Below are 144,179 nucleotides of genomic sequence, written 5' to 3'. Positions count from 1 at the left end.
ACACGCAGACAAGCTTGGTATCAGAAAAGTTTGCCAAAAACATCAGGGAGTGAGAAAAGGAAACTCTGTTTTTGCCTGAAAACCACTGCAAGTGAGCGAGGAAATCCTTGCCTCAAATTCCTAGCTAGAAAACCACCGACAGCAGAATTTTCGCTCCGGAGAGAGAGGCAAGACTGCTTCCAGTCTTGAGTTGAAACAGATTCTAACTAACCAGCAACCAAAACCGAAAGGACAAAACTCTTGGGAGAGGGAAAAAAAAAAATCCTACTTGACCTTTCAATCATTCTGCCCACGACAATCCAAAAGGTCAGAAACTCCCTCAAAGGGCATTAGGTCAAGATTAAAAAAAACATTTCAACCATTTAGCAGAAATAAAAGGATCTCTAATCAGACAGCCGATGCCACAATCAAAAAACAAAGCTGCTTATAACTGCAGTGAACATATTAAAAACTACATTTCTTAAAGTCACAGTAGCATCACACCTTCCACTGAGATCCAGCTCACAAATACAAGGGAAGTCTCAGTGTGGACAGATAACGACGTCACAACAGTGATTACATTTCAAAGGTCTTTTTATGGCATGAAAAGAGCTTCAGATCAACTAAAGTTGTGAAAGACATTCGATAAATGCACTTGTAGCTGTTTTCTTGAAGTTGATTGTGAGGGTGTGTTCTGTGGTGAACAAAATGTAAATTATTTACCGTGCCATTTTCCATCTTCCTGGAAGGCTCTGAAAGAATTGACAAATAATCAGTTGTGACCCCATTATTGGATTCATGAGTTATCCACGTGCTCACTATTAGAGCTCAAATTCAGAGCTCCTGTCCATTATTCAACTGATTCAACAGTGAATCAGATCCAATCTCCAACCCAAGGAGCTGAAACTAAATACACAAACTCCGCCTGTCTCACCAGTGAGTCTGTTTTGATTAATTTAACCGAATCGCAGTTACTATATTTCTGCAATAATGATATTCTCCTTGTTCATTGAGAAGCTTATTTGCTGACACATTGGATAACAGGCTCCACCCTGTTTCTTTAATGTGAGTTGTAAAACTGTAATTTTTAACATTTTCTCTCCTTGCTCTTCATATCTTTTCTTCCACTCACTGGACAACTTTGTTTTACGATCTGTTTTAAATTTACAGCTAACTTAGTCGCGATTGTGACTCTATCTCGAGGGAGGTGCGGTCTTTCCAAAGGTGTCACTCGGTACCTGGTGGCGATGGCTGCAGCCGATCTGCTGGTTGTCATTATTCGGGTCATACTGGAGAAAATTAATCCCTTCAAACTGAGCGTTGTATTATATTACAGTCGTCATGCCTGTGGCATCAGAGAAGTTATTGCCACCGCAGTTGTTAGCAGCTCTGTCTGGCTCACAGTCGCCTTCACCTTTGACCGAATGGTGACCATTTGCTTCCAGAAACTGAAGATGAAATACTGCACTGAGAAAACAGCAGCCGTCGCTATCACAACGGTGAGTTTACTATGTTTACTAACCAAAATCCCGGTGTTTTTTACGTATGACACCTATTACTGCTCAATATCGCGCGAATTCTACTACTTCATTTCATGGCAAATCTTTGACTGGATAGACCGCATTTTAACTCCAGTGCTCCCCTTCGTGCTGATACTGCTGCTCAATACTCTCACCGTCAGGCACATCCTGTTGGCCAGTGCAGTCCGCAGGAAACTGAGGGGACAGCGAAACGGGGGGGAGCAGAATGATCCAGAAATGAAGAATCGAAGAAGATCCATCATTTTACTCTTCACCATATCGGGCAGCTTTATCGTGTTATGGGTGACACGTGTTGTATTTCTATCGATTCAACGAATCACTGGAATGTTTGGTTTATGGTCAACTGATGGATTTGTAACAGATATAATGGGATCAATGCTCCAGTTATCCAGTTCCTGCACCAACACATTTATTTACGCAGTCACACAGAGGAAGTTCAGAGAGGAGGTGATGAATGCTCTGAAATATCCCGTTACTGTCATCCGGAATTTCATTAAATGATGGGATGAAATCTGGAAAATTTAAACACGGAGAGGGTAGCAAAGTTACGGTTCCTGTCCAGCTCAACTCCTGTTGAATAAACATGTCCAAAGGGCTTTGAAAATGAGAATCAAAATCTTCCTCAAATCTACAAGTTCTGGTCAGGTGGAAGTTTGAAAGTGAATTCTTCATGTTCTGAGAAATAATTGATTTGTGGATATTGCGATGTATTTTATTTTGTCTCAAATACAAAGTTTAAATGAGATCTGGTTATAATATACACATTCTTACTAGTCAAAGGCAAGATTCAAATGACACAGATTTCACTTCTCACTAACTCCACAGAATAAACACTGTGACTTTGAAAGGATTGGAAGCAACTGATTCCGAGAGAAGCAGAAACATTGAAGCAGCTGTATAGAGATGATGATTGCAGTTGTTGGGAACTGACAATGAAAATAGTTTGAAAACTGCCTTACCAGGGTAAGTGAAGTCTTTGTGAGGAATTTAGAATGGCAACAAACTGAGAGATCCTGGAAAGGAGCAACATGGAGACAATTGCTGAATCATCAACCTGGGGAGAACAAACAGAATTGGGAAAGGGCACTTTGAGCCATCGCACTTGTGCTAAGTTTAGAAAATGGAATGTGAGCAAACATTCTGAAACAGGTTGTACAGCCCATCCAATTCATTCAATGATCAATAGTCATCATCCCATGTGTTTCTGCTGTTCCCATATCTCTTTATCTACATTCCCACAGTCACCAATCAAACATATTGCTCAATGTTCTACACTGTATATTCCTCTGGCAATGTGGAATGGTCAGAGAGCTGACTGCAAGACATTGCTGTAAGCCAGGCTCCAGATGCTGCCGCTCTGTTACTCCTTTGGGAGAGATTCTCACTGCTCAGCCAGGAAGAAACCTCAGGAACTGGCCTGGAAATGTTGACAAATATAGATTTAAAATGCGGAATGTTCTCTGCCCGTGTCCCCATCTGTGGGATTCTTAGTCTCTGGTATTGATGTCCCCCTGGACTTTCACATGGTGGTCACCACCAATTAACTGATGGCTCCTCACAAGATGCAGAGCTGCCCCACCATTGAAAAAATGCCAAGAGCCCAATGAATTGACACCTATTTGGGACAGCGTCTCGATAGAAACATATAATTCCAAATATGCACATCCTTGATGTATAAATGTACCACCTGCTCCTGTCCAAGTCTCTTCCATTTAATCTTACATCCATGTGCCATCAGCCTCTACTGCCTTTTTCCATCAGTCCTGTCCCATCACTTCATAATTTAAAATTGTATCCAATCACCTTGGGAAAAAGGTTGTCTTTCTATCTGTCTTTCTTCACACTGTTAATATTCAGATTACTGTTGTACATTTTGCTGTAATTCGACCAAACCTAAGAATTAACCACATTTTATCTAAATCGCAGCAAAGTAGAATATAATTGTTGAATGTTGCAAGCTGTTTTTCACAGACAAGGAAAGCCCTGGACAGGAAGGAACTGTTGGAAAGGATGAAAAACATGAGCACCTCCAGATCACAGCGTGTCCAGATTTAATCCCAAGGGAATGAGTGATTGATGAGGTACAAGAGGAAAAATAACTTTCCGATACTGGAGTGTGGAAGTTATTGATTCCGTGTGAGGGTTGGAGCAGATAGTCATTACGAGAAGCACTAAACAGGCAAAGACGCACAGGGACTCTCCTGAAATTGAGTTTGAGGGTTGGAGATAGGATGTTGGGCAGGAGATTTAGGGGGTATATGAGGAAAAACCTTTTCATCCAGTGGGTGGTAATGGTCTGGAATGCGCTGCCTGGGAGGCTGGTACAGGCAAGCTACCTCACATCCTTTAAAACATCTCTGCATGAGCACTTGGCACATCATAACATTCAGGGCTATGGGCCAAATGCTGGCTGATGTGATTAGGTGGAAGTTCAGGTGCTTGTGATGTGTTGGTGCAGCGTCGATGGGTCAAAGGGCCCCTTCTCTGCTGTCTGATTCTATGACTCTACGTTTTAAAGCATTTGTGGAACTGGTCATGGGGAATATCACAGGATGGGATAAGGGAAGAGGAGATAAAGGCCTGGTTAATCAAAGACAGAAGGAATGAGCAAAGGCACTAAAATCTCCTGAAGGGTGGGTAACATTAGGGCTCACTTTGAATATCTTTGAAAGGTATTTGGAGCTGCAGCCAAGGCCAAAATGGTCAGTCACAAATTAAACATCGATGTTGAGTAACTGCCGAACTGACCGCTTGCTCTTGTTCATTAATATCTGGCTTTTGATCACAGTCACTAGAACTTAAAATCAATGGAAACTCTTTGGGCCACAACCACCTGGCTACCCGATGTGGGATTTTGGGGGGTTTCCATTTCCAGCATGTGAGTCGTTACGGAATGTCACTCCACCACTGATTGCCACGCTGAAGACGGGTCTTTGTTTCCAATTCTTTCTTCCAGATCTCTGAACTCAGTAAACTGTTTAGACAAGACAACACCTTACAATGGCAGAAAATATCTTGGGGAATCTGTGTTGTATCTTCTCGATTGCAGCAACATCTCCCTAAAATCCACACATATTTCTCCAACTGTGGGTTTACGGAGGTTTTATTTAGATTCACCATTATATCTTGACTTTAATGTTCTATACCGACTGGGCAGCATGGACGAGTTGGGCCGAATAGCCATTTCCATGCTGTAAACCTCTACGACTCTATGACTGCCATCAAAGTCAGGATCTTATTGGTTCTTTATCTTTATCCACTTGAGGAGCTGTTTTTAATGTTGGGAGCCGGAATCCCCAAACCCTTCAGCTTCTTGGTATCATCCAAATTTTCCTCATTCAAAATATTTTTTCAGTGAAATGTAAAACCTCACACTTACTGACATTAAATTCCATTGTTATTCATTGGTCCATTTATCTCAGCCACGTTGCTTTGATCCTCAGAATTCATTTCTGTGCTTCCTATTTTAATATTGTCTGCAAATTTCTACATCACTCCCTCTCGCCTTGTATCCTGTTCGTTGTTTTACGCAGTTAACAGGAGTGAGTCCAGAGCAAAACCCTTCTGGGTCTCCACTGCCTCATTCCAAACATGCAGAGGAACTGCTCTCAACTCCCTTTGTTTCTTCCCATCTCAGCAGTTTGCATCCCTCCCCCTGATTTAATTCTGCTTCATTTTCTCCAATCAGATTCTAATTGGTTAAATCAAAATACTGCGGATGCTGGAATCAGAAACAAAAATGAAAAATGCTGGAAAATCTCAGCAGGTCTGACAGCATCTGTGAGGAGAGAATAGAGCCAACGTTTTGAATCTAGATGACTCTTCATTCAGCTATGACGAAGGGTCATCTCGACTTCAAACATTGTCTCTATTCTCTCACCATAGATGCTGTCAGACCTGCTGAGATTTTCCAGCATTTTCGGATCCTGTGAGGTATTGTACTGAAGCTTTCTGAAGATCCAGGTACACAACATGCACTGCATTTCTCCACACGCCACATGTGTCACGGATTCCAGTAAGTGTCAGGTGTAGAGTTCACATTTTGGGCCATGGAAAATCTAAATGTGTGTATCATTAATATTCATCTGCCGTGCTTACTTCATAACCATGAAGGTTTCTTTACACTGGTGTTACATCCACTTCACACAAACTGATGGTCACAAATACCTCACAACATAACTTGTTACATCATGCATGTAGACTTCTCTCATTTCACAATTACATGTTGTATCGCATCATTTCAAGGATTTAACCAAAACCAAAGCACCCAATGTAAAAACATTGGGCCTGATTTTACCATTTTGAGTCTAAGTGCCGAATCTGGGCGTCAAATAGATCCGAGTCTGGAATCCTCTTTCCAGCGCACCCATACCCGTTTTGCCGGCTCCGGTCCGATTCGCGCTGTGGGCTGGGCTTAGCGCTGGCGGACCGATCGGAGCTCTGAACTGCGCATGCGCAGTTCGAAAAAAATCTGACAGCGCGTCCGGGCGCAAAAGAAAAAAAAGCAGAAAGTGGAGAGAGCGGCTCTCTGACGATCATCCTCGGGGTGGGGGGGGGGGGGAGGGTGGGCGGGACCGGGACCCAGATCATCCTCTGGGTGGGGGGGGTGTGGGATCCAGATCATCCTCTGATCGGGGGGAGGGTTCCGCTGCCAGTCTGCGGCCAATTGGTGGGGAGGGAGGGGGCAGGGGACAGATTATCTTCCCTGCAGGGGCAAGAGAGCGGGAGAGATGGCTGTGGCTGGTAGTGTACCAGTGATGGTGTATCCCTTTACAGGCCCAGCTTGGTCCTTCTCCAGTGTCTCCTCTTGGACTTGTACTGATCTTGTAGCCGGTTTTCACACGGATCCACTGTGGAATCGGCCGGCTCTGCTTCAGCTTCTTAGCGAGGAATCGCTTCATCCTGAAGGTTTTGTGGGATGGCATGGCCGCACGTCCACTCCGGCAGGAGGGATTCGTTCCTCCAGTGGGGAGGAGGGATCGCCCGCAGAGTGGCGGCGGACACCCCTGCCCCTCCCTCCCCACCGATCGGCCGCAGACTGGCAGCAGCACCACCCCCCCCGACCAGAAGATGATCTGGGTCCCACACCCCCCCCCTTCATGCTAATGCATTTAAATCATCGGGCCGCCCGATTTGGGCATGGGCTGGACCCGCACCAGGATTGGGTGTTGGTAAAGCCGCGATCTGCTTGGAATCGGGTGCAGATCGTGGTATAGGCCCGACGCCCAACTTCACCGCGATTTCGCGCATAAGGTTTGGTAAAATCAGGCCCATTATCAGAATCTGCACATGATAGCATCCTCATAACTCAAGTATTGTATTGCATTTCCTTCTGGTTTTCAGTTTTGTTTTTTTTTTACACAGAAAAGAATGTTTTATTTAAACCAACAGTCTTATTGACCTTTTTGCTCTTTGCAGGCAGAGTTCCACTCATGAACCCAATTTCCAAATTTACATGCGGTAAATTCTCCATTCAAGTTAACAATGGCCCATAACTTCCGATTAACGGCGGAAAGCCAGAGGTGACCAAATACAAAAGTTTTTTTGCCCTCTTACCTGTGTTCAAAAATTGCCATCCAACTCCCAATGGGAGCAGCAGCCTTCAGCCTTCAGCGATACAATCACCACAGGCCCCAGTGCGACACAGGAGGACTCTCTCCACCCTCTCTTATGATGGACAAGCTTGGGAACTCCCTTTGAGGTCTTGCTTGGAAATAGGAGTTTTCCACTGAAAACAGAGCAGAAGGATTCCCTGCTCTTGGAAAAGGAACGTTGAAGATTGTTGATTTTTTTTTGCTATTTCTTTTAAGTAGTTAATCCTATTGTTATTGGCTTATTTATAGAGTAATTTTTTAATTTTATTTTTCTGATTGAAGATGAGTATTATTTAATATATATATAAATGGACATAAGTTTTGTTGTTTGTTTTAAATCTGTGGAACTTCAATTTAAATCTGCATTAAATTATTATATAACTTTACGTGTGGCATGCTTATCAGTGTTCGGATGTTTTAATTTCGAATATGGAAACTGAAAATTTAATTGGGAAGATGAGTGGTCAGAACTTCGTGGACAATGATTTGGAAACCTGCATGAGGTTGAGCAAAGGAGAGTTCACATTTTGGGCTGTGGAAAATTTCAATGTGTTTATTATTAGTATGCTTCTGTCTTGCTTCCTTCATTTATATTTACCTCATATTTCACTCTTCTGCTTTGATGTTTCAAAAGGTATTTGTATTATTCCATATTTAAATGTTTTGTTTTAATGTTTTAATGAAACATTAGTAGAATTCTGTGACGTTTTATGGAATACTTTTATGAACAAAAATAATGTTATAAATACAAAACTTTGATACGATGTAAACATTTGACTCAACATTTTACTCAGCAGCCGCCCCATGACATTCTGTTTAATTGCCTCATCTTTTCAAATTTCTCACAAAATATATTTTCCTCTTTAAGACAACAATCAATGAAATATTTTTATACATTAGCGCAACAGTTCTGTTGTCTCTAAACAAGGAGGTCAGGGAGGGAGGTATATGAGAACAAACAAAGAACAATACAGCACAGGAACAGGCCCTTCGGCCCTCCAAGCCCATGCCGCTCTCTGGTCCAAACTAGACCATTCTTTTGTATCCCTCCATTCCCACTCCGTTCATATGGCTATCTAGATAAGTCTTAAACGTTCCCAGTGTGTCTGCCTTCACCACCTTGCCTGGCAGCGCATTCCAGGCCCCCACCACCCTCTGTGTAAAATATGTCCTTCTGATATCTGTGTTAAACCTCCCCCCCTTCACCTTGAACCTATAACCCCTCGTGAACGTCACCACCAACCTGGGGAAAAGCTTCCCACCGTTCACCCTATCTATGCCTTTCATAATTTTATACACCTCTATTAAGTCTCCCCTCATCCTCCGTCTTTCCAGGGAGAACAACCCCAGTTTACCCAATCTCTCCTCATAACTAACCCCCTCCATGCCAGGCAACATCCTGGTAAACCTCCTCTGCACTGTCTCCAAAGCCTCCACGTCCTTCTGGTAGTGTGGCGACCAGAACTGGACGTAGTATTCCAAATGCAGCCGGACCAACGTTCTATACATCTGCAACATCACACCCCAACTTTTATACTCTATGCCCCGTCCTACAAAGGCAAGCATGCCATATGCCTTCTTCACCACCTTCTCCACCTGTGACTTCACCTTCAAGGATCTGTGGACTTGCACACCCAGGTCCCTCTGCGTATCTACACCCTTTATGGTTCTGCCATTTATCGTATAGCTCCTCCCTACATTATTTCTACCAAAATGCATCACTTTGCATTTATCAGGATTGAACTCCATCTGCCATTTCTTTGCCCAAATTTCCAGCCTATCGATATCCTTCTGTAGCTTCTGACAATGCTCCTCACTATCTGCAAGTCCTGCCAATTTTGTGTCGTCCGCAAACTTACTGATCACCCCAGTTACACCTTCTTCCAGATCGTTTATATAAATCACAAACAGCAGAGGTCCCAATACAGAGCCCTGCGGAACACCACTAGTCACAGGCCTCCAGCCGGAAAAAGACCCTTCCACTACCACCCTCTGTCTCCTGTGACCAAACCAGTTCTCCACCCATCTAGCCACCTCCCCCTTTATCCCATGAGATCCAACCTTTTTCACCAGCCTACCATGAGGGACTTTGTCAAACGCTTTATTAAAGTCCATATAGACGACATCCACGGCCCTTCCCTCGTCAACCATTCTGGTCACTTCTTCAAAAAACTCCACCAGGTTAGTGAGGCATGACCTCCCTCTCATAAAACCATGCTGACTATCGTTAATGAGTTTATTCCTTGCTAAATGCGCATACATCCTATCTCTAAGAATCTTCTCCAACAACTTCCCCACCAGGGATGTCAAGCTCACCGGCCTATAATTACCCGGGTTATCCTTCCTACCCTTCTTAAATAACGGGACCACATTAGCTATCTTCCAATCCTCTGGGACCTCACCTGCGTCCAGTGACGAGACAAAGATTTGCGTCAGAGGCCCAACGATTTCATCTCTCGTCTCCCTGAGCAGCCTTGGATAGATTCCATCAGGCCCTGGGGATTTGTCAGTCTTTATATTCTCTAACAAACCTAACACTTCCTCCCTTGTAATGGAGATTTTCTCCAACGGTTCAACACTCCCCTCCGAGACACTCCCAGTCAACACATCCCTCTCCTTTGTGAATACCGACGCAAAGTATTCATTTAGGATCTCCCCTACTTCTTTGGGCTCCAAGCATAATTCCCCACTTTTGTCCCTGAGAGGTCCGATTTTTTCCCTGACAACCCTTTTGTTCCTAACGTATGAATAAAATGCCTTGGGATTCTCCTTAATCCTGTCTGCCAAGGACATTTCGTGACCCCTTTTTGCCCTTCTAGTTCCCCGTTTGAGTTCTTTCCTACTTTCTTTGTACTCCTCCAGAGCTCCCTCCGTTTTTAGCTGTCTGGACCTCTCTTTTCTTTTTGACCAGTCCCTCAATTTCCCTGGTTATCCATGGTTCTCAAATCCTACCCTTCCTATCCTTTTTTACAGGCACATGCCTGTCCTGTAGCCCTAACAACTGTTCCTTAAAAGACTCCCACATGCCAGATGTGGATTTACCCTCAAACAGCCTCTCCCAATCAAGAGCTGCCAATTTCTGCCTAATCCCACTAAAGTTAGCCTTCCCCCAATCCAACACCTTACCCTTGGGACACCACTCATCCTTTTCCATCACTATCCTAAAGCTAACAGAATTGTGGTCACTATTTGCCACATGTTCCCCTACCGAAACTTTGAAGACCTGACCGGGCTCATTCCCCAGTACTAGGTCCAGTATACCCCCCTCTCTAGTCGGGCTATCTACATATTGTTCCAAAAAACCCTCCTGTACGCATTTTACAAATTCCTCCCCATTCAGAGTCCCAGCTCCCAGCGATGTCCAGTCTATACCAGGGAAATTGAAGTCTCCCACTACAACAACCCTATTTTTCCTGCACCTATCCAGTATCTCCTGACATATCCGTTCTTCCACTTCCCTTGGGCTGTTGGGGGGCCTGTAGTATACCCCTAACATAGTGACTGCGCCCTTCCTGTTTCTAAGCTCCACCCACAATGACTCGTTACACGACCCCTCTGAATTGTCCTCCCTCTGCACCGCTGTAATATGCTCTCCAACTAATACTGCTACTCCCCCACCTCTTTTGGCCCCTCCTCTGTCTCGCCTAAAACACTTGTACCCCGGAATATTCAGCTGCCAGTCCTGTCCCTCTTTCAACCAAGTCTCTGTCACCGCAACCACATCCAAATTCCTCGTGAGCATTAAGGCCCTAAGTTCGTCTGTCTTACCTGCCACGCTCCTTGCATTGAAGTATAAGCACTCCAGATCTCCAGACCCAGTGGGGTCATCCTCCCCCAGAGTGCTCTTCTTCTTTGCCAGCCTTGTCCCAGCCCCAAGCTCGTCCCCAGCCTCTACACTTGTAGACCTAACATTTTGATCCCCACCCCCCTGCCATACGAGTTTAAACCCCCCCGAACTGCACTGGCAAAACTCCCAGCCAGGATATTCGTGCCCGTCCAACTTAGTTGTGACCCGTCCTTCTTGTCCTCTCCTGAAAACTTCCCATTGATCTCGGAAAATGAAGCCCTCCTGTAAGGGAAATTGTATTAGATATTGTATGAGCTAGGTATGAAATTCAGATTCACAGGTTTTAGTAAAATGATATAGCAGATTTAGGTGAGTAGTGAGATGGGTATATAACCTAAAATAACTTCGTGTGACCTAATATAATCAAGTGTAGTCGATATGATCAAAGTGGAGAAACTAGAGAAGTAATATAGCAATCACTAATTAAGGAAAGCAGACAATAGTCGCTTAAGAAAACAAGGAAGACTGCTCGGTGGTTCAACTTAATAGTGGACCATAAATCAGCAGAGAGAATGTCTTTTTCTTCTAAACACATTCGGCCTTAGTCTACAAAACCACGATTATTGTACAAACAGAAAAATTCAGATAAGAGCAAGAGTTATAACCACCATGGTTTAAGAGACAAAGAGATATAACAGGGAGCGACCAATTGCAAAGAAAACAGATAAAGGGTCAACTAAAACTAATGGTGGCCAAAGAAAGGTCGGGCTGTAGGGTAAGATAACAACCAAGGACAGGCTGTAAAAGGGAGAGGAGGATCTTGAGATATGAGGCTGAAATGTACATAAAAGAGTGTAAGCCCAAGGGCTCTTTGGAGTGTTCCGGACGTTCCCGACTTTATCTCTTGTGCTGAGAAATAAAGTCTATTGCTTGGAAGATCGCTGCTCAGACTCTCTGTTTTAATTGATGTGAATAAATTGTCGTCCTGGGGAACCACGACAAAATTGGCGCTGCGAGCAGGGTTGGTGAGAGATCGCCCAGAAAAGCATCTGGAAGGAGTAGCGGAGACGGTGGTCCGACCGGAACCGAGAAGTCCCCAGCCGGCCTTCTGTCAACAAGGTAAGCAGACTTGCATGCATGTAAATCCTTGTTGTCAGAAAGGGGTTTTCTCGAGGCCCGGTGCGCCCGGCTCTCTGCTGGTCCTGGATCTCCCCAACCCAAAAAGATATCCTGCACAGGTAAAACCAAATTGTGTAAAAATTTTTGAGAGACTGAGTCTGATCTGAAGAGCAGAATTTTTGCATGCAAAAGCGCGCTGCGAATACTGTATTGTCTGTGAATGGGTAAAAAGTGAGACGGGAAAAAGGCCGAAAGCTAAAGTAATGCAATTAGGTTAAGTCAAGCGGTTTGGAGCGGGTTTTTCAGGTCACGACTTGCCCAGAAGAGAGTAAGTGTGGGAAAACCTGCCAGTCCAAACCTACCCAGGACCTCGGGTAAGGGACGTCAACCGAGAGGGAGAGAGATCAGTGAGAGATCGCTCTCTGACCTAGTACAGTAGTCAAAAGCACAGGAGTGGATTTTAACCACAGGAAAGGGGAGTAGCAGCTAGAATAGAGGAAGTAAAAGACCAATTTGAACAAACTGGTCTGAGAAAACAGCGTGAAGGACAGAAATAAGAGAGAGAGTCGGAATATAGGTAGGGTAATAACTAACAACTTGAAAAATTACCCTGACAAAACTGCCTGGTGACAAGATTGAAAATAACTAATCTTTGAATAATAACAAAAACGGAAGCAACACTGGATTGGAAAAAGATTACACACATAATTAACTTAGAGGAGATAAAGAATGAGTGGCCGTATGTAAAATGGGAAAGAGTAGTCGATAGGAATTGGATAGACGAAATAAAATTGGAAACCCTAGAGAAATTAATAAAGGGATCTGACCGATACAGGATTCTTATACACATAGACGAGCAAGTGAAAACCTACTACCCTCTGGCCCGGGAGAGGAAGATAGTGCCGGGACAGGGGACTACGGGGAAGTGGATATCAGGACCCCGGTTAGAATTACAGATAGTGGCAAAAGAAATCCAAAGGAAAGGTAAACAGGGGACTGAGCACGGAAAAACAATACAGCAAGTAATAATCACTGTGATACCTAACTCTGACAGATTAAGTGACAAAAATTGCGACAGTGATCCAAAAAGACGAGTAATGGCGCACCAAGTTAAGACACCAGTGGAGATATTAGGGGATAAGTTCCCAGCCCTCAGGGGAGATATAGAACACGTCTCTAAAAAATGGGCCAAAAGAACAAATAAGACCAATACACAGTGGCCGGAGGAAGGCACATGGTCCATAGAGAGGTGTGAAGACCAGAAGGGAATGATAAAGAACTATAAAATTAAGGATAAATCGAGCAAAAGAAGGGAGAAGCGAGAAAAGGAGTTAGAGATATTAGCCCTATTCCAACAAGAAGGGAAAGAGAGAAGAGGGGTATGGAGGGGAGGTAGAATGCAGATGCCAGTACAACTTGAGGAAAAAGCAAAATTGGAAGATCCAAACGTAGCCCCACCCCCATACTTAGAGAAACAGAGCTCCACGGGACTGTACCCAGTCATATCAGGCACAATGAATTTTGAGGGAGAATATGACATAGAACAGATGACGAAGGAGGAATGGGCACGAAAGGAGGGAGAAAAGAAACAAGGTATAGAGGAAGCAGCTAGGAAAACAGAAGAGGTTTTGGAGGAGCTGAATCTCAGGAGGAAGGAGTTAGAGGATGAAGTAAAGGTGGTAGAACTTTTGGAATGGGCAAAGAAGGTAATGGAAAAGGAAAAAGAACGAGAAGAGGGAGGAGAAAATGTTAGAAATAAATATGAGGGGAAAACAGGAAAAGATTTTTGCGAGTATGCAAGTGAGACATCACAAGGATGGAGGTGGAAGCACCCAGAGGAAGGTAGAATGGCGAGAGAGACGGAAGGAGAAACAGAAGAGAGTAGTGAAGACGAAGGGAGGCAATCAATGTTAGGGGTGCAAAGAAAATCAAGGCGGGAAAGGCACCCACCTGTAAAGTTTCCAGATGTGGATAGGAGAGGGAAAAGGGTATTCCCGGTGATTCTGAAGGGTGGCAGACCGCAGTATATCCCTTGGTCAGGTCAGGATTTGCCTAATTTAATTAATGAATTACCCAATATTTTGGATGGGGCTGGAAGGTGGATTGGACAGTTGGAGGCAGGGATGGTGGGAAAAAGGATGGCACTGGGCGACATCAAAGCTCTCCTGACAAAGGTGCTAGGAATGGACCAAATGGCAGAAGTAATGAGACGTGCTGGCATCCCGACCGCAGCTTATGACCCAGCGGTGGATGGGACACTAATGGACCAGTACCGCCAAGTCATCTGGCAGGCACTGCGGGATATGTACCCCAATCGAATGGATGTAAAAACCCTAAAGGGAGAGCCACTGGGTGAGGAGGAGAATGCAGCGGTGTATGTGGAGAATCAATTAAAAAGGTGGAGAAGGGACACGGAGAGGGACATTCTAATAGACCCACTGACCAACTCCATGTTCCGGGCTGCAATCCTAGAGGGCTTGCCAGCCCCAGCTAAGACAAGGCTGGAGGAAGTGGTGGGCTTGGACTCAAAAAATTACCGAGAGTTTGTGGATTATGTTGCCCATGCAGTAGAGAGACATCGCAAAGATGAAAAGAATGCAGACAAACAGCTGAAGGAGGTACAACGTAAACTCCTTCAGGCACAGTTGGAGGAGATCAAAAGCAAGGATAAACTGAAGGCAAAAGAGGATCTCGCACCCAGAAAAATAGCACCAATGATGGTGGAGCAAAAGCCAGAGAAAATACCTGAACTAATCAAAGGGGGGAGCGGAGATGGAGGCCAGCCCGTCATAACCTATAACATTTCTGCCTTCCCACTGTCCATGAACCCAGGAGCCTATGGCCTAAATTATCAAAACCCATACGCCCTGCAAAGTCAGACTGACTGGAATAGAAATGGGAAAGGACAGGGAGGTGGTAGGCCACCCTATCAGAATCAGAGAGGACAGGGACAGGTTAATCATCAGACTCCAAGACAGGGACCACTGCCTGGCCCTTCAGGTGTGTGTTGGGGGTGCGGGGAGGCAGGGCACATAAAAAGGAATTGCCCGCGGAATTTCCCCAGACAGGGAGAAAACCAGCAGCAGACAGGCCAACAACTGATCCAAGGATCGCCAAACAGCATCCCGATGTTTCAAGGGCCGGTAAACCATCAGAATTCCCCATAGGGAGGCCCAGAGAACCCCGAAATGGTAGGACAGTACGTACAGATAACAGAAACTGCAGAGCAGGAACCTATAGTTAACGTTAGAGTAGGAGGGATCGAGGTCCCCATGATGATAGACACCGGCGCCACATGTACGTGCATGCAAACGAAATATGCGGATCACTTACCATTGTCAAACCAGTTTGTAAAAACTGTGGGGTTCTCGGGGAAAGTAACATTAGCTCGAATGACGACGCCGGTGCCTGTTACCATTGGAAATAAGACAACCCATGTACCTATTTTAGTATGTGATAAAACTCCTTTAAATCTATTGGGAAGGGATGCAATCCTAGGTTTAGGACTGAAATTAGAATGCACTGAACAAGGAATTGATTTGATGGGAATGTACCCACTTGAAATACCAGGAAAGGAAGGGGTTAATGTATATTGGTTGGGAGATATAGAGGAACAAGTTAAAAAACAGATATGGGAAGTTTGGGGAAAGCTTATAAACACTTGGGTTCCACAAGCCAAATGGCCAAGAACAGAATTACACAGTACAATGATATTTGATGAAGGACAGGAACCTGAGATACAGGAGAAATGGGAAAGGGAGGCAGGACGAGAACAGGAAATAAAGTCAGGAAGTATTTTAATCGGACTAGAGGGAGTAGCCCTCACCATTGTTAGGAATGAATGGGTTAACAAATGGTTCTCTGTATCTGGGGCGGAGCCACATGTCACATTGAAAGTGAATCCGGGATACAGATCAAAAGACCTAGGACCAATGGTGTTGAGAGCACAAGATTTAGAATTTGTCCAGACAGACAATGTAGATATTTGGACGTCCAGCAATGGACAAATGACGAAAATAATTTTGGATGTTAAAATGCTTGGGAAACCGAAGCAGATAACAATAGGAGTGCAAATTGAGAAACAGGAACTGGAGTGGAGAGAGAGGTTAGAGCAGGATTTGAACTCCCTCCCGCAGGAGTTGTGGTCCAGACAGGACACGGATGTAGGGAGGGTCAAAAACGCTAATCCAGTTGAAGTCAGATTAAAGATAGGACGTCAGGGGCCGTATAGGCCGCAATACCCAATCAAGACAGAAGCAATTGAAGGAATTAGAGGGACAATTAAGGGATTGATAGAAGCAGGGGTATTAAAAGAAACCCGGAGCAGGTGTAATACACCGCTACTACCAGTGAAAAAGGCGGACGGAGAAAAATGGAGATTGGTGCATGATCTAAGGGCAATTAATGAGGTAGTGGAAGATATGCCAGCAGAGGTTCCAAACCCTTATACCTTGATGACAAATATACCACCTGAATGTAGATGGTTTACTGTAATAGACCTATGTTCGGCATTTTTTAGTGTGCCACTAGCTCAAGAAAGTCAGTATCTCTTTGCATTTACGTACGAGGGGAAACAATACACATACAATAGGATGCCCCAAGGATTTAAACATTCCCCACATGTATTCAATCAGGTGTTGAGAGCAGATTTAGAAGGAATACAGTTGGAAGGAACACTGATACAATATGTGGATGATTTATTATTATGCACAGGAACACAAGAACAGTGCAGGAAGGATAGTTTAAAACTATTGAAAAGGTTAGCAGAAGGGGGTCATAAAGTTTCCAGGAAAAAGCTGCAGCTGTGCCAGAAAAAGGTAGAATACTTGGGAAGAGAAATATCAGCAGGACAGAAGGAGATAGCTTCACAGCAAATAGAAGCAGTACTAAAAGTTCCGAAACCACAGACGGAGGGACAAATGATGACATTTTTGGGAATGACAGGATTCAGTTCAGAATGGGTGGAAAGCTATGCCGAAAAAACGCAGGCACTACGAAAGATAATGAAGGAGGCAGGGTGTGACGAATTAAAAGCCAAACTAAAATGGGATAAAGATGCTTCAGGCGCATTTGAAAATGTGAAAAGAGAAATGGCACAGGCACCAGCATTGGCCTTACCGACCTATGACAAGCCCTTTGACTTATTTGTGAGTAACAGAGAAGCCGGATTTGCTACAGCAATGTTAATGCAGGAAAATTGCAAGGGTAGACGAAGGCAGGCTGTAGCATATTACAGTACCAAGCTAGATGACGTAGCAATGGGATACCCTCCGTGCTACCAAGGCCTGGCAGCAGCTTGGTGGGCGTACGAAAAGGCAGCCACGGTCACAATGGGATATCCGATAAACATACATGTATACCATAAGGTAGCTGAATTGATTGAGCAAGGAAAATTTGTGCTGACACCTGCTAGGATCCATCATTATCGAATGCTAACTACATTTCCAGATATCACGATAATAAAGTGCAACAGAGTAAATCCAGCTGATTACATGCCATTACCTCATGAAGGAGAAGAACATGAATGCTTAAGAGAAGCAAAAACATTTATGAAACTGAGGAGAGATTTAAGAGCAGAGGGACTAGTGACAGAAGGGAAAAGGATACTGTATGTAGATGGCTCATGTTACAGGGATCACTTAGGAAACCACGCAGGCTATGCCATAGTCGAACAAAGACCAGGAGGACTTGAAGTTATAGAAGCAGAGAAATGTGAACAGCCCTGTTCGGCCCAATTAGCAGAGCTTAAAGCATTGACCAGAGCATGTGAGCTAGCAAACGGGGAAGCAGTGGAAATTTATACTGATTCGGCCTATGCCCACGGGGTCTGCCATCTGTTCGGGGCAATATGGAAGCAAAGGGGATTTATGAAAAGCGGAGGAGGACCAATACAACACGAAGGTCAAATCAGGGCTTTAATAAGGGCCATGATGGGTCCAAGGGAATTAGCCATAATTAAGTGTCAGGCGCATAAAAAGGGAGCAGACAGCATCACACAGGGAAACACCAAAGCCGACAAGGCAGCTAAAGAAGCGTCAGGATGCATTGAGGCTACGATAGCCCCAGTAGAAATAGCAAGGCCACACCCAGGGCCAGGTACGGGGGATATCGAACCTCAGATCACATTAGAGGATGTAGCACAGTTACAGGAGGAAACCTCTGTAGCTGAAAAGGCAATGTGGAAAGATAGAGGAGCACTACAGGGACAACAGGACAGGATATGGAGAAATGGGGAGGGATTAGTCATAGCACCCACATCATTACTAACCGTACTAATTAGCGAAGCGCATGGAGTGGACCACTGTGCAAGAGGAGAAGTGGCTAGAAAGATCAAGAAGGAAGGATTCTGGTCACCATACCTGCAAAACTCGATTGACTACATACTAAGTCAGTGTGAGGTGTGTGCTCAGAATAACATCAGGAAGGGCATTACTGCCCCAATAGGGCATATACCCATTCCTGAAGGACCATTTAAACATCTATGCATGGACTATGTGGATATGGGAAAGGTGGTGAGGGGGAAAAGATACATGTTAGTGATTATTGATAGATTCAGCAGATGGATAGAAGCAACGCCATCCAAAGATCAAGGATCTGGAACGGTGATTAACTTCCTGTCAAAAGAAATTATCCCAAGATTTGGCATACCCACGCAATTAAGTTCAGACAATGGATCTGCTTTTATAGGAAGGGCACTGAGAGAGACACTCTCGGCACTCCGAATAAAGCAGAAGTTTGGATGCGTATATCACCCTCAATCCCAAGGAATGGTGGAGAGAGCAAACGGGACCCTTAAGGCTAAAATAAGCAAAATTTGCAATGAAACAGGGAAAAACTGGATAGATGCTCTGCCATTGGCTCTAATGCAGTACAGGAGTCAGGAAAACAGAATCACACATTTGAGCCCACATGAAATGATGACAGGAAGAGTAATGCCGGTACCTAAGATCAGGGGATCAGGAGGTCCTACGCTAGAATGTTTAGATCAAAGCACAAAAGAGTATATACAACAATTAACTGTTATACATAGAACTATATTTGAACAGGAAAAAGCCAAGGAGGAGGAGAATCCGGTAACAGAACATCAGATCAAGCCTGGAGATCGAGTATACATCAGGAAGTTCCGCAGACGTTGGAATGAACCGAGACGAGAAGGACCGTTTGAAGTCACCAAAGTGTCTCCCACGGCGTTGCAAGTAGAAGGCAGTACACTGTGGTATCACTTGAACCATTGTACCAGAACGGTACCAGGGGTGGGGGAGAGAAGGGAAATTGAAGAAGTACACAGAGTGGACAGAAGTGATAGCGAGGAAGAAATAGAAATACACGGGGAGAATCGTGGGGAGGAGGAACAGAGCCAAGGAAGAACAAAAAGAATAGAGGATGATGAAAGTAGTTCTGTACATGAGCTGGCTGATGATACAAATGCCCAGCCTGAGCCTATTAGTCAAGGTGCCGAGGGAGGTGAGGACAGGGAAGGGGCCCCATTCCCCACCTGGGACTTGGAAACTATTTCCCTTAGGACTTCCGTGACCCATAGAAAAGGAGAATGGGATACAGAAGACATAAGGGTGCAGAATCAGGAAGATAGAGTATTAAGACGAACAAAACGTGAACGATTAGTGAGCACAAATACTATTTGGGAAAAAGCGCAGAAAAACAAATGGTGGAAATGGGCTGAGTATACAGGTCAGAAAAACAGTGATGGGAAAGAGTGTGTAGTATGTGCATCAGAGAAACCTAACACCCAAGTAACTGATATACCATGGGGATCAGGAGACTGTAGAACCAGGAAACAAAGCTGGAGAAAGGAAAATTGCCGTCCATATACCACACATATACGGTATCATATGATAGGGAATCGGAACTACTCGTATGAGAAGATAAACTGTTCCGGATCCGCATGTGATAACCTTTGTAAAGGTGAGCCGCCGTTGTGTCAATACCACTGCATCCTGTTTGCTGGGGTAAAAAAGGGCATCTACAGCTTGACCCACAGATGTCCAAAGTGGCCAAAAACGGCAGTGGACGCGGTCCCAAAGGAATGGAGTGTAGAGCCCAACTTACAAATCCAAGATTGCTATTGGAGGGAAAGTAGCACAGGAAGTAGTGTGGGAAATTACACAGGAGAGTGTGAAAGGATTTGGAATATAACCGATGTTCTTAGTCTTATCATCTCAGAAGGGGGATGGACACCCCCTCCTTATGTGGTAGACTATCAAGAAAATCAACTGGCCGATCTCTGGTGGCTTTGTGGCCCGGAGAAAGGGCTATTGGCAAAACTACCACAGAATTGGAAGGGACTATGTGCCCGAGTTATGCTTGCCCAGAGCACTGTGATACTACCGGTGGAAAGAAAAATTAAATCACAAAGAATTAAGAGGGCATATACCCCTGACCCTACGATAAAATTGGACGCAATCGGACAGCCACGCGGCATCCCGAATGAGTTCAAAGCTAGGAACGAAATAGCTGCAGGGTTTGAATCCCTCTTTGTTTGGATCACACCCAGCAAGAATACTGAGTGGATCAATTACATCTATTATAATCAGCAGAGGTTTATTAATTATACGAATGATGCCCTGGAGGCCTTAGGAGAGCAGTTGGATGTGACCAGCAAAATGGCGTGGCAAAATTGACAGGCGTTAGATTGGCTCCTGGCAGAGAAAGGAGGAGTGTGTGTTATGTTTGGGGATCAGTGCTGCACATTTATCCCTAATAACACTAATCCAGAGGGGTCATTTACACAAGCCATGAATAAGTTAAGAAATCTTAAGAAAGAAGTGAAAGAAAATGCTGGGTTTGGGCATGAGGTATGGAGTTGGCTGGACAGAATATTAGGAAGATGGGGGGCGTGGTTTGCCAAAGCTGGAGCTGTAGCAATCGCAACAATAATCATTCTGGGATTGATATTTTGTTGTTTTTTACCCGCCCTGAGATCCTTCCTTACCAGAGTGGCAGCGCGGCAGATGGTGACGCGGGTGCTAAGCAGCTCACGCTCAAGAGAAAAAACAGAGGAATGGGAAAATCTTGAGCCGCCCCCGCTGAGTGGATTCACAATGACCTTGGTCGAAGTTGAAACTCGTCACTCTGTAAAATAACTACAATAGTGAAAGATCACCTTGTGGAAACAACAGCACCTTGCTGAAGTCCGCACGAAACCAGGAGAACTTAGTCTGTACACAGGAATCAGTCTTTTTCCCTTCCCTAGACAAGAGTGGGAAGGTTTTTGGCTGATGACTGTCAGGGGCAGGCAATCTGGAGGAGCAACCCAAAAATCAGAACCGGGATAGACAAATTATGATAAAGTTAGAATAGGGACACTGATCCCTGACCAAAATAGTCGGCTCCTCCACATCGCCTGGGAAAAGTGATTAAAATAAAATACAAATGGGATTGAGCAAGGGGATTATTTGAACTTGATAATTGGGATGAGGCTAGGGAAGCCTCAAAGGGGGGATTGTAAGGGAAATTGTATTAGATATTGTATGAGCTAGGTATGAAATTCAGATTCACAGGTTTTAGTAAAATGATATAGCAGATTTAGGTGAGTAGTGAGATGGGTATATAACCTAAAATAACTTCGTGTGACCTAATATAATCAAGTGTAGTCGATATGATCAAAGTGGAGAAACTAGAGAAGTAATATAGCAATCACTAATTAAGGAAAGCAGACAATAGTCGCTTAAGAAAACAAGGAAGACTGCTCGGTGGTTCAACTTAATAGTGGACCATAAATCAGCAGAGAGAATGTCTTTTTCTTCTAAACACATTCGGCCTTAGTCTACAAAACCACGATTATTGTACAAACAGAAAAATTCAGATAAGAGCAAGAGTTATAACCACCATGGTTTAAGAGACAAAGAGATATAACAGGGAGCGACCAATTGCAAAGAAAACAGATAAAGGGTCAACTAAAACTAATGGTGGCCAAAGAAAGGTCGGGCTGTAGGGTAAGATAACAACCAAGGACAGGCTGTAAAAGGGAGAGGAGGATCTTGAGATATGAGGCTGAAATGTACATAAAAGAGTGTAAGCCCAAGGGCTCTTTGGAGTGTTCCGGACGTTCCCGACTTTATCTCTTGTGCTGAGAAATAAAGTCTATTGCTTGGAAGATCGCTGCTCAGACTCTCTGTTTTAATTGATGTGAATAAATTGTCGTCCTGGGGAACCACGACACTCCCTCCTGGACCAGTCCTTTAGCCAAGCATTCAATTGTACTAACTCCCTATTCTTAGCCTCACTGGCACGAGGCATTGGGAGCAGCCCAGAGATGGCCACCCTGGAGGCCCTACTTTTTAGTCTATTTCCCAACTCCCTGAATTGCTCTCGTACGATCCCCCTGCTCTTCCAATCTACGTCATTTGCACCAATGTGTCCAATGACATCCGTTTCTTTATCTTCCCCTTTTAAGATGCCTCCTATCCGCTTGGAGACATCCATTACCCCAACACCAGGTAGGCAGACTACCATCCTGGAGTCCCGTTTGCACCCACAAAATCGCCTGTCCGTGCCTCTAACCGATGCATCCCCCACCACTATTGCTCTCCTAACCCCTCTCTTTCCTTTCCAGGCCACAGAGCCTTACTCTGTGCCAGTGACCTGGTCACTGTGGCTTACCCCTGGAGAGTCATCCTCCTCCACACTATCCAAAACAATATACTTGTTTTGGAGTGGGACCACCACAGGTGACCCCTCCACTAATTGCTCACTCCCCACCCCTCTCACACCTGTCGCCGAGCCCTTCCTATTATGAGAGACAGCCACTGGAGTACTCTCTGGTACGTTACCCTTCTGACCTTTACTCCTCCTAGCTGTGACCCACGTGTCTTCCTCCCGATGAGGAGGGGAAAGGAGGAGAAGGTGAGGATGGGAGAACGAGGAGAAGGGAGGGAGGGGGGAGTGAAGAGTATGAACATCAAAAAATTGTATGTTACATGTAGCCTGACTCCTCTGTGCCTCGGTTAAAGCCTCAAAAGAACTTCAGTTAAAAAGCCTAGCTAAAAGCGTGATGTACCAGAGGTGGTGGAACATGACTCCAGATTTTCAATCTGCCCTGAATTCTGCAATCCCTAACAGACAGTGTTCACATCAGCTTACAGGAGACTTGCAAATGTCATCTTAAGGAATAGTTACCTAAAGCATTTGATCCAGCCAAGTTGCATTCTTCCCACTGTAAAGTTAGAGGTCATTCTCCAAGGGGTTTCTAAGGATCAACATTGCATCAGGGAGGCTCTTAAAATTTGGATAAACACTTCTTAAAATACATCGCCAATTCCAAATGGACTTTAGCTGAAACTTATTCCAGACACTAACATCCTAATTTATATACGTATAAACAAAGAACAAAGAACAATACAGCACAGGAACAGGCCCTTCGGCCCTCCAAGCCCGCGCCGCTCCCCGGTCCAGGAATGAATCCTGAATCCAGGATCCCCGCCCAATTTTCCAGCCTATCTACATACCAATATCCTATCCACCGAACTGTCCCTCACAGCTATGATGCTTTGTTCATTACAACCTATTAACTCACCCCCACCCCCCCATTCCAGACCATGTGATCTCCAGGGAGAGGCGAAAACCCAGAGTGAAAAACCCCAGGGCCAATATGGGGAAAAAAAATCTGGGGAATTCCTCTCCGACCCCCTGAGGCGATCGAAACGAGTCCAGGAGATCACAATGGCCCTGATCGGAAAATGCTTCCCAACCCTAGTCATTTCCACTTCCACGAACACCATATGAATTCCCTGCCCACGAGACAGGTTCCCAACTATCCGCAGTCTCGCTCTGTACTGGCACCAGCAAGATGATCATAGAATGAAGCCTTAAAACGAGAAACAAGGAACAATTAGCCCGCGCCGCTCCCTGGTCCAAACTAGACCACTCTTTTGTATCCCTCCATTCCCACTCCGTTCATATAACTGTCTAGATAAGTCTTAAACGTTCCCAGTGTGTCCGCCTCCACCACCTTGCCCGGCAACACATTCCAGGCCCCCACGACCCTCTGTGTGAAATATGTCCTTCTGATATCTGTGTTAAACCTCCCCCCCTTCACCTTGAACCTATGACCCCTCGTGAACGTCACCACCGACCCGGGGAAAAGCTTCCCACCGTTCACCCTATCCATGCCTTTCATAATTTTATACACCTCTATTAAGTCTCCCCTCATCCTCCGTCTTTCCAAGGAAAACAACCCCAGTTTCCCCAATCTCTCCTCATAACCAAGCCCCTCCATACCAGGCAACATCCTGGTAAACCTCCTCTGTACTCTCTCCAAAGCCTCCACGTCCTTCTGGTAGTGTGGCGACCAGAACTGGACGCAGTATTCCAAATGCGGCCGAACCAACGTTCTATACATCTGCAACATCAGAACCCAACTTTTATACTCTATTCCCCGTCCTATAAAGGCAAGCATGCCATATGTCTTCTTCACCACCTTCTCCACCTGTGACGTCACCTTCAAAGATCTGTGGACTTGCACACCCAGGTCCCTCTGCGTCTCTACACCCTTTATGGTTCTTCCATTTATCGTGTAGCTCCTCCCTACATTATTCCCACCAAAATGCATCACTTCGCATTTATCAGGATTGAACTCCATCTGCCATTTCCTTGCCCAAATTTCCAGCCTATCTATATCCTTCTGTAGCCTCTGACTATGTTCCTCACTGTCTGCAAGTCCTACCAGTTTTGTGTCGTCCGCAAACTTACTGATCACCCCAGTTACTCCTTCTTCCAGATCATTTATATAAATCACAAACAGCAGAGGTCCCAATACAGAGCCCTGCGGTACACCACTAGTCACAGGCCTCCAGCCGGAAAAAGACCCTTCCACTACCACCCTCTGTCTTCTATGACCAAGCCAGTTCTCCACCCATCTAGCCACCTCCCCCTTTATCCCATGGGATCCAACCTTTTTCACTAGCCTACCATGAGGGACTTTGTCAAACGCTTTACTAAAGTCCATATAGACAACATCCACGGCCCTTCCTTCGTCAACCATTTTGGTCACTTCTTCAAAAAACACCACCAGGTTAGTGAGGCATGACCTCCCTCTCACAAAACCATGTTGACTATCGTTAATGAGTTTATTCCTTTCTAAATGCGCATACATCCTATCTTTAAGAATCTTCTCCAACAACTTCCCCACCACGGACGTCAAGCTCACCGGCCTATAATTACCCGGGTTATCCTTCCTACCCTTCTTAAATAACGGGACCACATTGGCTATCCTCCAATCCTCTGGGACCTCACCTGTGTCCAGTGACGAGACAAAGATTTGCGTCAGAGGCCCAACGATTTCACCTCTCGTCTCCCTGAGCAGCCTTGGATAGATTCCATTAGGCCCTGGGTTGGGCATATATAATATGTTATATATTAATATACTTTTTTTTCAGGACTTAATGGCCCTATTTTACCACTGCGTCGCACGTGGTAAAGTCGGGTGCGAGGCCATTAACGTGATCCGCGCCCGCGCAGCTGGCCTCTTTACCGAAACCGGGGAATGGTGGCAATCCGATTCGCGCCCAAAATGGGCACAACAGCGTTTTAAATGCATTTGCATGCATTTCAATTGAATTAATGAACTGCCCACCCAACTTAATCAGCATTTCTCCCTTTACTGCCACGTTCGCCGATCCGGAATCGCGCCAAAATGAACCTGCTGAATAAAAGTCTGAATCGGGCGCTCCAGCTGCTGAAGAGCGAGTTCAGAGCTTCCATCGGCTCTCTGACTCAGATTGGTGGTGGGGGGGGAAAGGGAGGCGGGTCAGATCATTCTCTGGTTGGGGGCGGGGGGAGTGAGGCCAGATCATTGTCTGGTTGGGGGGGCGGGGAGGAGGCAGGTCAGATCTATCTCCAGTGGGGGGGGAAGGGGGGGGGGGGTGGAGGGAGGCCTGATCGTTGGCTGGTTGGGCGGGGGGAGGGGGAGGAGGCAGGTCAGATCTATCTCCAGTAGGGAGGGGGTGGAGGGAGGCCTGATCGTTGGCTGGTGGTGGGGAGAAGGGCCGATCGTTGTCTGGGGGGCAGGGAGGGCCGATCGTTGTCTGGTGGGGAGGGAGGAGGAGGCGGGTCAGATGTTCCTTTGGGACGGGGGGTGAGTGAGGCCAGACCATTCTCTGGGTGGGGGGGGGATGAGTGAGGCCAGATCATTGTCTGTGGTGCGGGGCGGCGGGGGTGGGGGGGTGGGGTGAGTGAGGCCAGACCATTCTCGGAGACGGGGGCAACTGAGGCCAGATCATTGTCTGGGGGCGGGGGGGGGCGGGGGGGGGGGGCGGGGGTGGAGGGGGCGGTGAGTGAGGCCAGACTATTCTTGGGGTGGGGGGAGTGAGGCCAGATCGTTCTCTGAGGGGGTGGGGTGGAGGAGGGAGGCGGGTAAGATGTATCTTTGGTGGGGGGGGGGGTGGGATGCATTATTTTAATGCATTATTATATTTGTCCTTTGGAGAACTTGTTCTTCAAACTCTCTCAGCACAATAGGGGCAAAGTGTAAAATCAAAGCAACACCTCCATCCATGCAAACACCTTTATTTAACATGAATCTAACTCGAGTTTTAAACTTTTCTTACACAGCAATTTGACTTAAATCTATGGGTGAGATTCTCTGGCCTCCCCTCAGCATTTTTCTCAGCAGGGGTATGTGACACGCCGTTCGCTGGTGGTGGATCCTCGAGTTGCGCCCCTTTCCATGGGAATTCCCATTGAAGCCAATCCACACCGCCAGGAAACCCACCACAGGGGGTGCACCATCAGCAAGAGCAGGGAATGCCACGGCGTGAATGGCTGGAGAATCCTGGCCTGTAACTTCTTTCAAATATCCAACAATACAAATATAGATTGCTAAAACTACCTCCGCCTCCTGACTGGCAAATTAAGTCAAAAATAAAGTTTATTTGTTAGTCACAAGTAAGGCTCACATTAACACTGCAATGAAGTTATTGTGAAATTCCCCTGTGTGTGGAACGTTTAAGTTGGCAATTCATTTAAAGCCCCTGGGAGCGATTCTCTCTGCCCGCTGCGCTGCTCCAGCAGCCAAATAGGCAGCGAGGCAGAATCGGAGGCCATTTGGGGGGCTTTCCGTGGGGTGCCACATCCTCTGCGCATCTCCGTGGTCCAGATTTGTGGCGCCGTCAGCTCCGCGCTGGAAATCGGCGCAGATCTGATTTAAATATTATAATCTGCATTTACATCCTATTCGCGGGCCGGGACTGAAGTCTCCGGGCTGCGAGCCTCTTCCTCCCACCAGGTGTGGTTCACTCCAGCGGGGTGTACAACAGCTCCCCACTAACTGGGAGGTGGCAGCCCGACCCTGTGGACTGAAGGGAGGACATGGAGGCCCCCTAGGAGGTCGGGGGGGCTAACGGGGAGCCCCCTGGACATTGCCAGCCTAGCAGTGCCAGCCTGGCCCTCTGGCACTGCCCAAATGGCAAACTGGCAATGCCTAAGGGGCACCTTGACATTGCCTACCAGTCATCGGGCAGTGTCAAGGGACCCAGAGGCAGAGAAAGTAGGGCCTATTGGGGATGGGGCTATGGGGTGCGATCAGTGCTGTGTCCTGTTGCCACTCTGCAGTCAGAATCAGTGGCAGAGGGAGTTAAGGTGCTGAAAGGGGCTGGTCATCATGATCAGGGGGGCTGCCAGGTAGGTCCGGCTGCGTGGAGGTTGCCAGGACTGCGGGTGGTGGGGGGTCGGGACTGCTGGAGTTGTGGGTGGTCGGGGAGTTCGGGGCTGGCGGGTGGTCACATTGGGAGATTTCTGAGAGGCCAGCGATTGGGGGGCCACCGGGTTGGCCAGCGTTGGAGCTGACCAGTGACTGAGAGGCCGGCAATGCAGGGATACTGCGCATGCATCGATCTCCGCCATGACTGATTGGAGCATGCACAGTGGTCAGCGCTATGCTGCTGGCCTCTCCAGCGGGAAAAGACCCCACCCCTGATTTTCAGTGTGAATCTCCTTCAGATTGTGGAAGACTCATTTTGAAAATCCCGCTAAAAGAAACAGCAGAGGTTACTCCACTTTTTACGCAAATTCGGCACTTAGAACCTTCTTGAGAGAATCCCTGCCGATACCGTCTTTCAAATTTCCAACAATACAAACATAGATTGCTAACATTATCTCTGCTTCCTGACATGGGGATATGGTCTGTGGAACTATGAAGCTGTCAAGTCATTTCAAGCCCCTGTCTTTAAATTTTGATGAAAAGAATGACTGCTCTGACTCTCGGTTGAAAAGAAGTTGGTGTTTGCAATTTCAGTCGATGTTTCAGATAAACCTGAAGCTCATCATTAAAATATTAGTACTGCTTGGTTGCATCAACAACATATCCTTCACACAGCGGGGGACCTGTACTTTTGTAGTTTCATAGAGTCATAGTCATAAAGTTATAAAGTAGAGAAGAGTCTCTTTGACCTATTGGGTGGACACAAACAAAACTACACAAAACCTACATTAATTCCACTTTCCAGCATTTGACCCATAGCCTTGAATGCCATGACATTTCAACCAATCATCCACATACCTTTTAAAGGCTTTGAGGTTTCCCTTCTCGACTAACCTCCAGGCAGTGCATTCCAGACTCCCACCGTCCTCTCGGTGAATAACATTTTCCTCAAATCCGACCCCCCCCTCCAGCTGTCTGCACCTTAACTTAAAATTATGCCCCCTCATTATTGACCCCTCAACTGAGGGGAACAGCTGTTTCTTATCCACCCTGCCATTACCCCCTCGTAATCTTATACACCTCAATCAGGTCCCCACTCAGCCTTCTCTGCTCTAAAGAAAACAACACAAGCCTATCCAGCCTCTTGTCATCGCTCAAATGCTCCATCCCAGGAAACATTCTGGTGAATATCCTCTGCCCTGTCTCAAGTGCAATCACATCGTTTCCATAGTGAAGTGATGTTAGATAGTTAAGTGGTTGCATTATAGTTTTAGCCACATGATTCGATGGTGATGTCACTGAGGTGTTTTGCAGCCTCCTGCTTTAGTTTCATTCATACTCGATGAAGGCAACAGCTCCTGCAATAAATCTGTTGTTGTTATTTTGAATCTATGTGTGCAAAGCACATCTGTTTCTTTTTGTTGAAACCAACAGCTCTTAACCGAGTTAGGAATGACAAAAAGAAAATTGGTGTTGAGTCAGGAATTTGTATCATTGTGAACATCAAGAAAAGACCTTGGGGCGATTATCCCCGGGAGAATCACGTGCCGGACAATTCGTGGGATTCGCACATGCATTCCCGGCATGCATGCATCACCCAGCGCCGGATATCCGGCACAGTCGGGACCATGCTGGAAACCGATGGGAACAGCAGGTAAGTCATTTCAATCTATTTTTACTCTTATTTAACCGTGATTATCGGGCCCGGGACTGAAGTCTCTGGGCTCGCCAGCATCTCCCACCCAGCCAGTACAACTTCACTCTGGCAGGGTTCAGACCAGCTCCACACTATCGGGGAACTAGCAGCCTGACCCTGCTGGAGTTAAGGGAGGGCAATCGGGACCCCCAGGGGGTCGGTCATCAGGGCAGTGGTGCTCCCTGGAGGTGGTCACACTGGCAGTGCCAGCCTGTGTCCCCCAGCACTGCCCAAGTGGCAAAATACCCATGCCCAGGGGCATATTGGTGTTGCCCATCAGGAATGGGTCAGTGCCAATGGGGTCGGGCCTGGGGGCAGCGAGAGCTGGGGGTGGGGCCTAGGGGCTGATTGGGGGCTGCCACTCTGCATGGGGATCAGTCGAGGCTGGAGGGAGGCCAGCGATCGGGGCGGGCTGGGAGTTGGATCTGCCAGGGGTCTGCATCTTCCAGGGGTGGCTCTACCAGGTGTAGGTGTGTCTTCGGGGGGGATCTGCCTCCCGTGGAGGGGGGGGGCAGGTGCCGGGGAGATTGTCATTGCTGAGTGGGGGGGGTGAAGATCGGGCGATCCAGGATGGGAGGAGAGTCGGGGCTTGCCCGGGAATGGCCGTGCAGACTGCGATCGGACTGCAGTGGGGGTGGTGGGGCGGGCGGCGGGGGGGGGGGGGGGGCGTTGATTAGGGGGAAAGCACTGCGAGGGTCCCAGAATGGCCAGCTTTCAAACTGTTCAGCAAACGGCAGGATGACAGTTCGGGGCCACTGCGCTTGCACAGAGGCCCTGAGCTGTCAGACCCTGGCACAAATAGCTCCCTCCCACCGCCGCCCCCCGAAGCTCTTAATAATGTTCATGATTGTGACCTTTGCATTGCACAGAGTGCGGGAGATTCTAATGTGAACTCCCACTGAATAAACAATTGTGATTTACCCCAGTTTTCCCATCAATTCAACACTTACAATTGGGAGAATCACCCCCCTTAAGTGTGAGAAAAGATTGTGGGTGTGATTTTCCAGGCCTGTTGAGCCGCTTGAGTAGCGCAGCGAGCCGGGAAATGTCAGCAGGAGGTCCCAAACAGGAATCACAACCGGCATCATGTCACTTGTGATCTTTCCAGACTATTTTCATTAACGTCATCAGCTGGGCACCAGGGAACAGCATGAGGCTGATTACACAATGCAAATGCTTATTTGCAACACATAGCAATCTGGGGAAGCAATCATCTGGGCTCGCTAAAGATTCTGACCCCTCCAGTGGAGGTCCACACCAGCGGGGATCACATGTGGTCCCCAGCAACAGGGACCTAACGTGTCGGCCTTGCGGGTGGGAGCAATGGCCATAGAGGCCCCTGGGTGGGTGGGGACTGGGGGTTACCCCTTGGGCAGAGCCAGCCTGGCACCCTGACATGCCCAATGAGCTCCCTAGCACTGCCCACAGGGCACCCTGGCATTGCCAGCCTGGCACCCTGGCAGTGCACAACGGGGACCAGGCATTGCCAAGAGGGAGTGGGGCCTGAGGGTGCAGGGCCAGATGGGGTGGAACCAAAATGGGGGTGGGGCAAGTTAGGAGGGGAAGAAATGAGGCAAGTCTTCATTGCGTTGTGTGGGCTGGTGGTGGGGCCAGGCTCGGAAGCTGGAACCGGCCACCAGGGGGGTGGCCATCAGGGGTCGGGACCAGTCTTTGGGGGAGTTTATGGCTGGCAATCGGGGAGGGTCGCACCCCGTCCCCCCCACTCAGTGCTGTGGGGATTCAGGGCCAGCAATGTCAGAGGGGAAGGAGTCTGGGCTGGCGATCGGAATGCCGGCAATGTCCCAGGTAGGCGCATGTCGACCTATCTCTCTATCTAATGAGCGCCAGCCCCCTCAGCCATCCGACACCGGACTCCTGGGTGAGAGCAGGCTCCAACACTGCCCCCCGCCCCTTCCACCGGTGTGAGCTCCGTGATGGACTCTGTAATGCACAGAGGGCCATAAAGAAAAGAAGCAGTGACAGGCTAAATAGTTGGCTTTGTCCGGGGAAGGTCTTGTCTCACCAACTTGATCGAGGTTTTTGAAGAAGTGACAAAGATAAATGATGGGGGAAGGGCTGTGGATGCAGCTTATATGGAATTCAATAAGGCATTTGACAAGGTCCCAAATGACAGACTGGGATGAAAACTAAAATCACCTGGTATTCGAGGTGGGCTGGCAAGATGGATACAGAACTGATTTGGTCACAGAAGACAGACAGCAGGGGTGGAAGGGTGCTTTTCAGAATTGAGACCTGTTGCTAGTGGTGTTGCGCAGCGATCAGCGCTGGGACCTCTGTTGTTCATAGTATATATAAATGATCTGGTGAAAAATATGGGTGGTTTGATTAGTCAGTTTGCAGATGACACGAAGATTGATGCATTTGCTGATCGTGCTGGGGATTGCCAGAGGAGACAACAGGATAAAGATTTATTGGAAACTTGGGCACAGAAATGGCAGATGGAGTTTAATCTGGACAATTGCGAAGTGTTACTTTTAAGAGGATTAATTTTAAGTGTGAATTACACTGTAAATGGCAGAGCCGTTAAGAACATTAACATACAGAGGGATCTGGGTGTGCAAGTCCACAGTTCCCTAAAAGTGGCAACACAGGTAGCCAAGGTGATTAAGAAGGTCTACGGCATGCTTGTCTTCATCAGTCAGGGCATTGAGTACAAAAGTTGGCAAATCATGTTGCAGCGATATAAAACCTTGCTCAGGCCGCATTTGGAGTGTTGCGTGCAGTTCTGGTCACCATGCTACGAGAAAGATGGAGAACATTTGCAGAGAGTGCAAAAAACTGTTCACCAGGATGCTGCCTGGCCATGGGAGTGTTGGCTTTGAGGAGAGGTTGAATAAATAAGGATTGTTTTCACTGGAAAGGCGGAGGCTGAGGGGATACCTGACAGAGGTCTACAAAATTATGAGAGGCAGAGGCAAGGTGGATACTGAGAAGCTTTTTTCTCAGGGTGGAAGTGTCAATTACAAGGGGGCAGAGGTTCAAGGTGAGAGGGGGAAAGTTTAAGCGAGATATGCGGAGAAGTTTATCATGCAGAGAGTAGTGGGTGTCAGGAACGTGCTGCCAGAGGAGGTGGTGGAACCAGGCACATTAGCAACATTGAAGAGAAATCTGGATGGGTGCATGAATAGGAAGGGAATAAAGGGATATGGTGCGAGTGAGGGCAGAAATTCCTCTTTAGTTTAGTTAGGGCATCAATGATCAGCACAGGCTTGGAAGGCCGAACGGCCTATTCCTGTGCTGTACTGTTCTTTGATCTTTCTTCTGAAATTCAGAGGTGAAAACAAATAATTGGAGAATTGATGTTGGAGTCATTCCCAGCGTAAAGATGGTTGTGATGGCTGGTGGTCAATCGTTTCAGTTCAAGGACATCTCACTGCAGTTCTTCAATGTAGTGGCCAAGACTTCAACCATCTTCAGCTGCTTCATCAATGACTTTCCTGGACAACATCCAGGGTTGTCCTGACAAGTGGCAAGCGTCATTCACATTACACACGTGTCAGGCAATGACCATCGACAACAAAACAGAATCTAACCATCGCCCCATGACATTCAACGGCATTCCCATTGCTGAACTCTCCCCTATCAAGATCCTGGGCATTATCATTGACCAGAAACTGAACAGGACTCAACATATAAATGCTTGCCTCCAGGACACTCCCTCCCAGACTGGGAAATATGTCGGTGTTCCTGCACTGTCACTGGGTCAAAATCCTGGAACTCAATCCCTAACAGCAATGTGGGTGTACCTACACCACATGGACTGCAGCAGGTCAAGAAGACAGTTCAACAGCACCTTCTCTATGCCAGCTTGATATGGACAATAAATGTACTTTCAGCATTCAGTGTTTTGGCAAGGGGAGGATCCTTCATGAGAATTATTTAGGTTTTCCTGCCAGTGTGACTGGGCTCCCATTTAGTTTTCAGCAATCTGCCCAAATGTGACCCAGCTTGTTATGATGGAAACACGCAGTCCCTTGAATGTCACTTCCACCCTCAGCATTTCCTCTCTGGATTGAAAAGTGATTTCCTGACCATTCCCAACTGACCCTTCTGCTTTTTACTGAACCCAACAGGGCAGTGAATCTATTCAAGGTTTTTCAAAGGGGAAAAGATAGGGGGAAAGGAGAGGGGAATGGGTGTGAGTGGATCATTCATCCAACAGCCAGAGCAGTTCTGAGAAGTTGAATGATCTCTTTTCTGTAGCCAGTTCCGTAATGTTTCTATTCCAGTGCTTGTGTTGGTGTTTATCAATTGGAAATAAAACAATTCTGTCTTTCTTTAAATTATCGAGGTTAACATCACAATACATTGTATTTTTCATCTCTCCCTCTGCCTCTCGTGTTATATTAGTGGATGCAGATTCCTGAAATGATTGGACAAGTGAGAAGCTGTCCTCCCAATGTCTTTGAATTGTTCGTTCTGTCTTGCCAAGGAATTTTGGATGAGAAAGAACGTACACTTATAGAATGTCTTTCACAACTTTAGTTCATCCTAAAGGTCTTTGCGATAAAGATTGAAATGTAATCACTGTTGGGACACCTCCATCTCGTCTACCATGTCCTGATGTCCACCTGTCCCAGCCCTGAACTCACATCTTTGTGTAGTTCTCTCCTATCGTGCCTTCCACAGCTCACCTTGTCTCTGAGAGCCTCTTCCTGCTCCCCACAGCCCATAATTCTCAGTCTCAAATGTATGTGCGCTGCCACTGAGAACCAGCTAACAAATGCAAGGAAAGTCTCAGTGTTGTGTGTCACTATTTGTAGGAGTTGATTGTGAGGGTGATTTCTGCCGTGAACAGAATGTAAATGTAACATTTTCCACCTTCCTGGAATGCTCTGAAAGCATTGCTAAGTAATGAGCTGTGACCCCATTATTGGATTCATGAGCTATCCACGTGCTCACTATTACAGCCCAAGTTGAGAGACCTTGTAGATTATTCAACTGATTCAACAGTGAATCAGATCCAATCATCAACCCAATGCGCTGAAACTAAATATAGAAACCCCGCCTGTTTCTCCAATGAGTCTGTTTCGACGAATTCAACCTGATCTCAGTTACTATATTTCTGCATGAATAACATTCTCCTTGTTCATTGAGAAACCTATCTGTTGACCCATTGGGTAACAGGCTCCACCCTGTTTCTTTAATGTGAGTTGTAAAACTGTAACTTTTAACATTTTCTCTATTTGCTCTTCATATTTTTGCTTCTTCTCACTGGATAACTTTGTTTTACCGCTTATCTCAAGGGACATGTGGTCTTTCCAAAGATGCCACTCGGTACCTGGTGGCGATGGCTGTAGTGAATCTGTTGGTTGTTATTATTTGGGTCATACTGGTGAAAATTAACACCTTCAATCTGCACATTGGATTGAACTTGTGCACACATGCCAATGGCAGCAGAGACGTTATTGCTTTTGCAGCTGTTAGCAGCTCGGCCTGGCTCACAGTCGCCTTCACCTTTGACCGAATGGTGGCCATTTGCTTCCAGAAACTGAGGATGAAATACTGCACTGAAAAAACAGCAGCCATTGTTATCACAACGGTGAGTTTACTGTGTTTATTCACCAAACTCCCGGTGTTTTTTAAGTATGAACCATATTTCTGCCAAATAGTACCCAAGTTCTACATTTTTCTTGCATGGCAATTCTTTGACTGGACGGACCGCATTTTAAGTCCACTGCTCCCCTTCGTGCTGATACTGCTGCTCAATACTCTCACTGTCAGGCACATCCTGCTGGCCAGTGCAGTCCGCAGGAAACTGAGGGGACAGCGAAACGGGGAGGAGCAGAATGATCCAGAAATGAAGAATCGAAGAAGATCTTTCATTTTAGTCTTCACCATATCGGGCAGTTTATCCTGTTATTTACACAGTGACATAGAGGAAGTTGAGAGAGGAGGAGATGAATATTGTGAAATATCCCTTTACTCTCATCCGGAATTTCATTAAACAATGCTGCGAAAGCAGAAAAATTTAAACCTGGACTGGATAGCAAAGTTATTGTTCCAATCCAGCTCAACCCCTGTTGAATAAACGTATCCAAAGGACTTTGAAAATGAGAATCAGAATCTTCTTCAAATCTACAGATGAGAGACGATCTTACCATCAAGTTGCGCCCGTTTCCGTGAGCCGAGTAGTGCAATCTGCGCCCGCCTCTGCGCCCGTTTCCCCTTTACCAAGGGCCAAAAATGGCTGCTGTCAGGACCATTGTTGTTGGGACGCGGTGGTGGGGGGGTGGTGGGGGGGTGGTTGGGGGTAAGTGGCAGAGGGTCACGGGGATTCCCCTGCCACTCCTCTGCATGATCGATGGAGGGGGGGGGGCGGGTGAGGTTGGTCCCCTGCCATCTGCATGCATTTAAATTGACTTAATTGGCTGCATGCCCAAACTTACCGGCACTTCCACCTTTACTGCCGCGTTTGCCTGTCCAGATTCGGCGTGAAACTGTCATGGCCTGCAAAGGTCTGATTTGCGCACTCCAGCTTCTGAGGAGGTAAGTTCTGAGCTTCCGGCGGCTCTCTGACTCAGATCGGTGGTGGGGGGGGGGCGGGGAAGGTGAGTCAGGTGGCTCTCTGGTGGTGGAGGGAGGTGGTCAGATTGCGCTCAGGTGGCGGGGGGAGGGAGGTGGGTCAGATGGCTCACTGGTGGGGGGGAGGGAGGCAGATCAGATGGCTCTCTGGTGGGGGGTAGAGAGGTGGGTCAGATGGCTCTCTGGTGGAGGAGGGAGGAGGGTCAGATGGCTCTCGAGTGGGGGGGGGGAAACGGGCCAGATGGCTCACTGGTGGGGGGGCGGTTGACGGGTCAGATGGCTCTCTGATGGGGGACAGGGGTGCGGGGGACAGGGGCGGGGGGACGAGGGGGTCCGCTGCCACTGTGTGTGTGATTGGTGGGGGGGAAGGGAGGGTCCGCTGCCACTCTGCGTGTGATCACTGGAGGGGGGGGAAGGGAGATGGGGCCATGATCATTCTGGGTAGTGGGGGGGGTGGTGCGGGGATAAGGGGGTCAGTAATGTTGTGGGGGTTGGGAAATGTCTGTGGGGAGCCAGGTGGAGGCAATATCCGGCCCGGGAGCGATGTGGCAGGGGAGCGCTTTTCTAATCATTTTACTGTGCATGCGCAGTTGAAGGCTCCGATTGGAGCTGCAGTGTTTCAGGTGCGATAAGCCCCATCCACAGGCTTCTGCAGCACGATTCAGAATCATTGCTATGTTTTTCGGGCAGTGTATGGAGGCGCCTCAGAACGGGTCTAAAAGTCGGATCTGAAACACTCCCAGCTTCTAGTCCGCCCAGCACTTAGAATTAAAATGGTAAAATAGGGTCCATTATAGTAAGGTAACAGTTTAAAAGTGGATTTTCTAGGTTCTGAGAAACAATTGATTTGAAGATATGCGGAAGAATTTTAGTTTGTCTCAAACAGAAAGACATTCTGACAAGCCAAAAGCACAGAATCAAATGAAACAGATTTCATCTCTCACTAACTCTACAGAGGAAATACTGTGAGTCTGAAAGGAATGGAAGCAACTGATTCAGTGAGAAACAGAAAAATTGAGGAAGCCGTGTAGAGATGATGATTGTTGTTGTTGAGAACTGATAATAAAAATAGTTTGAAAACTGCCTTTTCAGGAAAAGTGAAATCTTTGTGAGGAATTTAGAATGTCGACAAATTGAAAACTCCTTGAAAGCAGGAACATGGAGACAATTGCTGACTCATCAACCTGGGGAGAACAAACAGCATTGGGAAAGGGGACTTTGAACCATCTCAAGTGTACCAGATTTAGAAAATGGAGTGTGACCAAATATTCTGAAGTAAGTTGTCCAGTCCATCCAGTGCATTCAGTGATCAATAGTCATCATCCGATGTGTTTCTGCTGTTCCCATATCTCATTATCTCCATTCCTACAAGTTTAAAGTTTATTAATTAGTGTCATAAGTAGGCTTACATGAACACTGCAATGAAGTTACTGTGAAAATCCTCCAGTCGCAACACTCCAATGCTTGTTCAGGTACACTGAGGAGTTAACATGGCGATTGACTCAAACAGCATGCCTTTCGGACTGTGGGAGGAAACCAGAGCACCCAGAGGAAACCGACACAGACAAGGTGAACGTGCGGACTCCACACAGACAGTGACCAAGCCGGAAATTGAACCCAGGTCCCTGGCATTGTTAGACAGCAGTGCTAACCACTGTGCCACCATGCTGCCCCGCCAGGTATCAATCAAACATATTGCTCAATGTTCTATATGGGATATTCCTCTGGCAATGTGGAATGGACAGAGAGCTGACAAGGATGATAAGGATTATAATTCTCATGAAATGATAAACAGGCTGGGACTCTTTGCTCTTCAGACTGAGGAATGATGTATCACTGTCAGTAAAACAATGAAAATTTTTGATAGACACAAAGAGAATAAGCTGATTTAAAACATTTTTAAAACAGTTCCCTCCTAATAAGCCACTTGTGTTCAGATTGGAGGTCACCTCCAATGTGGCCTCCCCAGATGCTGCATGGTTCCCCATCATTGAAAACCATGCCTGAAACACCATCACATTTTCCTATTTGAGACTATGGCGAGATGCAAACATATAATTCCACTGACTCACATTCCTTTGTGTAAAAATGAATTTCCTGCTCTTGTCCAAGTCTCTCCCATTTGTGTCTGTGCCCCATCAACCTCTACCGTTTGTTTCTGTCGACCCTGTTCCATCACTTCATAATTTAAAATGTTTTTAAATCACCCTGAATTACATCCTTGCAAACAAAATCAATTGATCACAGCTTTCTTTCTATTTTTCTACCTTCAGACTGTAAGACTTCAGACAGGACTGTACGAGAGTGCAGTGGTTGGCACTGCTGCCTCACTGCGCCAGGGACAGATTTGTTTTCTGGCCTGGGTACAGAGACTGTACGTTCTCCCCATGTCTGCATGAGTTTCCTCTGAATGCTCCGGTTTCCTCCCACAGTATGAAAAATGTGCTGGTTAGATGCATTGGTCATGCTAAATTGTCCCTCAGTGTACCCGAATAGGTGACGGAGTGTGGCGACAAGGGTATTTTCACAGTAACTCAATTGCTGTGTTAATGTAAGCCTACCTGTGACACTAAAAACAAACTTTAAACTTCACTGTTCTGCATTTTGCTGCAATTTGACCAATTTTAAAAAACAATTTTTATGTAGCAGCATGCTTTGCAAAAAATGTTTCAAAGTGAAATATAATTGTTGAATGTTGCGAGCTGTTTTTCACAGACAAGGAAAACCCTGGGCAGGAATGAACTGTTGGAAATGATGGAAAACATGAGCATTTCCAGATTATGGCATGTTTTTTGAATTCATTCGTGGGAAATGAGTGTCGCTGGCTCACCAGCCCTCATTGCCCAGACCTCGTTGCTCTTGAGAAGATGGTTGTGAGCTGCCTTCTTGAATCGCTGCAGTCCATGTGCTGTGAGTTGACCCACAATGCTGTTAGGGATGGAATTCCAGGATTTTAACCCAGCAACTGCGAAGGAACAGTGATATATTTCCAAGTCATGACAGAGAGTGGCTGGGAGGTGAACCAGATATGGTGTTCCCATATCTGTTGCCCTTGTCCTTCTAGAGGGAAGTGGCCGTGGGTTTGGAAGGTGCTGTCGAAGGACCTTTGGTGAATTGCTGCATTGTAGCTTGTAGACAGTACACACTGCTGCTACTGAGCATTAGTGGTGAAGGGACTGGGTGTTTGTGGATGTGGTGCCAATCAAACGGGCTCCTTTTTCCTGGATGGTGTCAAGCTTCTTGAGTGTTTTTGGAGTTGCACCCATCCAGGCAAACGGAGAGTATTCCATCACACTTCCTATCTTGTGCCTGGTAGATGGTGGATAGGCTTTGGGATGTCAGGAGTTGAGTTACTCGCCACAGTTTTCCTAGCCTCTGACCTGCTCTTGTAGCATACTGTGTTTGTGTGGTGAATGCAGTTGAGTTTCTGACCAATGATAACCCAAGAATGTCGACAGTCGGGGATTTGGTTATGGAAGCACCATTGGATGTCAAGAGGTGGTATTTAGAATGTCTCTTATTGTTGATGGTCATTGCCTGGCATTTGTGTGGCATGAGTGTTACTTGCCACTTGTCAGCCCAAGCCTGGGTATTGTCCAGATCTTGTTGCATTTGAACATGGACTGCGTCAGTATCTGAGGAGTCACGAATGTTGCTGAACATTGTGCAATCATTGGCAAACATCCCCACTTCTGACCTGATGATAGAAGGAAGGTCATTGATGAAGCAGCTAAAGATTGTTGGGCCTAGGACACTACCCTGAGGGACTCCTGCAGAGATGTCATGGAGCTGAGATGACTGACCCTCCACAACCACAACCATGTTCCTATATACCAGGTATGACTCAAACCAATCGAGTTGCCCCGATACCCATTGATTCTGATTCTGCTAGGCCTCCTTGATGCCACACTTGGTCGAATGTAGCCTTGATGTCAAGGGCTATCACTCTCACCTCACCTCCAGAGTTCAGCTCTTTCATCCATATTTGAACCAAGGCTGTAATGAGATGACCCTGATGAAACCCAAACTGGGCATCACTGAGCAGGTTAATGGTGAGCAGATGCTGTTAGATAGCACTGTCGATGACCCCTTCCATCACGTTATTGATGATCGCGAGTAGACTGATTGGGCAGTAATTGGCTGGATTGGATTTGTCCTGCTTTTTGTATACAGGACATACCTGGGCAATTTTCCACATTGTTGGGAAGATGCCAGTGTTGTAACTGTCCTGAAAGAGCTTGGATAGGGGAGTGGTAAGTTCTGGAGCAGAAGTCTTCAGTAATATTGCCGGAATGTTATCAGGGCTCATTCCCTTTGCAGTATCCAGTGCCTGCAACCGTTTCTTGACATCATGCGGAGTGAATCGAATTGGCTGGAGACCAGCATCTGAGATGCTGGGGACCACTGGAGGAGGTCACAAAGGATCATCCACTCGGCCCTTCTGGCTGAAGATTGCTGCGAATACTTCAGCCTTATCTTTTGCTCTGATGTGCTGGGCTCCTCCATCATTGAAGGTGGGAATATTTGAGGAGCCTCCTCCAGTGAGTTGTTTAATTGTTCATCACCATTCATGAAAGGATGTGGAAGGACTGCAGAGCTTAGATCTCATCCACATCCAGATTTGATCCCAGTGGAATAAGTGATTGATGAGTTACAAGAGGAAAAAGAACTTTCCAATTCTGGAATGTGGAAGTTACAGATTTCATGTAAGGCTTGGATTAGACCGTCATTAGGAGAAGCACTAAACTGGCAAAGATGCACAGTGAATATCCGGAAATTGAGTTTGAGGGCTGGAGATAGGATGTTTGAATGGAGTTGTAGAATTAATCATGGGGAAGAGTGTAGAATGGGATAAAGGAAGAGGAGATAAAGGCCTGAGTAATCAAAAACAGAAGGAATAAGCAAATCCACTCAGAGCGATATACCTCACCTCATAATCTTGCATGGGTGTGTGAGGTGGTAGGAAGTGATTGGTTTTGAACAATTAACAGAACTTTATTTTTTAAGCTGGTGACAACCTCATTCAAACAATTAACAAACTGAATAAAATCCCAATAGAATGCTGCACAAATACTACAAGACTAACTTAGGAATAGTGAAATAAGTCATGACAGAACTTAATCACTCTCAAGTAAAATACAAACAGGCATCTTTGGAAATATGACCTTTATTCAATGATGTTCACATCTGGAACACTTTGGGTTGGTATTTCTCTCTATTCTACTGGTAGTTTACAAAGACATTCATGAAACTGCAGGATTTCCACAAGAGCCTCGCCTACCTTCAGACTGAAGAGGTGGCATAATACTCTACCAGTTACCCCCCTTGTCTGGATTTATATACCTGGACTTACCTCACGGTATTCCTGCAATCTGAATGGCTTGCGGCTGTCAGTAACCTTCACATTTGAATTCCATTGCTTCTGTGATTCTGCGTGCTTGCTTTAAACTCATTTGTCTCATTCAAAAGCCTGATTGGAAGACTACTAGTTTTTAATACAATGTTACAAAGACCTGCTTCTGCAATTTGAAGATTTCAGCATTGAACTCCAAGCAGCTTTTCTCAGGCACTGACACAATCAGCATTTAAAGGAGTCCTGCCCTGTCGTTTGCCCTTTGGTATTTTACACTCTTTATAGACATTCTGTACATCTTTATAAACTCAACTTCACAACAATCTCATGGAGGATGGGTATGTTCGGACATAGTAATATTTCTAAAAATACACTTTGTGTCTTTCATTGATGTCAACATGGGCAGTCACCCATTAAACATCTATAATGAGGCACTGCTGATTCTCTCTTATATGGACATCTGTGGGTTCTGATTGTATTCACCTGAATTTGAAGTGAATGTTTAACTTGAAGTTCAAGTTTTTGTTTCCAATTCTTTCTTCCAGGTGTCTGAACGCGATAAACTGTTTGACAAGACAACACCTGAGAATACCAGGAAATATTTTGGGGAATCTGTGTTGTATCCTCTTGATTCCAGCAAAATCTTCCAATCGTGGGAATTCAAAATACACACATAGTTCTCCAACAGTGGGTTGACGGAGGTTTTATCGAGAGTCACCATTAAATCTTGACTGCAATATTCTATACCGACTTCCTTCAAACTCCGTATCTCATTGAGTCTTTATCTTCATCCACTTGAGGTGCTGTTATAAGTGTTGGGAGGCGGAATACTCAAACCCTTCAGATTGTTGATACCATCTAGCTGTGAAATGCAAAACCTCTCAACTTTTAAATACTTAAACATGACAAGAATACAATTCTTAATTGCTAAGCTTTCTCAATTAGTTTCAATTCAAGCAATACTCCTCTTGAAGACTTAAATTCCTCTTCACTATCAGTTGGCAGCACACATGCTGACCTGCTTGCACTTGGAGTGCCAGTCCTGAGCCCTCCAGAACACCTGTGGAGAGAGAGAGAGAGAGACAGAGAGGGCGACAGAGACACCTTACAGAACTTGGCAGTAACTGCCAGAATTTCCCTGTAAGCTTGGTCCCTCCCCTTAATCACTTGACTATCAATCAACCGAATCAAAACTCTGTGAAACTCCTTGGGAAAACTAAAATAAACAAAAATGCATGAACTCAGATTAAAACAAGCACATCCCTAGCTTAAATTAATTTTATTAGCTTGCATTCTCAGCATATGAGCTGCCTGGTGACCAGACAAAATCAGCGCCATATGAAGTTAGTCCTGGTATCATCTCTGGTCTCCCAGATTGCCTGGATCCACTACAGTTCACCTCTCACTGCAACAGGTCCACAGCAGACACCATCTCTCTGGCCCTACATTCAACCAAGGACACTTTGTCTTCCATTTATTGACTACAGCTCAGCCTTCAACGCCATTATCCCAACAAAACTCATCTCCAAACCCCGTGGCCTAGGGCCCAGCTCCTCTCTCTAATACTGGATCCTAGATTTCCTAATACACAGTCCGCACTCAGTTAAGGATTGCAATGACACCTCCTCCAATGTTAACTTCAACAGTGGTGCCCTGCAAGGCTGTGTCCTCAGCTTCTTACTATACTCCTTATACACCTATGACTGCGAAGCCAAGTTCTGTTCCAACTCCAGTTTCAAATTTGCTGACACCACCAGAGTTCAATTCCAAATCCAAGCTCAATTCTATTGTCACGATTATAAATTAGTTCTGGTAATGTCTTCAGAGAGCTGGGAAGCATCCAGAGGGTGAAACTTTACATTGAATGCAAACTGGCACAAACCACTTTGGATTTGCTTTATTTTTTCTTCACCAAATACAACCAATTCTGTTGAGTTTCAGAGTCCTGAAATGTCAAAATCAAAGTGATCTTTTTGCAGAAGGCTGAGCACTCGCAGACATTGTCAAAGTGAACCTGCCCCTTTGTATGCTGTCTCAGCTTCACATGTATGTGTCCAGGGCCATCCAGAAAGGTCACTTTACTGCTGCCTCCTTTCTTGTTAACTGGCCTTAGACCCTGTCAGGCAGTCCAACTCCACCTTCTGTTGTGAAATGGTATGCTCAAAATTATTTCCAGAATCGCCAATTGTACAACTTTCTATGCCAAGATAGTTTACCAATTCCCTTGCTTGTTTTGGCTCTTGATCATTTTCTGCATGTTCTTTGGCAAGGATGTATAGCAGATTGCCTTTGGTGTCAGGATTTGTTGTAATTATTGTTTTCGCAATCAATGTGGCAGTCATGCTGCTGTCAAAACCATCATAATTTACCTGAACACCAGCTATGAAGAGCACTATTTCTCTGGGTATCCATGTCTGTGCAAGCTGTATTGATTCATTATCCCAGCAGTTCATTTTGAATGATGGTAACGTTTCATTAAACAGTCTTACTTCATGTCATTGTCCTTTTCTTCTGTATGCGATAGTAAATTATTTCTGCTCCTCAATCTCCACCTTGAGATCACATATAACTTCTGATTGAGCGACACTTTCTTTCTCTGCCTCCATCAGTTTCATATGGCACTCATTTGCCTCCATTTGTGTCTTCCTTATCCAAGATTTGTAACTATCCACCTGCCCTTTGTCGCGTTTGTTCGAGACTTTTGGCTGCTGCATCTCAGACTGAACAAACATCAGCTTCTCCTTCTGAACCAGTGCAAACTTGAGTGGATTAAGTCAATATGAATATTGCTCAATTGGAACAGAATTTTCAATATCTGCATCACACACAATTACTTGAGTAGTTTCCAGTTTGTTCACACATATAGCTTCATGTGTTTGTAATTACTCTTTCAGGCAATTTTGATTTTCCTCTGGAACATAACTCAGTAATTTATTCCAATTGATTACTTCCCTATTATCCAATTTAATTTGAGGAATGTCAAATTCAGAATCATCTGGATTGGTCTGCTTTCCTTCCCACTCACAAATATTGTTTCAGCAGATTCGCATGACACACTAGGTTTCCTTCTATCTGGCATTCTTATCAAATAATTCAACTTACTCACTTTTCTTTTGATTTGATAAGGCTCACTAAACCTTGTTTTTAATGGTTCAACTAACATTGGAAATAACATTTTCTCCCCACGAGCAAAAATTCAAAATTTTGATTTCTTAACCACTGATTTTTTCATCACATGCTGTGCTCTTTTAAATGTTGTCCAGCCGACTCACCAGCCAGCCCGAGTAAATCTCTCCCAAAGGTTTGACACATTGGGCCCAGTTTTACCATCGAGTTGACCCTGTTTTCAGGTGCGAAAACTTGGTAAAGTCGGGGATGAGGTGAGTAGCGCGATAAACGAACCCCTCCGCACCGGTTCCCCCTTTACCAAGGACCAATCGGGACCACGCCTGAAATGGTCGCGACAGCCATTTAAATGCATCTGCATGCATTTCAATTGACTTAATGGGCTGCATGCACAACTTTACTGGCACGTCCCCCTTTTCCACCGCGTTCGCCAATCTAGAATTGGTGCGAAATAGGCATGCTCCATATAAGTCCAATTCGGGCATTCCATCAGTGAGGGTTAGTGAGGAGGTAAGTGCCTAACAGCTGATGGCTCTGTGCTACTTTTGTTGTGGCCATTTTGTTTCTCGAATCGAGTGGGGGGGGGGCGGGGGGTGGAGCTCTGTGAGGAGTTGTTGCTCAGCAAGGTGTCCAATGTCTGATTTGTAGCATGGACCCGGTTCTCAGCACTGACTTCATGTCTTGTGGATGCTGCTGGGTCCTAGTGCACTCAGCACTCTTCAGCTGAAGGATCTGCACAAAGCCCTTTTAAATTGCACTCCTGCAGTGTCTGAACGTTTCAAGGAGTTGTGATACTGGGGGGCATGTGGGTGGGAGAATGGGGTGGTCTGTGATTCTGGGGAGCATGTGGGCAGTATGGACAGTGACTGTTGCTGGGCTAGGGGCAAGCAGTGTTCCTTAACCTCCACACGTGTTCCTCTCCATTGCCAAATCCCCCCCCCCCCCCCCCCGCCCCGCCCCCCTCTCCTTCAGAGTGATGAGATGGCTTTTGCGGTGCAACCAATTGATCTTGCTGTTCGTTTGGTTGCTGCTGGAGCTGAGGAGGAGGAGCAGGAGGAAGAATTGTGGGCACAGCAGGCCCAGGCCTTACCACTTGCAGGAGTAGAGGGATATGGCCACCATTTGCCCAGAGGAGGGGCGCAGAAGAAGAAGCGAGCATTGACCCCAACAGTTGTGCACAAATGTCATTTCAACAGACGTCGGACACTGTGGGCTGCCAAAGGCTCGGCCTCCGAAAGAACACAGTTCAACATCTGTGCCACCTCCAAGCAGGATGTGGCCCCTCAGGGCAGGGGGGCACCCACTCTCAGTGGCTGTCAAATTGATGGCTGCTCTGAACCTTGATGCAACTGGCTCCTTCCGGACACCAAGTGGAGATGCCTGTGGCATCTCCCAATCAGCTGTGCACACCTGTATCAAGCAGGTCACAGAAGCCCTGTATGCCCAGGCTCGGTGATACGTCAAATTTAACCTGGACCAGGCCCATCAGGAACCCCAGGCAGCAAGGTTCACGGCCATTGCGGGGATGCTTAATGTAACGTGCATTGCGGGGATGCTTAATGTAACGTGCATTGCGGGGATGCTTAATGTAACATGCAAACTCCAGACAGTCACCTAAGGCTGGAATTTAACCCGGGTCCCTGGTGCTGAGAGGCAGCTGTGTTAATGTGCCACCGTGCAGCTCCGTGTGAATAAGAGCCCAGGAACTCAACACAAAAATCAAGGCTGATCTTTCAGTTTCAGTACTGAGGGGAACAGCAGCACCCCAAACACTGTAATTTCCCTCAATACCACTGTATTGTCAGTCTCCATTTTTGGGATTTGGTAGCACAGAACTTGAGGATTGCTGAAGAAAGAGACACATTATTGAACATTCTCATCTTACACTCATCTGAACATTTCACACGAACATCAATTTTAAAGAGAAGAACAATTTATACTGCATGGGAAGAGAGAGCTGATTGGTAGGCAAGTGGACTCGACACAATCTCAGTTGTAATGGTTTAAATTCCAACATTTATCCTTTCAGCTTCTCACATTTCTCGTCCTATACAATGGACAATTTTAATCTTTTTTAATCTTTACTCTTTTAATCTTTTCAATTTTTAAAAAATCTACAGCGAACTTAGTCACAATTGTGACTCTATCTCGAGGGAGATGTGGCCTATCCAAAGGTGTCACTTGGTATCTGGTTTCTATGGCCCTGGCGGATCTACTGGTCATCATTATTGATGTCAGAGTGTGCAAAATGAATTTCTTAAATCTGTATCATTTATTCTTCTACCGCACTTCGTTCTGTAACATCAGAGACGTGATATCATCCACCACCGTAGAGAGCTCTGTCTGGCTCACAGTCGCCTTCACCTTTGACCGAATGGTGGCCATTTGCTTCCAGAAACTGAAGATGAAATACTGCACTGAGAAAACAGCAGCCATCGTTATCACAACGGTGAGTGTGTTGAGTTTGTTAATCAACATCCCGGTGTTTTTCAAACACAGAGTGTATGAATTCAGTTATGTTTGTTATGTATCAGATGACTACTACGATGCACCTGTGTGGATAGCTTTCGACGGGATGGATCGCATTTTAACTCCCGTGCTCCCCTTCATGCTGCTACTGCTGCTCAATACTCTCACTGTCAGGCACATCCTGCTGGCCAGTGCAGTCCACAGGAAACTGAGAGGACAACGAAACGGGGGGGAGCAGAATGATCCAGAAATGAAGAATCGAAGACAATCCATCATTTTACTCTTCACCATATCGGGGAGTTGTATCCTGTTATGGGGACACGTGTCGCAATTCTATCATATCAACGAATCACTGGAATGTATCATGTGTGGACAACTCCGACCCTGATGGCAGATATGATGGGATTAATGCTTCAATTATCCAGTTCCTGCACCAACACATTTATTCACGCAATCACACAGAGGAAGTTCAGAGAGGAGCTGATGAATGCTGTGAAATATCCCTTTACTGTCATCCGGAATCTCATTAAACAATCGGGAGCAAGCTGGAAAATTTAAACCCGACCGGATAGCAATGTTATTGTTCCTGTCCAGCTCAGCTTCTGTTGAATAAACATATCCAAAGGGCTTTGAAAATGAGAATCAGAATCTTCCTCAAATCTACACGTTACAGTCAGGTGGAAATTAAAACGGAATTGATCAGGATCAGAAATATAGATAGTTGGATAAAAGGGAATATTTTGAGTTTAAACAAAAACCCAGTGCTTGGATCAGATAACTGATGGATGAGATTGTGGGGAAATGAATTCTATTTCTCACTAATTCCACAGCTTTGAAAGGAAATGAAGAAACTGGTTCAGGAAGTATAATGGGTTGATCTTGATTTTGAGGAATAGATTTTACAGGTGATGGTGAGTCAACAGCCTGTTTCACATTCTCCCCATTCTCATTGCACAAAGTCCACATTCCCCACCACAAAACTTTCACATCATTTCTGTGGCCATTTCGGGAAAAGAGAGAGCATTCCAAACAGAAAGTAACAGATATTTTCATGCCATTAGGTGCCAATGGCTCAGTTGGCAGCAGTCTTGACTCTTCAACACTTTCAGTGAAGAAGAATTGAGTCTGCACTCTCTGACAGAGCACTCCACCCAGACCCCATCCCTGTAACCCCACGCATTTACATCCCCCTATCCTACACAGCTTAGGACACTTAGGGGCAACTTAGCAAGGTCAATCCACCTGACCTGCATACCTTTGGACTGTGGGAGGAAATCGGAGCACCCGGAGGAAACGCGCAGGCACAGGGAGAACGTGCAAACTAATGACTATTCTTGCTGACATGTAGCCACTCAGCAGTTCAAACGTAGTTAGCGACAGGCAACAAATGCTGGTCATGCCGACAATCCCATCCACCAGTTATTTGATCCAAGCATTAGATTTCGGACGATCGTAAAACCTTCCCTTTTCTCCAACAATCAGATCCTGACAAATTCAATTTTAACTGAAAACAATGGACCCGATTTTACCAACAAGCTGCGCCTGTTTTCGGGCACGAGAACTTGGTAAACTCGGGCGTGAGGCAAGTAGCGTGATCTGCGCCCGCCTCCATGCCTGGTCCCCCTTTACCAAGCGGCTAAAATGGCCGTGATCGGTGCCGTGCCCAAACTTACCTGCATTTCTCCCTTGACCATCGTGTTTGCCCGTCTAGATTCGGTGCGAAATAGAGATGGTCCAAAAAGGCCTGTCTCGGGCACTCCAGCTTCTGAGGAGGTAAGTTCAGAGTTTCCAGCGGCTCTCCAACTCAAATCGGTGGGAGGGGGGGTGAGGGCGGGTGGTGGTGGAGGGTGGGGAGGCGGGTCAGATCGTTTCTGGTTTGGGGGCAGGGAGACAGGTCAGATGGACCTTTGGGGGGTGGGGGGGGGTGGAGGCGGGTCAGATGGATCTCTTGTGGGAGGGAGGGAGGTGGGCCAGATGGATCTCTGGTGGAGGGTGGAGGAGGACGGAGGCGGGTCAGATCGTTCTCTTGTGGGAGGGAGGGAGGCGGGCCAGATGGATCTCTGGTGTGGGGGAGGGAGGCAGGTCAGATTATTCTCTGGTCGGGGGAGGAGGAGGGAGGCGGGTCAGATGTCTCTCTGGTCGGGGGGGAAGAGGGGGTCTGCCGCCACTCTCCTGCGATAGGAGGGGGCGGGAGTGGGGCAGGGGGGCTGAGATCGGTCTGGGTAGCAGGCCAGTGGGTGGATAAGGGGGACAGTTATGTTGTGGGGGTGGGGCAATGTCTGTGCGGCCCGGGACTGATGTGGCAGGGGAGTGGTTTTCAATGTTATTCACTGCGCATGTGCAGTTGGTGGCTCCGATCGGAGCAGCAGCGATAAGCCCCACCCACAGGGTTGTGCAGTGCGATGCGGAATTGCTGCTTTTTTTTCAGGTAGAGTACGTATGGGGGCGCCGGAGAAAGGTTTACAAGTCGGGTCTAGATCACCCCCAGATTCAGCACATAGAATCAAAATGGTAAAATCGGGCCCAATGTGTGAACTGGACATTTACACTCTTGGTTTGGTTCTGCAAATTGAACTCAGGTTTTTGGAATGTTGATGAGTCTAGTAACACTGTGAACAGGGGCTTACATTGTAATACAAAACTGTGTGTTTTATCTCTACTGGCGAATAAAGACACAAAGTCAACCTTAGATCGTTAAACACAATTTCCTTTATTTTGTAGCAGCTAAGACAATAGTAAATACTTGCAATGCATAAATCAAGACTCACTATCTGTCACTTTACTTACCTTAAGTTTGATTTCCACTTGTGTATGAAACCTGGCCAGGAATTTGTCACATGGATATCACCTAAAGTGTCTTGTTGTTCATCCATTACATTTCATATCAACTCTTGTCTTTCATGTATTTCAACCAATTCACCACAGAACTATTCTTGCTGGTGTCTGTGGAGTAACACAAAAAATTGTTGAGGTAATATTACAAACCAAAGCTTCATATTGATAATGGTCGAATGAAGGAGTAATGCAACATTCACCTTTTTCTCTGTAAGATACTTTCATGATGTCTGTATCTGGATGCCTAACTTCCATAGCACAACTTAAATTGTCATCAACTTTAAACCCACAAGAAGCCTGTTCATTTGAATAATTGGGATACAGACAAACAATTATTCTTCCTGATTCTTGGCATCCTCTTAAGCTGGTACCCACGAAATTTCCCTCTCTTTCGACAGCATATTGTAGAGCATTATCATATCCCATCCATTAACCATCCATAATGATACCAATGTTCTGAACCTCTGATACCTTCTATCATTGGAATCACTGGAAACCCTACTATTAACTTCAAAGCTTTGTGCAATGTTCCACCACAATTAATCTTAAACTAAACTTCGGGAAAATCATCGAAACTGACATTGAGACACATTAGGATGTCTTTGTCCACGACTAAAATAATGTAACTGTACATTAATCCAGGAAGGAACCTGCCCCTGATCAGCCAGTTCTCAATTCCCTCCAAGTTGCTCTACCATCCAATTCCCATAAACACTACATACGTTTCTATTCTGTTGTTTCCCATCATCAATTGCCTTGTCTTTAATAATTAGATTAATGGTTTTAGCATGCCCATCTAATATCATTCCCATATATTAATCAGCACGTTATAGGAAGAAAGATCCTGTTGCAGCATTCTGATTATTGTTATTTACCTCAGCATTACTTGTCTAACCTACTGGATTAATGTTTGAAGTTTAATGTCCAGTTTTGCCAAATCCAGAGTGTTAACTGTGGACTCTCCTGCACTGTAAACAGTTGCTAAATCATTAATTAACTCCCTCCTCTGGCGAACCTTTGAATCACCAAACCATTCTTGCTCTTCATTTGTCGCTTCTTGATTTAACAACCTCTGTATTAAATGAACATATAATTCCCTCGTTGAGAGGGACACCAATCTGGTAAATAAATTTTAGTGAAATCCAATACAACTGGCACCAATTCATAACGAATATTTTCATACAGAATCTTGTCTGTATTCGTTATTACTAAATCGTTTTCAGGTCCAACAGTATTCACAGCACAAGAATATACCATTTGTGGAGATGAGAGAGCAGAGTAAAATTCAAATCCAGATTTAGGAGGGTCATTTACCAAAAGGTACTGAAGGGGTAGGTTTGACTCTCCCACATATTTGATATTAAAAATGATCCATATCTGCATAATGCATCCCTTTGTCACAACTACAATGGTAAATCTAAATTGCCAACAGTCACAGCTCAAAATGTGTCTCCTATTAACATACACATGCTATATTATTTCAAGGCTCAATTCACCCAATATACCGAATGCACAAGAAAGACGTAACTTAAGTGATTTTATGCCAGTTTAACAAATTGTAGAGGAAGCTCCTTCATTATTTGATCAGTTTTTGACTATTTGTTATTAGGTAATGTATAGCATGATCTGCATACATGGTTTATTTTATTCCATAACCCCAGATAACTAAACAATAGGAAAATCCTGTCATCTGTTGCAGTGTCATTGACATTCCCCAGATTTAATACTATCTCCAAATACAGATCACCCGACCCATAAACACTCAGGAGCCCTTATCTTTCACAGAAAGATTAGTTCCCAAATTATCAGCATTTAGGCACATTGAATCAAAACAGATTTTACATGTTGCCATGTGCATTACCTTAAATAACATGTACCCAATATAAGTAACATAAAAAATAAAACAAATATTACTTTATAAAATTATCCCAGCTTCAAATGGTGACATCGTGACCTGAGAATATGTTTCAATTTATCTCTCTTCAATAACAAACCCATGCAGATTCTCTTTCCATTACACTTTCATTGTCAAAAATTAAAATGTATTTATCCCCTTAAAATTTAGGTAACTTCCCATTTATATGAGTTGGCTATTCTCTGCAATCAATTTATTCAAACAATTAAATATCAGAAACAGTCATGCCAACAATTCAGTGTAACTAATCACCTTAATTCATAAGATAACAGGGAGAAAATCGGAATGAGTTAAACCCTTGCACAAAGGCAAAGCCTTTAGGTCTCGTTGTCACTATGTTGTGAAAAACAATCTTGAAGTTGCGAGACTTGTTTATTATCTCTTATTCACGATGCACTTATTTAAAACTAAACAGAAAAATACATTCAGCTTGGAGCCAAATGAGTTAATTTGGTTTAGAAATCTCTCTGAAATTAAAAATAAAAAGAAAGTTAATAATCTCCAGTTTGTATAAATTCTCAAACACCAAATTCGGTCAGTCATGAATCAAAGAGAAAATGGTGAAACCTCTGCCAGTTGAAAAGACAAGAGAGGTGAAGCAGTTTCTGATGTAACAACATTACCACGCCTTCAAACTGGACAAAGGGAAGTGAGCACATGTTCCCTGCCAAACTTTATAAATCCTTTACTTTCACAATTTGAACCCAGGATCATTCAAAGTTCAAATTAGTTACTCACAAACTCCTGTTTATAAACTTGGTTTATAACATTTCAATTTACTTTCCAAAAATTGTTTTAAAGTAACGTCCCACATGTATATCCTGTACCTCTTGAGAACAACCATGGCCATCGATTATACTCAAGATGAAGGAATTTCAAAAACATTATCTTATTTCACTTTACATTTTTCATCAACTCACAACTGCCATTTGATTTTAAACTCTGTATCAAACCAGTATTGTAAAATCACAATTGGGGGAAAACATTCAAGCATTAAAGGAAGCAACATAACAAAGAACATCCACCCAAATTTGGTTAAACACATTCACTCATGGAAGCTTCCAAGCTCACAACTCCATAGCATTTTGCTGCCATTCAATCTTAATGTTTTAAACTTGAATAAAAATAGAGCATTCAAAGAAAATAAAGAAATAGATTAAGACAGTCGTCTTCATTCTTCTTTCTTCAAAACTATCATCAAACTCAAAGAAGAGATAAATTCTTAAGAAATGTTAAACTTAAGTTTAACTCTCTCTCAGCTCCCTTTGAACTTAAACTAATGTGTAAAGCATCACATTTATTACCCACAATCACGACTCTCACAAGAACAAAGCAATGGCTTTTAACAACTCCTCTTCGCAATCTCATTCAACAACAACCACATACATTTAACAAGCAACACAATTTGTGGAAAGTAAATTGAAATGTTATAATCCAAGTGTATAAACTGGAGTTTGTAAGCAACCGATTCAAACTTTGAATGATCCTGGGTTCAAATTGTGAAAGTTAAGGATTTATAAAGTTTGGCAGGAAACATGTGCTCACTTCCCTTTGTCTAGTTTGAAGGGGTGGTGATGTTATTACATTGGAAACTGCTTCACCTCTCTTGTCTTTCCAACTGGCAGAGGTTTCACCATTTTCTCTTTGATTCATTACCAACCTAATTTGGTGATTGAGAATTTATACACACTGGAGATTACAAATTTTATTTTTATGTTTAATTTGACAGAGATTTCTCGACCACACAAAAACACTGCAACACAAAAACAACACAAATTATCAGCTCAACTTCAGGTTTCCCCCAATCAGCCTTGTGTTTTAAATGTGCTCTCAGAATGAAACAATTCAAAAATCTTCCCCAGGCGTTTAATTCGCGTTTTCCAAACATGTGTTTTCTGATTTGTAACTGAGCTGGGTTTCTCACCATGTTTACTGTACAGAGGTGGACCTGTAGAATATTTTCGCACCTCGCCAAATAATTGACAATATTTCCCTGGTAAGGCGAGAAGACATAGTTCCATTGTAACTCTATTCTGTAACACCACACTGCTCACTACTCCCCCAACCGCTCTTTTGTCCTTTGATGTAAATGGCCCCTAGGTGGTCTTTACGGTGTAAGTGAGGGTTTGAGCTCCTGCTCCTTGCCCCATATGGTCTGTTTCAATGGGGTTCATGGGCATCGCATTGTCTAAAAACACAAGACAATCCATTGGTGGGGAGTTTGGTTAACTCTGTATTTGGAACTTCTTGTGGAGTTGGGGTACTTTAAGGCATTCATTCCTTTAAGGATTCATCGGGACAGGAGCAAATTCTCAGGGTGCTTAGTGATTAGGAGCCTCCGGAAAGGGAGGTGGGGGCCCCCAGTCAGCACCATGTGTGACACATTGCCAAACATTCTCTTCCAGATATATCCCATAAACCAATCCACAATCATCATCTCCCTCAAACTCAACTGTCCCAAATACAGACATCATCCCTTTCTGCTTTGACAGCTGAGATTTTAATTTATTAATCTCCTGCTGGCACTGGGAGTGATCAGAGTTTCGATCCTCTTCACGAACTTGATATGCTTTCTCACATTGAATTTATAACTGACTCATAAACAATATTTATATTTGATTCTTTTGCTCCTGCTTCAATACTTTTCCACAGAACAGCTCATTTTCTTCTCTTAACTTCTCAACTACTTCCCTCATATTTTCTAAATCATCTTTTAACTTCATTTTTTCTGATTTCTCTCTTTCTAACTCTTCTTTCAAAATAACAATCAGGGCAGCATTACTTAATTTCAAAGTGTTTTTTCCTTGATCTCTGTTTCTCTCATTCCAACGTCTCTGACCTGCGGATCCCAGGCCCGCGAACAACTTACTGCAGTGTTCTGCCCACTTGGGCCATTTCTTATTCAGATACTTTCTCAGTGTCTGTTCCCACTCTTGGGGTTCTCCCATTTCTCTGGTCCCAGGGACACGGGATGTGGCTGATAGGGGTACAGCTACTGCTAATTTCCCAGTCAATCCCCCTCAGTCAGGTTGTATCGGGAGCACAATGAATACTCCCTCGCTACTCCAAAAGCTGCACTTTTGTTTAGCGCAGCAGGCCAGGAGATTCAAGCGGTGCCAAATGCACGGGATCTAAGCTGGGCATCCCGCCCCGGTAGCATCTGCCAGCACCAGATTTCTGGCGGCGTCAGCTCCACGCTGGAACTCGGCTGGGAGCCGCATATATTATTAGGATAAGAATTTAAATCTAAGTTAAATGTCATTAGTGGGTCCGGGACTGAAGTCTCCGGACTTGCTCGCCTCCCTGCCCCCGCAAGGAGTATTTCACTCCAATGGGGTTTACAGTAGCTCCCCACTTTTGGGGAACTGGTGTCTCAACCCCACTGGAATGAAAGGGGGCAATTGGGGCCCCCAGGGGGTCGGGAACTGGGAGGGCGCCCCATGAGCATTGGCACCTTGGCAGTGCCAGCCTGTTCCCCTAGCAGTGCCCAAAGGGCAAAGTGCCAATGCCCTGGGGGCAGCTTGTAACTGCCCATCTCCAGCCAAACAGGTTCTGCATCCTGATCTCCTGAACCAGGGTCATCACTAACTATTGCAGCATTGATACCCTCGAGTAACAATGCTACCCCTCCACCATTATCTCACTCCCAATTCTTCTTGAATGTCATAAACCCCTCAATATTCAGAACCCAATCCTTGTCATCCTGCAGCCAGGTCTCTGTCATGACGACCAATCATATTTATTGACTTCAATGTGAGCTATCAATTCTTTTATTTTGTTATGAATGTTGTGTGAATTCAGATACAGAGCCTTCCATTTTGCCTCATTGTTATCTTTGTCTTTATTCTTTGTCCTTCCTTAGTTTTTTTTTTCATTCTGTCCCTTGCTGCCATTCTCTGACCCTTATTTCCCATTTTACTATTATCCTCTCTTACCCTGGAATTCTCCAAACTCACCACGGCTGGGATTTTCCGGTCCAGCTGCACTGAAGGGAGATCTGGCTGAGTGCCAAATTCTCCGTTCTCACCGACAGTGATGTCGAGGCAAATGAGATTGGAGAATTCCGGCTCTTGTCTCGACGCTTCGATGTACCACAGGCGGGATTTTCCATGCAACCCGCTGTGTGTTTTGCTGGGGCTGAGCTGGCCTGGCATTGGCTGATGCTGGTCTGGTCCCACCGTTCTCAAGGAGGTTTCCCATTGAATGCACCCTCGCTGCTGGGAAACCCGTGTTGGGAATATGCAATCGGCAGGACTGGAAGATCCCACTGGTGTGATTGGCTGGAAAATTCCAGCCCACATCTTTCAACATTTGATATCTTGTGCGCTCGTATTTCATTTCAATCCCTCTCTTCTCTCGTGATGTGTCTCGCTAGAACACTGGTCCCAGCATGGTTCAGGTGTGTACAGAACTGTGTATTCTCTGTACAGAGCCTCTTTCCTAGTTCTTCCTCTGCCATTGATACCTACATGAACCAGGACAACGGGATCCTCCCTCTCCCACTGCAAGTTCCTCTCCAGCCCTGAGCAGATGCCCTGAACCCTGACACAGACAAACAACATAGCCATCTGGACTCTGTCCCTTTGCTGCAGGGATTGGTGTCAATCCCCGTCACTAAGCTGTCCCCCAAGGACCAAAATGTTCCCTTTTTTCCCCTTCACTTGAATGGCCTCCTGGACCATGGTGCCAGGGTGAGTCAGCTCATCCTCCCTGCAACCCCCACTCCCATCCAAACAGTCTGAGAGAACCTCAAAGCTGTGAGACAATGGCAGTGACCGACAGTCCTGCCCTCCTGACCCCCTGACCTGCCTCACTCACAGTCACAGCCTCCTTTCCCTGACCACTGACCAAATCAGCTCTTGCTGCCACTGGCAGTCTCAGAGCCGATCTCAGGACACATCCCTTTATAGATCAAAGTGACCGTCTCCCTTAACAGAGTGGATCCTTCTTCTGCACCGATCCTCTGTCATGTCCAGCTACGTGGCTCTTACTCAATAGTCTCTGCCAGCTGGTAATGGTGCCTCCACTGGCCTCTTCAATCTTGGTAAGAAGTCTCACAACACCAGGTTAAAGTCCAACAGGTTTATTTGGTAGCAAAAGCCACTCGCTTTCGGAGCGCTGCTCCTTCATCAGGGAAGTGGGAGTTCTGTTCACAAACAGGGCATATAAAGACACAAACTCAATTTACAAAATAATGGTTGGAATGCGAGTCTTGACAGGCAATCAAGTCTTAAAGGTACAGACAATGTGAGTGGAGAGAGCATTAAGCACACATTAATGAGGTGTGTATTGTCTCCAGACAGGACAGTTAGAGAGATTTTGCAAGCCCAGGCAAGTCGTGGGGGTTACAGATAGTGTGACATGAACCCAAGATCTCGGTTGAGGACGTCCTCATGTGTGCGGAACTTGGCGATCATTTTCTGCTCAGCGACTCTGCGTTGTCGTGTGTCATGAAGGCTGCCTTGGAGAACGCTGACCCTAAGATCAGAGGCCGAATGCCCGTGACCGCTGAAGTGTTCCCCAACAGGAAGTGAACAGTCTTGCCTGATGATTGTCGAGTGGTGTTCATTCATCCGTTGTCATAGTGTCTGCATGGTCTCCCCAATGTACCATGCCTCGGGACATCCTTTCCTGCAACGTATCAGGTCGACAATGTTGGCCAAGTTGCAAGAGTATGTACCGTGTACCTGGTGGATGGTGTTCTCAAGTGAGATGATGGCATCCGTGTCGATGATCCGGCACATCTTGCATGGTTGCTGTGGCAGGGCTGTGTGGTGTCGTGGTCACTGTTCTCCTGAAGGCTGGGTAGTTTGCTGCGGATAATGGTCTGTTTGAGGTTATGCGGTTGTTTGAAGACATGAAGTGGGGGTGTGGGGATGGCCTTGGCGAGATGTTCATCCTCATCAATGACATGTTGAAGGCTCCGGAGAAGATGTCGTAGCTTCTCCGTTCCGGGGAAGTACTGGACGACGAAGGGTACTCTGTCCGCCATGTCCTGTGTTTGTCTTCTGAGGAGGTCGGTGCAGTTCTTCGCTGTGGCGCGTCAGAACTGTCGATCGATGAGTCGAGCGCCATATCCTGTTCTTATGAGGGCATCTTTCAGTGTCTGGAGGTGTCTGTTGCGATCCTCCTCATCTGAGCAGATCCTGTGTATATGGAGGGCTTGTCCGTAGAGGATGGATTCTTTAACGTGTTTAGGGTGGAAGCTGGAGAAGTGGAGCATCGTGAGGTTATCCATGGGCTTGCGGTATAGTGAAGTGCTGAGGTGACCGTCCTTGATGGAGATGTGTGTGTCCAAGAATGCAACTGATTCCGGAGAGTAGTCCATGGTGAGTCTGATGGTGGGATGGAAATTGTTGATGTCATCATATAGTTGTTTCAGTGATTGTTCACCATGAGTCCAAAGGAAGAAAATGTCATCGATGTATCGAGTGTCTCGCATCGGTTGAAGGGCCTGTGCAGTGAAGAGGTCTTGTTCAAACCTGTGCATGAAGATGTTGGCATATTGAGGTGCAAATTTGGTCCCCATGGCTGTTCCGTGTGTCTGGATGAAGAACTGATTGTTGAAGGTGAAGACATTGTGGTCCAGGATGAAGCGGATGAGTTGCAAAATTGCATCTGGAGACTGGCAGTTGTCGGCGTTGAGTACTGAGGCAGTTGCAGCAATGCCATCATCGTGGGGGATGCTGGTGTAGAGTGCCGAGACATCCATTGTGACGAGGAGTGATCCTGGTTCAACTGCTCCATGCTCAACTGCCGAGTTTCTGTAGGAAGTCCGTAGTGTCGCGACAAAAGCTGGGGGTTCTTTGTACAATGGGTTTCAGGATGCCCTCGACGTAGCCGGAGATGTTCTCGCACAGGGTCCCATTGCCCGATACGATGGGACGGCCGGGTGTGTTTGCCTTGTGTATCTTCGGGAGGCAGTAGAGATCTCCAATGCGGGGAGTACGTGGGATGAGAGCATGGAGGGTGCTCTGAAGGTCTGGATAAAAGGTCTTGATCAGTCTGATGAGTTGACGGGTGTGTTCTTTGGTCGGATCTGCGGGTAACTGTCTGGAGTGTTCCTTATTGTTCAGTTGTCGGTACACTTCTTTGCAGTAATACATTTTGTTCAGTATGACGATGGCCCCTCCTTTGTCTGCTGGTTTGATGACAATGTTGCGGTTGGTCTTGAGAGCGTGGATGGTGTTGCATTGTGCTTGGGTGATGTTCGGGGCTGTCTTGTGAGTGCGGTTGATGAATCTGGTGTTGACTCACCTCCTGACCGCTTGGGCATACATGTCGAGTCGAGGGCAGCGGCCTTCCGGAGGAGTCCGATTCGACTCTTTCCTCTTCGGTTGCTGCACTGCGGATCTCTCTGTCGGCTGTTCCGGTTCATTGGCTGTCTCATTGTGTTCGCTGTTGGCCTCTTGGGGTTTGTGGAAGAACTCCCGCAGCATCATTCGCCTGATGAATTCCTCTGTGCCTGCTGCGAGACTGATGGGGTCTATTTTGGTGGTGGGGCAGAAATTGAGCCCTCAGCTGAGAACTTCGATTTCATCTGGTTGAAGTGTGCAGTCCGACAAGTTGATAATGGACTTCCCTGCAGTGGTACTGTTTTCTACTGTGGTACCAGGGGAGGCTTGATTTCTGCTGGGTGAGAGAGGTGGGACGGCAAAGTCTCTCAGTGTAGTCTGTGTTATAGGTTGACCTGAGTGGGTTCGTGATCTGTAGTCCTTTCGGTATCTTGTCTGCTTTCTTGCATCTTTCTAGAAACTTGATGTCTGTGTCGATATGCGCGATCTTCTTGGAGATCCTCTCCACTTGGAGCCGGCAGTTTGCGGTGTCGATGGTAGTCAATCTTCACAACTCTCACTGGCCTTCACCCCCTTCAGGGTGATCTGCTCTCTCTAGTGGGCAGATACGTTGATGCTATCCATGGCCAGCTGGTCTTCTCTCTCTTCTCCTCATCCCCTCTTCACCTGAGGAAGAGTCTCCACCTGACAGAAGCATCACCACATTGAAGCCATTGGATTGTTGACGTGCCGACTGACTGATGTGATGCTCAGTCTGTTTGTGGGTCTTTAAAGACAGAAGCCAGTTTATAATGACACCCATTAATTTCTATCGAGTGCGATTCACCTGAATTGGATCTAAATGCCCACATCAGCAGGAAAACCAGAGTGTTCCCCACTGGCGCTGCCAGCGTCTGTCAGCTGGGATTCACCCACCTGGAAAACGCAAAGGAGTTAATCGTGGAAAAACTGCCGGCCACCCCTGCTGTTCAGAGATCAAGGTGTCCTTTTTAAAGGGTGCGCTGAACTCCCTCCCTCCAATAAATGAAATGGTGACCCCCCTCTCCCCACTCCCTGCTGATCAGGGGTGCATCACCAACCACTCAGCAAAGGGTGGCATCCGCTCTCCCTCCACTGAAATAACAGGTCAACCCCCCACCACCACCACACTTACCACACAGGCATGAGTGTGAGCCATCCCTTTCACCCTCAGGCCCCCCACAATCCCATCTCAGGTCCCCCACTCATATCCCTCCCCCTCCTACTCAGTCCCCTCCCCCCTCAAATCCCTAATCAGGCCCCCTTCAAGCCACGCACCTTTGCAATGCTGACGGTGCACTGCTCCCGATACCCTCGCACTGACAACCTGACCTAGCACCATGGGTCAGAGGGAATCAAGGAGGTGGGTCCAGTGGCCCTTTGCACCTCTGCTGATGCCAAAGGAAGGGTCCCTCAAGGGTCCTGGGGGTTGGGTGTGATCGGATGGGGGAAAGGGAGTCACCTCGCCACTCTCTGCCAGGGTGGGGGACTCGTGGATGGACAACCCCTTCTAGCACTGACAAAACTGAAGATCACCACTGGCATGGTGATTTCAGGCATCTCAGTGATCAACATCTTCATTCCTGCCTGTCAGCACAGAAAGTTTGAAGTTTCCGAATAATTTTAATTTCCATGGCCCCTGGACAGCTGTCCGGCTTTTAAATCACTGCAGCACTCCATTCTGCAGCAGGAATTTCCATTTCTCTCTGTAAGAAGGTGCAGGTTTGAGCAGACCCTTTTGGGTTCCTCTGACAGGGAGATGTCAATTTCTCTGGCTGGGTGGGTATAGGGGGGAGGGGGGGTTCCATTCTCCACAGCTGTGCAATCATCCCCAGTGTATTCACACAGCTTTGCGTTGAAGTCTCTGAGCTTTACCAGCAAGCTGAAACCTTTGAAACCCTCTCTATTCCATTGAAAACCTTTGATATTTTGTCAATTTCTTGGTGCAGTGCATTGAAATAGATTTCCACTGACAGCTTAATGAATTTCAACTCAGGCGCCAGTCAGCTCTGTTTATTTACCTTTCCCTTCATGCTTGAATATATCTCAAATACCTTCATTGTTCCCTCACTGCAATGTTTCCAAAGACTCTTAGTCTGAAGCACAGCTCTATGTTTGAGTGTGTGAGTGGAGTGTGTATGTGTGGCATGTATGATTGCATCTGTTACTGCGAGTGTGCGTGTTTGTGAGACTGTGTGTGTATGTGTGATTGCGTGTGGGAGCGTGTGTGGGAGCATGCGCGCAAATGTGCATGGGAGTGTGCATGATGGTCCTGGAGAATCCCACTCCATGTGTTTTTTTCTGAGTCCCAAAAACCTCATGACAATGCAGGCATCGAAACAAACAGAATGACACATGGACAACCGTTAAGAAGGGTGGATGGTGTTGAGTAATCGAAGCTGAGATTTTTCAGCAACATTTTACTTATTCAGCATCCGAAAGAAAATGAGAGAGTGGGAGAGGTCCAGGCTCTCTGTTCCAGAACCTAGGGCCAGGCAATCTCAATCCAATGCTGTCAATATTGAAGCCATGACAAGGTGCAACAGGTCAGAATTCTTGGAGGAAATATTTCAGAGGAATGTAGTGTTGGGGACTTTACAGAGACTGAGCAAAGTGAAGACATGGAGGGATCTGAGCACAAAGTAGAATAAATGATAAATATGAGGCAGTGTCAGAGCAGGAGCCAATGTAAATCAGAGAGCACAGAGGTGATGGTTGAGTGAGACTCAGTGCGAGAATAAGCAGGTGGGACTCTCTCAGCACGCTGGCATCAGCAGGGGACCTGTAGGAGGACTTGCAACCGGCGTCCAGCTGATCGCGAGTGTCCAATGCCTTTTTCTTTTACATAATCAGCCTTGTTCTTGAAAACAGCGTGAGTATGATTACCATAAAGTTCACGAGCCAGGGATGGTATTCCTCAAACTCGCTATTGTCTCCCCCCAGCTGGGAGAGGTTCCCATCAGCAGGAATTAAAGCTGGCCCCAGCCACGAGAACCAGGCGTGATCACCTCTCTGGTGGGCACAGAGGCCATTCAGGCGCCCTCTCACCCCACCCCCCAGGGCGCCGGGTGCGTTTTTCCCCTTGGACAGTGCCAACATGGCACTGCCAGCCTGGCACCCTGGCGCTGTCCACAGGGCACCCCAGCACTGCTCATTGGGCACCAGGTAATGCCAAGGGGGTTTGACACAAGAGTATGGGGCCTACCAGGTGGGCCGACCGGCAGTGGTGGGAGACGTGCCCACTGCACTCTGCATTATCGATCGGTGGGAGAGGGAGGGAGGAGGGCGGGCAGAGCTGCACATGGCATGGGGTTTGGGGGTGCGCATGGCAGTGCATGGATCAGGGCTGCCCATGGGTGGCTGGCGATTGGGGACAGTTGTCAGGGAGGCCAGCAATCGGTGGGGTTGGTCGGTTGGTTGGGGAGTCCAGCGATCGGGAGGGAGGAGGGTGTTGGGAAGCTGGCGATCGGGAAAAAGGGGCCTGGCCAGAAACCAGGAGGCCAGTGATCGGGAGGCCAGCGATGGGAGACCAGTGCGCAGGTCAGACATGCACACTGCCCCACACAGCGCACTGATGCCAGTCTCTTGGCTGGGATGAGGCCCCCCTGACGGGCGTGAATCTCCCTCTGAGGCACTTTGTGGAGCACAGAGCGCTGGAGATTCATTCAACTAAATAAAGCCAAACAAAAGGGCAGGAAGAATCCGTTTTCCCAACTGTTGGGCGCTTAGTTTCCTTTTGGGAGAATTACCTCCCAGATCTTTAAATGAAATTATCCAAACACAAATCTGTTCTCTATTTTTTCCACTAATAGCTGTCCCTGTTAAATGAGAAACTAAGCATTAAATGATTTGCATTGCTCTGCAATTATTCAATTTAAAATATTCACAATAACTTGTCTGTGTGTCAATACCTTCAATCGAGAAACATCTCCCAAATTGCTTCTCAGGAAGATTATCACTCAAAATATCAGATTGATCCATCTAAGGAAAGATTAGGACACTTTGTCAAAGGGAGAGGTTTTGAAGAGTTCACTAAAGGAGGAGAGAAATGGAAAGGTTTAGTCGTCATTGAGAGAGAATTCCAGGGCAGTGTTCTCAGAGGGTTTTAGGGCTGGAAGATGTTAACTGTGAAATAAATAAAATGTCTTGGTAAAATGATCATTCTAATTTAGAATCTTACAGCTCACTCTGCACCCACCTCAATATTTTCCTTCATCACTCACTGCCACCTCACTTTTTTTTCTTCATTCTGCTCCTGTCTCACTCCATTCCCACTTCACTCTGTCCTTTCTTCCTTCCATTCCCTCCTCACTCTGTCCTTTTCTCCCTCCATTCCCCCTCACTCTTCTTTTCTCCCTCCATTCCCCCTCACTCTGTCCATTCCTCCCTCCATTCTATCCTCACTCTGTCCCTCCCTTCCTCCTCACTCTGGCCTCTCCTCCCTCCATTCCTTCCTCACTCTGTTTCAGGTTCACTCGGGCTCTCAGCTCAATCTTGAACTCTCCCCTCTACCTTACTTTAGAAACCTCTCTCTCTGTATCACAACCTCTCGTCAGGGATGATGCTGCAGCACATCCTCTGGTGGGAGGTTCTCATTACAGTGTGACCGTTTGACATTGGCAGCTTCCATTATCAATGTGGTTTTCGGAAATTCCACTGGGAAAAGTTATCAGGAAATTTGTACAGATTCCTAATATATTTTATTTGTCGGTGCTCTTTACTCTACAAAACGTTTCGGCAGATTTGACACACAAATGATGAGGGATGAAGACAATGGAAAAGTCTCACTCACTGTTCCATTGGTATAGAGAATTTAAAATTCATTCAATCCAGATGAGATGGAATGCAGAGTCTAGGAGATTGACATACACTCTCACATACACACACACACACACAAAAACATTATTAGATTTTGCAGCACCGAGCAGGACAGTGAATCCATTAAATGCTTTCCAAAGGGGAAAAGGTATGGGGAAAGGAGAGGGAAATGGACGTGAGTGGACCATTCCTCCAACAGCCAGAGCAGGTATGAGAAGTTGAATGGTCGCTTTGTTGTAGCCAGTTCCATGATGTTTCAATCCCAGTGCTTGTGCTGGTGTTCATCAAGTGTACATGCAACAATTCTGTTTTTCTTCAATCAAGGTTCCGTGCGTGTCTAATCTGTTTACTCCAATCAGTGGAACTAATAACAATGTTTACGTAAGTCTCATGGTCTCAGTGGGTGTCACTCGCTTGTATTAATAAAGGGTTCCACTGAGTGAGTGAGCTCAGAGTCAATGAAAACTAAAGGACAATAGAGTTCATCACAGAACATGCATCTGGTGGATTTATTATCTCTGCTCTTTGATGTCAAACCCATTTTCTATCGCATCCTTGGAGTGGTTGGAGTTCTGTGTGAGTTATTGTAATCATTGCTGATTTGGCTGCTCTGATAGTGGAACTTGTTGGTGTCGGGCATGTTACACAGTCGTATGCTTGAAGTTAATATTTCCAATCATGATGATCATTATTTTATTTCAGGCAATGTTTTATTTCAGGCATTGTATCCAAACTAAACATGTGTTTACTGATGTTCAGGATCTGTTTGACTTTGTCCAGGTTTCAGTGGGGCACTTGTATATTTCAGGTCAGAAACTCCAAAGTGTTTTATGAAGTCCGCCTGGATCATAGGTTTTGCAATTTGAATTTGGCTCGGGTGAGCATGAGATGTTTGACCTCAGGTATGATTCAAATGACCCACTAGGGAGCGTCTATCAAACAAAGTTTATTTAAGAATACTGTTAACATGCATAGAAAGAAAATGAGCAATAACCTCTGCCACGTACAAACACAAATAAAACAACCATGATATTGTATTAAACCTCAACATCTAAATAAACAATTCCCATAAACAAAATCCTTGCCACAGGTTTAACACAGAAAATACGAATGCTCAGTGATGCTGGATGCATCATAGTTAGATGCTGCAGTTCTCTTGATATACACGCAGACAAGCTTGGTGTCAGAAAAGCTTGCCAAAAACATCATGGAGCGAGAGAGGGAGACTCTCGGTACTTGCTAGCAAAACCACCAACAGCAGAATTTTCATTCCAGGAAGGCCAGAAGCCTAGCTTCCAGCTGGCCAGCAGAATTTACAATGCCAAGGATAGAGTGAGAAAAACACTGATTTTCAGTCTGATGTCCACACCCCTTCTAAGTTAAACCAGCAGCTCAAAACTGAGACAAAAGAACTCTTGTAACCTGACGTGTTAATTATTCTTCCCTCTAACAATGCAAGGTCATAAAAATGCCAGAAAGCACCTGAGGCCCAGAACTAAACAGAACCCATTTAAGCCATTGTAGGAACAAAAAAAGAATTCTAGCAGATAGCCCAGCAACAATATACAAAAAAGCTGTTTACAAACTCCAAAGCATTTTATATGCCCGGATCATAAGCTTTGCAAATTTGATTTGGCTCGGTTCAGCAAGAGGTGTTTCACTTCAGGTATGATTCAAATGACCCACTCGAGAGCTTTTATCAAACAAATTTTATTTAAGAACACTATGAAGACGTTGAAAGAATAATAGCAATAGTTTTTACCAATTACAAGCAAGGTTAAAAATAAACAAACATGGTATTGTATAAACCTTAACAACTACATGCACTGTTCCAATACAAACCTGCTTATAACATACACCCGCCACAGGTTTAGCACAGAAAGTAAGAATGCTCACGTGATGCTGAAACTTAGTCCATTGGCTGGAGAATTGAAACTCTGACTTCCCAGCCTTGTAACTTCTCACAGACCTCGAGGCAGGGGCAGAGCCACCGCTGGCCTCCAGCTTTAGCCTGAAAACCACTGCAAGAGTGAGAGGCAATCCTTGCCTCAAATTCCCAGCTGGAAAACCACCAACAGCAGAATTTTCACCCCAGAGAGAGGCAAGACTGCTTCCAGTCCTGAGTCGAAACAGATTCTAGCTAACCAGCAGCCAAAACTGAAATGAAGAAATTCTTACGTGATGAAAAAAAACTATCCTACTTGACCTTTCAATCATTCTTCCCACAACAATCCAAATGGTCAGAAACTCCCTGAAGGCCAAGATTTTTAAAAAAACATTTAAACAATTTAAGCAGAAATAACAGGATCTCTAATAAGACAGCCGGTGCCACGATAAAAAAACAAAGCTGCTTATAAGTGCAGTGAACATATTAAAAACTACATTTCTTAAAGTCACAGTAGCATCACACCTTCCACTGAGTAACAACTAACAAATACAAGGGGAGTCTCAGTGTAGACAGATAGAAACGTCACATACATTTCTAAGGTCCTTATGGCATGAAAAAAGCTTCAGGATAAACTACAGTTGTGAAAGACATTCGATAAATGCACTTGTAGCTGTTTTCTTGGAGTTGATTGTGAGGGTGTGTTCTGTGGTGAACAGAATGTAAATTATTTGCTGTACCATTTTCCATCTTCCCGGAATGCTCTGAAAGAATTGATAAGTAATAAGCTGTGACTCCGTTATTGGATTCATGAGTTATCCACGTGCTCACTATTACAGTCCAAATTCAGAGCTCCTGCAGATTATTCAACTGATTCAACAGTGAATCAGATCCAATCTCCAACCCAAGGAGCTGAAACTAAATATAGAAACCCCGCCTGTCTCACCAGTGAGTCTGTTTCGATTAATTTAACCTGAACTCAGTTGCTATATTTCTGCACTAATGACATTCTCCTTGGTCATTGAGAAACTTATCTGCTGACCCATTGGGCTGTTTCTTTAAGTGAGTTGTAAAACTGCAACTTTTAATATTTTCTCTGTTTTTTCTTTATATCTTTGCTTCTTCTCACTGGACAACTTTGTTTTACAATCTGTTTTAAATTTACAGCTGACTTAGTCGCGATTGTGACTCTATCTCGAGGGAGGTGCGGTCTTTCCAAAGGTGTCACTCGGTACCTGGTGGCGATGGCTGCAGCCGATCTGCTGGTTGTCATTATTCAGGTCATACTGGAGAAAATTAATCCCTTCAAACTGAGCGCTGTATTCCTTTCCTCTCGTCATGCCTGTGGCATCAGAGAAGTTATTGCTACCGCAGTTGTTAGCAGCTCTGTCTGGCTCACAGTCGCCTTCACCTTTGACCGAATGGTGGCCATTTGCTTCCAGAAACTGAAGATGAAATACTGCACTGAGAAAACAGCAGCCATCGTGATCACAACGGTGAGTTTACTGTGTTTGCTAACCAAAATCCCAGTGTTTGTTAAGTATGAACCCTATTACTGCTCGGTATCATACGAGTACTACTATTATACTGTGTGGAAAGTCTTTGACTGGACGGACCGCATTTTAACTCCAGTGCTCCCCTTTGTGCTGCTACTGCTGCTCAATACTCTCACAGTCAGGCACATCCTGCTGGCCAGTGCAGTCCGCAGGAAACTGAGGGGACAGCGAAACAGGGAGGAGCAGAATGATCCAGAAATGAAGAATCGAAGAAGATCCATCATTTTACTCTTCACCATATCGGGCAGTTTTATCCTGTTATGGGTGACACATGTTGTATTTCAATCGAGTCAACGAATAACTGGGATGTTTAATATCTGGACACCTGATGTAGTTACATTAGACATGGTGGGATCAATGCTCCAGTTATCCAGTTCCTGCACCAACACATTTATTTACGCAGTCACACAGAGGAAGTTCAGAGAGGAGGTGATGAATGCTGTGAAATATCCCTTTACTGTCATCCGGAATTTCATTAAATGATGGGAAGAAAGCTGGAAAATTTAAACCCGGAGTGGGTAGCAAAATTATTGTTCCTGTCCAGCTCAACTCCTGTTGAATAAACATGTCCAAAGGGCTTGAAAAATGAGAAGCAGAATCTTCCTCAAATCTACACATTCTAGTCAGGTGGAAGTTTAAAAGTGAATTCTCCAGGTTCTGAGAAATAATTGATTTGAGGATATTGGGATGAATATTATTTTGTCTCAAATACAAAGTTTAAATGAGATCTGATTATAATTTAAACATTCTGACAAGTCAAAGGGAAAGATTCGAACGACACAGATTTCCTTTCTCACTAACTCCACAGAATAAATACAGTGAGTTTGAAAGGAATGGAAACAACTGATTCAGTGAGACGCAGAAAAATTGAAGAAGCCGCGTCGAAACGATGATTGTTGTTGTTGAGAACTGACAATAAAAATAGTTTGAAAACTGCCTTTTCAGGGAAAGTGAAATCTTTGTGAGGAATTTAGAATGTCGACAAATTGAAAACTCCTGGAAAGCAGGAACATGGAGACAATTGCTGAATCATCAACCTGGGGAGAACAAACAGCATTGGGAAAGGGGACTTTGAACCAGCTCACTTGTACTAGATTCAGAAAATGGAGTTTGAACAAACATTGGACAGGTTGGACAGCCCATCCAGTTCATTCAGTGATCAATAGTCATCATCCCATGTGTTTCTGTGCTTCCATGTCTCTTTATCTCCATTCCACCAGCCACCAATCAAACATATTGCTCAATGTTCTACATGGCATATTTCTCTGGCAATTTGGAATGGACAGAGAGCTGACTGCAAGACAGGAAACTGGGACATCCTTTCACGTACCTCCAACATTCTGCCTCCAATTGGACACCCCCACCGGGACAATTACTTTTCCTCGATCTTTTCATTGGGAACTGTCGTCGGGACATTGGCCATCTCAATTTTTCTGCCCCCCTCACCCATTCCAATCTCTCTCCTTCCGAACTTTCCGCCCTTCGCTCCCTCAGGTCCAACCCTGACATTGTCATCAAACCTGCCAACAAAGGGGGTGCTGTTGTCGTCTGGCGTACTGACCTCCACCTCGCAGAGGCTGAGCGCCAACTCTCAGATACTTCCTCCTACCTCCCCCTGGACCATGATCACACCACTGAACATCAAGCCATTATCTCCAACACAGTCACTGACCTCATTTCCTCCAGATGCCTTCCCCCCACAGCTTCCAACCTCATGGTCTCCCAATTCCAGACAGCCCACTTTGACCTACTTCCCAAAATCCACAAAAAGGAGTGTCCTGGTAGGTCCATTGTGTCCGCATGCTTCTGCCCCACTGAACTTATTTCCTCTTACCTTGACTCCATCCTCACTCCCCTGGTCCATTCCCTCCCCACCTATATCTGGGATTCCTCTGATGTCCTGCATCATATTGCCAGCTTCCAGTCCGCAGGCCCTAACCACCTCCTATTCACCATGGATGTGCAATCTCTCTACACCTCCATTCCACACCAGGGCGGCCTGAGAGCTCTTCACTTCTTTCTTGAAAAGAGGCCTGAACAATTCCCATCCACCATCACTCTCCTCCGCCTGGCTGAAGTAATTCTATCTCTCAACAACCTCTCCTTCAACTCCTCCCATTTTCTCCAAATCAAAGAAGTAGCAATGGGTATCCACATGGGTCCTAGCTATGCTTGTCTTTTTATGGGGTATGTGGAACATTCCTTGTTCCAGGCCTACCCAGGTCACCTCCCACAACTCCTTTACTGTAAATTGATGACAATTTTGGTTCCGCTTCATACTCTCATCCAGACCTTGAAAAATTCATCAACTTCACTTCCAGTTTCCTCCCTCCATTGACTTCAGCTGGTCCATCTCAGACACTTCCCTTCCCTTCCTTGACCTTTCTGTCTCCATTTCCAACAATAGACTATCTACCAGTATCCATTTCAAGCCCACTGACTCCCACAACTATCTGGACTACAGCTCTTCAGACCCCACATCCTGTAAGGACTCCATCCCTTTCACTCAGCTCCTTCACCTCCATGGCATTTGTTCCAATGGTGCCACTTTCCAAAGTTGTGCTTCTAATATATGCTCCTTTTTCCTCAACTGTGGATTCCCATCAACAGTTAACGACAGGGCCCTCAACAGCGTGCAGTCCATCTCCCGCACCACGACCCTCACCCCCTCCCCTCCCTCCCAGAACAAGGATAGAGTCCTCCTTATTCTCACATTTCACCCCGCCAGCCTCCGCATGCAAAGCATAATCCTCCGCCATTTTCGCCAACTCCAGCGTGATGCCAACACCAAACACATCTTCCCTTCATTCCACAGAGACCATTCCCTCCAGGATTACCTAGTCCACTCCTTCACTATACCAACACCTCTCCCGTCACTCATGGCACCTTCCCATGCAATCGCAGAAGGTGTAACACCAGCTCCTTTACCTCTTCTATGTTCACCGTCCACGGTCCAAAACATTCATTCCAGGTTCAGCAGCGTTTCACTTGCACCTCTTTCAATTTGGTCTATTGCATTTGCTGCTCTCAATGTGGTCTCCTCTGTTTCACAGAGACCAAACGTAGACTGGGTGATCACTTTGCTGAGCACCTTCGCTCTGTGCGCAATCAGGATCCTGACCTTCCGGTTGCTTGCCATTTTAACACACGATTCTGCTCCCATGCCCACATGTCTGTCCTTGGCTTGCTGCAATGTTCCAGTGAAGCTCAACACAAACTGGAGGAGCAGCATCTCATCTTCTGGCTCAGTAATTTACAGCCTTCCAGTCTCAACATCGATCCCCACCCCACAACATCTCCATCTGTCACAGCTTACAGCTTCTCTGCCGTTTGACCATTCAAACCCTTTATTCTCTCTGTGGATAGCTATTAGCAGTCTTTTCCCCTGTTTTCTATGGCTATGACTCATCTTTCATTCTTTCCCCCTGCAGTATAAATATCTCCCACTTTCTATGCCTTTTAGCTTTGACAGAGGGTCATCTGGACTCGAAACGTCAGTTCTTTTCCCTCCTTACAGATGCTGCCAGACCTGCTGAGATTTTCCAGCGTTTTCCCTTTTGGCTTCAGGAAACTGGGAGTTGGGTTAAAGTCATTCAGATTGGCAGGAAGTGGGAAGTGGCTACCAAAAGGACCAATGCTGGAACATTGTTGTTCCCAATTCATATTAACAACATGAACAATATTCACAATGAAGAACAAACTGTGGGGACAGTGAAATGTGGATGAAACCAACAATGCAATTTCCACATTTGTAGATGACACAACATTGAGCAGCATTGTCGATACTGAGGGGGGACTGCAACACATGAGGAGAAAACATTCATAAATGTACAGAAGAGGCATTTCAAATTAATTTCAACATTGATAAGTGTGAGGCATTACAATTTGCTCAGAATCATAAGATCAGAAAAAAGATGGAAAATCAGAATCTAAATGAGGCAGAGATGCAAAGAGGTCTTAGATTTTCGGTGACCAAGGTATTAAAGCTGTTACAGGAGCAAACAAAACATTAGGGTTTAATTCTTGAGGATTGGAATTGAAAATTAAAGAATTGCAGTTAAACCTGTACAAAGCACGGTCCGACCGCACGTGGAGCTCTGTGTATGGTTCTGGTCACCACATTATAAAAAGGATATAGAAGCACCAAGGAGGATACAGAAATGATTGACAAGGATGATAAGGATTCTACTTCTCAACAAATGATAAACAGGCTGGGTGTCGGGCTCTAATTGGTCACTGGTGTTTTCACTTCTAAGCCAAGCTCCAGATGCTGCCGCTCTGTTTCTCCATTGGGAGAGATTATCACTGCTCAGCCAGGAAGAAACCTCAGGAACTGGGCAGGAAATGTTCACAAAAATACTTTTAAAATGTGGGATCTTCCCTGCCCGTGTCCCCATCTGTGGGATCCTCAGTCTCTGGTTGTGATATCCCCCTGGACTATCACATGGTGGCCATCTCCAATTAACTGATGACTCCTCACAGGATGCAGGGCTGCCCCACCATTGAAAAAACGCCAAGAGCCCAATGTATTGACCCCTATTTGGGACAGGGTCTCGATACAAGCATTAATTCTAAATACGTGCATTCCTCTGTGTACAAATATATCTCCTGCTCTTGTCCAAGTCTCTTCAAATTAACATCACATCGATGTTCCCTCAGAATCTACAGCCTGTTTCTATCTGTCCTGTCCCATCACTTTATAATTTAAAATTGTATCCAATCACCTTGGGAACAAAACAGTTGTCCTTGTCCAAGGCTGTCTTTGTATCTGCCTTTCTTCACACTGTTAATATTCAGATTACTGTTGTACATTTTGCTGTAATTTGACCAATCCTAAGAATTGACCTTACTTTATCTAAGTAGCAGCAAAATAAAATATAATTGTTGAATGTTGCAAGCTGTTTTTCACAGACAAGGAAAGCTCTGGGCAGGAATGAACTGTTGGAAATTATGAAAAACATGAGCATCCCCAGATCACGTCGTGTCCAGTTTTGATCCGAATGGAATGAGTGATTGATGAGCAAGAAGAGGAAAAATAACTTTCCAATTCTGGAATGTGGAAGTTATTGATTCCGTGTGAGGGTTGGAGCAGATAGCGATTTGGAGAACCACTAAACAGACAAAGACTCACAGTGAATCTGCTGAAATTGAGTTGGAGGGCTGGAGATAGGATGTTGGGCACGAGGTTTAGGGGTATGTGAGGAAGCACTTTTTTATCCAGTGGGTGGTGATGGTCTGGAATGCGCTACCTGGGAGGCTGGTACAGGCAGGTTGCCTCATATCTCTGGATGAGCACTTGGCACATCATAACATTCAGGGCTATGGGCAACTGCTGGCTGATGTGATTAGGTGGGAGTTGAGGTGTTTCAAATGTGTTAGTGCAGAGTCGATTTGCCAAAGGGTCTCTTCTGCGCTGTCTGATTCTATGATTCTATGTTTGAAAGCATCTGTGGAACTGGTCATGGGGAACAGCGCAGGATGGGATAAGGGAAGAGGAGTTAAAGACCTGGTTAATCAAAGACAGAAGGAATGAGCAAAGGCACTAAAATCTCCTGGAGGGTGGGTAACATTAGGGCACACTTTGAATATCTTTAAAAGGTACTTGGAGCTGGAGCCAAAATGGTCAGTCACAAAATAAACATCGATGTTGAGGAACTGCCAAACTGACCACTTGCTCTTGTTCGTACATATGTGGCTTTTGATTACAGTCACTAGAACTTAAAATCAATTGAAACTCTTTGGGCCACAATCACCTGGCTCCCCTGTGTGGGGTTTTTGGGGGTTCAATTCCCCAGAACTAGATCTTTAAATGTCTCATTGTTCTTGGGCTGGAAACTGACTGATCAAAAACATTGTTCTGAAGACATTCCAGAATGTTCTCTCCTTCGCTGTCCTTAACCCAACGACTGTCTGATTTTATGTGGGAATAGTTAAAGTCACCTATTGTCAATACTCAAAGGTCCTTTCACCTCAGTAATTTCATTGCACATTTGATCATCTATTACTTTCCCATTGATTGGTAGTTCACAAAATAGACCAAATAGCAGAAGAGCTTGTTGTTTCTTCACTCGAACCAAATGATTGTCTCTTTTGACTTCTCAAGGATGTTTTTCCTTTCAACACTGTCAAAGCAAACATTTCTATACACAGCCGCATATCACAGACTAACTCACTTGAAAGATTTGAGCTGTCATTGAAACTGCGAAAGTACAGGTCCCCCACTGTGATAAGGATAGGTTGTGGAAGCATGCCAAGCAGTATCAATACTTCTTTGTTGGCTCTGCAGAGGATGTCAACAAATATCTATTCAATTTTCAAGCACCAATTTTCTTTTCAACCAAGAGTCACAGTAGCCTTTTTTCTCTTCAAAATTAAACTGAAGGGATTTAAATGACTTGACAGCTGGAGAGCTCCACAGAACTTATCCACCATTTATACACATTGTTGACTCCTGTTGACTAAAACAAAGAGATTACCTAACCCCTCCAAAAGGTCACCTTATTTCTCAAAGAACACTGTCAGGTTTAGAAATTTTGTTTAATTTCATGGAGCCAAAGAGTTGAGCGTTAGAAAGGCGTGTGACAAAATTCCTTCTAACAATACCCATTTGCACTTTTGAATATTATTTTGCCTCTGTGAAGTGTGGATGTATAAAATACATCCTGTCCACATATTCCCCCACCCACCCTGGTGAAAATGGCAGTGTCGGGTTTGGGGGCAGGAAATCTAGGTTCAGGGCTCATTTTGGATAAGGAGTGGAGCCATTCCATCTCTGTGTAAATTTGGGCCCAGGTCTTCATGGCCAAACCCCTGTTAAATGAAATGAAAATCTCCCCCATTGCACCAGCGAACCATCCCACAAGGATATTGATGGCAGATCTGTTCAGGTAAAACACGCCAATACTCAACAGATGCTTTCTGTCACAGAACTGGTCCCAATATCCCAGGAGCCAGCGGCTCTCTCTCTCTGGAACCACCTCTCTATCCACACAATTACCTGCTATGTCCATCTAATTCTGTCATATTAGCATGTGGCACCAGGAATAATTCAGAGATTACTGTTCTGCTTTTGTAAGGTTTTCTCACAATCCTTAAACTCATATTAAAGGACCTCGTCTCTCATCCTCTTGATGTCATTGGTTCCATCATGGACCATATTTCTGCCTCCTCCCCTTCCACCCCACCCCCCCCCCCCCCCACCCTCCCATCAGAATGTTCCACTCCCTCTCTGTGATGTCTCTTACCCTGACACTGGGGAGGCACCGCCCCAAACAGGAGTCACATCAACAGTAACAGAGCTGCTTTCCTGTCCCCGTGACTTTCAAATCCAGAATTACTGCTGAATGTCTTCAATTTGCTGTGTATTCCTCTGTCTCAGGGTATCAGGCTCAGGGCTGTGCTCCTCCAGATGGTCATCACACTCACCAGTACCCAATGCTGAATATCAATGAGAGATTGCCCCATTCTCAGTGGATTCCTGCCCCTCGTGTCCCTCTCTGCCCTCCCACGGTGAGCAGCCACTTGCTATTTTGGCCTCTAACTGGCTGTGGGCTGAGCAGTTCCCTGAAACTGTGACCTGGGAATGTTCAGTCGCCCACCTGCCCTGAATGAACCCTCTCATCCCCAGAATCCTCAGCGTGATTCCAATCAATTGGAGGCAGTTCCTCCAAACTCAGGCCTCCCGGAAACATGAAGATCCTGAGGTTAGCACACGGCACAAGGACTGCAGGCTACAGGGTGAAGCGCTTCCGACATTTCTATTGGAACAATCATCAATGTTATGAACCTGGACATTGAGTTGTGACACTCACCCTCTCCATTCACTCACTCACTCACTCACTCACTCACTCGCTTGCTTGCTCACTCACTCACTCATTCACTCACTTACTTATTCACTCGGGCCCTGTGTCTTCCCCGAGTCTGCTGCAAAAGTCCATTTCCAGGCTTGCTTGAAGTCTATCTGGGTCCACTTTAAAAAGGTCCCCACAAGGTCGACGTGAGGCCTCCACAGGCCCATCTGGAGACCCTGAGCTCTGCTCACCTTCCTCCACACCACCTGCACCCCCACCTCACCACACCTCGGATTAAATTATAGTAAGGGCAGCCTGATGCCCCTAGGGTCCAGCTGGGCCACATCCCATCATCTTCCCGCCCCACACGGGCCTGTTGTAGCTGCTCTGAGCTCCCCCATGCTGCAACCCATCATTCAAAGATACCTGGAAATTGACTGCATTGACGTCCCATGGAGTGCCCCCGGGGCCTCTGGGCACCCCAAGGGAGGAGGAAGAGCTTGAGCCCCTGCCAGTGTCTTCCACACAGGAGACCCCGGACATCCACAGACCTTCCTCACACCGGGGCATATAGGACCAACGAGATGAACAGAGTGGCACCAAAACAGTGCCATCCGCAAGTCAGCCGGGGCCCTCCAGTTCCCGGCCACCCAGGGGACGTCCGCCTTGGGCATCACAGGCAACGGTGCGGGTATCACAGCTGGACACCTCCACCTCCAATGTGCATCCTGTGGCAGCACCGAGAAGAAGTAGTAAACAGCACAAAGTTAGAAAGTTGTAATTCACGAGAGGGCACGGGTGAAGGTCAGCATTCGTCAGGGTTTGGTAATCATTTAGGGGAAGAGCACAATAAACTGTTAATTGCACATCATGCTGTGATTAATGTGTCTCTGATTCCCTTCACCACCCCCCGCACCCCCACCTCAGTGCTCCCGACTCCCAAACACAGAGGTGCTGTCTGTTGAGCCTTGCAGACTCAGCCATGTGGTGGGGCGGCCACATCGCCCCCTCGCTGCTGCTCCTCCTCCCCCTCCTCCTCCTCCTGCTCCAGCTGGTCTCCCCACTGCTGGGTGATGTTGTGTAGAGTGCAGCAAATGATCATGATGCATGAAGCACGCACAGGGTCACACTGGAGGACCCCCCCCCCCCAGAGCAGTCCAAGCAGTGGAACCACATCTTCAGCAGGCTGACCACTCAACGGCGGACCGGGTGGCTGCATGGGCCTCATTGTAGCGGGTCTCCGCTTCGGTCTGGGGCCTCCACACAGGCATCATCAGCCATGGCCTTAGCGAGTAAACCTTGTCACCCAGTAGCCATCCCGGGAGCCTGGGCTAGTCTTAAAAGAGCCCAGGGATGTCCGACTGCCGGAGCACAAAGCTGTCATGGACACTCCCTGGGTGGCGTGCATCGACCTGCATGATCTTCATCCGATGGTCGCACACGATTTGAATGTTCAGGGAGTGGAATTCCTTCCGGTTCACAAATCGCTGTGGCCCTGCGTGGGGGCACCCGCAAGGTGATGTGTGTGCCATCCACTGCGCCCTGCACATTCGGAATCCTGGCAAGGGAGGCGAAGCCGAGAGCCCGGCCTCCTGCTGTGCACGGCCCACATCAAAATTAATGAACTGCTCTGCCCGGGCATCTGTGACCTGCCGCACACATCTGTGCACGGAGGCCTGGGAGATCCCAGTTAGGTCGCCACTAGGAGCCTGGAATGACCCGGAGGCATTGAAATTGAGGGCTGCCATCATCTTCACATCTTCAGGGAGTGGGTGGCTGCTGCTCCCTCGAGGTGCCAGGTATGAGAGCACCTCACAAATGTGACGCACTGCGGTCTTGAACAAGTGCAGCCGGCGACGGCACATTTCCTCCGAGGGTCTCGAAGGAATTGCGGGCCCTGTAACTCCTTGGCCTTGGCATTCTCCGCCTTCTCTGCACCCCCTCGGGATCCTGCTCACCCACCTTCTGACCCTCAGCGGCAGCCCCCTGCCCTCCTTCCTGAGGGTCTGATGGTGCCTCCTCTTGCGGTGGTCTCTCCATGCTCGCCACCTCCTGACCTGCGCCGTCTCCTCCCCCTCCTCCGCCCCTGCTGCCACCAACATGGCCAGCTCCAGGTCAAGCAAACCGAGATCCATCTGCACAGTGTGGTTTGGAAAAAGCATAGAATGATGGATTATGACCATTGGCTGCAGAGACCCAGCACCACCCCGATCCCTCACTTGGGCCAGAATCCCCACTTGTGGGAGCTGGCAACCCCACACAATTCATGGTGCCATATGTGGCCCGACTAGGGTTGTGTGAGATTCCCATCATGGCAAATGCTGGCACAGATTATGCAGGTCAGTGTGCTGACGTGGGCAATGTACAACCTTGAGCCATTGCTATGTGTGCAACTGCAGAATCTGTGACAGGCATGTGTTGCTGGTCCGTGTCACAGGGCAGGGACAAACTGCAAAGCAGCACCAGATGTGAGCCCAGTGACAGCAGATTCCATGCAGTCCATGTCTGAACCTCTGCAACCCGGCCTGGAGCAGCAGCTGCTTCATCTGGTTTGGCCTCAGTCAGCACGTGGTACACTCCTCCCCTTCCCCGGAACACCAGCACTTAGTAGAGTCCCTGACCGCACCCCGCAGAAAGACAATGCCACTGCAAAGTGCTGTGGGGGGGAAGCAGGACCCCTCGAGACTGCTTCCAACAGTCATCCTCAGCGCTGCTTGGAGAGGGGGTGGGAGGGAGCAGGAGCCCTCGAGGCTGCTTCCCATGGTCAGCCTCAGCACTGCTTGGAGAGTGCGGGGGGGAGGGGGGGAATGGGACTCCCTGATGGAACTTCACCCAGGGAGCTGTGAGGAAAGGGAAGCCCTCCTGGCCATCCCCCTGCCACCACCACCTGCCTCCCCCACCGCCACCCCCAGATGTCACTCAACGGGCCAAACCATGAAGGTGGCAGGAGGAAGGCTCCCAGGCATCTCCGGGTCCTGCCTGCAACATCCCCGCACTCCGCGAGTAGCACTTACCTCCTCACGCCAGTTCAAGGCTGCCACTCCAGGTTGTGACTCTTAAATACCTGTTCTGATTCGCACCAAAATTAAATCACGCCAAAAAGTTGGGAGACGCAGATATGGGCAGAGATTGTCATGTGGATTCTGATAATGGCATGCAAAGGGATGTAAACTAATGTTAAACAGCGACCCGCCGATTTTCCACGGGATCCCAGCGGCGCCATTTTTCTCCAGCTGGGAGATGTGCGCAGGCCCAAAAAACTGGCGGGGAACCCGTGAAATGGCCGACACGCACATCTTCTGGCCGGACCCACCAGAAAAATGGCGGACGTGGATGGGAGAATCGCGGCCGTTAAGTCTGTTTCTCTCCACATGCCAGAGCTGCTGAGTTTATCCAGCATTTTCTGTTTTTATTTCTACTTAATGTCCACCGACAGCTACAAAGTGAGGTCGACAAAACTCCAAACACTTTTTTGTTGCGAGAAGTGCAAATTGGAAGTTCCTGGAACACCAGTTCTGTTGTGCAGCATAAATTTGAGATTTGTATGGGACATAATTTTTGAAAAGCTACTATTCAGTAATCAGCAGCGTTACATTGCACTCAGCAATCGGTGATCAGCAATACACCAGGGAGTCAAAATCAATTTCTCCAGCCTGAGATGATGGAGGGATCACTCGTGTTTCTGAACACAGTGATGTTATTCAGTCAATGCAGCCCAGAAATTACAAAGAAGCCGAACACATTTGGAGCGCATCAATCTTCACCTGTAATAGTATAAGAGCATTCCTGCATTCATTGTGAAATGTGTTGACTAGTTAGTTACCTCACAGGTTAGACCGGGATTAAAGTTCCCTCCACACTGTCCAGTCAAACACTTCTGATCATTAACTGTGCACATTATTGATATCGTGAGAAGTGCATAAAATTGGCAACAGATTATCAGGAATGATGGGGACCACATGAAGAGGCTGAGATGGATCATCCACTGGGCACTTCTGGCTGAAGATTGTTGGAAATATTTCAGCCTTGTCTTTTGCACTGATGTGCCGGGCTCCCCCATCATTGAGGATGTGAATATTTGTGGAGCCTCCTCTTCCTGTCAATTGTTTAATTGTCCGTCACCATTCACGACTGGATATGTCAGGGCTACAGAACTTAGACTTGATCTATTGTTTGTGGGATCGCTTAGCTCTGTCTATCGCATCGTGCTTCTACTATTTGGCCTGCCTGCAAGTAATCCTGTGTTGTAGCTTCACCAGGTTGACACCTCATTTTTTGGACATGCCTGGTATTGCTCCTGGCATGCCCTCCTGTAGTCTTCATTGAACCAAGGTTGATCCCCTGGCTTGTTGGTGATGGTAGAGTGGGGAAAATGCAGGGCAGATTGTAGTTGAGTAAAATTCTGCTGCTGCTGATGGCCCACAGAGCCTCATGAATGCCCAGTTTTGAGTGTTAGACCTGTTTGGAATCTATCACATTTATTACGGTGGTGGAGCCACACAATATGATGAGTGATATCCTCAATGTGAAGATAGGACTTCATTTCCACAAGGACTCAGCATCATTATCCAACACCAATTAATGGCCATTTAAAGAGCTCAATCCACCTCCACTGCCATTATCCTCTGGGCAGTGGGATTCAGATGGGACTGGGAAGACCATTCTCCCATCAAAGGTGGTGAAAGGGTGGGGAGGAAGGGGTTGGGGTTCACCCTTTAGGGTGCCTTTTGTACAATGGGGACATCCCGCCTCTCTTTGTGTCTTCCCACCTGGCAGCCTCCAAACCAGATTTCCCCCGAGGAGAAATGGGCGCTGTACTGTTGGGATTGTCCACACCTGAACCCTGCTGGACCAGCCATCCATATAACGTGGCAAGTAGAGAGGGCCAAACTAGTCGGGGGTTTAAAATATAGCAGATTAGACCTCAGTCACACCCATCAGCAGCTGGAGTTGGATGAGGATTCACAAAGGCTGCTTACTATCAACACCCACAAGGGTTTGTACCAGTATACACAGTTACCTATTGGAGTCTCATCAGCCTGCGCCATTTCCCAGCATACATTGGAGAGCCAATTACAAGGCATCTCTCGTGTAGTGGTTTATCTTGATGATGTACTAATGACAGGAACCTCACCTGAAGAACACAGATCAAATTTGGAAGAAGTATTGAGATGGTTTTAGAAGCATGTGTTAGGTTGGAATGGGAGAAATGGATGTTCCAAGCAGAGGAAGTTACATATTTGGGTTTTAGCGTAGACACAAAGGGCTACATCCTTTGGAAGAGAAAGTTAAAGCAATTAAGGAGCTTCCACAGCCAAAAGACGCATCAGAGTTGAAATCATTTCTGGGCATGGTAAGCTATTATGGTAGATTGTTCAAAAACATATTTACCAAAGTTAAAGAAACATCAGCATGGGAGGTGGGGAAGCCTTTGTAAAAATTAAGCAGCTTCTGCGGTCGTCGGCTTTGTTGATGCTCTTCAATCCAACCAAAGCTTTGGTAATAACCTGCGATGCATCACCGTATGGAGTGGGAGCAGTGTCGTCCCACCTGGTGCCTGATGGAATGAAAGGGCCTTGCCGTTTCTTCTAGAACGTTATCAGAGGCAGAATAAAAGTATTCCAAGATAGCGAAAGGAAGCTTGTCGGTCATCTGTGCAATGAAAACATTTCATCAGTATATTTATGACAACACATTATGATAGTTTCCAAACACAAACCATTGTGATGTCAAAGATAAACCAGAGCCACCAATTGCCTCTTCAAGGCTGCAGAGATAGGCTCTCTTGTCAACAGCGTACAGTTATATATTTCAGCATCACTCTGGAACACAGATATCACTCAGCCAGTTGCCCTTGCCACAGCTAGTAGCATCACCACCAGTCCCACAACAGATAGTCCTCAATCTGGTCGAGACTTTACCAGTCTCTGCCAAACACATAAAGGTGTGGACAGAAAGAGACCCTGCATTGTAGAAAGTTAAAAAGATGGTCATGCAAAGGTGGGAAGTCAGAGTTGCTTAAACCACTAACCAGAGAAGGATGGAAATAACCTGTGTTATTGTCGGGGGCGGGGGGGTAGAGTTCCAGTCCCACCCCAGGGGAGATGACTTTTATTACAGGAACAGCACTACTCCAATCCAGGGCAAAGCAGGATGAAGGCCCAAGCCAGAGGTTATGTCTGGTGGCCGGGTCTTGATAAGGAAATAGAAAGGATATTTGGTCAACACCCCAATTGAGAAGCTCAACAGGCCTTGCCGCCACTGCTGGTGAATTGGCATCCATGAGAATGGCCTGGTAGACCCTGTCCAAGGAGACATATCGACTTTGCAGGATCATTTATGGGTCATATGTTTCTTATATTAGTAGACGTACACTCAAAGAGGTTCAATGTGCAGTTGAAGTCCGCAATAGCCACTGCCACCATTGACAAACTAAGGAAAGATTTTGCTGTTCATGATATTCGGGAAGTCTTCGTGTCAGACAACAGGCCATCATTCACAGCGGAGTAATTCCAAAAATTTATCAATCAAATTTATCACCCTCCATGTTAAGTCAGCACCCAGCCTCAAATGGGCTAGTGGAGCATGAGGTACAAACATTCAAGTCACTGATGGAGAATCAAGTCAATCGGCCTCTTCCTCTCCGCACAGCCAGTTTTTTGTTGTCTTATAACACCACATCAAATGCAACCACAGGCATCACGTGAGCTGAGCTACTAATGGGATGCAGCTTAAGAGAACGGTTGGATATGATATTCCCAGATTTGGTGGGGAGGGTGGGGGAGTTGGCAAGCCTCTCAGAGAGAAAATCACGATTCAAAGAACAAAGACAGACTGTTCCGAGTTGAGGTCATGGTCAGAAACTTTGCAGCAGGACCGGCTTGTGTGGCTGGTAAGATTGTGGAGAGAATAGGAATGGTCTCCCATGTGATGGAAATACAAGGCTGTCATCACAAGAAACATGGAGACCACCTGAGGAGGAGAGCAGTGATCGATACAGCGGATCAACCACGCCCCCTGCCGTGAATTCCAAGTTACCAGGGTTGGTTACCGGGATTCCAGTTGGAAACAAGGGATCTGAGCAACCAGTGGTTACTGTAACTGAGGAATCAGCAGCTACAGAGGAGGAGCTTGACCCCGGATTGATGAGTTTGTCTTTTGCATCTGTCCGGCTGGATTCTTCCAATTCTGAAGAGTCTCCCACAGAACTGAGGCATTCTACGCGGGTCCGGAATCCCCGGACCAACTAAACTTATGATGGGTTTTTCTCGGGGGTATTCCCGCTGCCCTTTAATAAAACATTGTTTGTCTATGCTGAATTCCTCCATTGTCGAATTCATGAGTTAGGGGGGAAGGATTGTGCCAGCATTACCCCTTTTTAAGGGAGCTCTCCCTGAGGGCCACGCGATCAGCCCGGACCCTATGGACTGTCGAGGTAGGAAGCTGAGCCAATTGGGGGCAAGGTTGCGTATCCCAGTCGAGGAGGTCCCGTGGCTGGATCCTGGGAAGAGAGTTGCACAGTCGCATCGTTGATTCAATCTGACATTCTGTTGTAAATATTATTTATCATTGGCATTAAATCCCTTGTTGCTTTGAGCCACATCAAGTTGCCCTCGATTTATTACAGAGTCATAAAGTCAGAGCCATAATTTCAAATTCACAACACGGTGTTAAATTATAAATGTTGCAATGCCAATCATCATAACTCAAATGTCCTGAAGTCAAGAACTTTTCTATAGCTCCACCTTTGATCAGGTTTCCACTCCTGCCACAGCTCTGAAACAGCCCTTGTTCATGTTACAAATGATATCCGTGTGGCTGTGACCAGAGCAAACTCTCCCTCCTCTTCCTTCTCAGCCTGTCTGCAGCTTTGACATGGTTAACATTCCCATCCTCCACCAATGCCTCATTTCCAGTTTCTCCTCCCTGGTTCCATTCTTCTGTGTCCAGTCATTGTCAGAGACTCACTCACACTGGCTTCTCTTCACACTCTCACACTTTTTTAAAATATCCAATTCAATCCAATCAAAGCCCAATTCAGAGTCTCATCAAGTGAGACATTCCCGATCCAAGCTGACAAGACAGGGCTCTCAGCTCCTGTCTTGGGTTGGATCTACATGATCCAAGCTGATTGGAGTAGGGATTGCACCTTCTCCAAGGCTTGATCTCTTTGCATCTTAGCCAATACGCCAAGATGTCGCTTTTAAAAATTGCTTCAAATGAAGCCACAATGTTACCTTATGACTTCAACCAAGTACAGCATGTCGATACTACACTTGATTTTATTTGTCAATTATCTTTCCTTGGTCATCCACATGCTCAGCTCCAACCCATCTGAATACACCTCACGTTCCACATGTGCTCCGACTCCATCATTACCACCGATTTCCTCAGTCCCAACTTGAACTTGAAGGGCCGAATGGATTTGAATGATGAATCTTAATAGCGCTGGAGGTCAGAATTTTACAATTACAGCTTTCAAAAAAACAACAAGAATGGACTTTCGTCATTCTCATGCTCGAGAACGTGAATTGGAAAGGGCTCCGGGATGATTCAATCTCTTTGTCTGTGTTAAACTCACCCTTCAGAGATGGATAGAGATCTCTGAAATGATAGAAATACCTTGTATCCCAGAAAGAGAATCTGTGTTTTTATTTGTATCAGTATTGTGAGATTGCACGATTCACATTGGTCATTATTGCAGGAAAAACAATAATAGTAACATCCAGGCTTTTATACAATTTCCAGATGCATTTGCACAGTCGATGGAAAGGGATATTTTTAATGTGCTTGTTCAATGAGTGGAATTAATATCAGTCAGCATGGGAACAAGTTGTCTTTGTATGTTCTTAGTTACTGTCAGCTGAACAAATTCACACTGTATTCCTTCCAGTGCTGATTCTGGAACAGAATATATTTTAACTGAATATTTTGAACTCACATTCAGCTCAATCAGTAATTAAATTCCCAGCAATTTATCATTAATCTCTCTGGTGTCAGTAACGGAGAACTTTCTGCCCATCACCATAAATGTTGTAAGAATAAAAGAACAAGGAATTGGAATACATGGGGGGCAATATTGCCATTGCATTGTGCCCATTTTCAGGTGCGACGAGGTGGTAAAGTCGGGTGTAAAGCACTGAGCGTGATTGGCACCGGTTTTCGCGACCAGTGCCATTTTACGAGCGCTGGATTTCCGACACCATCAGCCTCCCAGCGGAAATGGGCGGGAGGCAGGTTAATATATGGAAATTTATTATAATGCTATTTTACATCTGTTTAGCGAGCCCGGCACTCAGTAGTCCAGGCCCGCCTCCCGTTATGACCTTGCTAGGAAAGGTTCATGCCGGATAGAGATCTCTGAAATGATGGAAATACCTTGTATCCCAGAAAGAGAATCTGTGTCTTTATTTGTATCGGTGTTGTGAGAATGCATGATTCACATTAAGGCATGCTGCCTGGCTTTTCATTGGTATAGGGATGATTGTTGTCTTCTTGAAGCAGGTAGGGACCTCAGATCGGTATAAGGAGAGGTTAAAGATGTCTGCGAATACCCCTGCCATCTGGTCAGTGTAGGGTCTGAATGCTTGTCTGGATACCCCATCCGGACCAGTTGCTTTCCATGGGTTGACTCTCATGAAGGCCGATGTCATGCCTGCGATGTGACCTTGCATACCGGTTCCACTGAGGTCGTCGGGGTGAAAGGCGTGCTCTCGCTAACCTCTTTCTCAAAAGAGGCATAGACTACATTGAGCTCTTTGGGGAGGGGTGCATTGCTGCCAATGATTCTACTCATCTTCACCTTGTAACCTGTTAGATCTTACAGGCCTTGCCATAATCAATGAGTGTTCATGTGGCTAGCCTGGGATTCTTGCTTGTTCCAGTATTGTCTCTTAGCATCTTTGATGGTTCTCCATAGATCGTATTGGATTTCTTGGATAGGCAAGGGTCACCTGACTTGAATGCCTCAGACCTGGACTTGAGTAAGCAGTGGATATCCCTGTTCATCCATGATTTCCTGTTGGGAAACACTCGGATTAGCTTCTTTGGCACACAGTATTCAACAGTCTTCTAACAGTAATGAAGTCTGGTACTGCAGTGGCCAACTCATTCAGGTTAGTCACTGAGTTCTTGAATGTTGACCAGTCCAGTGACTTGAAGCAGTCCGTAGGAGATCATCCAATTCCTCAGACCAACATTACACGAGTTTCTTTATTGGATTCTCCCATTTCAGTTTTGTTTGTAAGCTGGGAGCAGGAGTACAGGAGACGTGTTGATGGTATATTGGTGGGACACTCCTAAGCTTGGCCTAGTTGAAGTCCCCGGCCACAATGAACAAAGCCTCGGGATGTTTTGTCCCAAGGCTATTTGTGGTGGTATATATTTCTTCCAGCACAGTCTTCATGTCCATATGGGGTGAGATGTAAACTGCTGTCAGGATAACAGAGGTGAACTCCCACGGCAGGTAGTAGGGGTGGCATTTCATGTCAGATACTCTTGGTCCAGGCAGCAGAAACTCGCCAGTATTGTTACGTCTGAGCACCCAGAAGTGTTGATTAGAAGGCAGGCTCCACCTCCCCTAGCCTTGCCTGAGGCTGCCGTGCAGACCACTTGCTGGATTGAGAGACCCTCCGGTTATAGGGCACAGTCTGATGGGGCGGGATTGAGCCATGTCTCCGTGAAACAGAGTCCACACCAATCTCTCAGTTCCCTTTGGAAAGTGAGTCTGGCTTTAAGTTCATCTCGCTTGTTTTCCAGAGATTGGACATTTGCCGGGAGTAAGCTGGGGAGGGGGGTTTGGTACCACGTTGTTTCAATCTCACCGGCAGACCTGTGCATTTCCCATGCTTCTGGATGAGTGGCTGCTTCCGGTCAGGCCCTGGGGTCGGTGTGAGCAGACTACGGTATCACGGGTATAGGTGCGTCCAGTGAGGTTCTTCACGTTGGTCGGTGTGTGGGTAGAGGATTGGTTGCCATGATTGTGGTTTCACCTCGGCAGTCGGGTCTGCTTGGTCAAGCATTCCGGGTCGCTGTCGGGCTGAGAATTGACTTCAGAGGTCGGAGGATGTCCAGATGACCAGTAACTGGATGGTGTCTCTGGAGTCGAGGTCACAGATGAGCTGATGGCTGGGTCCACGTATAGGGTTCTTCAGGACTCTGCCAGGTCAGGGTCTCCCTTCGGAGGTCGAAGGATTTTGAGATTTCCAGGTAGATTTAAAAGAGCAGTATTAGTCATTTTTAAACGGTGGGAATTGATTTTTAGAAATGTGGGGCGATTATAAAGTGGGGCAGGGTTGGAGGGAATGCTTGGGCCCTGCAGAGAGTCGCAATGCTCCGGGTCGGTGGGGTTGGGGGCCGGTGGAGTGAGGGCCCGAGCTCCGGAGTTGCTGCGCTGTTCAGTGGGGGTGGTTGGGGACGGGTGGAGTGAAGGTCCCGGTTCCGAAATTGCTGTGCCGGCCGTCGGGCCCACGGGGTCCGGGTCGCTTACAGGTCAGGAGTCTTTGCAGTTCGGAGGATCACCAAATCTGTAAGAGATTTTAAAAGAGCTTATTGGATAGTTTAAAAGAGTTCGGGTACAGTTTTAGGAGCTTAGAACAAGACTGAAAGATGGTCTCAGTGGATATGCTGGGAACAGCTCGCAAGAGGCTGCATCGCTCCAGCGCCATCTTGAAATGGAGGGGTTGAGCACAAAGAAGAACTTGTTATAAATATGAGGCAGTGTCAGAGCAGGAGCCAATGTAGATCAGAGAGCACAGGGTGATGGCTGAGCGAGACTTGGTGTGAGAATAAGATCTTTAAATGAAAATATCCAAACACAAATTCTTTCCCTAGTTTCCAGTAATAGCTATCCCTATTCTTCTGTGAATGAGCAGCTCCTTCCCAATCACTGCAGAATTCCCAAATTCACCAAGTTCCCACTTTAGAATCTTACAGTTCACTCTGTATCCACCTCAGCCTTTTCCTTCATCACCCATTTCCACCTCACTCTCATTCTGATCTCACCCTGCTCCTCACTCACTCTCATTCTGATCTCACTCTGCTCCTCACTCACTCCATTCCCTTCTCATTCTATCCTTCCCTCCCTCCATTCCCTCCTCACTCTGGCCTTCCCTCCCTCCATTCCCTCCTCACTCTGGCCTTCCCTCCCTCCATTCCCTCCTCACTCTGTCCTTTCCTCCCTCCATTCCCTCCTCACTCTGTCCATTCCTCCCTCCATTCCCTCCTCACTCTATTTCAGTTTCACTCGTGCTCTCAGCTCAATCTTGAACTCTCCCCCACCTCCCTTTAGAAATCTCTCTCTCTGTATCACCCCCTCTCATCAGGGGGTGCTGCAGCACATCCTCTGGTGGGAGGCTCTCATTACAGTGTGACCTTTTGACATTGGCAGCTTCCAATAACAGTGTGGCTTCAGGAAATTTCAGAGGGAAAAGTTGTCAGGAAATTTGTACAGATTCCGAATATATTTTATTAGTCTGTGCTCTTTACTCGACAAAACATTTCAGCAGATTTGACACTCAAATGATGCGGGATGAAGACAATGGAAAAGTCTCGCTCACTGTTCCATCAGTATAGAGAATCTAAGTTTCACTTAAACCGCAGTATCGGAGTCCAGGAGATTCACACACACACTCACTCACATTAACGCACACACTCGCACACGCACACACACAGACACACACACACACTCATGCACATACACACACTCGCATCACACTCATACATACACACAGACTCATCCACAACACACACTCACACACAATCAGAAGCACTCACACACACAGAACACACACGTACACACACAAACACACACACTCACTCACACACACACACGCACACAAAACTGTTATGAGATTTTTCAGCACCCAACAGGACAGTTAATCCATTGAAGGTTGATCCAAGGATAAAAGCTATGGGGAAAGGAGAGGGAAATGGATGTGAGTGGATCATTCTTTTAACAGCAAGAGCAGATGTGAGAAGTTGAATGGTCCCTTTTCTGTCGCCAGTTCCATGATGTTTCTATTCCAGTGTTTGTGCTGGTGTTTATCAAGTGTGAATAAAACAATTCTGTTTTTCTTTCACTCATCGAGATTTCATGCATGTCTAATCTGTTTCCTCCAATTACTGGAACTAATAACAATGTTTATGTAAGCCTCATGGTCTCAGAGGGTGTCACTCACCTGTATTAATAAAAGGTTCCACTGAGTGAGTGAGCTCAGAGAGTCAATGAAAATTAAAGGACAATAGAGTTCATCACAGAACATGGTTCAGGTGGATCTACTCTTTCTGGCCAATGATGTCGCACCCGTTTACTATCACATCCTTGGAGTGGTTGGAGTTCTATGTAAGTTATTATAACCATTGCTGGTTTGACTGCTCTAATAGTGGAACTTGTTGGTGTTGAATTTGTTACAGGTACATATATTTGTGGTGATTATTTCAAATCCTGTTGATCATTGATATTCCTCAATATCCTTTATTGCAGCCTCTCCACTGCTTCAGATATTCAGACTGGAGTCAATCTGCTTCATTCAATATTGCTGTGTTTGTTCTGCCACAGTCAGTGGATTCTAACTAACCATGGATTGATTTCCAGGATCCAGTTGATTTATTTCCAGGCTGGAGTGAGGATCCATTGTAATTTTTATTCTCTCCCTCTATTTATACAGGTTTGTGTCTCAGCCCATATTAGTGGGTGCAATTTTCTTCAATGGTGTGAGATATGTGATTAAAGATCTTTTCAATGATTTTGAAATGTTTTATAACACAGGCTAATGAATTATCTACAAGAAATAGTTGGAATTCATACAGTGCTCTTCACAACTTTGGATGTCTGAAAGTCTTTTACAGTCAATGGATTGATATTGAAGTGACATCCCAAGGATGGGAAGGAAACATTGAGGAGTATTCAGTGTTTAGGATTGACAGACAGAAAGGAAAAGGTGGTGGAGTTGCATTGTTGATTAAAGAAAATATTGACATAATATTGAGGAAAGATATCAGCACAGACAATGTGGGATCTGTATGGGTCGAGTTAAGAACACCAAGGGGCAAAAAACATTTGTGGGAGTGGTTTACAGGCCACCAAACAAGTAATAATGTTGGGAATAGCATTAGACAGGAAATCAGAGATGCGTGTGTTAAAGGAACAAATGTGATTATGGGTGACTTTAATCTGCATTTAGATTGGGAAAGTCAAATTAGTCACAGTACAATAGAGTAGGTATTTCTGGAGTGTATACAGAATGGTTTTCTGGACCAATACATTGAGGAACCAACAAGGGAGCAAGCCATCCTGGATTGGATACTGTGCAATGAGAAAGGATTAGTTGGCAATCTAGTTGTGAGAGAACCCTAAGAGATGAGTGACCATAATATGATAGAATTCATCCTCAAAGTGAATAATGACGTAGTTGATTCTGAAACAAGGGTCTTGAATCTCAATAAAGGAACCATGATGGTATGAGGTATGAATTGGCTATGATGGATTGGGAAACATTACTGAAAGGAAGGATCGTGGATAGGCAATGGCAGGCATTTAAGGAACGAATAGATGAACTCGAGGAGGTGTTTATTCCTGTTTGTTGGTCAGGGAATTGTGGCCAAACCATGAATTAAAAGGGAAGTTAGAGATAGTGTTAGATTTAAGCATACAAATTTGCAAGATAAAGCAATAGAACTGAGAATTAGGAGCAGCGATTAGCAGTCTCAGCTCCAGGGACCCAGGTTCAATTCCTGGCTTCGGTCACTGTCTGTGCAGAGTCTGCACGTTCTCCCTGTGACTGCATGGGTTTTCTATGGCTCTGGCTTTCTCCCACAGTCCAAAACACGTGCTGGTTGGGTGCATTAGTCATGCTAAATTCTCCCTCAGGGTACCTGAACAGGTGCCAGATTGTGGCAACGAGGGGATCTTCATGGTAAATTCATTGAAGTGTGAACATAAGCCTACTTGTGACACTAATAAATAAACTTTAATCTGTAAATTCAGCAAAGGAGGATCAAGGGATTGATTTAATTGGAAAAAAGAGAGTATGGAAGTTCGCTAGTGGTGAACATAAAAACTGACTGTAAATGTTTTAAAAAATATATTAAGAGAATAAGATTGACAAAAACGAAAGTAGGCCCCTTACAGACAGAAACAGGAGAATTCAGAATTTGGAACAAAGAAATGGCTGAGGAACTAAATTCATACTTTGCTTCTGTCTTTGCAAAGGGAGACATAAATAATGTACAGAAGTTCAGAGAGAAACAAGTTTTAGCGAGGAGTTGAAGGAGATCAGTATTAGTAGAGTTTATGGTTTGAGGGAAATTGATAGGATTGAAGGTGGATGAATCTCCAGGGCCTGATAATCTTCATCTCAGAGTGCTTAAGGAAGTGGCCCTGGAAATAGTGGATCCATTGGTGGTCATTTTTCAAAATTCTTTGGACTCTGGACAGATTTCTATTGATTGGAGGACAGCTAATGTAAGTCCACAATTCAAAAAGGGAGCTGGAGAGATAAAAGGGAACTATAGAACAGTGAGCCTAACGTTGGTATTGGGGAAGTTGCTAGAGTCCATTATCAAGCATTTCATAGCTCAGCATTTGGAAAGCAGTGGTCTCATCAGACAAAGTCAACATGGTTTCCAAAAGGGAACTCACTTTTGATTAATCTGTTGGAATTCTTTGAAAATGTAACAAGTAGAGTTGACCGGGGGAGTCGGTGGATGTGGTTTATTTAGACTTTCAGAATGCTTTCGACAAGGTCTCACATAGCAGACTACTATGTAAAGTTACAGCGCATCGGGTTGCGGGTGGTGATTTGAGATGGATCGAACCATAGAACCATAGAAAATTACAGCTCAGAAACAGGCCTTTTGGCCCTTCTTGTCTGTGCCGAACCATTTTTTGCCGAGTCCCACTGACCTGCATTTGGACCATATCCCTCCACACCCCTCTCATCCATGAACCCGTCCAAGTTTTTTTTTTATGTTAAAAGTGACCCCGCATTCACCACTTTATCCGGCAGCTCATTCCAACTCCCACCACTCGCTGCGTGAAGAAGCCCCCCTAATATTCCCTTTAAACTTTTCTCCTTTCACCCTTAACTCATGCCCTCTGGTTTTTTTCTCCCCTAGCCTCAGCGGAAAAAGCCTGCTTGCATTCACTCTATCTATACCCATCAAAATCTTATACACCTCTATCAAATCTCCCCTCAATCTTCTACGCTTCAGGGAATAAAGTCCCAACCTATTCAATCTCTCTCTGTAACTCAGCTTCTCAAGTCCCGGCAACATCCTTGTGAATCTTCTCTGCACTCTTTCAACCTTATTTACATCCTTCCTGTAACGCGGTGACCAAAATTGTACACAATACTCCAAATTCGGCCTCACCAATGCCTTATATAACCTTACCATAACACTCCAACTTTTATACTCGATACTCCGATTTATAAAGGCCAATGTACCAAAGGCACTCTTTACGACCCTATCCACCTGTGACGTCACTCTTAGGGAATTCTGTACCTGTATTCACAGATCCCTCTGTTCAACTGCACTCTTCAGAGTCCTACCATTTACCCTGTACGTTCTACTTTGGTTTGTCCTTCCAATGTGCAATACCTCACACTTGTCTGCGTTAAATTCCATTTGCCATTTTTCAGCCCATTTTTCTAGTTGGTCCAAATCCCTCTGCAAGCTTTGAAAACCTTCCTCACTGTCCACTACACCTCCAATCTTTGTGTCAGCAGCAAACTTGCTGATCCAATTTACCACATTATCATCCAGATCATTGATATAGATGACAAACAACAATGGACCCAACACCGATCCCTGCGGCACACCACTACTCACAGGCCTCCACTCAGAGAAGCAATCCTCCACAACCACTCTCTGGCTTCTTCCATTGAGCCAGTGTCTAATCCAATTTACTACCTCCCCATGTATACCGAGCGACTGAACCTTCCGAACTAACCTCCCATGAGGGACCTTGTCAAAGGCCTTGCTGAAATCCAGGTAGACAACATCCACCGCCTTCCCTTCATCCACTTTCCTGGTAACCTCCTCGAAAAACTCTAATAGATTGGTCAAACATGACCTACCACGCACAAAGCCATGTTGACTCTCCCTAATAAGTCCCTGTCTATCCAAATATTTGTAGATCCTATCCCTTATCACACCTTCCAATAACTTGCCCACCACCGACGTCAAACTTACTGGCCTATAATTTCCCGGATTTCTTTTGGAACCTTTTTTAAACAACGGAACAACATGAGCCACCCTCCAATCATCCGGCACCTCCCCCGTGAATACTGACATTTTAAATATGTCTGCCAGGGCCCCTGCAAGTTCAACACTAGCTTCCCTCAAGGTCCGTGGGAATACCCTGTCCGGTCCTGGGGATTTATCCACTCTGATTTGCCTCAAGACAGCGAGCACCTCCTCCCCTTTAATCTGTAAAGGTTCCATGACCTCCCTACCAGTTTGCCCTATTTCCGTAGACTCCATGCCCGTTTCCTCAGTAAATACGGATGCAAAAAAACCATTTAGTATCTCCCCCATCTCTTTTGGTTCCATACACAAGTCTACCACTCTGGTCTTCAAGAGGACCAATTTTATCCCTCACTATCCTTTTGCTCCTAACATACCTATAGAAGCTCTTTGGATTTTCCTTCACTCTGTCTGCCAAAGCAACCTCATGTCTTCTTTTAGCTCTCCTGATTTCCCTCTTAAGTTGCTTCTTGCACTTTTTATACTCCTCGAGCATCTGATCTGTTCCTTGCTGCCTGTACATTTCATACAACTCTCTCTTCCTCTTAATCAGTGTTACAATCTCCCACGAGAACCAAGGTTCCTTATTCCTATTTACTTTGCCTTTAATCCTGACAGGAACATACAAACTCTGCACTCTCAAAATTTCTCCTTTGAAGGCCTCCCGCTTTCCATTTACATCCTTACCAGAGAACAGCCTGTGCCAATCCACACTTCCCAGATCCCTTCTCATTTCATCAAATTTGGCCTTTTTCAAGTTCAGAACTTGAACCCGAGGACCAGATCTATCCTTATCCACGATCAGGTTGAAACTAATGGCATTATGATCAGTGAATCCAAAGTGTTCCCTCACCCTCACATCCATCACCTGCCCTCACTCATTTCCCAATCGGAGATCCAATATCGCATCCCCTCTCGTTGGGACCTCTATATACTGATGTAGAAAATTCTCCTGAACACATTTTACAAACTCTACCCCGTCTAAACCTTTAACAGTATGCGAGTCCCAATCTATATGTGGAAAATTAAAATCCCCTACTATCACAACTTTGTGTTTCTTGCAGTTGTCAGCTATCTCTCTGCTGATTTGCTCCTCCAATTCTCGCTGACTATTGGGTGGTCTATAATACAACCCCATTAATGTGGTCATACCTTTCTTGTTTCTCAGCTCCACCCATAGGGCCTCTGTAGACAAGCTCCCTAATCTATCCTGCCTGAGTACCGCTGTAACATTTTCCCTGACCAACAATGCCACCCCCCCACCTTTTAAGCCTCTGCCTCTATCCCGCCTGAAACATTGGAACCCTGGAACATTGAGCTGCCAGTCCTGCCCCTCCTGAAGCCAAGTTTCACTAATGGCTACAATGTCATATTTCCATGTGTCTATCCACGCCTTCAGCTCATCTGCCTTCCCCACAATACTCCTGGCATTGAAATAGACACACCTCAAAAGATTATTTCCACCGCACTGTACCCTTCCATTTGTGATTTTGCTTGAACTAACCTGTCCTTTTACCCCTGCTCCACTATCTGCTCTAGCACTCTGGTTCCCATCCCCCTGCAAATCTAGTTTCAACGCTCCCCAATAACACTAGCAAATCTCCCTGCAAGTGTATTGGTCCCCTTGTAGTTTAGGTGTAACCCGTCTCTCTTGTACAGGTCCCACCTGCCCCAGAATGGTCCCAATGATCCAAGAATTGGAAACCCTGCTCCCTGCACCAGATCCTCAGCCACGTGTTCATCTGCCCAAGCATCCTACTCCTGCCCTCACTGGCATGTGGCTCAGGTAGCAATCCTGAGATTACTACCCTCGGGGTCCTGCTTTTTAACTTCCTTCCAAGCTCTTTGTACTCACTCTTTAGGACCTCCTCACTCTTCCTTCCCACGTCATTGGTACCGATGAGTACCACGACATCTGGCTGATCACCTTCCCACTTTAGAACGCTGTGCACTCGATCAGAGACATCGCTGACCTTGGCACCTGGGAGGCAACAAACCATGCGGGAGTCTCTGTCCCGACCACAGAACCTCCTGTCCGTACCTCTGACCATTGAGTCCCCTATCACTACTGCTCTCCTCTTCTTCATCCCAACCTTTTGCGCTGTAGAACCAGACTCAGTATCAGAGTTCCGGCTGTCGCAGCTTGTCCCAGGTAAAGCATCTGCCACAACAGTATCCAATTCAGTATACCTGTTGTGGAGGGGTATGGCCACAGGGTAACCCTGCTCTGCCTGTCCTTTCACACTGCCATTTCCTCTCCTTACAGTAACCCAATTTCCTGTGCTCTGCTGCTTAGGTGTAACTATCTCCCTCAAGCTACTGTCTATATAATTCTCATTCTCCCGAATTAGATGGAGGTCATCAAGCTCCTTCTCCAGTTCCCTAACACGCTTTGCTAGCAGCTGCAGCTGAATGCATCTTTTGCAGGTGCTGTCGTCAGGGATACCGGAGGTCTCCCTGATCTCCCACATCCTGCAAGAGGAGCATTCCAACATCTTGCCTGGCATTTTTTTTTTACTCTGGGGAAATACAGGAATAAACTTTCTGAAAAAGAAAAAAAAAAACGACTCTCGCCTCTGACAAAGCTGGTTGGCAGAAAGGAGTCAAAGAGCTGGCAGAAATGGGTATTTTTCCAATTGGCAGACGGTGACTAGTGGGGAACTGCAGAGATCTGTGCTAGCACTCAATTGTTCACATTATATATCAATGATTTGGGAGAGGGAACTAAATGTATTATCTCCACATTTGCAGATGATACAAAGTTGGGTGGGAGGGTGAGCTGTGGGGAGGATGCAGAGATGCTTCAGTGTGATTTGGACAGGCTGAGTGAGTGGGCATATGCATAGCTGATGCAGTATAATGTGGATATCTGTGATGGTATCCACTTGGATAGCAAAAATAAGAAGGCAGATTATTATTGAATGGGTATAAATTGAGAGTGTTGGATACTCAGTGAGACCTTGGTGTCCTCATGCATCAGTCACTGAAAGTAAGTGTGCAGCTACAGCAAGAAGCTCAACTTCAGGTTTCCTCCAATCAGCCTTGTGTTTTAAATATGCTGTCAGAATGAAACAATTCAAAAATCTTCCCCAGGCTTTTAATTAGCGTTTTCCAAACATGTGTTTTCTGATTTGTAACTGAGCTGGGTTTCTCACCATGTTTACTGCACAGAGGTGGACCTGTAGAATATTTTCGCACCTCGCCAAATAATTGACAATATTTCCCTGGTAAGGTGAGAAGACATAGTTCCATTGTAACTCTATTCTGTAACACCACATTCCCCCAACCGCTCTTTTGTCCTTTGATGTAAATGGCCCCTTGGTGGTCTTTACGGTGTAAGTGAGGGTTTGAGCTCCTGCTCCTTGCCCCATATGGTCTGTTTCAATGGGGTTCATGGGTATAGCATTTTCTAAAAACACAAGACTATCCATTGGTGGGGGCTGGTTAACTCTGTATTTGGAACTACATGTGGAGTTGGGGTACTTTAAGGCATTCATTCCTTTGTCTCGTGGCAATTCTGTGCTTTCCTTGCGACTAGTAGTCACAGGATTCATCGGAACAGGGGCAAGTTCTCAGGGTGCTGAGCGATAAGGAGCCTCCGGAAAGGGAGGTGGGGGCCCCCAGTCAGCACCATGTGTGACACATTGCCAAACATTCTCTTCTAGATATATCCCATAAACCAATCCACAATCATCACCTCCCTCAAACTCAACTGTCCCAAATACAGACATCATCCCTTTCTGCTTTGACAGCTGAGATTTTAATTTATTAATCTCCTGCTGGCACTGGGAGTGATCAGAGTTTCGGTTCACTTCACGAACTTGATATACTTTCTCACATTGAATTTTAAACTGACTCATAAACAATATTTATATTTGATTCTTTTGCTCCTGCTTCAATACTTTTCATGATGTGGAGATGCCGGCGTTGGACTGGGGTGAACACAGTAAGAAGTCTCACAACATCAGGTTAAAGTCCAACAGGTTTATTTGGTCGCAAATACCATAAGCTTTTGGACCGCTGCTCCTTCGTCAGATGGAGTGGAAATGTGCACATTTCAACCAAATGCACAGGGTCTAAGCTGGGCATCCCGCCCCGGTAGCATCTGCCAGCACCAGATTTCTGGCGGCGTCAGCTCCACGCTGGAACTCGGCTGGGAGCCGCATATATTATTTAGATAAGAATTTAAATATAAGTTAAATGTCATTCGTGGGTCCGGGACTGAAGTCTCCGGACTTGCTCGCCTCCCTGCCCCCGCAAGGAGTATTTCACTCCAATGGGGTTTACAGGAGCTCCCCACTTTTGGGGAGCTTGTGTCTCAACCCCACTGGAATGAAAGGGGGCAATTGGGGCCCCCCAGGGAGTCGGGAACTGGGGGGGGGCGCCCCATGAGCATTGGCACCTTGGCAGTGCCAGCCTGTTCCCCTAGCAGTGCCCAAAGGGCAAAGTGTCAATGCCCCGGGGGCAGCTTGTAACTGCCCATCTCCAGCCAAACAGGTTCTGCATCCTGATCTCCTGAACCAGGGTCATCACTGACTATTGCAGCATTGATACCCTCGAGTAACAATGCTGCCCCTCCACCATTATCTCACTCCCATCTTCTTGAATGTCATAAGCCCCTCAATATTCAGAACCCAATCCTTGTCATCCTGCAGCCAGGTCTATGTCATGACGACCAATCATATTTATTGACTTCAATGTGAGCTGTTGTGGGAAAAATCCACTCGGAGTCAGATCTCGAGATTCAAAACACAATTTATTCAACGGAGTTGCGTGGATACAAGGCACATGTCTGTAGAAAACCTTCTCTCAGTAAAATCTCGGGAACGGTCCATCTTTATACTTTTTACACAATAGATGGACCGGTGATTTGAACATTCTCACATCGTTATAGGCAGATACAAACAGATACAGACATTTAACATAGTATTGTTCTTATGAATGGGTACATTTCCTATGTCTGTGGCTATCAATGGTTGGTTTCGGCTCATTCAGGTGCTAATCAGTTTCCCTGCATTCATATTTTCCCGCTCATCCTATGACTAATCTATTCCCTTTGTCTCGGGTTTTTCCTCATCTAAAAGATGTCTCGATCCTTGGCTTGGCTTCCTGAGGTGTTTGTTTCCTTTCAGTCACTGTCTGTGATTTAGAAATGGCTTGTCTGTTGGGTTTGATTTGAAGTGATCTTTGTATAAGTGGAAGCCGGTGTCTGCTTTATGGTTCCTTTCCCAGTTAACTCGTTATGTGCCAGGCAGCCATTTTAAAGTGTGCTTTCCTTACATTTTTCCCCTTACAGAGCTATCAATTCTTTTATTTTGTAATGAATGTTGTGTGAATTCAGATACAGAGCCTTCCATTTTGCCTCATTGTTATCTTTGTCTTTATTCTTTGTTCATCCTTAGTTTTTTTTTCATTCTGTCCCTTGCTGCCATTCTCTGACCCTTATTTCCCATTTTACTATTATCCTCTCTTACCCTGGCCGGAATTCTCCAAATTCGCCACGGCTGGGATTTTCCGGTCCAGCTGTACTGAAGGGAGATCTGGCTGAGTGCCAAATTCTCCGTTCTCACCGACAGTGATGTCGAGGCAAATGAGATTGGAGAATTCCGGCTCTTGTCTCGACGCTTCGATGTACCACAGGCGGGATTTTCCATGCAACCCGCTGTGTGTTTTGCTGGGGCTGAGCTGGCCTGGCATTGGCTGATGCTGGTCTGGATCAACCGTTCTCAAGGAGGTTTCCCATTGAATGCACCCTCGCTGCTGGGAAACCCGTGGTGGGAATATGCTATCGGCAGGACTGGAAGATCCCACTGGTGTGATTAGCTGGAAAATTCCAACCCACATCTTTCAACATTTGATATCTTGTGCACTCTTATTTCATTTCAATCCCTCTCTTCTCTAGTGATGTGTCTCGCTAGAACACTGGTCCCAGCATGGTTCAGGTGTGTACAGAACTGTGTATTCTCTATACAGAACCTCTTTCCTAGTTCTTCCTCTGCCATTGGTACCTACATGAAGCGGGGCAACTTGTTTTTCTCCCTCCCACTGCAAGTTCCTCTCCAGCCCTGAGCAGATGTCCTGAACCCTGACACAGACAAACAACAAAGCCAGCTGGACTCTGTCCCTTTGCTGCAGAGATTGGTGTCAATCCCCGTCACTAAGCTGTCCCCCAAGGACCAAAAGATTCCTTTTTTTCCCCTTCACTTGAATGGCCTCCTGTACCACGGTGCCAGGGTGAGTCAGCTCATCCTCCCTGCAACCCCCACTCCCATCCAAACAAGCTGAGAGAACCTCAAAGCTGTGAGACAATGGCAGTGACCGACAGTCCTGCCCTCCTGATCCCCTGACCTGCCTCACTCACAGTCACAGCCTCCTTTCCCTGACCACTGACCAAATCAGCTCTTGCTGCCACTGTCAGTCTCAGAGCCGATCTCAGGACACATCCCTTTAGAGATCAAAATGACTGTCTCCCTTAACAGAGTGGATCCTTCTTCTGCACCGATCCTCTGTCATGTCCAGCTACGTGGCTCTTACTCAATAGTCTCTGCCAGCTGGTAATGGTGCCTCCACTGGCCTCTTCAATCTTGGTAAGAAGTCTCACAACACCAGGTTAAAGTCCAACAGGTTTATTTGGTAGCAAAAGCCACTAGCTTTCGGAGCGCTGCTCCTTCATCAGGTAAGTAGGGAGTTCTGTTCACAAACAGGGCATATAAAGACACAAACTCAATTTACAGAATAATGGTTGGAATGCGAGTCTTTACAGGTAATCAAGTCTGAAAGGTACAGACAATGTGAGTGGAGAGAGCGTTAAGCACAGGTTAAAGAGATGTGTATTGTCTCCAGACAGGATAGTTAGTGCGATTTTGCAAGCCCCGACAAGTCGTGGGGGTTACAGATAGTGTGACATGAACCCAAGATCCCGGTTGAGGACGTCCTCATGTGTGCGGAACTTGGCTATCATTTTCTGCTCAGCGACTCTGCGTTGTCGTGTGTCATGAAGGCCACCTTGGAGAACGCTTACCCGAAGATCAGAGGCCGAATGCCCGTGACCGCTGAAGTGTTCCCCAACAGGAAGAGAACACTCTTGCCTGATGATTGTCGAGCGGTGTTCATTCATCCGTTGTCATAGTGTCTGCATGGTCTCCCCAATGTACCATGCCTCCTTTCCTGCACCGTATCAGGTAGACAATGTTGGCCGAATTGCAAGAGTATGTACCGTGTACCTGGTGGATGGTGTTACATAAGAACATAAGAAATAGGAGCAGGAGTAGGCCATCTAGCCCCTCGAGCCTGCCCCGCCATTCAATAAGATCATGGCTGATCTGACGTGGATCAGTACCACTTACCCGCCTGATCCCCATAACCCTTAATTCCCTTACCGATCAGGAATCCATCCATCCGCGCTTTAAACATATTCAGCGAGGTAGCCTCCACCACCTCAGTGGGCAGAGAATTCCAGAGATTCACCACCCTCTGGGAGAAGAAGTTCCTCCTCAACTCTGTCTTAAACCGACCCCCCTTTATTTTGAGGCTGTGTCCTCTAGTTTTAACTTCCTTACTCAGTGGAAAGAATCTCTCCGCCTCCACCCTATCCAGCCCCCGCATTATCTTATAAGTCTCCATAAGATCCCCCCTCATCCTTCTAAACTCCAACGAGTACAAACCCAATCTCCTCAGCCTCTCCTCATAATCCAAACCCCTCATCTCCGGTATCAACCTGGTGAACCTTCTCTGCACTCCCTCCAATGCCAATATATCCTTCCTCATATAAGGGGACCAATACTGCACACAGTATTCCAGCTGCGGCCTCACCAATGCCCTGTACAGGTGCATCAAGACATCCCTGCTTTTATATTCTATCCCCTTCGCAATATAGGCCAACATCCCATTTGCCTTCTTGATCACCTGTTGTACCTGCAGACTGGGCTTTTGCGTCTCATGCACAAGGACCCCCAGGTCCCTTTGCACGGTAGCATGTTTTAATTTGTTTCCATTGAGATAGTAATCCCATTTGTTATTATTTCCTCCAAAGTGTATAACCTCGCATTTATCAACGTTATACTCCATTTGCCATATCCTCGCCCACTCACAGCCTGTCCAAATCTCTCTGCAGATCTTCTCCGTCCTCCACACGATTCACTTTTCCACTTATCTTTGTGTCGTCTGCAAACTTCGTTACCCTACACTCCGTCCCCTCCTCCAGATCATCTATATAAATGGTAAATAGTTGCGGCCCGAGTACCGATCCCTGCGGCACGCCACTAGTTACCTTCCTCCAACCGGAAAAACACCCATTTATTCCGACTCTTTGCTTCCTGTCAGATAGCCAGTCCCCAATCCACTTTAACACACTACCCCCGACTCCGTGTGCCCTAATCTTCTTCAGCAGCCTTTTATGGGGCACCTTATCAAACGCCTTTTGGAAATCCAAAAACACCGCATCCACCGGTTCTCCTCCATCAACCGCCCTAGTCACATCTTCATAAAAATCCAACATGTTCGTCAAGCACGACTTTCCCCTCATGAATCCATGCTGCGTCTGATTGATCGAACCATTTCTATCCAGATGCCCTGCTATCTCCTCTTTAATAATGGATTCCAGCATTTTCCCTACTACAGACGTTAAGCTGACCGGCCTATAGTTACCCTCCTTTTGTCTCCTTCCTTTTTTAAACAGCGGCGTAACATTAGCCGTTTTCCAATCAACCGGCACTACCCCAGAATGCAACGAGTTTTGATAAATAATCACTAACGCATCCACTATTACCTCTGACATTTCTTTCAATACCCTGGGATGCATTCCATCCGGACCCGGGGACTTGTCCACCTTCAGTCCCATTAGTCTACCCAGCACTGCCTCTCTGGTAACATTAATTGTATTAAGTATTTCTCCTGCTGCCAACCCTCTATCGTTAATATTTGGCAAACTATTTGTGTCCTCCACCGTGAAGACCGACACAAAAAACTTATTTAAAGACTCAGCCATATCCTCATTTCCCACTATTAACTCCCCCCTCTCGTCCTCCAAGGGTCCAACATTCACTCTAGCCACTCTATTCCTTTTTATATATTTATAAAAACTTTTACTATCATTTTTTATATTAATTGCTAGCCTTGCTTCATAGTCTATCCTTCCTTTCTTTATCGCTTTCTTAGTCTCTCTTTGTTGTTTCTTAAATTTTTCCCAATCACTTGTTTCTCCACTATTTTTGGCCACTCTGTACGCAGCTGTTTTTATTTTAATACTCTCCTTTATTTCCTTCGTTATCCACGGCTGGTTCTCCCTTTTCTTACAATCCTTGTTTTTTGCTGGAATATATTTTTGCTGAGAACTGAAAAGGATCTCCTTAAAAATCCTCCACTGTTCCTCAGCTATCCTACCTGCCAGCCTGCTCTCCCAGTCTACCTTAGCCAATTCATCCCTCATCCTATCATATTTCCCTCTGTTCAAACAGAGGACACTGGTTTGGGACCAAACTTTCTCCTCTTCCATCACGTGTGATGATGGCATCCGTGTCGATGATCCGGCACGTCTTGCATGGTTGCTGTGGCAGGGTTGTGTGGTGTCGTGGTCACTGTTCTCCTGAAGGCTAGTTAGTTTGCTGCGGACAATGGTCTGTTTGAGGTTATGCGGTTGTTTGAAGACATGAAGTGGGGGTGTGGGGATGGCCTTGGCGAGATGTTCATCTTCATCAATGACATGTTGAAGGCTCCGGAGAAGATGTCGTAGCTTCTCCGCTCCGGGGAAGTACTGGATGACAAAGGGTACTCTGTCCGCCATGTCCTGTGTTTGTCTTCTGAGGAGGTCGGTGCAGTTGTTCGCTGTGGCGCGTCAGAACTGTCGATCGATGAGTCGAGCGCCATATCCTGTTCTTATGAGGGCATCTTTCAGTGTCTGGAGGTGTCTGTTGCGATCCTCCTCATCTGAGCAGATCCTATGTATACTGAGGGCTTGTCCGCAGAGGATGGCTTCTTTAACGTGTTTAGGGTGGAAGCTGGAGAAGTGGAGCATCGTGAGGTTATCCATGGGCTTGCGGTACAGTGAAGTGCTGAGGTGACCGTCCTTGATGGATTGTCCAAGAATGCAACTGATTCCGGAGAGTGGTCCATGGTGAGTCTGATGGTGGGATGGAAATTGTTGATGTCATCATATAGTTGTTTCAGTGATTGTTCACCATGAGTCCAAAGGAGGAAAATGTCATCGATGTATCCAGTGTATAGCATCGGTTGAAGGTCCTGTGCAGTGAAGAAGTCTTGTTCAAACCTGTGCATGAAGATGTTGGCATATTGAGGTGCGAATTTGGTCCCCATGGCTGTTCCGTGTGTCTGGATGAAGAACTGGTTGTTGAAGGTGAAGACATTGTGGTCCAGAATGAAGCGGATGAGTTGCAAAATTGCATCTGGAGACTGGCAGTTGTCGGCGTTGAGTACTGAGGCAGTTGCAGGAATGCCATCATTGTGGGGGATGCTGGTGTAGAGTGCCGAGACATCCATTGTGATGAGGAATGATCCTGGTTCAACTGCTCCATGCTCAACTGCTGAGTTTCTGTAGGAAGTCCGTAGTGTTGCGACAAAAGCTGGGGGTTCTTTGTACAATGGGTTTCAGGATGCCCTCGACGGAGTCGGAGATGTTCTCACACAGGAATGCTCTGAAAGAATTGATAATAAGCTGTGACCCCATTATTGGATTCATGAGTTATCCACGTGCTCACTATTACAGCCCAAATTCAGAGCTCCTGTAGATTATTCAACTGATTCAACAGTGAATCAGATCCAATCTCCAACCCAAGGAGCTGAAACTAAATATAGAAACCCCCCCTGTCTCACCAGTGAGTCTGTTTCGATTAATTTAACCTGAACTCAGTTGCTATATTTCTGCACTAATGACATTCTCCTTGTTCATTCAGAAACTTATCTGCTGACCCATTGGGCTGTTTCTTTAAGTGAGTTGTAAAACTGCAACTTTTAATATTTTCTCTACTTGTTCTTTATATCTTTGCTTCTTTTCACTGGACAACTTTGTTTTATGATCTGTTTTAAATTTACAGCTAACTTAGTCGCGATTGTGACTCTATCTCGAGGGAGGTGCGGTCTTTCCAAAGGTGTCACTCGGTACCTGGTGGCGATGGCTGCAGCGGATCTGCTGGTTGTCATTATTCGGGTCATACTGGACAAAATTAATCTCTTCAAACTGAGCGTTGTATTATATTACAGTCGTCATGCCTGTGGCATCAGAGAAGTTATTGGGACCGCAGTTGTTAGCAGCTCTGTCTGGCTCACAGTTGCCTTCACCTTTGACCGAATGGTGGCCATTTGCTTCCAGAAACTGAAGATGAAATACTGCACTGAGAAAACAGCAGCCATCGTTATCACAACGGTGAGTTTACTGTGTTTATTCACCAAAATCCCGGTGTTTTTTAAGTATGACCCCTATTACTGCATGGTATCATACGTGTACAACATTTATCCTGTGTGGAAAGCCTTTGACTGGATGGACCGCATTTTAACTCCACTGCTCCCCTTCGTGCTGCTACTGCTGCTCAATACTCTCACTGTCAGGCACATCCTGCTGGCCAGTGCAGTCCGCAGGAAACTGAGGGGACAGCGAAACGGGGAGGAGCAGAATGATCCAGAAATGAAGAATCGAAGAAGATCCATCATTTTACTCTTCACCATATCGGGCAGTTTTATCCTGTTATGGGTGACACGTGTTATATTTCAATCGATTCAACGAATATCTGGGATGTATGATGTTTGGACACCTGATGGACTTGTATTAGATCTGATGGGATCAATGCTCCAGTTATCCAGTTCCTGCACCAACACATTTATTTACGCAGTCACACAGAGGAAGTTCAGAGAGGAGGTGATGAATGCTGTGAAATATCCCTTTACTGTCATCCGGAATTTCATTAAATGATGGGAAGAAAGCTGGAAAATTTAAACCGGGACTGGGTCGCAAAATTATTGTTCCTGTCCAGCTCAACTCCTGTTGAATAAACATGTCCAAAGGGCTTTGAAAATGAGAAGCAGAATCTTCCTCAAATCTACACATTATAGTCAGCTGGAAGTTGAAAAGTGAATTCTCCAGGTTCTGAGAAATAATTGATTTGAGGATATTGGGATGAATATTATTTTGTCTCAAATACAAAGTTTAAATGAGATCTGATTATAATTTAAACATTCTGACAAGTCAAAGGCAAAGATTCGAATGACACAGATTTCACTTCTCACTAACTTCACAGAATAAACACAGTGAGTTTGAAAGGAATGGAAACAACTGATTCAGTGAGACGCAGAAAAATTGCAGAATCCGCGTCGAAACGATGATTGTTGTTGTTGAGAACTGACAATAAAAATCGTTTGAAAACTGCCTTTTCAGGGAAAGTGAAATCTTTGTGAGGAATTTAGAATGTCGACAAATTGAAAACTCCTGGAAAGCAGGAACATGGAGACAATTGCTGAATCATCAACCTGGGGAGAACAAACAGCATTGGGAAAGGGGACTTTGAACCAACTCACTTGTACTAGATTCAGAAAATGGAGTTTGAACAAACATTGGAGAGGTTGGACATCCCATCCAGTTCATTCAGTGATCAATAGTCATCATCCCATGTGTTTCTGTGCTTCCATGTCTCTTTATCTCCATTCCACCAGCCACCAATCAAACATATTGCTCAATGTTCTACATGGCATATTTCTCTGGCAATATGGAATGGACAGAGAGCTGACTGCAAGACAGGGAACTGGGAGATCCTTTCACGTACCTGCAACATTCTGCCACCAATTGGACACTCCCACCGGGACAATTACTTTTCCTCGATCTTTTCATTGGGAGCTGTCGTCGGGACATTGACCATCTCAATATTTCTGCCCCCCTCACCCATTCCAATCTCTCTCCTTCCGAACTATCCGCCCTTCGCTCCCTCAGGTCCAACCCTGACATTGTCATCAAACCTGCCAACAAAGGGGGTGCTGTTGTCGTCTGGCGTACTGACCTCCACCTCGCAGAGGCTGAGCGCCAACTCTCAGATACTTCCTCCTACCTCCCGCTGGACCATGATCACACCACTGAACATCAAGCCATTATCTCCAACACAGTCACTGACCTCATTTCCTCCAGATGCCTTCCCCCCACAGCTTCCAACCTCATGGTCTCCCAATTCCGGACAGCCCACTTCCAACTACTTCCCAAAATCCACAAAAAGGACTGTCCTGGTAGGTCCATTGTGTCCGCATGCTTCTGCCCCACTGAACTTATTTCCTCTTACCTTGACTCCATCCTCACTCCCCTGGTCCATTCCCTCCCCACCTGTATCTGGGATTCCTCTGATGTCCTGCATCATATTGCCAGCTTCCAGTCCGCAGGCCCGAACCACCTCCTATTCACCATGGATGTGCAATCTCTCTACACCTCCATTCCACACCAGGGCGGCCTGAGAGCCCACATGTCTGTCCTTGGCTTGCTGCAATGTTCCAGTGAAGCTCAACACAAAACTGGAGGAGCAGCATCTCATCTTCCGGCTCGGTAATTTACAGCCTTCCGGTCTCAACATCGATCCCCACCCCACAACATCTCCATCTGTCACAGCTTACAGCTTCTCTGCCGTTTGACCATTCAAACCCTTTATTCTCTCTGTGGATAGCTATTAGCAGTCTTTTCCCCTGTTTTCTATGGCTATGACTCATCTTTCATTCCTTCCCCCTGCAGTATAAATATCTCCCACTTTCTATGCCTTTTAGCTTTGACAGAGGGTCATCTGGACTCGAAACGTCAGCTCTTTTCTCTCCTTACAGATGCTGCCAGACCTGCTGCGATTTTCCAGCATTTTCCCTTTTGGCTTCTGGAAACTGGGAGTTGGGTTAAAATCAATCAGATTGGCAGCAAGTGGAAAGTGGCTACCAAAAGGACCAATGCTGGAACATTGTTGTTCCCAATTCATATTAACAACATGAACAATATTCACAATGAAGAACAAACTGTGGGGACAGTGAAATGTGGATGAAACCAACAATGCAATTTCCACATTTGTAGATGACACAACATTGAGCAGCATTGTCGATACTGAGGGGGGACTGCCACACATGAGGAGAAAACATTCATAAATGTACAGAAGAGGCATTTCAAATTAATTTCAACATTGATAAGTGTGAGGCATTACAATTTGCTCAGAATCATAAGGTCAGATAAAAGATGGAAAATAAGAATCTAAATGAGGCAGAGATGCAAAGAGGTCTTAGATTTTCGGTGACCAAGGCATTAAAGCTGTTACAGGAGCAAACAAAACACGAGGGTTTAAATCTTGAGGATTGGAAGTGAAAATTAAAGAATTGCAGTTAAACCTGTACAAAGCACGGTCCGACCGCACGTGGAGCTCTGTGTATGGTTCTGGTCACCACATTATAAAAGGATATAGAAGCACCAAGGAGGATACAGAAATGATTGACAAGGATGTTAAGGATTCTACTTCTCAACAAATGATAAACAGGCTGGGTGTCGGGCTCTAATTGGTCACTGGTGTTTTCACTGCTAAGCCAAGCTCCAGATGCTGCCGCTCTGTTACTCCATTGGGAGAGTGATGCGCGATTGATTCACACGGGAGGCTAGGACGTACCCGGGAATAAAGGCTTTTATTCACAACAAGATTGGAGCACACTACTTAACAATATTATCCCAGACCAAGGGCTACTAGGAAGTAGCAGTGACCTTTATACTCCTGTAAGAAGGCGGAGCCGAACGGAGTGTACCACATAAACAATAATAACAGGTGGAACACCCAAACCCTAACCCCAACAGTAACAAGAGTAACATATGTACAAGTACCCATAGTGGTAACCATCTATGCTTCACCACATTCACCCCTCCTTTAAAAACAAAGGCCGGTGGGGTAAGGAGACAATATGAACTGTCCACATGTTCACAAGTTCAGCCGTCTCGGGGGTCCGCACCGTCTCTGCGACCTCCGCAGCACTGACTCCAATGCCGGTTCTGGTGACCGTGGTGACGACCCTCTCTCTGAGGTGGTGTCCACTGACTCGTCCAGTTCCTCACACGCCTGTCGACCTCGAGGTGGCGACAATCTCCTGGACTCAGGCAAGCTGTACACGGGAGTAAGAGGATGAAGTTGAGGTCCCGATGCTGCCCGCGCCGTGTCAGGAGGGGAGAGAATGGGCAAAGGAATCCTAACCAGGGGTGCGGGAGTGACGGGGGTTTCCAGGTCCCCTGCAGGCGCTAGATCTCTGATAGAGACCGTGTCCTCTCGCCCGTCAGGATATGCCACATAGGCATATTGAGGGTTGGCGTGGAGGAGATGGACCTGTTCAACCAAAGGGTCGGACTTGCAGGCCCTAACATGCCGCCGCAGGAGGACAGGTCCTGAGTACGTCAACCAAGACGGCAGTGAGGTCCCAGAGGAAGACTTCCGAGGGAAGGTAAACATCCGCTCATGTGGGGTAGCATTGGTTGCCGAACTCAGGAGGGACCGGATTGAATGGAGCGCATCAGAAAGTACCTCTTGCCAACGGGTGACTGGAAGACCCCTAGACCTTAGCGCCAGTAAAACAGCCTTCCAGACTGTAGCATTTTCTCTCTCGACCTGTCCGTTACTCCTGGGGTTGTAACTCGTAGTCCTACTTGAGGCAATTCCCTTAGAGAGCAGGTATTGTCTCAAGTCGTCGCTCATAAACGACGAACCCCTATCACTGTGGATATAACTGGGGTAGCCGAACAGGGTAAAAAGACTCCGCAGGGCTTTGATGACCGTGGCAGAGGACATGTCAGAACAGGGAATGGCAAAGGGGAATCGGGAGTATTCGTCAACCACGTTGAGGAAATACACATTCCGATCTGTCGAAGGAAGGGGCCCCTTGAAGTCGACACTCAGTTGTTCAAAAGGGCGAGTGGCCTTAATGAGGTGTGCCCTGTCAGGCCGGTAGAAGTGTGGCTTGCACTCTGCACAAACCTGGCAGCTTCGAGTTATCGACCTGACATCCTCTATGGAGTAGGACAGATTCCGAGCCTTTACAAAATGGAAAAACCGAGTGATCCCCGGATGGCAGAGATCATCGTGGAGGGCCTGTAACCGGTCCTCCTGCACACTGGCACATGTTCCACGCGACAGGGTACCTGAGGGCTCATTGAGCTTCCCCGGACGGTACATGATATCATAGTTGTAGGTGGAGAGTTCGATTCTCCACCTCAAGATTTTATCATTCTTAATTTTTCCCTTTAACATGTTGTTGAACATGAAGGCCACGGACCGCTGGTCCGTGAGCAGGGTAAACCGTTTGCCAGCCAAATAATGGCGCAAATGCCGTACAGCCTCCACAATGGCCTGAGCCTCTTTCTCCACAGAGGAGTGCCGAATTTCAGGGCCTTGGAGGGTGCGAGAGAAAAAGGCGACAGGCCTGCCCGTCTGGTTAAGTGTGACGGCCAGGGCGAAATCAGATGCATCACTCTCCACTTGAAAAGGGATGGACTCATCAACAGCGTGCATCGTGGCTTTCGCGATGTCGGCTTTTATCCCTGCAAAGGCTAGGCAAGCCTCTGCTGTCAGGGGAAAAGAGGTAGATTTTATGAGCGGACGGGCTTTGTCCGCGTAATTGGGGACCCACTGTGCATAGTACGAGAAGAAGCCTAAGCATCTTCTCAGTGCTTTGATGCGAGTGAGTAGGGGAAGTTCAAGGAGAGGACGCATACGGTCTGGATCGGGGCCGATGACCCCGTTTTCCACCACGTATCCGAGGATTGCTCGGCGGTGCTTGCTGAATACGCACTTCTCCTTGTTATAGGTCAGGTTCAGGAGAGTCGCAGTGCGTAAAAACTTCTGGAGGTTGGCGTCGTGGTCCTGCTGGTCATGGCCGCAGATAGTGACGTTGTCCAGGTACAGGAAGGTAGCCCGTAGCCCGTTTTGGTCCACCATTCGGTCCATCTCACGCTGGAAGACTGAGACCCCATTAGTGACGCCGAAAGGGACTCTTAAAAAGTGGTAGAGATGGCCATCCGCCTCAAAGGCCGTGTATTTGCGGTCCTCTGGGCGAATGGGGAGCTGGTGGTAGGCTGACTTCAAGTCGATGGTGGAGAACACCCGGTACTGCGCAATCTGGTTGACCATGTCAGATATGCGCAGGAGAGGGTACGCGTCCAGCTGCGTGTACCTATTAATGGTCTGACTATAGTCTATGACCATCCGGGGCTTGTCTCCAGTCTTAACCACCACGACGTGTGCTCTCCATGGGCTAGGTTGAATGACCCCTTCCCTGAGGAGCCGCTGAACCTCAGATCTAATAAAGATCCGATCCTCAGCGCTGTAACGCCTGCTCTTAGTCGCGATGGGCTTGCAGCCTGGCACGAGATTTTCGAATAGGGAAGTCGGGGTAATTTTGAGTGTTGAGAGGCCGCATGTGGAGCGCGCTGGACAATTTGGAGGCTGCTGTTCTCCCACTGAAAGTGGAGGGAGTGGCCCATCGTACTGCAGGGTCACACTCTTCAGGTGGACCATAAAGTCTAGCCCCAGGAGTACCGGAGCGCAAAGGTGTGGTAACACGAGGAGCCTGAAGTTCTAGTAGACTGTGCCCCGCACCGTTAAGGTTACCACACAGCTCCCAAGAACGAGGACAGATCGGGACCTCGACGCCATGGAGATTGTCTGCCTGACAGTTTGCACATGGAGAGCGCACCGTTTCACTGTATCCGGATGGATGAAGCGCTCCGTGCTCCCGCTGTCAAACAGGCAATGTGCCAGGCGCCCGTTTACCTCTATGTCCATCATGGACTTGTCGAGTCTATGAGGCTTGGCCTGGTCCAGGATGATTGATGCCACTGTTGGATCCCGAGTGTAACTGCAGGCAGGCTGAGATAGCCGACGACAAGGACCCCTGCTGGTCTTCTGCGGCCGGTGTCAACCAAAATGGCTGCGCCCACGAATCGCACGTGGTCGATGATGTTGAAAACGGCGGCACCCGCAGGTCGCTCGTGGCTTGCCTCGTCGTCGTAGGAAATGGCGGCGCCCGTGGATCGCACGTGGCTGAAGACATTGACGAGGCCGGAGACGAGGAGATGGATCCTGGGGAGTCACACGCAGCACTGCTAGGCTTGGAAGGGGTCTTTGCTCGGCACACTTTTGCATAGTGCCCTTTCTTCCCACAGGCGGAGCAAAACATTGTCCTGGCCGGACATCTCTGGCGTGGATGCTTCGCCAATCCGCAGAAATAGCACCGTGGGCCTCCAGGAGCTGCCGCAGCCGTCAGGTCTGAAGTTGGGAGCATTATCGCGCAGTTCCGAGGAGCCGCCGAGTACAGTTGAGGCGGTGGCGGTGGCTGTGCTTGCCACGATGTTCCCACGTGGTCGGTGGGGTAGGTTTTGAGACTTCTGGAGGCCGTTTCCATTGCATCAGCCAATTCTACCGTCTTAGCCAGGTCCAAGGTACCCTGCTCTAGCAGCCACAGGCAAATATAGGATGAGCCGATTCCCGCCACGAACACGTCCCGAATAAGATCGTTGGTGTATTGAGTAGCCGACACCTCTTTGCAGTTGCAGGCTCTGGCTAGCTGTTGAAGTTCGCGCAGGTACTGTCCCGTAGTTTCGCCGGGCTGCCGCCGTCGAGTGGCTAATAGGTGACGAGCATGAATTTCGTTCGGCTGTTTATTGTACAGCTTCTTGAGTAATTCGATGGCGTCTTTGTAATTTTGGGAATCGCGAATTGTTGCACACACAGTGTCGCTCACCCTGGCATGGAGGACCCGCAATCTGTCGGCGTCGGACTGGACTGCTGTCGAGGCCTCAATGTAATCCTCGAAGCACTTCAACCAATAGTCGAAAGTATTCGATGCCCCAGCGGCACGCGGATCCAAGGTTAGCCGATCGGGTTTCAGCATCTGCTCCATTTTTTCCTCGAACAAAATTTTCGGTATTTTGTTGTGAATAAAATTGATGCGCGATTGATTCACACGGGAGGCTAGGACGTACCCGGGAACAAAGGCTTTTATTCACAACAAGATTGGAGCACACTACTTAACAATACTGTCCCAGACTAAGGGCTACTAGGAAGTAGCAGTGACCTTTATACTCCAGTAAGAAGGCGGAGCCGAACAGAGTGTACCACATAAACAATGATAACAGGTGGAACACCCCAACCCTAACCCCAACAGTAACAAGAGTAACATATGTACAAGTACCCATAGTGGTAACCATCTATGGTTCACCACAGTGACTGAAGTCGGGAATGGGTTAATGAACTTTGTCACACTTAAGCATTAAGACCCGAACTCTGTGATTTTGTTGAGAACACTGCAGAGTTCATGTTTTTGTCAGAGTTCGGTGTTTTTCATGTCTGTGCCAGATAAGAGGAACAGCTATTCTTGTTATTAAGAAATGCGATTAACCCAGCTCGAAATAAGCTGAACAGTCTCCATTTTCATGTACCTTTGTTTAACACGATGGAGTTGACATGTATGCCTTCTGACTTTGTATAACCATAGATTTATATATATATATTCATCATATGTTATTCATCTTATTCTGATATAAAGTATTATACAAACTTGTATGTATATTAGTTAACTTGTTTGTGCAAAACCTGTGATGTTGTTTCAAGGATATAAATGATGAACAATCGTGGCCTTGGTGATCGAACAAACTACGCAGAGGAAGATACTGCTAATACAACAAGAACCTCACCATGAACAATGACAGACATCTTAAAGAATTGCAATGTAACGAGGGCAGGGCCCGGGACATATATAAACTCTGTTCTTACTTGTGTTCGAGGAAAAGGCTGGGGGTCCACTGTTAGGAACCTCACTTCTCCCACAATTGTGAAAATAAACCTGCATTTTGATCCACTAATAGTGTCAGAGGTTTTTTACCTACAACAATTGGGGGCTCGTCCGGGATAATCTGTTTACGGTCCGGTCGAATGGCCACGACCGGGACACCGGAATAGATTATCGAACTCTAAATAGAGTGGGTCAAAATGCAGTGGGTAATCATCTGTGATAAGAGTGTGTGATGTTCAGACGTGAGTGAGATAGAGACTGTCTGAGTGATCGCCGGAATTTGAAGGAAAAGCCTTCATGTGAAAGAGTTGGAAGGAAAAGCCTTCTGAGGAGAAGCCGGCTTAAACAAATATATAGTATAAGCGGTGGTACGGAGGGATCTGATCAACCCTTTTACAGGTATCACCGGACTCCGATAAGAGCAACCTGGGAGGGGGAGAGTGAGAAAGGAGAACAAATCACTCCAGGTGGTGAGTATAAACTTATCAGTGTTACGGCGGGACAAAGACAGTGGGGACCCCCTGGGTCCCTAATAAATGAATTTATGATTAAGAGGGACAGACTCATAAAACAGATGATAAAAGGGGGATGGGATTTAGACCACCCACCACACCAACAACGAAAGTGGTTGGAAAAGGAAAAGAAAAACAAAACTAAGAAAATTGGAGTTCTCTTAGTTCATCAATTGGCCGGATTACTTAAGAGAGAGAGAGAGAAAGATGTAAGATGGAATTGCGAGCGAGAGCCTCATGTGATGGAATGGGGTATAGCAGATCAATGCGAGTTTAATAAATTACCTTCCCCAGTAAATTTTACGATAATGCGTCGGACAGAGATTTGGGGAATGTGGGAATAATAGCATTAGATTACATCTGAAGAGTCGTAAGGGGAGTTAACCATTGAAGCACACAGTAGATTTGATCTTGCATCTGCCTCTGTAAAGATAATTAATTTAGTAGGGATATTTAAAAGTGATAAAATAAATGGATTATTTGGACCAGGCTTTGTTAAATTTGAAAATGTATTTTTGATAGAACTGAAGATGAAAAGATAAATAGAAAGAATTATTCCTGCGTATTTGAAATGATGATTAATCACTTGTTTATATTCCTCTGAGTTATAAGACTTGCAGTAATTTTAAGATATAGTCAAAATTTAACAGAGAAGGGAGTTACATAAGGTAGAATGTCATACTGGGAATTATTATACTGCCATAATGCATTCTAATTAAAATGTGTTACATGGATCAACCATGAAACTGTATTAAATGACAGATGGGCTAAAAGGGAGTGCCCGCCTATAATACCAAATTGACAAATCAATATAATTAGAGATGAGGGAAATAATTTAGTGGAATAATGAGATAAGAAAATGCTGGGGAAGTATTTGTTACAAACGGTTAAAGATTAAAGTGATAGGATTCCTTGAATTTAGTTCTGTTTTGAGTTGAATTACAGCTTGGAAGGCAGCAGCATAAAAGCGACTGTTAATCAACGGTCTGTATTCTTAAATGTTTTACTTCCATCCCAGTTTAAGATGTTAAGTCTGAATAAATGTTGGAAGCTTCCATGTGTATCTGTGTGTTTAACAACGTGATTGCGTGAATGTTTTGTTGTTGTTCGTTTTAATGTTGAGAAAGGAGTTAAACCTTGGAAGGACCATGTGCTCTTTCCTTGTCTTGAAGTTGAAATTATAAGAGTGTAGTTGAGAAGTCAAAAAAATAAGAAGTAAATTTGTGAAAAATAGGAAAGCAGGAACAAAAGAATGAGGTGAATATACTGTCTCTGAGTCAGTTTAAAGTCTATCAAATCAATGAATCATAGTTCCGATTATCCCAATTTACAGCAGGAGATTAATCAATTAAAACCTCAGTTGTTAATACAAATAAAAATGTTGTCCTTGAGTATTTTTAATTTGCATTTGATGCCAACCATTGAACACCATGAATTATTGGAACTTGTGTTGCCAATTAGTTACCGATATGAAATTCAAGACTTGTGTGATGTTCCGATAACATGCAACAAATTACATCATTTAAATCATCTAACATTGATGATAGTCCTGATAGTGTAACTAGTTAAAACTATATACTGCCGTTGGAATTGTGCCATCTATTGTTCAAGGTTTTCCAAATCTAAGAACACTGCAAAGCTTAAAACCGAGCCAGCTAGGGAGCAAACCAAAACATTTCCAATCAAGTAACTCTCGTTATTGTTATATGTATTGTGCTTGTTATTGTTCTAAAAGTGCAAGGAATTCTGATCTGGAGCTCAGTTTAAAAATGGAAACAGATTAATTTAAAAATTAAATTAACAGGGTTTTGAGATACCCGAGAAAAATCAAATCCTGAAGAGCTTTAACCAATTTTATAAAATATATTGTGTATTGATAAAAACATAATTCTGTGGGGGAAAGGGCTAGTTATTCCAAACATGTAACCATTCTTTGCCATAATTTGTAATAACTTGCACAATTAACATTAACATGACAGGAAGTGAAACCGGATTACTTGAGAGAGAGAGAAGGAGTTGGAGACTGGCTTTGCAGCCAGACTCAGAAATCTTGCATCATTTCGGTTATCTGTGTTTTTAAAGAGCTATATATGGCAGCATGCAATTGGCATCTATAACCCGAAACACTGGTGTTTACCTTATGAGACAATCTGTCTATAGAAGGATCATTTCTGCTTAAACATTGCACTTTCAAATGTGGACAAACAAATGATCAAATTAGATATAATGTAAGAATACATCATATAAAGATCGGAGCTGTATGGCATGTGATCTTAAAGGGGAAAGCGATGTCTTTTGATAGAATTCGCCAGCTGCAGCCAGTGCAAAGTGTTGTTTGATTCGCACTAAGCCTGTTTATTTCTTCAGAATAAACTCGACTGATCTGAAGTAAATATGCCTTTCTTTAAACATTGTTTTCAAAATAACGGTGATTTTAGAGAAAGAAGGAGAGAGAGAGAGCAGCCAAAAACCAGCGGTGAGATTGAACAAAACAAAACATCTGTTTCTAAAGCGTAACTAAATTAGATATTATTATTACATACAAGCAGTCTCCTGCTACATCAACAACTTGACCATGAGAAAGTTTGTTTACCTTACATTGTACTGTCAGAGAATGCAGCTAAGTTTCTAAATTGGACTCAGAATCCCAAGCTGATGAGGCCAAATTAGCTTAAATTAACTTAAAGCATAGCACAATTAATTACATTGGGCAAAAATACTTTGCACTCGCGAAAGCCATACAGACATCGGGGAAAACAAACGTGGATGAAGATATTGCCCACCATACTAAATGAGATTCAGGGTTGCGACAAACCGCACAACCGGATTAACCCCTTATGAGCTCATGACAGGACGGACGATGCAATTACCAGAAAGCATCATAACAGATGGGACCGATGTAGGTCCACTAAAAGATAAAATCAGGAGATATGTTTTGGAACTAAGCACCCAACTAAAAGGGATGCATAAATCGGTAAAAGACAATCAAGAAATAAGAGATGCAGAGAGAGCTTGAAATGCTCCCTGACAGTCCCAACAGTGGGATGTCCCAGTAAAAATATTACCTAACAAATCAGGGCTTGTACAAAAATGAAATGAGCCGTATGAAGTTATAATGAGTAGAGATATCTGTGCCTGTATATACTCAGTTGAATATGCTGAAATTAATTGGAAAATATGTGTCAAAGACTACTTTCCTGGAGTCTATTTTCACTTCTTTATTTCCTAGTTTATAGGCAGTAACCAGTTTCTCATCCTCCAATGCCATGCTGAAGTAATCCTTGGAAGTATCTTTGTTACCCAGGTACAAAACAAACAGATCCAATTGCAAACATTGACCTACAAGCAAGCTGAACGGGTTTGCGGTGTCACGCGTGGGCGATATAGCCTTTGGACCATTGTATAATGGTCACGCGGGATATTAGTAAGTGATAAGATGCTTCTCATGCTGATTCTCACAACCCTGGCCCTGTTAGCCATAGCGGGAAAGGATAACTGGAATTATGAGGATTTAGGAATGGGACACAGTGAACATCTCTGCAATGATGACTCTGTCTATTGTATGAACACCTTTGTGTATATGTCTTATCTGTATGCATCACAATCAAATTTGAGCAAGTGCTGGGTCTGTTCACACATTCCCATGCACGGAGGAAAGGGAGGAATTCCCTTATTTCCTATCCCTTTATCAGCTCCAGAAGTAATTGAATGGGTTTTAAATCAGAATGGAACCCAGAAAGGGTCAAGGAAACTGACATTTAAAACCCCATTGGGTACCACTATGCAGGGTATCAGCAACAGTGATGTTGTTTCAAGGCTAGGGGGCGGAGGGTTCACTTTATCGTCCTTTAAGAAGAATTACCAGCCCAGCTACGACAGATCAGATTCCCCACCCTACTTCATTGTGAAAAATCAACAAAGGGGAGTTATCTGCCTGACAAGAAATGGAACCATACCTGTTGGCCGTAGCTACTGTATACAGCTGATTGATATCACTGATGACGCTGAGGCCATGATACAGGTCACAATCCAGTGCCCCATAGCCACCGTCCCGGTTAATCTCTCCTCCGCTTATATAAGCACGATGACTGCATATAATGGTGCCTATTTTGTCTGTGGAAACAATGCCTATCCGTGGCTTCCCTGGAATTGGACAGGATCGTGTTATTTGGCATATGTGGTGCCTTATATTCACCATGACACTGACTTACGGGACCACCCCGAGATACACCTGCTTAGGGCGAAGCGAGCCATTAGTGAGACAGAACGATTCTTCATGATAGCCTACCCATTTTTTGGGACGGCAAGCGCAGCACAGGAACATATATGGATGGCCTCAACCCTAGAGAAAGTTGCAAATAAGACTAAGGATGGGTTCGAGGAGGTGAGCACGGCCATCTCTGAAATGTCAGCAGAGGTCGTAGCTATTCGAACTGTGGTGTTACAGAACTGATTGGCACTCGATTATCTGCTCGCCTCCCAAGGTGGAACGTGTGCCATAGTTGGCTCGAAATGTTGTACGTATATTCCCGAAGCTTCGGAGAATATAACTCGCTTAGCAGATCATATTAAACAAGTAGCAAAAGCAATTCAGGAAGAAGGGAACCAATATCATGATTATAACCCTCCGGGCTGGCTGGGGCAATGGTTCGGGTCGTGGGGTTCATACCTGATGCATGGATTGATTGTATTAATTGTAATTGTAATTACTTGCTGTGTTTGTATGGCATTATTGAACGCCTGTTGCAAAACAGTAACAGCACGAATTATGATGGTCGCTAGTGTACAGGCGGAGGGGGCAGACCTCCCGACTAAGGAGCGAGGCCCATTCCCCGATAACATGTGGTTCTGAGTTGGTCATAGGGGCCATGTGTAGACCACCTGGCATCCGACCCAAAAGGGGGGAGTGAAGTCGGGAATGGGTTAATAAACTTCAGGACTCAAAGTGTCAAAGTGACCTCTGCGATATTTAGAGCTTGTATGAGAAGTGCTGTAGAATTCATTGTTTTGGTTAGAATTCATTGTTTCTTACATTCAGACCAGATAAGGGAAAACCGTTGTCTCCTGAATGTATATCAGGTTAACTTGTTTGTGCAAAACCTGTGATATTGTTTCAAGGCAATGACGAACGATCGCGGCCTTGGAGATTGCTCACACAGCGGGAATCTGTATACCGATAGGTATAAAACTCTGTTCTTAACTTATATTCGATGAGAAGGCTGGGGATCCATTGTTAGGAACCTCACTTCTCCCACAATTGTGAAAATAAACCTGCACTTTGATCCACTAATAGTGTCAGAGGTTTTTTTTACCTACAACACACCTCACACCACATGCGTCACTTCCTGATGAATTCCATGATGTTTTGTTAAGCCTGATACTTTCATGATTTGATATCTGTACAGATCATGGAGAGAAATAAGGATGGGGGACTAGAGCAGTCAGAGACAGCGAGGTTGCGAGGGAATCAGTATGAATATTGAGGCTGTGAATTTAGTCATATAAATATTCAGGAGCAGTGGTTCCTGTAACTCTCTCTGACTCATTTTCTTTCTGCCTCTATTTATACCACAGTCTATCTGTCTGTTCATGTAAAAGAAATAGCTTAATGTCACCTTACAAGGAAGCGTGTGTGTGGTAATTCTACAGGTAAATTATCTATAACAACGGCTAGATCACTAAATTAGTGTCAAAGCTAAAAGCAAGACAATTTGATGAAAATGAATGAACATTAACTTTAATTTTATATGTTGATATAATTATTATCAATATTTCAGTAATGTTAAGGTACCAGATCAGAAACCCCAAAGTTTGTTATGAAGCACGACGAGACCCCAACAGTCTTTTTTAATTTTGACTTTCATGTGAGGATCAGGTGTTTCACTCCAGGTGTGATTCTATTGACACACTCGGAAGTTTTCACAATACAATCTTTATTTAACAATATGGTTTGACAATAACACATGAATTAGCTTAACCTTTACCAACTTAAACACTTAAGCATGACAAGATACAATCCTTAACTGCTAAGCTTTCTCTATTAGATCCAATTCAAGCAATTTTCCTCTTAGAGACTTAAATTCCTCTTTAAAATGAGTTAGCACCACAAATGCTAATGTGCTTGCACTTGGGGTGCCAGTCCTGAGGCCTCCAGCACACCTATGGAGAACGTGACAGTGAGAGAAACCCATTTCCCTTGGCAGGAACCAAAGAGCAGCCTCCAGAGTGAGATAGAGAGACCTCTTGCATCTTACAGAACCCATCAGTAACTCCCTGTGCTTCCCTGTAGGCTTAGCCCCTCCCCTTACTCACATGACATTGTCAATCAACCTAATCAAAACTCGACTGTGAAACCTCAGGGGAAAAAACAAAATAAACAAAAATGCATGAACTCAGATTAAAACAAACACATCCCGAGCTAAAATCAATCATTAGCCTGCATTCTCAGCATGTGAGCTGCCTGGTGCACAGTCAGTTCGGCATCATATGAGATTAGTCATGGCATTCATCATCTCCAGACTCCCAGGTTGTCTGGATCCACTGCAGTTGACCTATCACTGCAACAGGTCCACAGCAGACATCATCTCCCTGGCCCTACATGCAACCAAAGACACTCATGTCAGCTTCCTATTTATTGACTACAGCTCAGCCTTCAACACCATTATCCCAACAAAACTCATCTCCAAACCCCGTGGCCTTGGGTTCCTCCCTCCAAGACTGGATCTGAGACTTCTTAACATGCAGACCACAATCCGTAAGGATAGGCAATGACACCTCCTCAACAATTATCCTTAACATTGGTGCCCCGTGAGGCTGTGTCCTCAGCTTCTGACTATACTCATACAGTTATGACTGTGTGGTCAAATTCCACTCCGACTCCATTTTCAAGTTTGCTGATCACACCTCTGTAATGAGTTGGATCTCAAACACTGACCAGACGGAGTATAGGAAACAGATAGACAATCGGGTGAAATGGTGTGATGGCACTAATGTCTCTGTCAGTGTTAGCAAAATGAAGGAGATATTCATTAACTTCAGGAAACGTAGTGGAGGACATGTGCCCGTGGAAATGATCGAGAGTTTCAAGTTTCTAGTTATTCAGATCATGACCAATCTGTCCTGGTCCCCCAAGCTGATGCGATAGTTATGAAAACCCACCAACACCTCTACTTTCACACGAGGCTAAGGAAATTTGGCATGTCTGCTACGAGTCTCATCAGGTTTTACATATGCACCACAGAAAGCATCCTTTCTGGATTGATCACAGCTTGGCCTCTGCTCTGACCAGGACAACAAGAAACTACAAAATGTTGTAAAATTAGTCCAGTCCATCACAAAAAACAGCCTCCCATCCAATGATTCTGTCTGCACTTCCCGCTGCCTTGGAAAAGCAGCCAGCAGAGTCAAGTACCGCACACACCCCGGACATAATCTCTTTCACCTTCTTCTATCGCGAAAAAGATACAAAAAAACTGAGAGCACATAGCACCTGTTAGCGCGAGTGAACAGATACCACACCACTCGCACCCAGAGCCAAGATCGATAACAGCACAGTTTATTATAGTTTTTTTTTACGTCGACGGAGGAACAATCAGGACACAGACAAGACAGTCCCGCAAAGTACTCTGCCTGCCTGCCAAAACGGAGTATAGTTATAGTAACGATCTGTTTTGATATGTAAATGGTTTGTGAGTGGTTTCCTGATATAATCATCCTGTTTCAATAGGTTTGTGGGTGTGGAGTTTGATGTGTAAATGGTTTTCTTTTATAGTTATCCCGTTAATGGGTTTTCTGGTCTAGAGTTTTAATATGTAAAGTTTGGTTTAAGAGTGTGATAATTGCTTTATGTCTCTGAATTCCTTTGGACAATGGGTGTTTGATGGGATGTCAGGAAGTTTTCCAGGTCTCAAGATATTTTCTGAATAGCATATTGATGCGAGTTCCTGAGTCTTTGTCAACCTGGTTTCTGTGTTTAAAAGATGTCTGTTTGCCTTACTCACACCTTTCTGGCTGAATGCTGTCCTGTTTTGCTTCATTTATCGAGTTATAGTTTAAGAAATATTCTAATCCTAATACCCACAAAATTTATGCCCGCCTACAGTCCCCCCTGTCGGTCAAAAGTGAATTTTTGTTGTTTATTTCCTTTTCACTTTTCTAACCGATCTTTCTCCCCTTTATTATATTTTGTGTCCGGTGCTTCCTGCCTCCGTACGCTGCAGTCGTACAGTTTAGGGGAGTCCCGGAGTTTGTCAAATCATGTGTAGGCGGGAGTAATCATCCCGCTTGGCTACCTGCCCCATCATACCAATTGTTCTAACTAAGTTCTTATGTGCTTTCATTCTCTTCCGCTGGCGGTAGGTATAACATGTAGCCAATCCCCAGGAAAGGGCTAAGATGAGTTGGATGACCACCAGTGTGTGCGATGTAATTCGGACCCAGGGGTGGATGTTTACATTTAGACCCCAGTCCCACACCTTCTGTACCCATGTTTGACTTCGTAACGCCGTCTCGGTATCTTGTTCCAAGGTTTTGATGTGTGACTGTAACCGGTGGTATAATCGGACGGAGTGTCCTACTTTAAGTCGGAGCTCCCTTAGGACTTCGGTCAGGTGTGGGATGGGGGCTTGCTCGGGTTCTTGGTAGTCTCTTAGGTTGTCTTTTAGGGGGTCTGTGGCATTAAAGGCTATGGTCTGCCTATTTCGAATATTGGTGATGTGAGCTTGACCTATAGTGACTGGCTTGCGAGGGGTAAAACAGAAGTTAGGGTCGGGGATTGGGCATGTTAATCCGTTATATGTGAATGATGTACGTGTGGTGGCTACACAGTATCTACCCCGCCCCCCGTATCCTGCCCGGGCGAAATGTGGGTCTACGGGTATAATCTCTAAGGTGCAGTCCTGTGTTCGGTTAAACCCACATTCTGCTGCCTCTCCTTGTCTCAGTGGGTGAGGACAGATGGTGACCTCTCCCCTCTGCTTGCACCCTGCGAGAGAAACACTGGACATTATGCCATGTTTGGAGATGGCCATGTTTTCGGTTATGTGGTAGCGGAGGGAAGCATTGCCCCTAACAACACCAATATTTTCAATTCGGAAGATGGGGAATGGTCCAGCGTCCTGTGTGACCGTTGGAATTAGCAGAACCATTCCTATCCCGGTGCCCTCACTAACCTCGCAGTCGGGGATTACTGGATATACTCGTGTCATCCCCTTCAGGGTCCGGTCATCCAGCACCCCCTTCTGATCTGCGAGTTGCGCTAGTTGGGCGCTGTCGATCCAATCGGGCACTTCCCCCCTGTGTACCTGGTCCAAATTGTGTCGTATTTGTGCCACCATCCACTGACCATATGCATGGCATAACTGTCCCTGTTGTACCCGGGCAGTGTCTTCCCTTTCCCTGTCTATGAGGCGATTGATAGTTCGGGCATGTGCTTCTAACACTGCAATCCCATCTAGTTGGATATGGGCGCCCGCTTCCCCTAAGAATGCTTGTTCCGCCTGCTGGTCTAATGACCGCTGTAATATGTTTTTCATTACCCCTTTCAGCTGTTCAATTTTACTGTTGAGGCCCTGGATGTCAATGGAGTTAATCATTGTGTCTCCTGTATTCAGCCCTGTGAGCATATCATTGATAATACCCCATTTGCTTTGGTATGTGTTGGTGTTTATGTTTCCCCTGTAGTGTGTGGCCCCCATTGCGTCAATGGCCCATTTTATGGTCTCTCTCTCTAACATCTGATACAAGTTCTGTACCTGTTCTGAGCAATGCCTGGGTACCTGGATTCCTGAAATGTCGATCAGGACAGGTACCACCTCATGTTTTACGTTGTCGTACACAATTTCCCCCTCGTTCCACAACACCAGTCCTCCCTCCGGTCCCCTGCTTTGCAAGGGACAGGGTAAGATTTCGGGCCTTGTGGTCGTGGGGGCCCGCGTTGGAAGCGGTGCAAAACATACATACAATGAGACTGCGGGAGCCTCAACAAGTCCGTAATAGCCGCAAATGTCCATGTTTGAATTCAAAGTGTCCTGTGGTCGGGCCTCTTGTGGGTTGTCGGGGAGGGCGCAGAGAGTCCCAAAAACGCACTGGTCTCTGTTCTGGAGGTCCCGCTGTTGAATGCATGTTCGGAGTCCTTCTAAAGTGCAAGTGAAGCAGATCTCGTTGATACCCGGGTAAACTTGTAGCCATGCGTTAAGATAAGTTCTACTGTTCATAGGGTCCGGTCCAGCTGGCACACATAGTGCCTCGGATGTGTTGAAGGCTACCCCGTGGAATCGCGGGTAGATGGGGTGTTCTTCGGGTGCCACACTCGTCAGGAAGGTCGCCGCGAGGATCATCCTCCAAGTGGTCCACATGGTTCTGGAGAGGGGTTGGGGGAGGATATATAAAACCTGGTGGCCGCCAGTCGTTAGGTTCATATTAGGTGATGAACTTGTCTTACTTATCTTATTCTTATTTCTATCTACATATATACATTCATGCCTCGGTTGGCATATAGTTCCTTTAGTGTTGGAAAATAAAGGTTGTTATTTCGATTTCCGCTGTAAGGACAAAGATGGTTAAGGGCCAATACGTGGAGTGGACGGAGCATCCTCTGTCCTTTCAGTCAGTCTGCTCTGTCCTCTTTCCCCGTGGTGATAGGATTTTAATTGCGACCAATGTTTCCATCGGCCTTTTCCTTTCACATCGACACACGCACATGTATCGCTGGTAAGGATAACCTCGTGGGGTCCCATCCATTTCGGTGCAAACCCGGGTCGGTCTGGGGCAATCCGAATCAAAACCCTATCCCCTACTCGAGGGAGGGTGGGGGTATGACTGACATTTTCCTTTTTAGCCTGGTCTCTAATGGCTTGCTGGTCCCTGGCTGTGTGGTGCAGGTCTCGGAGTTGTGAATCTAAGTGTTGCACATATCGTTTGAGCTTGTCCCGGAGGGGTGTCATTTCTTCCCCTCCCACGGCGATGTTTTCGGGGAGTCGCATTGCTCTCCCGGTCATTAGTTCGAACGGGGTGAGCCCTATGGTTCGACCTGGGGTGGCCCGTAGGCGCATCAGGATACAGGGAAGGACATCTACCCACCCCTGACCTGTTTCTGCGATAGTTTTTGCTATCGTGTTCTTGAGGGTGCGATTCATTCTCTCTACCATTCCAGCACTCTGGGGGTGGTATGGTATATGGAACCGCTGTCGGATCCCTAAGGTTTTACATGCGTGTTTCATTACCTTGCCTGTGAAGTGTGTCCCCTGGTCGGAGTCCAGTTGTAACGGGACTCCCCATCTGGGTATTATCTCATATGCTAAGATGTGGGCTACAGTGGTTGCCCCGCAATCCCGGGTTGGGAAGGCTTCTACCCATTAGCTATATGAACGGAGTGGGAATGGAGGGATACAAAAGAGTGGTCTAGTTTGGACCAGGGAGCGGCGCGGGCTAATTGTTCTTTGTTTCTCGTTTCAAGGCTTCATTCTATGATCATCTTGCTGGTGCCAGTACAGAGCGAGACTGCGGATAGTTGGGAACCTGTCTCGGGGGCAGGGAATTCATATGGTGTTCGTGGAAGTGGAAATGAATAGGGTTGGGAAGCATTTTCCGATCAGGGCCAGTGTGATCTCCTGGACTCGTTTCGATCGCCTCAGGGGGTCGGAGAGGAATTTCTCAGATTTTTTTTTCCCCATATTGGCCCTGGGGTTTTCACTCTGGGTTTTCGCCTCTCCCTGGAGATCACATGGTCTGGAATGGGGGGGTGGGGGTGAGTTAATAGGTTGTGATGAACAAAGCATCGTAGCTGTGAGGGACAGCTCGGTGGATAGGATATTAGTATGTAGATAGGCTGGAAAATTGGGCGGGGATCCTGGATTCAGGATTCAATCCTGGACCGGGGAGCGGCGCGGGCTTGGGGGGCCGAAGGGCCTGTTCCTGTGCTGTATTGTTCTTTGTTCTTTTCTTTGTTCATCGGGTGAACTGGTCAATGAGGACCAGGCAGTACTTCTTCCCACGACTGGTGGGTAGAGGGCCGATGAAGTCAATTTGGAGGTTTTCCCAAGGTCCCTTTGGTCTGGGTTGGTTTGCTAGTTTAACCTTCAGGGGCCGGCCAGGGTTATGCTGTGCGCATATGATGCATCTTTGGCAGTGCTTAGCTACATCCCGCCCCATCCCTGGCCACCACCAATCTCCTGATAAACGAGCTAGGGTCCCATCCCGTCCGGAGTGGTTTGGTTCGTGGTGGAGTCGAAGTAGTTCCGCCTGTATGAATGAGGGGGCGACTACTTGATGTCCTTTCCTCCATATACCATCTTCGTCTAAGGACGCCCCGGTCTGTTTCCACTGCGCCACCTCGTCTGGGTCAGCGCTACCCTGTAGTTTATGAACATCCATCTCTTCCATGGGGGAAGAGGTGATGGCAGCTATCTGTGGGAGGGCTTCCCCTGCTGCAGCTTTAGCAGCGGCATCTGCTAGTTGGTTCCCCTTCTGCTCTACAGTCCTTGTCTTTTGATGGGCTTTTATTTTAATTACGGCTGCTTCTGAGGGTAGTCTGGATGCTGTGGCCAGGTCTCGAATTATATTTTCATGTTTTATGTGTCCCCCCGCTGCGGTAATGAATCCGCGCCTATTCCATGCTATCATATAGTCGTGAACCACCCCGAACGCATATTGACTGTCCGTCTATATGTTTACCCTTTTGTCCCTTCCTGCGCTAAGGGCCTTTGTTAATGCTATAAGCTCGGCCACTTGAGCAGAGGTCTCCCCCCCCATGGTGCCCTTTGCTATTAGTGTTCCTTCCTGATCTACCACTGCCCATCCTGTGCGGTACTGTCCCTCCACCTGCCTTCGGGACCCGTCTACGTATAGTATTATATCGGGGTTCTCCAGTGGCTGATCACTAATCCCATCCTCTGTATCCATGTCTGGGTTAATCGGACAGTGATGTGGACTGCCGTCTGGAAGGAACCCCTCTGCTGGGTTTCTTCCGGTATCTCGTACGATTTTAATAGATTGGTCCTGAGGAAGGAGCACTGCCTCCCAAGTTGCCCTTCGAGCATCTGAAACAGTTCGGAGTCGACCTGTGTTTAATAATTCTACTATTGTATGTTTTGTGTGCAGGATGATCTGTCCTAACATAGTAATGGGTTCGCACACCCTGACTGCCCATGCGGCACAGTCCAGGGCTGCCACACATTTGTGTAGTCCTTTGGCTATCGGGGACTGCCGCACCGAATAATATGCTACAGGTCTCATGGTGCCCCCACTTTCTTGAGTCACAACGGAGCTATAGAATCCGTCCTCCGCATTATAAAAAAGATGGAACGGTTTCGCTATGTTGGGCAGGCATAAGGCTGGGGCCGCTAATAATTCTGATTTCAGGTGGGAGTATGCTGTTTCTTGTTCGGGTCCCCATTCAATGATTTCTGCCCCCGGCCTCCCCCCTTTTACCAATCGCTGGATAGGTTCTGCTATGGATGCAAACTGATCGATGAAATTCCGACAGTAATTAAAGAGTCCCATTACCCTACGCACCCCCCTAACTGTGTTCGGACGGGTCATGTTGGCAATTGCTGTTTTTCGGTCCGTGGGAAGGGTTTTCTTTCCCTGACTTATGTAATGCCCCAGATATCGGACCTCTGGTTTTGCGAGTTGTGCTTTGGTTGGGTTAACCTTAAATCCTGCTGTTTGTAAGCCCCGCAGGATTACTGACAGGGCTCCCAAATGCCCCGTCGGGTTAGTGGAGGCGATCAAGATGTCATCCACATATTGGAGAAAAGCGCTCTCATAGGGGGATAAGTTACAATTTTCGAGGGCTTTGCTCATAACCCGGTGGAATATGTTGGGGCTATTGTGGAATCCCTGGGGGAGACGGGTCCAGGTGTACTGTCTACCTCCACAGGTGAAGGCAAACTTCTCCTGGGAGTCTGGGTGGAGTGGAATTGACCAGAATCCGTTTGCTATGTCTAGCACGGAGAAGATACAATATTCAGGTCGCAGTCCGTTAAATATAGTGGCCGGGCTCGCAACGATAGGGTGTTCCTTTGGGGTGACCTTATTCAGGGCGGTATAGTCGATGGTTAGTCGGTAGTTCCCGTCTGGCTTACAGACGGGTCACATCGGGGAATTTGTGTGGGACACGGTGGGTCTCAGGATGCCCCGTTTAACCAAAGCCTGGACGATTGTTTCGGTTGCCTGTAACGCCTCGGGTTTTATGGGATATTGTTTATGAGGGGCATGGGCTGGTCCTTGTATTTGTAAAGGAAGGATTGTGACGAGACCGCAGTCTTGCTTGCCTGTAGCCCAGACCCGGGGTAGTGCTTGACATAAGAGTCCCACTAGTCCCTCCTTCTTCCAGTCTCGGGCCGTCGGAGCCGGAGCCCCCATGCCTATGGCTGCTACGTTCTTATTAGGGACCCAGTATCCTTGGATCCCGCTCTTGTGTTCTTTCCTTGCCGTCCACAGCAGGCGCTTATTGAAAGCGTCCACCACTGCTCCTAACTCTCCCAGGAGGTCTATTCCCAAAATTGTCCCTTCTTCATTTGGGCCCACCCAGAAGTGTACGGGGAGTATGATCCCCTCTACCTCAAGTAACACTGCTTCGCTCTGATATGCTATAGTCCTATCCCCCCCTATTCCTACTACTACTATGGAACGGTGGGTGGTGGGTAGTGCCATGTTGGTGAGGGATATCGAAGCCCCCGTATCTATTAATATTTTGCATCGCCGGCCCCCTAACGATGCATTCACCCAGATACGGGGGTCCGTTCCCGGGGCGGGGGCCGATGCCACTCATGCAGATTTTTGTGCCGCCAAGGTTTGTATAATGTCCAGCAGCTGCTGGTGGCTGAGGTGCGCTGGGTCCGAAACCACCTCATTCTCCCTTATATCTGGGGCGCTTGCCGGGGTTTTCTCCAGTCTCTTCGGGGGCGCTCCCTTTCTCCTTGGGATCCTTCTGTCTTTGCAGGTAGATTCGGTGTGTCCGATTCTGCCGCACTTATTACATGTATTAGGAGGGTGCGGGATTATAGCTCGGCATTCCCTTTTGAAATGGCCTAATTCCCCGCACCTGTAGCAATTTCCTCCTTCAGTTCCTACCGCTGATATCCCTGCTCTGGCGCCCTGTGTTTTCCTTTGCTGGTTGTCTACAGTGACAGCCCAGTTTTCTAATTCATCAAAGGTGTTAAAGTTTACCAATCCTGTCTTTAGGATAGCTTGGTGTGCTGGGCTCAGCCCATCCCTATATAACTGGAGGAATGCCGGGTTCTGTCTATCTGCATCTGGCATTCCTCCGTGGGCTACAAAGGCATCGAATTTTCGTCGCCCGTATTCCTGAGCCCCTTCCTCCTTTTTCTGCGTTACTCCTACTATTACACTCCAACTCACGGGGACCTCCCCCATGGTCAGGATGATATCGTTTTTAAAGCCTGTCAGAGCCTGTTCCTGCTCCCGGCGGCTCCCGTCTAGGTCTGCACACCAAGTCCCATTCTGGTGTTCTGCCCGGAGCCGAGCCCAGTGATTCTCGGGCATCTTGGCTCTTACTAACCCTGCTATATCTCGGTTGTGTAAGTTGTGGCACAGTTGCATCTCTTTCATCTTTTGCCAAAAAATTGCGTTACTGTGCCTGGGCTGCAGGGTTGGGAGCTTTTCTAGTAATTTCATAGTGTCCCCTGGCGAGAGTGACTCATAAGTTATTTTAATTTGGGCCTGCCTTCCTCGCCCGTCTCTCCCTTGTCCCCCTGGGATACATTCGATCTTAAGAGGTGCTGCTTTGGCGTTTGGGGGATCGGTGGTTACCGGGGGACTCCCCCCTGTTGGGCACCGAGGACTTGTCTCGTCTATTAAGCACTCCCAATCGGGACATTCCTCGTATGGGGCTTCACGGGAGAAGTCGGTCAGTGCCGGCAACACGGGGTTAATAGCCATCACAGCAGCATGCTTTTTCTGTTCAGCCTTTTCTTGTTTATCCTGAACGTATTTATGGACTCGCCCTGCTAGGGTGAGGTGTGCCTTTAGTATGAGGATCCAAGCCTTATCATCCTTGTTCCTCTTTTCCGTTGCCCACCATTCCCGTTGGCTCTCAAGGGGGTCTTGGGGTTTCCACCCTGTTCTAATCATGCTTTTAATTAGGTTCTTGTTTTTATCTGCTAGATAGCGGGTGAGGGACCCTTCCGGCCCCCATTCAAAAATGGTCTCAATGCTATCCATGTCGAATCTCTTAGCTAAGATCAGTGGTGTACTAATCCTGGTTTGGTGCTTCCCACAGATACTTGTGTAGGTATCCCTGGGGTTCCTGGTTTGGTGTTTCCACTGTCAGTACCTTTAAACCTTCAGCAGTAACACGCAGAGCCCGTCCTGCATGTAACGGGGAGATCACCGCTCACAGAGACAGGGGGGGGGGGGCTCTGACCACGACTACAGGGGCCGGGGGCCACTCTTTCCTGACCAAATCCTACCGCTAAATCAATCCACAGAGGCTCGCCGTTTCCCTATCTCCCCGGGAATCACCCTGACCTGGGTGCGGACAAGCGTGGGATTGACCGCAGGTAGGAGTTCCCCCGGCGTGTAGCCGTTCTTTCGCGCTACCAGAGGTCTCCTGCTTGTAGTGCCCGAAGCACTCACAGAGGCTCCAGACTTAGTAGCGCCCGGACATGTAGCAGACTCCTCGCGGATCTGTTTCCAGTGGCCCAGACTTTCGCGCCTGCAGAGGTCCTACCCGACTTGCAGCGCCCGGACTTAAACCGAACTTCGTGAGTCCGCGTTCATTGGCCCTAACCCTGGACGTCCTCCCGGCCTCCCGGCCACTTAACCCTTGTCTTCCTTAGGTACCTTTTGGGTCAGCTAATGTCTGGTCGGGTCCGCTGTCAGGGATACACGGAATGCAACAGTACACAATCAATTACAATTCGCGACCCCGCTCACCCGCCCAAAGAAGAACCTACCCCGCTGTGCAGCTCTCGATCGGGCTCTGTTCACAAGTTCAGATCGCGGCAGCCGTGGAACACCGCTGGCACTGGGAATTCCCGCGGACTTTAAATGAGTAAAGATACTCACCCAGTGTTTGAGAGGCGATGTTCCAGCGGCGGTCACTATCCCGGACGAGCCCCCAATTGTTAGCGCGAGTGAACAGATACCACACCACTCGCACCCAGAGCCAAGATCGATAACAGCACAGTTTATTATAGTTTTTTTTTACGTCGACGGAGGTACAATCAGGACACAGACAAGACAGTCCCGCAAAGTACTCTGCCTGCCTGCCAAAACGGAGTATAGTTATAGTAACGATCTGTTTTGATATGTAAATGGTTTGTGAGTGGTTTCCTGATATAATCATCCTGTTTCAATAGGTTTGTGGGTGTGGAGTTTGATGTGTAAATGGTTTTCTTTTATAGTTATCCCGTTAATGGGTTTTCTGGTCTAGAGTTTAATATGTAAAGTTTGGTTTAAGAGTGTGATAATTGCTTTATGTCTCTGAATTCCTTTGGACAATGGGTGTTTGATGGGATGTCAGGAAGTTTTCCAGGTCTCAAGATATTTTCTGACTAGCATATTGATGCGAGTTCCTGAGTCTTTGTCAACCTGGTTTCTGTGTTTAAAAGATGTCTGTTTGCCTTACTCACACCTTTCTGGCTGAATGCTGTCCTGTTTTGCTTCATTTATCGAGTTATAGTTTAAGAAATATTCTAATCCTAATACGAACAAAATTTATGCCCGCCTACACACCCAACTCAAGAACAGTTTCTTTCCGCCTGCCATCAGAATTTTGAATGGAGCTACCGTATATTAAGCTGATCTCTCTCAACACCCTAGCTATGACTGTTACCCTACAGTCTGCACTCTCATCTTTCCTCTTCCCCTATGTACTCTATGAACAATGTGTTTTGTCTGTATAGCATGCAAGCAAAATACTTTTGTCTGTATTCCCATTACATGTGACAATAATAAATCAAGTAAAATATGAAAAAGAGCTGAATTTTAAACATATCCCTGACAAGAAACATGATATAAATACATTGCTTAAAGGCACAGCACCATCACACACACCCTTTAAAAGTGAACAATATAAAAAGATGACTTCATTTTTCAAAACCTCTAGTTTCCACACCATTAGTACTCTCTAATATGCATGTGTATATGTATTACACATACACACAAACACACATATATATTATATGTATATATATATAAAATACTTTTCCTCAGCATGCAAACATAACAGTCGTATCGTCCAGCTCAGTGCTTCTCTTCCAATATCGAGCATCCATTCTTCTTTCAAAGTCATGATAAAGCAATCACGTTCTCTCTTCCTTCTTTTCTTGACGCACTGCTGTTGTTCAGCTGTTGGTTCTTTCTTTTTAAAACCTCCTTCTGTTCTTCATCCTGCTTTGATTCCAAATCCGAGCTCGATTCTGTTGTCATAATTATCATGATCCGGAGGGTGAAATTTTACATTGAATGCAAACTGGCACAAACCACTTTGGATTTGCTTTTCTTTTCTTCACTGAATGCAACAATTATTTTCAGTTTCAGAGTCCCAAAATGTCAAAGCAAAATGATTTTTGCATAGGGTTAAGCTGTTCGCAGACATTGTCAAAGCATACCTGCCCTTTGTACGCTGTCTTAGCTTCACATGTATGCGTCCAGGGCCACCCAGAATGTTTGCTTTATCACTGTCCCCTTGCTTGTTAACTGACCTTACTTCCTCTGTCAGGCAACTCCACCTTCTGTTGCAAAATGATAGCTCAAAGTTTTTTCAAGTCTCCAATTGTATAGCTGTCTGTTCCAAGATAGTTTATTAATTCCTTTGTTTATTCTGGATCTTCATCATCATTTTCTGCATGTTCCTTGGAAAAGATATATAGCAGATTGACTTCTTTGGTGTCAGGATTTGTTGTAATTATCTTTTGCACGATCATTTTGGCAGTCATGCTGTTGTCGAAACCATCGTAAGTTACTCGAACCTCAGCTACGAAGAGTCTTGTTTTTCTGGGTATCCATGTCTGTGCAAACTGCATAGATTCATTATCCCAGCAGTTCATTTTGAATGATGGTAACGTTTCATCAAAGTCTTACTTCACGTCGTTGTCCTTTTCTTCTGCCTGTGGTAGTAAAATACTTCTGCTCCTCAATCTCCATCTCGAGATCACTTATGACTTGGGGGGGCACGGTGACACAGTGGTCAGCACTGCTGCCTCACAGCACCAGGGTCCAGGTTCGATTCCTGGCTTGAGTCACTGTCTGTGCAGAGCTTGCACATTCTCCCCATGTCTGCGTGGGTTCCCTCTGGGTGCTCCGGTTTCCTCCCACAATCTGAAAGACATGCTGGTTAGGTGCATTGACCCGAACAGGCGCCGGAGTGTGGCGACTAGGGGGAATTTCACAGGAACTTAATTGCAGTGTTAATGTAACCCTTATTTGTGACTAATAAATAAATTTACTTTACTTACATTCTGATTGAGCTACATTTTTCTTTTCCAACTTTAGCAGTTTTACATGGCACTCATTTGCCTCCATTCGTGTCTTCATTACCTGAGATTTGTAATTTGTTTGAGATTTCAGGCTGTTGCCACAGATAATAATACTAACTCGCAAAACTAGAATTTTTTTATTTCTGATCTGCTTATTTTTTCATCGCATGCTATGCCATTTTCCATGCTATCTAGCCAACCCACCAGCCCTCGTGAATCTCTCCCGAAAGTTTGATACATAGTCCAACAATGTAGTCTCAGAATGCTGACTCGACAATTTCTCCTTGATCAAGTTAAGTGGCCTTCATTTCTCATGGCAGGGTGGCACAGTGGTAAGCACTGCTGTCTCACAGCTCCAGGCACCTGGGTCCAATTCACGGCTTGGGACACTGACTGTGTGGAGTTTGCACATTCTCACCGTGTCTCCGTGAGTTTCCTATGGGTGCTCCGGTTTCCTCCCACAGTCCAAAGATGTGCATGTTCGGTGCACTGGCCTAGCTAAATTGCCCCTCAGTGTCCCGGGATGCGTAGGTTAGAGGGATTAGCGGGGTGAATATGTGGGGTTACGGGGATAGGGCCGAGTTGGGATTGCTGTCAGTGCAGACACGATGGGCCGAATGGCCTCCTTCTGCACCGTAATAATTCATTGATTCTATGATTCTAATACTGGGAAATTGATCAAGGTTCCTAGGCTAACAATAGTGGGAGTTCAGATGAGGTATTCTAGATTTTCAATATTCAGTGTTTGGTCGAGGTGTCGTCCCTCCCGTCTTTGGATGCTTTGCGGAGAGTAAGGTGCTAGAAGGTGTGCTGAGTTGGAAAAATATCAGTCTGCAGACATTCGGACTCAGTTTGAGTCACACAAACTCCATGGTCTCATCCAGTGGCTTGCGTTTCAAGTCTGGCACAGTGGCTTCATTCGCCGGATAACCAACTGGATGCAACAACAACAATGTACCTTTAAGACTTGATTACCTGTAAAGACTCACATTCCAACCATTATTTTGTAAATTGAGTTTGTGTCTTTATATGCCCTGTTTGTGAACAGAACTCCCACTCACCTGATGAAGGAGCAGCACTCCGAAAGATCGTGGCTTGTGCTACCAAATAAACCTGTTGGACTTTAACCTGGTGTTGTGAGACTTCTTACTGGGGGCCAGTGCCATGGCACTAACCGAGACGGCAACTGACTCCCAGGCCGCATTGCCGTCAGCAGCGCCCCCCCCCCCGGGTCTGCATCCTGCTGGGGGAAGAGGGTGACCCGAACTGGCTCTGCCGCAACCAGCAGCCTCCCGGTATCGCCCTCAGTAAGTCGGGGGACTAGTCGTGTGCTCATTTTTTCTTGCACTGCCTATCTGCCTGTCCATCCTTGGGGATTTTTTGGTGGTCTGCCTGCGGAAGCTGGGGGCAGGGTGGGGGGGAAGGGGACGGGATCACTTTGCCTGCGATCGATGGGGGGTGAGGTGGGGGCTGCTGCCACTCTGCCTGCGATCAGAGGGTGGAGGGCAGCCTCGATGGGGGAGTGGGGGATAAGGTTGTCAGTAATGTTGGGGGGTCCAATGTCCGTGGGGGACAGGGGGAGATATTATTTGGCCCGGGAGGGATGGGGCAGGGGAAAAGCATTATTTTATTTTATTTTCTCTGCGCATGCACAGTTGAAGGCTCCAATCGGAACGACTGGGTTTCCGCCTTGTTCAGCCTGTTCTTGTTCTTTTCCAAACATCTGATCAAAAATTGTTCCTTTTGTAACTTTCTGATCTTTACTCTTTAATTTCTCCTCTTGTCTTAACCTATGACTTTGTGACCTTGTTACTACACAATCCGGAAAAATCCCAGGATATGCATCCTTCAAAAACTCAGTTGTTTGATTTCCACTGGCTTTTCAACCACAGTAGGAATCGTTCCCACCTGTGATCCAGCTGTACAATTACCCAAGATACACTGTATTCCTGGACAAGATAATTCCTCTGTTACTCCTATTCCAACTTTACCACTCTTCACTTGACTCTCCAACCTCTCCTTATATAATGGAACACTACTCTTCTCACCATGAATTCCATAAGTTATCACCTTTTCTGGTAATACTCCTTCCAAACTGCATAACTCCTATCTCTTATCATCAAAGATTGACTTGCTCCTGATTCTCTCCCTCCTGGCACATGAGTAAACTTTACCCGCACAAGTGAACTCTTAAGAGAGATCTGGCACCTTCTTATCAATCAACTCCTGGTCAAGCTGTACATTCTTTAGCACCTCTTTCACTTTAATTGGGCTTTCCTTTACCACTTTAACAGAACCCATTGGCTTATCCTATTTTATCATGTCAGTCGTCACAATGCTTTTCTTAAAACACCAACGCTGCGACTTTGCGTGGCTTAATTTATTACAGTGAAAACTTCTGAGGCTTTTAATTTCTCTTCCACCCTCCTGTTTCCTTTTAACCTTTTAAACACTGTCCTTATTATCTCCCATGAGAACTTCCTTTACCTTTAACACCTGAGAATTTCTCTTTTCCCCAGTTTCTATCCCTCAGGCTGAAAATGATGTCAGAAACCAAACTTTGATTTATAAACTAATTCGTAATCATCTGCCATTTCTGCAGCTAACCTCTCAGTTTTAACACTCTGCTCTTCCACATTAAATTCTCATTACCTCAGGAAGTAAATTTTTAAACTCCTCCAAAATAATAATTTCTCCAAGAGCTTCTTTTGCCTGGTCTATTTTCAAAGCCCTTATCCATCTACCAAATTACTCTGTTTGATCCTTTCACGTTCTATGTACTTTACCAGGTTCTTTCCTTAGAATTCTAAAGTGTTGCCTGTCGGCTTCTGGCACTGGTTCATATGCATTTCAGATGTATTTTTTTCACTTCATCACAAATCCCAGATATCTCCTCTGAGAGTGATACAAACACTTCACTAACTCTACCTACCAGCTTTGTTTTAATCAGTAATTCCTACATGGTCTGTGGTCATTTCATTTGTTTAGCCACTTTCTCAAAGGAAATGAAAAAGGCTTCTAAATCCTTCTCATGAAACTTTGGCAATACTTGGACATATTTAAATATATCCCTTCCAAGCTTTTGACTCCGACACTCTCGCACTTCTTCACCATCCTCATCACTATAGTCAAAATGTACTTTTCCCTTGACCTCCGCCAATTTTAACTGATGTTCACTTTTTATTGTCAGTTTCTGAAGTTCAAATTTTTTCCATTATTCTTTCTGCCTTGTCTGCAATGCAGGCAGTCCATTTCTTGTGCTGTTTCTTCCTCCCTTTCTCTGTTTTTTTTTCTATGGCAATGGCCTCCCTTTCTTTTATTTTGAATTCAAACTGCTTTAGTCCTTTGCGATGTTCAAGCTGTGCATTTGTAAATGAATTCTCGCCATTTCCAGTGATTCTGACTGTGTTTCTGGCCGTTTTAAATGCTGAGCTATTGCCACAACAACCGCCCCCCCCCGACTTTTTACACCATCAGGTAATGTCAGTTGCAACATTTTTGCCAATTGCAAAAGTTTTATTTTAGTCACCTTTTGGAAACCACCCTGCTTGACATCTTCCACTCCCAGGAACTTTTTGCCCTCTGAAAGAGCTATTATTCCACAAGGCACTCCCTATTTAAACCTGAACACAACACCCAAAAAGAAAACACAAATATGCTCACCAGTCACTGTCTTTGAGTCCATCAATCCCAAATTAATCAAGAAAGAGATTTTAATCCCAGACGAGTCCCCAATTGTTATAATTCAGGTCAAGAACTGCAAAGTATTTAATGAAGTCGCCTGGATATTAAATTTTGCAATTTGAATTTATTTAGGTTAAGGATGAGATGCTACATTTCAGGTATGTTTCAACTGACCTACAAGGGAGCTTTTATCAAACAAAGATTTTTTTTCAAATACAGTTAACATGTGTGGAACGAAAATGTACAATAAACTTTACCAATTACAAATAAGAATAACAACAACCATGATATTGAGTAACCCTTAATGTATGTAGGAAATGTTCCAATCAAACAAACTTCCCTAAACAAAAACAAAGAACAAAGAACAAAGAAAATTACAGCACAGAAACAGGCCCTTCGGCCCTCCAAGCCTGCACCGACCATGCTGCCCGACTTAACTAAAGCCCTCTACCCTTTGGGGGACTATATCTCTCTATTCCCATCCTTTTCATGTATTTGTCAAGACACACCTTAAAGGTCACTACCGTATCTGCTTCCACTACCTCCCGCGGCAACAAGTTCCAGGAACCCACTCCTCTCTGTGTAAAAAATCTGCCTCATACATCTCCTTCAAACCTTACCCCTCACACCTTAAGCCTGTGCCTCCTAGTAATTGACTCTTCCACCCTGGGAAAAAGCTCCTGACTATCCACTCTGCCCATAGCTCTCATAGTCTTGTAGACTTCAATCAGATCACCCCTCAACCTCCGTCGTTCCAGTGAGAACAAACCAAGTTTCTTCAACCTCTCCTCATAGCTAATGGCCTCCACACCAGACAACATCCTGGTAAATCTTTTCTGTACCCTCTCCAAAACCTTGCCACACGTTTAGTGCAGAAAATACAAATGCTCACGTGATGCTGGAACTTAATTCTTTGGTTGAATTCTGCACCTCTCTTGATGCACACACAGGCACGCTTGGGAAGGGGTAGAGAACGGCTCTAGGTACTAACTTGCAACTCACCAGCTGCAGAATTTTAACTCGCGGAAGGCCAGGAATCCTTGCTTCCCGCTAGCCAGCAGAACGTACAATACCAGGGAGTGAGAGAGAGCCAAACACAGCTTTTCAGTTTGATGTCCACACTCAAAGAACAAAGAACAAAGAACAGTACAGCACAGGAAACAGGCCCTTCGGCCCTCCAAGCCTGTGCCGCTCCTTGGTCCAACTAGACCAATCGTTTGTATCCCTCCATTCCCAGGCTGCTCATGTGACTATCCAGGTAAGTCTTAAACGATGTCAGCGTGCCTGCCTCCACCACCCTACTTGGCAGCGCATTCCAGGCCCCCACCACCCTCTGTGTAAAAAACGTCCCTCTGATGTCTGAGTTATATTTCGCCCCTCTCAGCTTGAGCCCGTGACCCCTCGTGATCGTCACCTCCGACCTGGGAAAAAGCTTCCCACTGTTTACCCTATCTTTCCCCTTCATAATCTTGTATACCTCTATTAGATCTCCCCTCATTCTCCGTCTTTCCAAGGAGAACAACCCCAGTCTACCCAATCTCTCCTCATAGCTAAGACCCTCCATACCAGGCAACATCCTGGTAAACCTTCTCTGCACTCTCTCCAATGCCTCCACGTCCTTCTGGTAGTGCGGCGACCAGAACTGGACGCAGTACTCCAAATGTGGCCTAACCAGCGTTCTATACAGCTGCATCATCAGACTCCAGCTTTTATACTCTATACCCCGTCCTATAAAGGCAAGCATACCATATGCCTTCTTCACCACCTTCTCCACCTGTGTTGCCACCTTCAAGGATTTGTGGACTTGCACACCTAGGTCCCTCTGTGTTTCTATACTCCTGATGACTCTGCCATTTATTGTATAACTCCTCCCTACATTATTCCTTCCAAAATGCATCACTTCGCATTTATCCGGATTAAACTCCATCTGCCACCTCTCCGCCCAATTTTCCAGCCTATCTATATCCTGCTGTATTGCCCGACAATGCTCTTCGCTATCCGCAATTCCAGCCATCTTCGTGTCATCCGCAAACTTGCTGATTACACCAGTTACACCTTCTTCCAAATCATTTATATATATCACAAATAGCAGAGGTCCCAGTACAGAGCCCTGCGGAACACCACTGGTCACAGACCTCCAGCCGGAAAAAGACCCTTCGACCACTACCCTCTGTCTCCTATGGCCAAGCCAGTTCTCCACCCATCTAGCCACTTCTCCTTGTATCCCATGAGCCTTAACCTTCTTAACCAACCTGCCATGTGGGACTTTGTCAAATGCCTTACTGAAATCCATATAGACGACATCCACGGCCCTTCCTTCATCAACCGTTTTTGTCACTTCCTCAAAAAACTCCACCAAATTTGTAAGGCACGACCTCCCTCTTACAAAACCATGCTGTCTGTCACTAATGAGATTGTTCCGTTCTAAATGCACATACATCCTGTCTCTAAGAATCCTCTCCAACAACTTCCCTACCACGGACGTCAAGCTCACCGGCCTATAATTTCCTGGGTTATCCCTGCTACCCTTCTTAAACAACGGGACCACATTCGCTATCCTCCAATCCTCAGGGACCTCACCCGTGTCCAAAGAAGCGACAAAGATTTCCGTCAGAGGCCCAGCAATTTCACCTCTCGTCTCCCTGAGCAGTCGAGGATAGATGCCATCAGGCCCTGGGGCTTTGTCAGTTTTAATGTTCCCTAAAAAACCTAACACTTCCTCTCTTGTAATGGAGATTTTCTCTAACGGGTCAACACCTCCCTCCGAGACACTCCCGGTTAACACGCCCCTCTCCTTCGTGAATACCGATGCAAAGTATTCATTTAGGATCTCCCCTATTCCCTTGGGTTCTAAGCATAATTCCCCTTCGAAGCTAAAGCAGCAGCTCAAAACTGAAAGCAAAAGAACTCCTGTCACCTTACCTGTCAATCATTCTTCCCCAAACAATGCAAGGGCATAAAAAATCCCAGAAAGTACCTGAGGCCCGGAGTAAAAATAAACAAATCCCAATTTAAGGCATTGAAGCAGCAATGAAAGGACTTGTAGCAGACAGCCCAGCAACAATGAGAAAAAAGCGAACCTGTTATAGCTGCAGAGAACATGATTTAAAAAAAACATTTCTTAAAGGTACACTAACGTCACAGCACCACACATGTGCGTTGGGGCAACACACAGGTCCTGATGCAAGGACATGCATGGTGGAAGCGCCAAGTTGAAACAATTTTGTGAAAATCTGCTCTGTTTCCATTAGAAAACTGCTGTTTCCAAGCAAGGTCTCAACAGAAGATCCCAAGCTGGCCCCATTATAAGAGAGCGTGGATAGAGTTCTCCTGTGTCGCACTGGAGCCTCCGGAGATTGTATTGCAGAAAGCCAAAGGCTTCTTCTCCCATTGGGAACTGGATGTCAACTTTTGAACAAATGTATGCAGCATGCTGCTGTGCAGAGGGACCTGGGTGTCCTTCTGCAAGAATCGCAGGGAGTTGGTTTGCAGGTGCAACAGGCAATTAAGAAGGCAAATGGAAATTTGTCCTTCATTGCTAGAGGAATGGAGTTTAAACACAGCGAGGTTACGTTGCAGCTGTATAAGGTGCTGGTAAGGCCACACCTGGAGTACTCTGTACAGTTTTGGTCTCCTTACTTGAGAAATGATATACTGGCACTGGAGGGGGTGCAGAGGGGACTCACTAGGTTGATTCCAGAGTTGAGAGGATTGGCTTATGAGGAGAGACTGCGTAGAAAGGGGCTATATTCATTGGAATTCAGAAGAATGAAGGGAGATCTTATAGAAACATATAAGGTTAAGAAGGGAATAGATAAGTTAGAAGCAGGGAAGTTGTTTCCACTGGCAGGTGAAATTAGAACTAGGAGGCATAGCCTCAAAATAAGGGGAAGCAGATTTAGGACTGAGTTGAGGAGGAACTTCTTCACACAAAGGGTTGTGAATCTGTGGAATTCCCTGCCCAATGAAGCAGTTGAGGCTACCTCATTGAATGTTTTTAAGGCAAGGATAGATACATTTTTGAAAAGTGAAAGAATTAAGCGTTATGGTGAGCGGGCGGGTAAGTGAAGGTGAGTCCACAAAACGATCAGCCATGATCTTATTGAATGGTGGAGCAGGCTCAAGGGGCCAGAAGGCCGACTCCTGCTCCCAGTTCTTATGTTTTGATGTAAGAGGGCAAAAATACTTCTATATTTGGCAGCCCGGGGCTTTTTGCCACTAATCGGATGTTATGCGTCATTGTTAAACTGAATTCTGAATTTATCACATATGAATTTGGAAATTGGGTTTGTGAGTGGAACTCTGCCGACAAAGAGCAAAAGAGACAACATGACTGTTGGTTTAAATAAAATATTATTTTCTGTGTTAAAAAAACTGGAAACTAGGAGAAAATGAAACACAGGACTTGAGTTATGACAATGCTATCATGCGCAGATGCTGATAATGTTGTTACATTGGGTGATTTTGTTTTGGTTAAGTTCTTGTAATTATGCGATACAATGTGTAATTGTGAAATAAGCAGAGGCTCCGTGCATGATGTAACACGTTATGTTGTGAGGTATTTGTGACAATTAGTTTGTATGAAGTGGATGCAACACCAGGGTAAAGAAAACTTCATGGTTATGAAGTAAGCAAGGCAGAGGAATACTAATGCTACATTTTCCAGGGCCCCAAATGTGATCTCGACACCTGTCACTGACTGGAATTTGTTCATGAGGCGACACATGTGGTGTGTGGGGAAATACAGTGGACGGTGTGTACATGGATCTTCAGAAAGTTTGAGTAAGGGGGTGATTCTCCCATGCCACTGCGCTAATTTGTTAATGCGGCAGATTAGGAGATTCGCATGTTGGCCAATTCGCAGGATTCTAGCGAGCGTTCGCGCCGCAATTGCACCTCCCAAGCCCAGATTTCCAGTGGCGTCTGCGCAATGCTGGAAATTGGCTGGGGGGAGGGGCTAATATTTAAATAGCCTTTAAAATAACAGCGGGCCTGGGACTGAATTCTCCCGGCCCGCTCGCGTCTCCCACACCGCCACTATTTCACTCCAGCGGGGTTTGCACTCGCTCCTCATTTTCAGGGAAATAATGGGACAATCCCCCTGGAGTGAACGGGGGCAATCAGGGCCCCCAAGGCGACGGGCAGCGGGGGATAGTGACCTCTGTAAATGGGCACCCTGGCAGTGCCAACCTGTACTCATGTCCAGGGGGCACCTTGGCACTGCCTCCTGGGAATGGGGCAGTGCTAGGGGGCGAGGCCAGCTGGGGGCAGGGCCGAGGGGGGCAATCTGTCGAGGTGGGTGTTCCGGTGCCACTCTGCATGGGGATGGATCGGGGCAGGATGAAGCCCAGCGAACAGGGCAGCCTGGGAGGGTGGTGGACAGCATGGGTGGTCTGCCGGAGAGGGGGTCTGCCGGGTGGGGTTCTTCCTCCCTGGGGTCTGCGAGGAGTGGGAGAGATTGTTACTGCTGGGGACGCGCTGGATATCGGGGTGCTCCAGGACGTGAGAGCGTTTGGGGCTGCCCTGGGAATGCCCTTGCGGGTCGCGATCAGGCTGTGGGGGTGGGTGGTGTCGAAATCTCGACTTCCAAATTTGACTTTAGCATAAACACACGTTAACACAAGATACTTAACTGACAGATTGTCTTTATTTCATTTGATAGCAAGTGGGGAGGTTCTTGACAAATGGGTCAGAGACACCACTCCACCGGACAAAGAAAATCATCCTGGTTTATACAGTTCTGCAGCTCACAGTCAGTTGGACACAATCCAAAGAAAAGTGTTACAAATGATATACTTTGAATATTGATCCAATAGAAAAAATACTGAACCACCCTGATCTATGAGATCATGATAACTCGTGTGATACTCCAATATATCATCCATAAGCTGGTCCTCTAGTCTCTTAGTCAGACATCATATCTCTATTTTGATAGCAGCCTCACAAAGCATCTTCATTCAAACAGTCTCACATGGGCACCTCTTAATTGATAAATGGGGCCTACAAAAGCCAGGAGTATTTAATGGCCTTGTCAGTGAGGTCAGTGAATCTCGAAGGAATGTGGTCAACTCAACTTGCCTTCAGGATATTTCCCAATTATAGCCTTGATAAGTTTGTTTTGAGCCATCATAATGAAACACATGTATATATTGCTCAGCAATTCAATGACTGAGCTTTTTATCACACCTACAATTTTGAGGGGTATCATCATGATACCATTAATTCTTGTCAGTTCCCACTAGGTCCCTTACCATAACTTTTTTGTTCGCTGAGACATTAATGTCTTTCTGACTGTTAAGATTAGAAACTGCGAAGGCAGCTTCATTAAAATTCACTCTTGTATCAGTTGTTTTCGATCAAGTGTCTGGTAAAGCAAATAAGTGTCCTTTATGGCCTTGTGATTCCAATAACTGGGTGCTTTAAAGGAATGTATCTAACATATGTTTAGTATCCACTGTGATGCAACTGTACATCAAAGTTTATTTGTTTAACTTCTAAAAATGTATAGAAGATATATTTATATGTATGGACTAATTAAAGGTATTACATGTACCTTTAAAACTACAAAGCATTTAAAACACCTCATTACAATTACGAACAAACTTGCTCCCCTTTGATTTAAAGTGAATTCTACATCTAAGTTGATTAAACAAAATCCCTAGCAGAGTCTGCCACATTTATCGTGGCCCTTTTCTCTTCTATCTTTCTACATTGGACAGCAAAATGCAGGCTGACAGTTTGGGGCCACTGCGCATGAACAGAGGACCGGAACTGTCAGCCTCCGGTGTGAATAGGCCTCACCCCCCGAGCTTCAAAAGATAGTTCCAATTGTGATCTCTGCATTATAGTGTGAGAGATTCTCGTCTGAAGTTGCACTGAAAAAAACAGCTTTGCCGCGAATCCAACACTTCAAACTTTTTAGGGAGAATCGTGGCCAAAGATACCACACAGGTTTCAACTGGAGAAAATGAAATCAGGGGGAGGGAAGCAAACTGTTTAGATGGGAAGAAGCAATGGGAGTTTCTCCGAGTGCTTGGAATGAGGCAGTGGAGATCCAGAGGGTTTTGCTCTGGACTCAACCCTGTTAACTTTACACAATAATCTGGATACAAAGCTCGAAACAGTGGTGTAGAAATTTGCAGACAATATTAAAATAGGAAGCATCGTCATGAATTCTGAAGCTCAAAGCAACGTGGCTGAGATAAATGGGCCAATGAGTAACAATGGAATTTAATGTCAGTCAGTGTGAGGTTTTACATTTCATTGAAAACATATTTGGAATGGGGGAAAGCTGGATGATATCAAAAAGCTGAAAGGTTTGGGGATTTTGGCTCCCAACATTAAAAACAGCTCCTCAAGTGGATCAAGATAAAGAGCCAATGAGATACTGACTTTTACGGCAGTATGTATCGAATATTAAAGTCAAGACGTAATGGTGAATTTAGATAAAACCTCCATAAACCCACAGTTAGAGAAATATTTGTGGATTTTGATTTCCCATTACAAGAAGATGTTGCTGCGATTCAGAGGATCCAACACAGATTCCCCAATATGTTTCCTGGCATTGTAAGGTGTTGTCTTGTCGAACAGTTTACTGAGTTCAGACATCTGGAAGAAAGAATTGGACACAAGGGCCCTTAACTTCCTCAGCGTGGGAATCAGTGGTGGAGTGACATTCCGTAACGACTCACATGCTTGAAACAGGAACCCCCCAATATCCCACACTCAGGAGCCAGGTGGTTATGGCCCAAAGAGTTTCAATTGATTTTAAGTTCGAGTGACTGGATCAAAAGCCACATATGTACGAACAAGAGCAAGTAGTCAGTTCGGCAGTGATTCAACATTGATGTTTAATTTGTGACTGACCATTTTGGCCTTGATTCCAGCTCCAAATACCATTTAAAGATATTCAAAGTGAGCTCCTCATATTACCCACCCTCCAGGAGATATTAGTGCCTTTGCTCATTCCTTCTGTCTTTGATTAACCAGGCCTTTATCTCCTCTTCCCTTCACCCATCCTGTGCTGCTCCCATGATGAGTTCCACAACTCCTTTCATACATCCCAGCCGGGATTTTCCCCAATTCACATGAAAACGGGATTTAATTTCACTGATTATTTTTAGTGTGATTTTCAGATTGAATCTCCAACACTCTGAACTTCACAGAATGGTCGAGTGGGATTCCCTCTGAGAATCTGGGTGCGGGGTCTATTCCCACTGGAGAAGTTGGCAGCATAGCGCTGAGCGGGCCACTGCACATGCGCCAATCTGCCAGTCCAGAGATCGGTGCATGCGCAATGGCCCCACATTGCCGGCCTCCTGATTGCGAGCCAGCCCGATCACTGGCCTTCCTTGCAACCCCCCATCGATGTCCTTGCAGAGCCCCAAATCCCCCGAACATCTACCTCCTAAACCTCCTCGGGCAAGCCCCAATACCCCCATCCGCGGCCATCCCCCATCTCCCTGAGAACACTAAGCATGCTGGTACATCAAATTTGGTCAGTTTTTAAGTTTATTACAAATTACAGCAAAATGTAGC

The sequence above is a fragment of the Mustelus asterias genome, chromosome 15 (assembly GCF_964213995.1).
Source record: "Mustelus asterias chromosome 15, sMusAst1.hap1.1, whole genome shotgun sequence".
NCBI classification, from domain to species: Eukaryota; Metazoa; Chordata; class Chondrichthyes; order Carcharhiniformes; family Triakidae; genus Mustelus; species Mustelus asterias.
The sequence above is the reverse complement of the archived record's forward strand: the minus strand, read 5'-3'. Positions refer to the sequence as shown.